The sequence below is a fragment of the Saccostrea echinata genome, unplaced genomic scaffold (assembly GCF_033153115.1).
Source record: "Saccostrea echinata isolate AGI-Se365-2 ecotype Australia unplaced genomic scaffold, CSIRO_AGI_Sech_v1 ptg000023l, whole genome shotgun sequence".
Taxonomy (NCBI): domain Eukaryota; kingdom Metazoa; phylum Mollusca; class Bivalvia; order Ostreida; family Ostreidae; genus Saccostrea; species Saccostrea echinata.
In genome coordinates, this window is record NW_026889772.1 from 10,762,471 (window position 1) to 10,906,649 (window position 144,179).

Consider the following 144,179-nt stretch of genomic DNA (forward strand, 5'->3'; position numbering starts at 1 on the left):
ATTGATGAGACGGCCTCTATTTATAGACTGGTCTGTTTTCCGTCGTTCTCGACGACGAAGAAAATTATGAACAGTTTTAACTGGGAAACTTGTCTTGAAGTGTTTGAGACAAAAATGCTTCAATGCTACTCTAGAAATCAAAGTAAATAACCTGTACACTTTATAGCTAGCGCAAAACAAGATACTAATACCCCCCCCCCACCCCCACCCGGACAAAACTCACGCGATGATGGTCTTACCATATACAAGTACATGTATTATAAATGAGCTTATACATCTTTATATACAGTTTTGAAATTGTAAGTTTTTCTTTTCAATCGATTTCAGGACCTTTCTCATAATTAAAATAACTTGCTTTTTTATGAAATGAAAACCAGGACAGATCATGATGTCTTCTTCATTTTGCCGATTCTTTACTTTACGGGTACTGACCTACACTCTTGTCACTGTATTAAAAGGAAACCCTTGTTCATAACAAAGCTTGAAATAATATGCTACTCGTTGACTTTTAAAGATTTTTTTTAAAAAACCTTACCTTGTAACGTACATTATTAATAAATGTAATGTTGAAAGAAAGGCTAGGTGGAAAACAGAATCAAGAAGGGATGTCCCATTTACTGGGTGGAGGGAGTTTGTTTATGATTAGACTAGTCCACTTATGGAATAAATAGTAAGAATTATCAGCAAATCCATTGCTTTAGTGTTGCCTGTCCATATACAATGTGTTCTCTTAAAAAAATGAGATAAAATTTACTGTTAATAAAAATCTGGAGCTTAAGAATCATGTTAAAGGAATAAACCTTATTTATTTCCATAGAAGTTATCACACCCATTCAATAGAACAACCCAAGAAAAAGGCGCGAAGATAATTTACATGTGACACTTGGCGCGAAATGATTGTGTCACCCCTTTCGTAGAAGGCAAATGGACTGATCCAGTAGTTTAGAAACGCAGAAAAAATGTTACACGGACATGTTCGTACAAAGAATCGCAAAGAATAAATATGTGCATGCAAAAAAATTGAAGGAATTAAACACATCATTATTTTGCATCAGTTATATGATTCTTTCTTCTGCAAACTGTATTTGTTTTAATGCAGGTAACAAATTCCGATGTAAATCAGCTCGCAGAAAATCTAGTTCATTAAGAATGATCACTTAGTTTCGGATCCCTGAAATATTAATCCTTATACTGCCTGACGCACGTGGCGTCAGGCAATAAATTCCACAAAATTGCAAACAAGATTTTATTTTTGCTAAGATTGAGTATTCTCTGAAAGTGTTTTCACGATTCTTTTGCAGGGAACTATCAATACGAAATACATTGTAAATTTTAATTAACTTACAGTAAGTTTCAAATTTATTTTTCAAAAAATTATGAGACTGTGCCCCCTTTTACAAAAAATCTTACGATTAATACAAAAATATTCCCATTCCTCAAGAGGTATCCAAGTTTTTGTAGGACACAAAAAATCTTATATATCTATTATATTTAATTACATTATAGAAAATATTCAAGAAAATATAAATATTTATTTATTACAGAAAAAATACAGAGTTGTCAATTTTTTATCTTAATCGTAAGATATTTTGTGAAAAGGGCCACTGATTTGAACTCCCAGAAAATTGCGAAAAATATTGAGAGCTATTTGTTTTGCTAAGATGGGGTTATTTCTGAAAATGAGTGTTTCGTATTTATTAGCAAATTTCAATAAGATTCATTTTGAAATTCATTAATTTATTTTCTTGTTGTTGAGCATAATTAGGCCAAAATGCTTTTTATTTTTCATACAAGCAGCATTAAATTTGTTCTACATGTATTAGCACAGATTTCATCTGCAATGAGCTCATAAAATGATTTATATCATTAGCAAGTTAATGTAACATAGTAACATGGTAATGTCTTGAGCACAAAACGTTCTCCAAAGAAAAAATCTAAGTGGCAAGCCAACAATGTATATATGCATACCCAGCATTACAATACATGCATACCAACCTTTAATTAGAGCAAAAATAACGGACACCAACACAGACTTTTTTATAGAGGACATTTTTTCTAGCAGGAAGTGGAAGAAAGGTGTGTGGATTTCCTTACCTGACAGAGATAAGTTTTTTCTTACCTGTACACATCCTGTGCAACCATAAAATGTTGAACAGCAACTTGGATGGAAAAAGCTATGAACATACATAGAGGCAACATTTCCAACTGATACACGTGTGTATGGTATCATACTTTAGAAAAATTATTTATATATTAACCAAAAAATATTCCAGTGTCTAATAAATATGTATACATGTGTATGTACTCATGTACTTGAATTTAAAAAAAAAAAAAAATTGACATAATATTTATTTCAAAATAGAAATGGATTGGCCAGCAGACAATAGCTACTTACCTGAGTCTTCTCGTGATTCAAAGTATAAAGTACAAAATGAATAACCAGCAATTAAACATTGTGACATGGCCCGGCCGTACAGTAACTGCGATACAGAACACTTTTAGTGGGTATGCAAATGAGCAGAAACTGTACTGTATCTGAAAAATATCAACAATACAGTACGGTTTATTCTTAGCGATGAAGGAAAACTGAATCCGTATCTTAAATGATATAGACATAAGAATCAATCAAGTCGCATGATATAGCGCTGTTAGTATTTATTCAAAATTTGAGATAAATTGAGAATAGAATTTTACAACGTAAAGTTACCAGTGGCGGATTCAAAAATTTTAGAAAGGAGGGAGTGGGGCAGTATACAAATGGTTTTCTTCGAAAAAAAAAAAATGTCCAAACTGGAAAATCGGGAGTTTCGTGGGGGTAGAGTCATAATTAGGCCTGACACTATATGTGCGTTATCGTTTCGTGTTGATAAATTAAAAGTATATACAAGTTTAGCAAACATAATTTACGAAAGCCAAAAAAGAAAAGAAAATCGAAAAGGGAGGGATACCGACGCGCGCGAGTGAGTGCTGGATCTGCCTGCCTTTGGTTCCTCTACATTTTATTTCAAACATGAAGGTAATATGCCCCCTTTCTTACATCTGTTTATTTCAAATTGGAGCAAAGAATTTTGTATACACATGTATGACGACCGGTCGATGACATTGTCGGACATTTCTCTCAAAATACGACCTCCCCGAAACATTTTTGCTTCAATTACATTCCCATATAGGATTCTTATGTATAAAAATGTTTTGCACTAAATTCGTAGCTTAGATTTTAAAAAAATTCAGCAAGAGCTAAATAGAAAGGAAAAAACCTAAGCAATCAAATATAGGTTAAATTTTGGGAAAACACATTATATAATACATCTCATAATTATAATTATTTAAATAGATAGATACCTGCACGTTCACCTCACTCGGCATTTCAGTTGCGATTGCTAAAACTGGGTACTAAATCAACTTTCTGCAAAATCATCTGATTGGTTGAGAGATATATACCCATATACACATGTAAATTAGCGAGGTCATAAGAAAGGTCATGTCACAAGTCATTTAGAATACTCGTTTCCTACTGTATCGGAGATACAGGGCGGGGCCTGTCTCGAGCTATCGCTCTCGCCTAAGCCCCGCCCTGTATCTCCGATACAGTAGGAAACTCGTACTCTAAATATAACGTACAACAGACAGGCCATAAATTTAGAATATACTTTTTATGTATGAATTAATTTCGTTTTGAATCATATGTTTTTCTAACAACATCAAAATAAATGCGTCTATCGGAAAAAGCACATTTATAGTATTTAACACCAGAAAATAGAGAAATTAACCAATAAAAAATTTGAAAATAAATTTAAACGACAGTACAAACGTCATGAAGGAGATATGCTAACATTTTTGAAGAAACAAAATCCAAAACAATTCTTTGAAATTTTCAAAACAAAAAAGACAAACCATGTTGGCTGTAATTTAACTTTAGATTTCTTTACCCATTTTAAAAATCTTGGTTCTAACACAGGCGATAGCCTGAGAAAAGAATGTTATTTGGATGCTGTGTACGATGAGTTAGATTCAGAGATCAGTTTCGAAGAAATATGTACAGCAATTAAAAAGTTAAAAACAAATAAAGGTTTTGGTGAAGATTGTATTGTTAACGAATTGTTCATGAAATACCGCGATGAATTGCTCCCACTCTTACATAAACTTTTTAACAATATTTTTAACTCGGCTTTTGCCCTGAATCATGGTCAAAATGTTTCATTACTCCATTGCCAAAAAGGGGGACAAATACGCCGTCAATAACTATCGTGGTATATCTTAGTTGTTTTGGTAAATTTGCTTAATAATTGGATATTAGAATGGGAACATTCCTATGATATATTGACTGATGCACAGTTCGGGTTTCGTAAGGGATTGTCAACTACTGATGCTATTTTTGTTCTGCAATCGCTTATAAATAAGTACCTTTCTGCTAAGAAAAGATTATATTGCTGTTTTGTAGACTTTCAAATAGCCTTTGATTCTATTGATAGAATAAAATTATGGCAGAAATTGTTTCATTTATGCATCCAGGTAAATTTTTAAAGATAATTTAATCTCTATACAATAGTGTTAAAAGTTGTGTTAAATACAACGGTTATCTCAGCGATTACTACCACAACGACATTGGTCTAATGCAAGGAGAAACATTATCACCAATATTATTTTCACTATACGTAAATGATTTCGAGGTTGGTTTTATATCAGATAACTGTCCCTATATTGATCTGCCGATGCTAAACTTATCCATACTCATGTATGCAGACGACATGGTTATTTTTGCTGAATCTTCAGAAGGAATACAAAAAATGTTAAACACACTATGCAGTAATACTGAAGAATGGAGTCTTTCTGTTAATGTAACAAATACTAAGGTTTTGTCTTTAGAATATTGGTAATCTAAGAGAGAAATTTTTGAAAAAGTATTATTATAACAAGCCTAGTGTCTTTAAATTAATTCAACTGTTAAGTTCTGATAATACTAAAGATCTCTTAAATTTGGGCAAATTTTTGAATGCTGCCACATTGTTAAGAAAAAATAATATCGATGTACATGTATAAGACTATTTTCATGTATGTATTTTTTACGTTCACTCTCTCTGTATGATTTTGTTTTCTTTTTCTTGATAGCTTGTATTATTATTCTGATGAGCCAGTTTGCTAAAGGAAATGAATAAACTTGAAACTTGAGTGCACAAAGTAAAGTTCTTTGATAACTAGTAGACTCATTGTTCTTTGATAACTAGTAGACTAATTGTTCTCGAACAATTAGAGGTCTTTCCACCTTCTTTAGATTTCAATTTTTTCTATATTTAAATCTTAACGATTAAATTCCATGAAAAAGAAACCAGAAAACGATTGAAAGATAAAAAAAATTAAAATTCATTAAAAAAAAAATGAAATGACCTTGAACAAATATTCAAGATTAAAAGGTCAAGGGTCACATTGCAATTGGTCCCATGTTTCTACGACTTTAATTTTAAAGTTATAGGGTTAACATTAAGCGCAGAGACGTAAAGGGGCAATCACTCATATAAGGGGTCATCAGATCCTTTCGCACTGATAGATTGAAATTTTGTCTAAAAACTCTGAAGACCTTAGTGAATGATTTGTATCTCTACAGTTTACGGTTTCGCCGGAGTAGCAATAACAAGGTATATAGAGAAAGGGGCAATAACTTTTAAAGGGGTCAATCTTAGGGGAAAACAATGAAATTTTTAAAATAGATTTAAAAGGATATATTAAAGATGCAAAGATATATTATATACATTGAAAGATAATTGAAAAGAGATTTTAAAAAAGAGCTAATTTTTTTTGATATTTTGAATAATCTTGGCCTTTGACCTTGACACATATTTCAAGGTCAGAGGTCAAAAAAATTAATGCAGTTGGTTTCATGTCTCTACGATTTGTGTTTTGAAAATTTTTCATTATTCGTAAACATCAAAAACTTTCAGGGGCAATAGCTCACTCGACGAATCCTTCCGCAATGAAGAATCTCCTTAATTAGTTGAAGACACTGGTGAAGGTTCCGTACCTCTACGGTTTATGGTACGGAGGAGTAGCGATAATAAAGTTTCTCGTGCAAGGGGCAAAAACGCTGAAAGGGGTCATAGTTCATAGTAAATGCGTCAAAACTCTTCATGATTTTTAATGACCTTTAGGACGAACAAAAAATCTTTTTGATAAACCTCAAAACAAATAATTCTCGGAAGAAAAATAATAAACAGAACAATAATACCAATAGAATAATAAACAGAACGATTTCAATAGGTCTTTCCATAGAAAGGTGGAAAGACCTAATTATTTATTGAAACATGAAGTATATGAAATTTCCACAATTTCTACATGATGGGCCGATTATATAAATCTGCTCTCAAATTGCATGCAGTATTTCTAAAGTGTTGGTTATTTTATTTTCCGTTTTTTTTCCATATTCACATATTTTTTAAACAACTTCTACTTAATTTTGCTTTGAAAGGTCCTTGAGATCGTCACATAAAGGATACTTGAGTCCTAGACTATATATAGTCTTGCTTTTTTCTGCACTTAAAAATTAAATATTAAAAAATGAATTGTTATCTGAACAACATTTATTCGCTTATTTTTTTTATTTGACAGTACAACCCATGCGATCTTTGAGAAGGGTCTTAAATCTGCTTCATCTGGAAAAAAAAATAGAAAAAGAAATTAGTTTATATACGCACTAAAAATACCTATTTATTATTTCATGCAGCAAATGTGGCAAAATGTATTTCATTGCTTTACCTTATTTTTTTAGGCCTAGCAGAAGGCACTGTGTTGAGAGCGTTTGAAGAGCTTGGGATAGCTGTCTGAAACTGCTATTGGAGGAACACGAGGAGGGTATGGACCTCAAGCAAGTCTGTCCCCTTTTAGTGATCCTGTCAATTATGGCAAATAAACAGAGCTATTTACTATGGACCTTGTCTTGAATCACGAAACTGCTCAAGTTTACTTACAATGAAAAAAAATGGTGGGTATGGACAATTCTTTCTAAGAAGAAGATAAGTACGCAGTTATATTGCACTGAGGGTCCAATATCTGAGAATAATTATGTACGATATCTGTCTTGTTATAAGTCCTGAGATGCTTTACATGGCATTTCTGTAGAATACAAATGTATACTTTACCCGCATATCTTGGGCATTACGGTAAAGTCGCCAGATGCGATTCGTGATTGAAATGGCTGAAGTTCCAATGCTATTAAAGCACAGGGATACAACTGTAGAGTGCAACCTACAATGAACAATTAAGCCTTGTAGCAACTGAAGCAGTAACAGCCATTTCTTTTAAACCGCGGTTTACATATACTCTAAAAACGTATATATATATATATATATATATATATATATATATATATATATATATATATATATATATATATATATATATATATATATATATATATATATTCTGTTTCTATACTTGAGAGAAAAACTGTGCGCAAGAACAGATGAATACTTATTGAATATCGTTAGACTGAGATGGATTTTCGGATTATTAACTCACAGATATACTGCTAAGATCTGTCTATGATCTGCTACTATCACCAACAAACCTGTACAAATGGAGTCTTATGGAAAACCTGAATTATAGGAGCTTTGTGCAAAAGATGGAACTTAGAGCACATTTTGTCATGCTGCAATATTGCTCTTACACAAGACAGGTACAGGTGAACACATGACCGAGCTAATATCGTAGAAAAGAAACAAATGAAGAAGAGGCCACAGAACAAAGAAATATGCTAAAGAAGGTGCAACATTATCAATCAATAAACCTTGAAATTTATCATAAACTCAGCAGGGAGATGCAGGTAGACCATGAGTTACAACTGGTATTGTTATACATTTTATTGTGGTCCTATAACAGCAGAAAGATCCGTCATAATTGTTTGAACTAACTGTATCCTGGGAAGAGAGGTGTAAGGAGGCCTACCAGAGAAGAAAACAAAAATACAAGGATCTGGAAGGTGAGGTGGAGCGCATGCCTTGGGGTTTTGTAGAAATTGAATATAGATGATTTCCAGCACAATCCATTTGGAGAGGCATATCAGTCCTGGAAATTCAGGGAAGAACAGAAGATCTGGAATACAAAAACTATCAAACACAGCAGAGAAGTAATCTTGCTGCTTGTGGAAAGGAGAAGAACTGGAAGCCATCTACAGTCAGGCGGTGATTTAGCCAATCACGACTGACTCCCCACCCGGGGGATGTTCCAGGTTAGGAGTCGAAACAACCGACGAAGGGTGGACCTGGCTAATGATGTCTGTAGATCCAATAGTTACAACATCCTGACTGTATTAAGTCTACAATTTTTAGAACAATTACCTAGTTCTGGAAATAAATTTTATTAAGTATTTAATTGAAAAGTTCGCCGATACCCGTTGGTTAATATCGCTAGTTATGACATATATATCATACACAATATTTCTTACCTCATAAAAACAAATTACATAAAAATCCTATTTTATATCAAAACATTCTCTGGTACTCTCTCAGAATTTTATTTCCAGGAGAGTTACAGTACAGTAATGCAACTAACCAAAGCACAAGGCATCAACTTAGAGGATAAATTTTATGATCAAGAAATACATGTATTTATCACTAACCCAAAAGAAAAAAAGGCAAATATGGATTTGTTTTATTTCTTGAATTCAACAGCTAATCCCCAAGTAAACGAAAATGTTTACTTTTGTCAAATGTTAAAAGATGTAGATATTTATCCTTTAGAGTTAGAAAATTGATAATCTTCATCTTATAAAACTATAGTTGAGAAACTTAAAATACAAACACAAGCTTGCTTCTTCAACAGCAATGGAAAGGCTTTTAACATCGGAGGGAAAATGCTACTCCCAGAAAGATGAAAAAATGAAAAAAAAACAACAACAAAAACTGCAGTTGTAATTGAGGACATTTCAAAGAAATCAAACAGATTTCTGATTTACATTGTATGTGATAGAGATTATTCGACATCTCAATCTACATGTATATATTGTATATAAACAACATGGACTTTTTGATCTATTTAGAAATATTTACAGACGTATGTTAAAGATAGTGCTACAGTCTGAACACGGAAAACTGTCCCTTTTGTTACCACCTGTTTTCTTCAAACATTGCCTCTTTACACTTACAATAGTTTAATTGCATAAAAAAATCAATTTCATCAACTCTGTAAACTTTTCACATTTTCGACTTCTTCCCAAGAACCACTGGGCCAATTTCAACCAAACTTGCCACAAAGATTCCTTGGGTCAAGGGAATTCACTGGGCCAAAAAAGTTTATACGTATGTGAAACCTTTATTGAAAGCGTAGATTCAATTTAAGTTTTAACAAATCATGACCCCCGGGGGTAGGGTGGGGTGATTTCTTTAAAAATCTTCTTCCCAAGAACAGCAAGCCATGATTAGTCACATGAATATGGAAGCATCCTCAGAATGTGTATATTTGTTCAAATCATGACACCTTCGGGTAAGTTCGGATTACAACAGGATTAAAGTTTTACACAACATATAATAGAAAAAAATTTGCTGATTTAAGTTACTTAATGAGTTAAAATCATGCGTTTCTTTTAAGATATTTGTATCATAAAGCGAAAGATTTATGAAAAATATGTTAGCGAAGTTTTGGCAAACACGACTGCACTATGATGCAAGAATAGACTGCATATTATAAGTGCCGCAAAAACATAGGTTGTACAGACAATAGTAACTTCAACTTTCCTGCGCATATATACAATAAGTAGGAAGATATGAAGCAAAATTTTCGTCTTGGGGCAGACAAAATTATTTTTTTTCTCCATAAAAGTAGATTTCTTTTTATCCCAAAACCTGTAATTTTCTGAAACCTTGTACTTTCAGGAATTGAAAGAAATTTGAAAGGTCGTTTCACAATTCTTTTTTTGTCGATGTTTCTGTTTTTGCTTGACGGTGTCGCTTTCAGAACAACAGTGTCATATTGAATCGGTGAGTGTTGTGGTCCATGGGTCTGTTTATTTTTTATTTATTTTTTTTATTGGTGAAGGGCGAGTTGGTCTATATCACATTTCATTTTCGTCACCAAAATTAGAAAAAAAATTGTCGAAGCTTTATTCTTTGTTACCGCGGAATATTGCATTTTTTTTGTCTGATATATTTTCTAATGGCGATAGTTAGCGGTATCAGATATTAAAGGCAGAAAACTTTAAAAAAAAAAAATAAAAATACAAACCATCTGGCGCCGACGTCACCTTCTCGCTTACAACAGCAATCAACAGACACACAAGAAGTCGTTTTGCGAACATTTTCAACACAGATTTTATGTTGCGAAATACTAGTCAACTAATGCTCTTCTAAAACGTTTTTATACTTTTATGGCTGGATTTGGAAATACTTGTGTAAATTGAGTTTGAAAATTATTGAAATTAAACCCAGAATAATCATTTCAAAAGGTCATGTAAATTGTGAATTATTTTTCCTCATTATAACCCCCGTTTAGAAATAATCACACTAAATTTCAAAGTGTTTAAATTAATGATCTAAATAAGCAGTGAGTACTGATGAATGTTCCGACATTTGACGATCTCAACATACATGTATACCTTGTTTATGTACATATGCCCTCAGTTTTGAAATCGGAGACGATCTCGAATGAATCAAATAACATTTGAAATATATTTACGACTACTGAATAATATTCTCCTTTATTTCTTATAAAAAGCACTGTCTTCATTTTCTTACTCCGGTAACGCTTCTAAAGTCTAAACTAACATTTTTTTTCGTTTAAAAAGTGGGCTATTTCATCAACGAAACATAGATGGTGTACAGATCAATAAAACAATATTTTACGAACTTATACCTACTTTGCACGGTAAATTATACCGACATAAATATATATGATAATTCTTTGTTTGTTGGTATACATTTATTGACTGTAGTCGAGGGCAATATGCATTTTGTTGGAACCAAGAACTAAACTGTTTGCCTGAGGCCGTGAGGCGAAGGCAAGCAGTTTGGTTCGAGGGGTCTAAACAAAGCATTTTGTTCTAGAAACAGTCAATGACCCCCTTTTTTAATACCTTTTACTTTTTTTTAAATATCTTGCGCTGACTTCCATGTTTGTGATGTAAATTTTGTTTACGCTCTGTGGATTTCACTCGGTCATTTCCGTAACTATCGAACACCAACGGAATAAGATATAGTTGATCCCGCCTAAATTGTGATGTAAAAACGTCATAGCAGTCCAATATCTCATCGACAGGTCCAATATCTCGCTCAGCTGTCCAAGATCGATTGGGAGGGGGAGGGGCTCAGTAAAACATTGGCACTTTTTAGCTCACCTGAGCCGAAGGCTCAAGTGAACTTTTCTTCCCTAGAACCACTGGACCGATTCAACCAAACTTGGCACAGTGTATCCTTGGGTAAAGGCAATTCAATGTTTAAATGGATGGCTACACCCTCTCCAGAGGGGAGATAATTAGGAAATAATGAAAATTGGGTGGAGTCATTCAAAAATCTTCTTCTCAAAAAACTACTGGGCCAGAAAAAAAGAAATATAAAAAATTAAAAATTATATGACAAATTATATGAAAGCTTCCAGATAGTGTAGATTCAAATTTGTTCAAATCATGAATCCCGGAGGTAAGGAGGGGCCACAATGGGGGATCAAAGTTTTACAAAGGAATGTATATGATTTTTTAAATATATTCTTCTCAAGAACGACCGTTCACGGTAGCTCAGTCGGTAGAGCGCTTGCTCCGTGATCGGGAGGTCGTGAGCTCGAATCTCGGCCGCGACTGACCTAAGTCGATAAAAAATGGGTAGCAACTGTTCCTTCGCCATATGCTTGGCACTTTGAAGTAAAAGTTGCGGGTCCTTCGGATGAGACCTTAAAAACCGAGGTCCCGTGTCACGGCAGGCGTTGGCACAATAAAGAACCCTCACTGCTCAATGGCCCTGAGTGCCGAGTAAAGGTCGAAATTTGAAGCCCTTCACCGATATATGGTGACGTCTCTATATGAGTGAAAAATTCTCGAATGGGGTGTAAAACAACATACAATCAAACAATCTTCTCAAGAACAGCAAACCCATGATGAGTCATATTGATATGGGAGCATTCTCAGGTGGTGTAGATTCAAATTGTTCAAATCATGACCCCCAGAGGTAGGATGAGGACAAAGTGGGGGTCAAAGTTTAATGCAGCAATGCCATGATTAGTCATATTGATAGGGAAGCATCTTAAGGTAGTGTAGATAGAAGTTTGTTCAAATCATGACCCCAGGGTAAGGATCAAAGAATTACATAGGGTAAAAAGAATACATAGGGTAAAAAAAAAAAATCTTCTTTCCAGGGACAGCAAAGGCATGATTAGTCATATTTATATGGAAGCATCTTCAGGTATAGTTTAGATTCAAATTTGTTCAAATCATGACCCCCTGGGGAAGGAAGGGGCCACAATGGGGGATCAAAGTTTTACATAGGAATATATTATAGTAAAAATCGTTAAAAATCTTTTCAAGAATAAAAAAGCCATGATTAGTCATATTGAAGCATCCTTAGGTAGTGTAGATTCAAGTTTGTTCAAGTCATGACCTCCGGGTTTAGGATGGGGCTACAATGGGCGTTCAAAGTTTTACTTAGGAATGAATATATATATATAGAGAGAGAGGGGGGGGGAATCTGCTGATGAAATGCTGATGAAAAACGGAAGGGCGAGTGTGACTCGGGTGAGCCCATGTACCTCTTGTTTTATATAGATTTATATAAAAAAAAAATTTTTAAACGTATAACAATGCAGAATTATCGCAGTTGCAACCATTTCAGGGAAGAATGACATTTTACAATGTATTTTTATGAATTTTTCTGCAATAATTGCAACCGTTAATTGAAACAAAGTATTGCATTGCGATTATCAATAAAAAGTGACATTGTTCGGTGTTATTAGGTGTTATAATATTAGGTGTTATTAGGTGTAATTTTTTCATGTATATATAATGACTGTTCAGTTTCCTAAGACCCCTCTGCATTTATTTTTGCAATAATAAAATGTGAGGAGGGTCCCGGAACCTTACTATCAAAATACTAATCTTCCTACAGTCAATAAAACAATGACTACATTGATAAAGTCAACGAGGAATTTCAGCGTCTTTTTAATTTCAAATTCAGAGTACTTGTATGTAGAATTAGAATGATTTTAACAAAGTGATTGTTAATGACCAATCAAGATAATTCCGTGTTCATTATTTATAGAAAAAGCAATTGAATAATGTTAAAAGGCTAGGTCTTTAATTTATCGTGAGGAATAATAGTTGTATAATTAGTGAAGAGATGTCTTACTTTATCAGTTATATACGATATATATAATATATTTGCTAAAACTCTTGAATAATCCATTCTGACAAATATCGAGGACTTTCCTTTCATATTAATTAAGCCCCTCAATCTATATTGTCCATTGTCTGTTACTTTACATGTATATATGTTATACCTTTATGCCCATTTTGACCCTGATTTGCTAATAATAAATCCTTTATCGTCTGGCTACTCCTCGACGGAAATCATAATTTAAAAAATGGTTTTATTTGCAATCAGCTTTCTGAACTTTGGACATTATTTTGCTTACATGGCCGTAGGAGCCGTCCCCCCCCCCCCCCCAATAATTTTGCCGATATATATAGAGTACTATAGAAAATATAGATACTATATATGCTTGTGTCCCCTCAATAAAAACGTCTGATGACCTTTTGACCTTTTTTTGCTTGTCAATGAATTTTTGGTTGTTGATAGTGCCCCCTCAGCTGAAAATGTATGGCTGTGCCCCCCCCCCCCCAACTGAAATTGCTTCCTACGGGCCTGGCTTATGCTTACAGTCTCAGGTGAATGTAATCATTTTCTCATTTTTGAAAAGTCACAGGTAATGTTATATTGGGAAAAAAACTGTATATGTTTATATCAGTGCACATGTTTGTCAAAATGTTCATCAATGACTGAGGCAAATCGTAATCCTGGACCGAATTATTTTGTCTATGCTCTACCTGTGAATCATAGGTCACGTGACAGGAAGAGAAATTGTTCAAAACAAGGAATAAGTCGCGATGGGGCGACTGGATAGTACTTTTGTTTTTATGCTGTCAGTATGTTCTATAGTTAATTGTTTTCAAAGAGATCGTAAGTATATATATATTGAATTTAAATACATAAAGATTCTTTTAAAATTATTGTTAGTCGATATGCTAATTACAGGTAAGTAGTTTCACCTGTGCAGGTTAGGTTTGAAAAATGGCGTCATAATTTGGGGGAAAAAAATCCGGAAATAAATTTTTTAAAATTCCATTTTACTTTATATTTTCTATAATTGTTTCTTAAATGTTTCTTTGATCATCGAAAATTACTGTAATTGGTTGAGATATAACCTGTACCTGGAAACCCATACGTTCAGAACATCAGGTCCGTGTTAGGAAAAAGGGGGGGGGGGTCCTACATGTGCATATTTTACTATTACAGCTCAAGCCGTGAGTTAAAAACTGACATCAATGAGATTTTACCTAATTTCAAATTAAATTCATGCATACATTTCAGTTTCTAATTAGTGTGCACATGTGCATCTGTTGAGTAGGCAAATTACATAAGGCACATTTTAGACAGGTCCAGTCCAAAGACTTTTTCTACCTATGTGGCTATTAATAGCTACGTAGGTATTTAAACCTACCCAAAGTAGCTATTTTTACCTACTTTATGCATTACTTGCATTTTGTGGCCAAACAGCCGAAAGGTGCAACATGGTGAGTACCAAATTTCTTGATACAGTCACACTGATGATGAATACAACAAAATTTTTTACCAAAAAATGATTAATTCATAAATTAACAATTTTGCATAGTAATCAATGCAAAATTGTTAATTTACGACATAATCATTTTTTGTCCAAAATTTTGTTGTATTCATCATCAGTGTGACTGTATCAAGAAATCTGATACTCACCATGTTGCGCCGTTCAGCCGTTTGGCAACAAAATGCAAGTAATGCAAAAAGTAGGTAAAAATAGCTACTTTGGGTAGGTTTAAATACCTACATAGCATAAATTGCTACGTAGGTAGAAATAGTCTTTGTACTGGACCTGTTAGATGCAGCTTTGACTTACTACATGTATATGAAATTCAGTACACAAATATGTAGCATTATAATTTACAATGTGCTAGTACTGTAATTTACTGCAATATATAAGAATTTTGCATGAAAGTACACCAATCTTATGATCATAATGATAATTCAAAGCTTTATACACACAAATGTAGTTGTAAAAAAATAATAATCCCGGTAACTGAGAAAATATTACAAGACATTCAGTGTAGTTCAAGAAGTTGTCCTTTTCTGAGTCATAACTGCATTTAAAAAGGCAACATTGAACAACTTTACTTACCACACTTGTTTTTGTAGCGACACCATACAGAGATTCTGACTGCCCCGAGGGCACCCCTGTAGGACTAGGTGTAAACAATGGTCGTAGAGTTCCAGACAGTGCCTTTACTGCCTCATCTTCTCATACTAACAGAGATCCAGCCAAGGGACGACTAGATGAACAAGCTGGTATGAATTATCTGATGAATTTGATATGAAAAACAGATTTTTAAAAAATAATAAAAGGAAAATTAATTATTAAATGTGTTGGGGGTTGAGGGCTGTTAAGTGTCCATTTCCAATTGTTCTTTGATTTACTGATATGAAATTTTTTAAAGTAGTTTTGGGCAGTTTTTGTACATGAACTTGTCAGATAACTTAAGTATTAAAACCATTATCAGGTGCTTGGACAGCAAAGGTGCAGGATGCCAGTCAGTGGCTTGCAGTGGATTTAGGACGTGAATATGTAATCACAAAACTTCAGACACAAGGTCGACAAGGGTCTGGGGAATATGTCAGTGAATATATGTTTGCTTTCTCCAATGACGCAATTACGTGGCGATATTATACCAATGAATTTGGAATTAGAGAGGTATGTATACTGTAGTATATTTAAAATTCATTTTTATTGAAATTTTAAAAATTTCTTGTAATATCTAAGGATTTAATTTAGGAAAATTGTCAAAAAGTTTGATATTGATTTGCTGTTTATTCAGATGTCAAAAAATGGAATGATTTTTCAAACAAGAACACAGGATCTTTTATAATATTTGAAGAAGGCATAGTAATAACTAATACATTTGATGTGAAAAATTTTTCTGTAGTCATGGCTGTTATATTTTTTTAATAATTCATATGTGCGTTTTTTTTTTCATAGATGTTTGTTGGAAATATTAATTCTCAAGACACGGTTACACGAGTTCTTAAATACCCTGTAATGGGTAGATATGTCAGATTCCATCCTCAGCGCTGGGTAGAAATTATTTCTCTTCGGCTCGAAATCTATGGCTGTCCGTACAGTAAGTCAATATGTCACAATTTTTTTTTCAAATTAACAAAGGTAAAATTCCCAAATCTTATACTTTAGGTAGTAAGACGAAAATTGGACTAAGTCTGTGGATATAGATGTATATTCATTTTTACATTATTTGTGAATATAGATTGAATCCTTTCTTGAGTTTGAAGAAAAATTATTTTTCACTTTCTAGCCCCGGAAGTGGCCCGGTTCAGTGGGGAGGGTTATATCCATTATGATCTGTCAACATTAAACCCCCCTCCCAGTACCACATCCGATCAGATAAAACTGCGCTTTAAAACCAGCAACCAAAATGGAGTCCTTCTGTATGCTGATGGTAACCAAGGAGATTTCATTGCTTTGCAGCTTCACAGAGGAAATTTGCTTTTCAGTATTGATCTAGGTATGTCAGCCATTTTCTCTGTCTGTAAGTAATGCTAATATACAATATTGTCCAAATCAATATATAATGTAATGTCAGATTGTTACTTGATTATAAATTCTGGAAAAATTGTCTTTAATTTATAATTCTTTGAATAATTTGCAGAGTTCTCTGTTGCACACTACTGTTTTAGCATTGATTGATTATTGTCATGTTACAAGGAAATCTGGATTGTATAGAATCTACATGTCTATTCTTAATTTAGGATCCACCCAACTGCAGCGTGGATTGACTCAGCAAACGGGGGGCAGTTTATTAGACGACAGTCAGTGGCATGACGTCATCATCAGACGTAATCACACGAAGATCACCTTAGTCGTAGATAGGCTGGAGACACATTTCGAGACCAATGGCCTCTTCTATAGACTTAACTTGGATAAAAAGGTCAGAGAGAGCTTTATATTTGAACAATGTCTGAACATGAAAATATTTAACATTGTATGAAGACCAGTAAGAGAAATATTTATTTTGTGATAGGTAATTTTGGTAAGATATTGGGCAAATGCATTTTTGTAAAATATCAAATGTGTAAAGTACATGTATATTTTATTAAAATGTTTAGTTTAATTTTTGCTTAGAAAATAAATTTTTATACTAGTACAATTATTCACCATTGAATATTGGCATCATTTAGCATTTTTGTCATACAAAATCCTGATAGTGCTGTGATGTAATATGTTTAATTTTATTTATCGCTCTCATTTATGATAAATATTAGATGTATAACTGAAAGATTTTTCTAAGCTCTGGCAAGTAATAAATGATAACATGCAGTTAAACATGTAAAATATGCAGTGACCTTTTAATGCAGGTTTTCAAGAACCAAATCAGTTGAACAGAGGCAGTTTCCCCTGGGAAATGTGGTCATTTCCCACCAAAATTGATTATATTTTGCCAATTATTTTAAGATTTCAATGTAAAATTCTTCCCAAAATTGATGAAAAATGGATGATTGTATAATATGGATGAAAAGCACTGTAATGTTTAATATCTTAAGTATATTTTAATTATTCTCTTGTAGATATATTTGGGAGGATTGCTGACTTTTAACATGAATGGTATTACTGTAAAATACAACTTTGATGGTTGTTTGGATAATGTTGTGTTTAATGGAATCCGTATGATCAGGGACACAAAGAATGGATTTCAGGGGTTCTCTATGGTTGGGGTGATGCCTGACCCCTGGAACTGCAAGGTAACTAGAATTCTACCTGAATCCAGGTACCAAGCAATAATTGATACAAATGTACATTTGTAATGAATAGGGAACCAAATATTTAGAGAGAGTTCACTTCTCCCCTGGAGAGAATTTGAAATTTGGGAGTTTTTACCCAGAAGTACAGATTTTGAAACCCATTTGTATTTTTTATGTCCCACCCTGAATTTGGCTGGAGCTTATAGTATTTGTCATGTCTTCCTTCTTTCCATCCTTCCGCTTGCCTGTCCTTCACACTATGTGTTAAGCTCAGTTTTAAAAAAAAACTGCTCAATATATCTTTATCAAACTTCATAAGTAGATACATATTAGTTAGAGCTATTCAACTGCATCCAAATATTTTTGACTTTGACCTTCCCTTTGACCTTGACATCACTTTTCTTAACTTTGCATTAAGCTCAGTTTCTAAGAAACTATCAAGATATTTTTGTCAAACTTGTATGCTGATACATTTTATTGAGTGCTATTCAACTCCATTAAAAAAATTTGACCTTTGCCTTCCCTTTGACCTTATAATTCAAAATATTGATATCGTAACACATACACTGACACATTTTGGTGAAAACTATTCAACTGTGTCCAAAGTTTTTACACATTATTTATTGTTTTGAAAAACTTAGTTTGAAAGAAACTACTGTGGAATCATCATTGTTCATGGGGGACCAATGTTCATGGATTTTGTGGTTTACCCTTACCCACAAAATTACATCCCCACAAACGTTAATTTTGTCAGCATATTAAGTCATTGAATCTACCGTTTAAATGAGTTACCCACAAAATCATGTCCCCACGAACAAGTACAATTTTGCTTGCCCACGAACATTGGCCACAACAAATTAAAATGATTCCACAGTATTCAAGATATTTTCATCAAACTTCATACACTTTACAATTTGGTGAGAGCTGTTCAACTGTGTCATAATTTTCTGACCTTTACGATAACAATATTTTGAATTATAAGGTCAAAGGGAAGGCACTGCACATCGGTCAGGTCTGACGGTCCGATGTCTTTAGCATAGACTGTGATACAAACCAAAAAATTGTTTGTAAATGATACAAATTCAAATTTCTAAAATATTAAGAAATTGTAAACTTTCTATTATTTTCAAAATTTTGTATTTCTGAAATCGCCCTAATAAATGATTAAATCTATACAACTTTTTATTACTTTAAAGGACATTATTGTGAAACTTTGAATGAAAAATTAAAATCAGTTTGGTTAATCTTCTTCATTTAACTTCTATAAATATGACTTTAATTGTTATTTTCATGATTTTTGACAAAAGTTTGTATCGTATGTCCTTAATGTATGTATTTGAATATTAAGAAATAATACTGGCATTGATGTAAATTTAATCAGCTATATGACCTTTCCTTGACTGTAATGACCTTTCCCGGACAGTAATGACCTTTCCCTGATTGTAATATGGACATATTGTTATTGCTCTCTATCAAAATTACTGCAATTGGTTGAATGACCACTTATTTTAAGTGTCTGAAATTGCATGAGAAAATAACTAACACCACAGTTACAACATTCCTGTATGCAGTTATAAAATAATATTGATGGTCATTTTTTGAACATGTTGCATTTATCATTTATGGTCCAAATATTTAGCTCTTCTGAACGAACAAAGAGCTAATGCTAGGCCTGGTGTATGGTGTTTGTAAACTTTTTGGAATGTGGTCCATATCTCAAGAACCCCTTGGCAATTTATTTCTATCAAATTTGCCATGGAGTATCGTCAAGCCAAGGGCTTTCAGATAATACTAATAATAGGGATATAATCCTTAAACAAGGGGAGATAATTTTAAAAAAAAGTAGTGGTTGCTAAAAAATCTTTTCTTGAACCACTGGGTGGATTATCACCACACGAGAGGATTTATCAAAAATTAAAAATTATTCAAGGCATCACTTTAGGGCAGATCTCTTAATATCTTTGTTACACAGATGTTTAGACTCATCTTTGTCAGTTGATGTCGTGTTTTAATTTGTGGCATTCAGATATGTTGACCTTGAAGTAGGTTAAAGTGACCTACTTTATTTTCTGAATCTTATGGCTTGACATTTTGAAATCTTTTTATGCACATGTATATATTTTGAACATACTGATGAGTACCAGTAGGCTCACAAATCTGTAAAGGTAGTGCACCTTGGAACACAGGGATGTGTCAATCCAAAAGTAGGTCACAGTTTTAAATTTTGAATTTTATCATTATTGACTTTTTTTTTGGCTTGGAGACTAAGATACTTAGAATCCTCAAAACCTGTCAGTTGATATACCTTTAAGCCCCAGGATAAGTTGACCCAAAAGTAGGTCAAAGTGATGATGGTGTACACTTTCTCTGAAGAGTGTGTTTAGGCCCTTGGACCTCTCGTAGGATATGGTTTTTTGTGGATTTCTGCTGAACTTTGAGAACTAAATATGTGAAAATGACTAAGTGAATGTAAATTTTGTAAATTGGGCAACTCAAATATAATAAGTTTAATACCTGTTGAGCATCTTTAACTGTTGCTCTATAATGTTCTTTACAAAGGGGAGAGTAACAGTATGTTTTTTCAAAGACTCTCAAAGCCTGTAAACTGACCAAGTTTTTAACATGAAAAGATTTAGAAGCTCATCATTCGTAAATTATAATAACTTTTGAAATAAAAACCTGATTCTTGTAGATGATAGCCCCAATGCCAGCAACTTTCTTTTCTCTGGATTCCTATATCCTTACCACAAGTGATGCAGGGGGCAATGCCTTCAGAGTCCGTTTTGACTTCCGAACCCATGATGAAGATGGAATTCTCTTGTATCACGAATTCCAAACAGGGGGCATTTTCAGGGTAAGAGGCTTGGGAAAAGTAATTTTTTACAAAAATATTTGGGTCATTTTGGATTTTGTCACAATTCAGGCACTGAACATTCTTAAAATATATTGTGGAGATTTTTTGATATATCAGTTATGTTTTCTGACTGTTGTTTTCATGTTGCATTACTATATAATTTAGAACATATTTATGTATTTGAAGGCTTCTTTGGATAAAGATGGATACGTAAACTATGAGCTTCAAGATGCAAATGGGCAAAAAATAGAGGACAAAGTTAGAAACAGTAAGTCTGAGTGGGAAAAATCAGATTTAGAGCTGATGACTTTAATTTCATTGTCAAGTGATGAAAGTTATACATGTACTTGCAAATTTTTATTTGTTACAGTAGTCTTATATAAATAGAATAAAATGTTTGGCCAGCCCCAGCTGGAGAAAAATGTCTTCTTTTTTTTTTTAGAAAAAATTAAATTGCAACTCTACATGTACATGTATGAATACCCAAAACTGCATATTTTTCTCACAATAAGGCATAAACTGTTTTCCTGAATACCTAAAAGTCTTTAGAAAAAAGATCATGTGAAATAGCCAATTTTTTCTTCGAAAAAAGTTAAAATATTGATATCAGGCTTGGATTGCTTAAAATTATTCCAAAATATGGTTCTCTATTGTAGTTTTTTTCTTGGCATTAAGTGTCAGATAACTTCATTTAATGTCATACTGCAGCACAGCAGTTCCAGGTACTGTGGTCATTTACTCTAAGTTGTGCATATACAAATAGGTCACAACTATAAAGGTCAGGTTGCTGGCTTGTACATTATACAGTTTTGGACTGGGGTTGAGGGCAACAATTGATTTATTAGACCGATGTGCAAACTGTTGAACAAGGCCGAAAACCAGGGGCAACAGTTTGCGTGCTCACCTGTCCAGCAGACTAACTGTTGCCCAGAACCTGTGTCAACAGCTGTTTTGTTATACCCATATAATTAAAACTTTAAATCAGCATTGTAATAAGTATTAAATCAGGAATTTTTTATTTGTACCACTGTAGTTCTTAAAGAAAATGTCATTTGCTGTCCTAAATGTGCACCATTTATTATGTAAACATATTTTTTGAATAATTTTGGTAATCCATATCATATCGAAACCATATATTGACTTTCTTTGTATAGAGTTAGATAGGTTATATACTAGGGATATAACAAACATAGATGTGAAATTCTTTTTCTAAAGAATTTACAAGTTTCAGCAGTGATAATGAATTTGGAATAATTAGTGGAAAGACTTTAAAGTAGATTTATTTTACTGACACTCATGCTTGCAGAACAGCAGCATAATTTTTAAACTGTAACCTGACATCATTGTTAATTTCCTTTAACAGCGGCCCTGGAGTACACCAGTAGTTTTTCAGATGGTTTATGGCATTCTTTCTCAGTGGTGGCTAACCAGGAAATGTTAAATGTCACTGTTGACCAGAACTCTAAGGTATCCAGTAGGAAACTGACTCTGGCGTCTGGTTCTGATTACTACATAGGTAAGTTATCTCAAGCCATACATATCATGCATTTAAATGAATTATGGTTCATTCCTTCATCCACTCTTATAAAATTTTGCTTAAACACTAATGATTTTTCAAAAGAAATATAATTCACAGTTAAATTTTACAATTTTATAAAGGAATAAAAGTCATCAATTCCAGTGAGAGTTGTCTCTCATCTCAGAGGGTTGATGAGCCTTAAATTGTTTTAAATGGTTTTGAGATTGACTGTGTTATAATTTAGAGCTCCTGCTCTGAGATTGACTGAGATATTATAACTGACTGAGAGACTGCTATTCTGAGATAGACTGAAGTTTTGTTTATAAATCATTGTAGGTGGCTATACTATTGGAATAAGCTTCCGTGGGTGCATAAGAAACATTGTCCGAGACTACAAACCCCTGGATTTAAAGGGAACTGACTTCACTAGTAAAGACATTCAAGTGGGAACATGCGGGTTAATTGACAGGTTTGTGAAAACATGGGAAATAATTTAATCCTACAGAAAGCACCACTGGTTTAGCACAACCTCTGTGGAAAAACAGAATTCTAGATAAAACTTATTTTTTTCCGATTCCCCTCAACGATTCTTAAAGATAATTTAACACTCTCCTGAAACAAATTTATTGTTTTCTATGGACAGAACAAACTTTATTTTTTGTTTTAATAAAGATTTCACTCTGTAAAATTTAATTACTTTAGTTGGCTTAATGATGATTTGTCCACTTTGAAATCCTTTTCATTGAATACATATGTTTTTTAAGGTGTACACCAAATCCATGTGAAAATGGGGGAGTGTGTGATCAGGATTGGAATACTTTTACCTGTGACTGTGGAACTTCTGGCTATGAGGGCGCAGTGTGTCATCGATGTAAGTCCACAGACAAATTAATTAAATTTGATAAATTCAGGAGAAAAAGGTGATTTAATTGTTATTTTTATCATTTTAACCATTACCCTTATTACATCTGTGATCAAAAAAATGAGAGGTAAAATTTATGACTTGAAGGGGAGTTTAATGCATGCAGTAAAACTCAGTGTTGGTTTGATCAAATTCTTTTTTATGACATTTTTCTCTTTTTTTGTAAAACTGTTTTGGTAAATGAATCGGTAGTGGTAAACAAATCACACTAATTTCACGATGTGAATTTAGAAAGTTTTCAGGTAAAAGACCCGAAAACAGTGTAAATGAGTACATGCATGCGTATGTTAATGTGTTAGAAGTTTAATATGACGTAATATCTATTTATAGCCTCTTACTATCTGTCCTGTGATATGCACAAAATGTATACATCTGACGAGAACGAGGAAAAAACCTACCTAGACCCAGATGGATCAGGGCCTTTGAAACCTTTTCAGGTGCTCTGTTCAGGAAAAGGTACCTTAAAAAAGTTTATACTTATCTCATCCTGTAATTGCAGTGTATCAGAAAAGTTTGTAGCACACTGAGTCAGTTTTAGACATCACAATAAAATTGCATTTATAATTATGCTATACAGATAATATATGCTAAGAATAGTACTTGACAAAAAAATCTTTCAATTTAGTTGAGCTTGGAAAAGAAGTGGTGACGAAAATTGGCCACAATAGTGAGGATCTAATCACAGTTAATGGTTACCAGGCACCAAACTTTTATGTTCGACAAATTGAGTATGACGCTGACCTTCCAGAATTAACGGCTTTGATTGAGCGAGCTGCCACATGTACTCAGGGTCTCTCCTACAAGTGTCGCAATTCTCGACTTCTCATAAGTCCAGGAAGTAAGTGGGCTGTGTTCATTTCTTATTATCTTTTCAGTAAATATGTAATATTTTGTAATAAGCATACTTTCACTTGATTCAGACATTGAACAATTAAATAAGTATCTTAATTCATGCGTATTTAATTAATTGTAAAAAGATCTGACCTATAACTCTATTTAGGAAATAAACACATAATAAAAAGGGTTTCACAATGCAAAGCAAAGAAAAAAAAAGCAACACTAATTTGAGAAAAACAGTGATATGGTTAGTTTGTAATACATGTATGTGTGATATGAGTATTTTATGCAATGAACACTTTTGTACAATGTGCTATGAACTCTTTAGGTGAAGCACCAGAGTATCCACACTGGGGTTGGTGGGTTGGCAGGACTTACCAACCCATGTACTACTGGGGAGGAGCAGCCCCAGGGTCAGGAAAATGTGAGTGTGGTCTGACAGAGGTTGGCTGTGCGGGAGGGCAGAAATTGTGTAACTGTGATTCACAACTCAATGAGACTGATGAAGGACAGATCCAACACAAGGACTACCTGCCGATTCTTGAGCTTCACTTTGGAGATACGGGAACAGCTGTGGATAATAAGATTGGATATCATAAAGTGGACAAATTGGAATGTCGAGGCGACAGTAAGTAACAGACAGTTAGAATGTCGAGGCGACAGTAAGTAACAGACAGTTAGAATGTCGAGGCGACAGTAAGTAACAGACAATTGGAATGTCGAGGCGACAGTAAGTATCAGACAGTTAGAATGTCGAGGCGACAGTAAGTAACAGAAAGTTAGAATGTCGAGGCGACAGTAAGTAACAGACAGAATGTCGAGGTGACAGTAAGTAACAGACAGTTAGAATGTCGAGGCGACAGTAAGTAACAGACAGTTAGAATCAGATAAACATCAGTTAACCCTTGCACCAAAGTTTTGGAACTACTACATCTCTTAAGAAAATATATGTACAGGTATCTGTGTTAAATTCAAAAAGTCAAAACCTATTGAAGCTGTTGAGCATTTGTCTAGTGAGTCCCTTAATCCCCCCCCCCCCCATTGTTGCATATATATATTTCTAAGGAATTTTATGCTTGTTTTGCTGATAAAACTTTAACTGTGTAATGAACTAAAATGAAAATGAATTAATGTAAATGGTTGCTTTTTTATAGACTTGCTGGACAATGTCATTACATTTAGAAAGGCCGATGCCTCTATACATCTGTCAACTTTTGAGGCTGAACCCTCTGGTGATATCTGGTTACAGTTTAAAACTACAGCTTTTGATGGAATAATGGTGCATCAGTCTGGAAAGCCAGATTTTATCAAAATAGCTATTGCAAGTGAGTATTTTGTTTTAGTTTGTATTAAGCATTAAATAATTGCAACGTTCCTTATGTCGATTGTCTATTGTCATCAGCGCTTCATTGTTTTTGTAAACTTTTTACATTTTTAAATTCTTCTTAGTATTTTTGGTGAGCATTTAGGCCCATGAGCCTCTGGTTCAATTTTCTTTTTTGGTGCAGCATAGATCTTAAGGCAATGAATTCCTACTGGTTTCTTTTTGCTTTGACAGTTATGCATCTTGATTTTTCCTGTTTAAATAGTGCTGAATGAATTCAGAGTACATGTTTTCATTAATGATCTTATTATTTTGTAACAATAAAAAAAAGAATAATCATGAATTTATTTCCTCTCAGATGGCAACACTATCCAGTTTAGCTACGATGTTGGAAATGGTGCCCAGGTCATTGAGTACCGATCCACAAATGCTCTAAATGATGACCAGTGGCACACAGTCCACGTAGAGAAGAACAGAAAGGAAGCTTGGCTGCGTGTGGATAACTTTCCAGCGCAGACATCACAGGAGGGAATAGGAGAGAAGACCAGGACTCTAGATCTAACTGGCTACCTCTTCATTGGTAAGTAGGCCTTACAGTTAAAATGAAGTTTATCTGTTTTCATTCTTTTTACTTGTGACTTTATAAGAGGTTCACCTGTTTTCATGAATAAATCATAATTTATTATCAGCTATATACAATGAGGTACATTGTACAGTGTATTTCAAAAGACTCATGTACAGTTTTCAATTTGAAAATTTTACTCATAAGCCACCTTCAGAAAAGTGTGATGTATTAGAAAGAATTTGGGAGTAGTAGTTTGATATTGGTACATAAGATTTTGCATTATCAGTTGTGACATTACAGCATGTTTTTTACTTTCCAGGTGCCAGTGTTGAGGACAGAAATGGTTATGTGGGGTGCATGAGGGGCCTGAGGATCAATGGTGTCCTCCAGGACCTGAGGGGACTTGTACATAGAGAGGAGGTCACCTATGGGGTGTCTGAGGGCTGTGTTGGAAAATGTGCCAACCAGATGTGCTTCAATGGGGGCACCTGCATTGAGGGCTACTCTGGATACACATGTGACTGTGCTTACACACCATTTAGAGGCTGGAACTGTGGTCGAGGTAAAGAAAACCCGGAAATTGAACTATTACTGTAAGATTTACTTTTAGGGGAATGTCTAGGGACCCGGGGATTTAGTTCCTCATGTTTACATAAGGAAGTTTTTAAGTATACATGTACATGCTCATGTGTATTAATTAGTGTACTTAAAAGAAGTATTCAAAGATACCTTCATTTAATGTTGATATCTGTAAATGTATACATTTTGTAATCAAACAATTCATACACTCTGATCTATTAAAAGACCATTTTACTTGTATGTACTGTAAATGTACTGTAAATTGCTTTTTGTTTACAAGAACTTGAGTGTAGATTACATATAATAACCAGCATTCGTAAAAATTTTGTCCCGCTTATAAAAACAAAGTACCTATCTCATGTAAATAAGGTTTTGCGAAAATTTGGTGACCTACAGTATGTTAAGAAATAAAAAAAACAAGGTAGAAAAATGACAATTCCCAGTGAACAGATTTCTTCATAGATGATCGATGAATAGATAAGAAATTATTAATAGTAAATATATGTAAGTAAAAAAATACTTTTTAAGTTTTTGTTTTATATGATGAATTTTACTGCCCACGAGCCATTGGGCATACAGCATTTATTTTGTTATAATCATAATTAAATTGTTTTTTATAGAGGTGGGTGTGAATTTGCTGAAGGAGTACATGATTCAGTATGAGTTTAGCAATCAGCAGGGTCTCTCTGCCACAGACTTCATGCATGTAAGAGTGGGATTCACCACTAAAAAGAAACAGGGTATCTTGCTGCAGCTTCAGGATGCCACAAATACAGAGTACATCTCCCTGGAGGTGAACAATGCTGGTACGTATAATAGATCGTACAGTTCAGTGACCAAGGGACACAAACTGGTGACTGGTCATATTCAAAAGTTAATATATGGTTTGGATTGATTCATTTTAGAATTTAATTTTTTATGCCAGTATTAAGATCTGAATTTTTTTTTCAAACTGAGTATAATTAATTTTCAAGGTGGTATAAAGTTTGCCCTGGATGTGGGATCAGAAAGATTTGAGGTGAATACCCCTAACCATGGTATCGACTACACCAATGGACAACAACACGAAGTCAGAATGTGGAGAACTGGCGAAAATGGAAATCTAGTCCACTTACAGGTAAGATTGTTTTAGCTAAATCTAGTCCACTTACAGGTAAGATTGCTTTAGCTAAATCTAGTCCACTTACAGGGAAGATTGCTTTAGCTAAATCTAGTCCACTTACAGGTAAGATTGTTTTAGCTAAATCTAGTCCACTTACAGGTAAGATTGCTTTAGCTAAATCTAGTCCACTTACAGGTAAGAGTGCTCTATTTAAATCTTTCAGGGCCTTAGTTTTATTATGCCCTGCCATGAATATGGCCGGGGCATATAGTGTTTGTCATGTCCGTCTTCCGTCCTTCTGTCCCTCAGTCCTTCTGTCTGTCCTTCCGTCACACTTTGCGTTTAGCTCTGTTCAAAGCTCAGTTTCAAAGAAACTATCCAAGATATTTTTATCAAACTTCATATGCTGATAGATATTGATGAGGGCTATGCAACTGCATCAACATTTTTTGACCTTGTCCTTTCCTTTGACCTTGACCTCACTTTTCTTAAATTAGTGTTTAGCTCTGTTTAAAAGATACCATGCAAGATAGTGTAATTAAACTTCACATGTTGCATACTGATGTAAGCTATTCAACTTAAATTTAAATTTAATTTATTTAAATTTGCAATTTGCTTAATTTTAAAGAAACCATTTAAGATATATTTTTGTAAGCTTATGCACTAATACATAATTTGGTAAAAATTTAGCATCGATATGCAACTTTTTAGATTTCAATTTTAAAGAAACTATTCAAGATATTCTCATCAAATTTCATACACTGATACAAATTTTCATTTTGCATTACTAATATACCCTCGGCGGGGCATTCATGTCCTATGGACATATTTCTAGTTTTTTTTTTTTGTTTCTTTTTAGTAGGGTTATATACTAAGTCACTTTTTAAGTCGGTTTCCAGAGCATTTGATTTTCATTGGGATATTCCACACTAAATTAGCACATAATAATTGCATGTCTGTTTGGTCTAATGTATTGCTACTAGACACTTCATTGTTTTTAAAACACAATACATGCATGTACACATGTAATTTTTATCAGAATCCCAGGCATATCTAGGTGCTTGTAAAATGACTAGTTTTGATTTTTCACTATGAAGTATTATCAAAGAAGAAGCAAGAGCAATCATTTTTAAGGCGGATTCCACCTGGAATATGGATGGAATCTGGCGGGAATTAGCAAATTCTGGGTGTACTTGAGTCTTGGGGCAGAGACAGAATTTTGAAAAGTTACTTGCAAGTAGAAGAGATGTCTTCCAGGCATCATTTCTACCTTCCGAGCATTGATTGGCAGGTTCAATTTTTTCTGGTGTTACATGCCAGGAAAGTTGAACAAAACTTGTGTGCATGGCTAATTTGTATTTTTGCCTCAAATTCCTGGTCATTTCCTCTTGATTTTTGCTCAGAACCTTCATATCACATACATGTATGTGGTACTTATGCTTGGAATCCTTCTTCAAAAATGCCTTTTTTCCCCCTTATTCCAGGCAGAACATTTTGCACAGGAAAGGTCAGGCAGTGTAGTTTTATTCTGGGGAGAGGGGAGGTGGGGCCTGCTGTTTTGAATTGCCCATTTTTGTCAAACTGTAGCACAGACTTCAAATTTGCTGATGATCATGGAGTTTGGTCTGTCTAAAAAAGTCAGATATGGTTTGCCATGGGCCATTTTACAATTTACAAGACCTTATATTTATCACATAATAAACATAAAGTAAGTCTCTAGGTCACACAAAAAGTTTATCAATGAACAATATACAGTACACTTGGGGTTGATGAATACAGTAAGACTCGTTTAGTACGAACACCGATATTGCGAATTCACGGATATAGCGAAGTTTTCTTGGATCCCCAGCTATATAAATTTAACGAATTCCTTATAAGGATATTATAACGAATTATGGATATGGCGAAGTAATTTCACAGGTCCCAGTGACTTCGTTATAACCGAGTTTTACTGTATCATCTTGAGTATGGAGTTTGAGCATCTTTGTTTAGTAATTATCTGTTGATTATTATTGTAGGTTGACAACTATCCTGAGGAAGCACTATCTTATGGCACCAAATTTAGTGACAATATCCTAGATGACCCCAAGTACCTGTATGTTGGGAACAACAGTAAGTTTTTTTTGTTTTTTTTTTTTTACAATTTTCATCTACTGTAGATTCCTAATTTTATGTGAGCACTTAAATCTCAAAATGACTCATTGTCAAATTGTGAGGATTCATAAGTGGACTGATAATCAAGAGTCAGTAATAAACATGTAAAAGATAATTAAAAGCGAATAATTTTATTTTGCAAGTGGTGCTTCTAGCAAAATTATGTGATAATAAATTCCTTGTGTATAATTAGGAATCTACAGTTCATCTTAAATTGTTTTGCTTATATTAAGTACATGTACATTCTGACACACTATATCATAATTTGTTACAGTTTGTAAACCTTTATCAGCAACATAGTATATACATTACCTGTCTGTGAATTTGATTTCAGGTACAGAGTCAACCACCCGTGGGTTTGAAGGCTGTATATTTAGAATGGAAATTGACAATGTCTACCCACTCAAAAGAGCATTCCAGGACCCTAAGCCTGACTTTGTTAGACTTTATCCTGAAGGTAAAAGATGGTCTTCTTGTCAAGTATCTTCAATCTAATATGCATAAATATACACATACATTGCACATGTATTTAACAATATATTTACTATTTTGAACACATAACGTTATAGTAATGTAATGAAATTTTCCCAAGAGTGTAACAAGTAGTACTATTAAATTGGTAGGTAAGCTTCGTGAGGATATGTGTGGTTATGAGGAGACTACAGTACTTCCTGACCCAATTGAGTCCCGTCCAATAAACCAGGGGGATCTAGTGGACATCACCTACCCCACTCCTCCTGACCCTGTGATAGAAAAGAAAATCATTGGAGGTAAGAATTCTTCTGAGGCTAAAAATGAATATGACAAGATAACTCAATCAAAATGATTCAGTGCAACATGTGTTCTATTCTTGTTTATTTATCAATCGCCCACAATTTTTTTTCATAATTTTCAGGTGTGGTTGGAGCTATTTGCTTCATTATTTTAATAGTCATTGTTGGATTGTTATTCTATTGCCGAGACAAGGGTGATTACGAGACCAAAGAGGCAAAGGGAGCAGATATTGCGGAGAATGCTGATGTTGCCGTAGTGTTTAATCAAACTGGAGTACCAGACATTACCAAACGCCAAGAATTTTTCATGTGATGTTCGTATATCCAAATAATGGCAAAATACAGCCTGTTTTAAGTGTTAGTAATCTCTGCTGAAAATCTCTACAACTTTCCCCTAGATTTATTCTTGGTGAAAAAGAAAAGTATGGATGGGGAAAAATACTGTTGTAAAGGAAGAATTTAAAAAAAAATGTGTTTGCTTTCCAAGATAATGTTTCCCCCATACGCAGAAGAGTTTAGATGAAGTTTCTATAAAATGTGATATTATACAGTTTAATGTAAATATATATTAGATGTATATTTTGTAAGTTAGGCTATTTAACTTGAACAATTTGCATACATTCCATGTATATTTAAACCAATTTTTCATGTATATATGTGTTTGAGAATTGTATGAATTCCTTGATTGAAGAAGAGAATGAGACTGTGTGAATGGGATCCATGATTTTATACTCAAAGAGCTTTGAGGACATATTTTTGTGGTTGTGCATCATAATCTGCAAAATACATCTACCAAGTACATGTATATCAGGTCTCTCCATATAATAAACATATCTATTTCATGAAATCATTATATACTGAAACCTAATTATCAATATGGTTGTGATTTGAATACATATCAATGAAGATAACATCTTCTAGTCTATATTGAGGATTTTTAGGTTTTAATACATTTTTATGATCCTTTTGTAAATTTTACATTGATTTACAGGTATCATATGTATATACAAGTGCCATTATTCCATTATTTCTATCATACCATAACATTCCTCATTTTATACATGACTTTTTACAGCAATAAACATGATTTAATAAGTCTTTTTACTATGAATTCTCTTTAACTCACCTAAATGAAGTTAAGATGAGCTTATGCTTGTATCCTTGACATGGCTTCAGAGCCCCAGATTTAGATCACTTTTTGGGGCAGGTCCATTCCTAAGTAACTGCAAACCTACTTGAATCATACTTGCACAGATGATGCGTCTAGGGATGCACAAGACCAGATTTGGTTTTGGGGCTGCATCTGACCTACTAGGATTGTTGGTTAATGATCAGGTTAGTTTTTGGAGCAGGTCATTATTTCCCATCTTAACCAACTTGCATGGATTGCAGCTAGAAACTAACTGCCATGCAAGATGCTGAAAGTGACACATTCTTAGCTCTTCTGAGCTATGGCCATTAGATTGGTGTGCCTCAATTTTTTGGAATATGGGCCATATCTCAAAACCTCCTTGGCAAATTTTTGTCAAATTTGTCACAGAGTATTCTTGGCCAAGGGTTCTCATTTATACTAAAATTAAGGATTTCTTAATTAGCTTTAAATAATGTTATTTAAGTTTAATGACAAAGTGAAATATTGTTATAACTAATAAAATATCACATTTCTTATGTACACTTAGCTTCTTCAAAAGTATGGGTGAAAAGGGGAATAACTCTAGGATCCTTTTTCAGTATAGCAAAAAATGAACACTCAATACATTAATACAACCTATGTTGAATATTGCAAGTAAATATAAAATCAAATTTATAAAATTTACTGCATGTACAAGTATCATTTACCAATACCAAGAATAAAGTGTCTTCAAACAAAGAAAACGAGAGGTACTGTGAGCACTGAGCTCACAAAACGATACCCCACTTCCCCCATGCGAGTATAATGACCAAGTCCATGTTTTGCCACAGGAAACCCCAAATATCTGTCCGATCAAAACGTAAAATAGGAGGTCCACAATGGCACTATGTTATAAAGATTCTGAGAAAGTCTCCTTGATTCAGTGGTATAGGAGGGTACCTCCAATATTATAGAAAGAATGGCAATATCCATGTTTTGCTATTGGAAACCCCAAATATCTGATTGAAATGTAAAATAGGTGTGCAAAGGCATTATGTAATAAATATTCTGTGAAAGTTCCATTAAATTTATTCAAAGGTATAGATACATGCATGCTCACCATGATGAAATAAATAATTCAAACTTTGTCGCAACAAAAATAGTTGCAAGTAAGAGATTGGTACCCCCCAAGTGTTAGGGATGTACAGAAGTACACCCCCATATACACCCTGCATTTTTTAGGCAGGGGTATAATAAGCACCACCTTCAAAATATCCTAGTCTGTGCATTTGATAATTTATTTTTCTATGCTATAAACATTTGTCAACAGTTGTTTCAGTAAACACATAATGGATTCTTACAAAATTTTAGCATCAAATGTCATTGAAGTAATGGATTCCCTGAATGTAGATTATTTTTTACATTGAATTAAATCATGTTTAACCATTTGACCCATACATGTATATAATATATTTGATAAAGTAAACAAAAAGTTTCGAAAGGGTGTACTCAGTTTTTAGAACTTTTGTCCAATCCTCTTTACATTTTATATACAAAACGAACCATATGACAAATGTAATGATTAAATTAAGAATAACTAAGACTAAAATGTTCTTTATTTCTAGTAACTCACAGTATTTATCAATGAACAACATTTGGAAAGAGCAGTCTTCCCTATAAAATTGTACACATATCAACAAAAGGAATGAAAAAAGATAAAGGATTTTGATTAATTAACATTATAGATAGTAAATCTTCCTTGTAGGTTGAGATATATAGATATAAAACAATATAATTACATATTTACAAATTATCTGGATTTCAATTGTATATAAGGGAATTACTTACAGCACTTGTTCCTGTAAAAATTTGTTACCCTCATGGCATAATTACATGTACTATACTACTGTAGGAGTAATCTTTTATTACAGAAACTAGTGCCTATGGAATTACTATGATGAGTAAGACAGCACTACAAATACTACTATTTCGATCCTGAATGTAAAAAAAAAAACTCCAGTAAACTTTATCTCTGACAGTGTCAAAACAGATAACAGTAAATAAATCCTCCTTGTACAGGTAGACGGAATGATCAAATAAAATTTCGTACATTATCATCACTTAAACTTTATGCATTTTATAAATCAATTACAACTATGGAATGTTTAATTATATTCTATAAATAAATTACATAAGTTTGTGACTCTTAAATGGCAATGAATAATAAACAAAAACTCTGTAAGAAAGCCTTGACATGTACGGATCACATGTACTAGGTGTGAACAGGGGGAGGAGTAGAAATCAGATCCAAACAGTAGAAATCACACTACAATAATTCTACATGAACAAAAAACATGGCTGCCAAACTTGGTCCAATTGCACTAATATTACCAAAAATAATGCAATGTAGCAACATAGTAAAAAATATCATGTGCATGGAATGGGGCTCTTAAATACTTTCAAAACATGATTAGAATGATAAAAAGAAAAATATATATACAGTGTATATATGTCTTAATAAACCAGTGAAAACTTCTATTAAGGATATGGAAATTTGAAGGTTTTGAAAATACATGTTGTTGATTTTTGCTGTAAATACATGCGTTATGTCAGGATCTTGACAGAAACATGTACACTGAATTTCATGGCATGAAAGGTGAAGTAATTTTAATTTATAAATAAGAAAAAGTTAGTACCTAGATAATTCCCATCCGTTGAAAAGTTTTGAATGCTGCAAATGCTAGTTTTGAGCTTAAAGGATTTTCAAAAGGAAATTTGATGCACATGTAAATGATTTTCATTTAAACTTTTCATTTAATCAAAATTTCCATTTTTGAAAGAAAATTTAAAGGTATTCAAATACCTTGAAAGCATGTCAGAGCATGTGGAAATGAAATGTTATGAATATTAAAGAAATACAGTCTTTTGAAATAATTAGGATTTCATGACATCTGGAGTCGTATAGAAATTTGATTCCTAAAAAATTCAGATGACTTACATAGACAACTTTTTGTAGTACAAACAGCAAAAAAATCCTACTTGTAACAAGTTAGAAAGAACACAAAAAATTATAAGTAAACTCTCTCTGTCCAATGATATACTATGTTAATAAAACAATTTGATTGAAAAATTATCACAATGGCATAAAAACAAAACGGAATGTTTCTTTTTTTTTAAGATTGTATATATGGTAACAAAAATAATGTTGCACAACCTAGAGGCTATTTCAAGCTGTTTAAAATATACACGTATTTGTACATATTGGGAGATTTTCTAATATCTGGGACAAATAAACTATGGAAAACTTAAAATGTAAAACATATTCTTGTAATATTGTAACACATAATAAAATATACATTTATTAACATTTCTAACAACTAAAACTGAGTATACAGTAAATTATATGCTCCTGGGTGACACAGGTATAAATCAAAAATAAGTATCAGCATTCAACAGCTTGTAGCAAATACTATAATTCAAATATATTACAACACACATGGAAATATCATTGACAATATGAGGTAATAATGCATAATCCTGACACAAAAAAAATTACATGAACATATCACCTAACAATTAGGAGCAAGAAAACTTAACGTGGATTTCGAAATGTAAAATCAGGACAAAGTGTCTCACTCATGCACTAACAAAAACATCTATATAACAGCTCTTTCTTGTGAATAAATGTTAAAATTCTCTCCCTTCTAATTTGCAGTATTATACATGTATTTTGTCCAATCCAATTCAGGAAGTTAAAAACATTTAAGAAGAAAAAAAAGACAATCATCAAATACATCAATAAACTTTATATCAATGAATTATCTACCCTGAAACTTATATGATCAGAAGAGGTATTCCCCCTTTTCCTGTTGAACTTTTACGATACAGTTCCCATCCAGATGTTTCTCCAAGTTCTTGGCTGTTACAAAACCCTCCCCACAATAAGTGCACTCATTTCTGGACTTCAGCATGTGGATCTGGGATTTCATGTGGCGGTTCAAGTCTGACTGTGTCACACCTTTGTAGTTGCACACTTTGCAGCAAAACTCTCGGATACCTACAAGAATTAACATTGGGATATTTATACTGATACATGAAAAACTGTATCCAATATCTCTTTCTGTTTTTAAAGAGTTCAAACTGAAAAACAGAAGAAATTGCCAGGATAGTATATAAATATGGAACCTGTTTTCCAATTCACTAAAAATCTAAATTTCTCTATACTTCAATGAACTGTAAATATATCATATTTGGCTGTGTATTCTATTATTAAAGCACCTTTGGTCAAAAGCAGCTTCTACTTAATCAAGCACATTCCTGGATGTCTTTTATATATATACATTTATACATGTATCTAGCACAATCAGAAATGTACTAAATCAAATCTAAAGCTATCTTGTTGAGAAATCAATTTCCACAAAATATTGTACAAACATAATAAATTACAATTACAGTACATGTATTGCATGGTGTCAAACCTTGATGTCTCATCATATGAACTTTTAACTGGCTGTTTGTCCTGGCATAATATTCACAATATTTGCACTTGTAGGGGCGTATATCTGTAAACAAAAATTAGACATCTTCAAAGTAATCTTTCACCTTTTATATCATATTGTGCTTAATCCTTTCATTTTAGCTTAGTATCCAGATTTCAATGAATTGGATCTTGAGTATGCATCAGTTTCTTTTCCCCAATTTGGTTTAACTCTAGAACTGATAAAAATTAATATTTAAATAAATGCATTTAGACTTTGTCCATAAAAAACATAACAGAAATCCAAGGAAATTGCACATGGCTTGACAAGTAAGGTTAATTAAATCTTGATCATAACAAAATTTTCTTTGATATTTCAGTTAACAATAATTTATGTTTCATGTAAAATCTTTCTATTATCTCAAAAGTACTTTTATTGAAACTACTCATCTGAAAAGCATTAAACACGGGAGGTCAACATGGCAAAAATGATAATTTCTTCATACAAAAAACAATATCTATATATGAATAGATCTTTGGTAATTTTTTTTCTTAAAAGTTAACCTTTAAAATGTGTGTAAAAATATAGAATTTTTGGTAGACAAAACCATGGAGCCAGAACCCACTTTAACTTAAAAATACAATTTTATGTCATAACATTAATTTCTCTCCAAGAAATTGTTGAAATCCAGTTATTCAAGGGTCCTACCACAAACAAGGTTTAGATGTCTTTATCTATTAAGGGTTGTATAGTTAATGTGTCTTCGGAAAAAAAAAAATCACTTTACTTCAATCCCCCAAGAAACTGCAATTTTTAAAACTAAAGAATAATTTTTGTTGAAAGACTTTTCCAAAGGAAAGTTTTGTTTTTCATACTTACATACTTCACAAATTGAATTTGTATTTTAAATACATGAAGTTAAAGATATCTCCAATGCCTTATCATCCTATGTTCTCTCTGTTTACAGGTTATACATTATACTAAAACCATCTTTTCTGTATTTTTAAAATACCTTCATGAAAATCCATGTGCCTGTTGATATCCGAGTATGATGAGAAGTTCTTACTACAGAACGGACAACTAAACACCTGTCTACCATCATCCAGCGTTGTTGGTTTACATATCTGGTCTCGGTTAACAGGAGAATTCACAATAGGAAGTCTATATTAAATCCAAAATTTAAGCATACATTATTTTAGTGACATCAATATTAAGGTGATCATTTAATAAAGTAATCAGGGACTTTTTGACTGTGAATAGTAAAGTTTAAAAATAATGATTGTAGTCAAATGCTAAGAAGCATTAACTGACACATATATTACATGCCTTTTAATATGAGGAAGGTTTCCCCCATCCCTTTTATTCAATGTTTTATGCAAAGGAATAAAAAAATACCTTGAGTGAGTTCTGGAGAGGGAGGTAACTTTCCTGCCATCAGTGGTCATGTGGTGCCAGCTGAATGGTGAGTTGGGGTCACCAGGAGACCACTGGACCTTTGGCATCCCCACCAGACCATCCCTATAATCCTCTGCTGGCTCCCCCTGGGTAGACGTGTTAGGGGACATGTCATCAGGAAGTCGTATGGAACCATCACTCATATTTCCCGCAGAAGAAGTAGAGGGACTGTTGCTATTTTTAGCATCAAGGGAGGAAGTGGTTGCCAGGTCAAGAGGAGCACCTGGAGATGAGCAGTTGGCATCAGCTGGATCAGAAGATTCCAGTTTCAGGTTATCGATCATTTCTGTTTTGATACCTGCTTTATTGACATTGTTGTTCAATTTTGATTGTTGAAGAGCAGCGGCAGCAGCAGCTTGAAATGCATAAATTTGGGAAAATGGAAATGATGGATGCATGAATGCAGCAGTGGATGCCAAGCCTGGAGGCATGAACTGGGAGGATGCTGAGGTCATGGTTTTAGCAAGAGTGGCTGGAATGTGGCTACTACTGGCCAGAGCTTGAGCTATGGTGGGCATCTGTCCTGATGCTAACATTGCTTGAGCAGCGGGATTAGTCAAAGCCTGTGCTAGTGACGTAGGGCTAGTTATGTGACCTGTTGCAGCAATAGCCTGGAGCATCTGTCCTGTTGCCAGCAATGAATGTGGAAATTGAGCATTTGGCATCAAGTGAGGAGGCCAAAAACCAGATGCAGGAAGAGCAGTTGGCAGCTTATAATCAACATCGGATGATGTGGGTGACTTTGCTGGGGAGGATGATCTAGAAATGGAACTGGGTGAAGAGTAATTTATTTTGTCTATAGATTCTTTGTCCTCCTCAACTTTAATGTTAGCTACAGGTTCTAATTCTTCTGGACCTTTTTGTATTTCCTCTTCCTGGTCAGCATCAGATTCTAACTTTGCTCCATTTAACTGATTTAGTCGGACTGGTTGTGATGCCTTTCTCTTTGATTTACCAGGCACCTTAGCTAACAGTGACATTTTAGGGGCTGTTTGTATTTCAGAACTGCTTACAAAATCAGATTTTTCCTCTTCTTCCTCTTGCCAATCTTTCAAATCAGATTTCTTTTCTTTGACCTTTCCCTCATCCTCTGGATCACATGGTAAAACCACTGTTACTTCATCTCCAATTCCTGCCCTCTCCAACATTTCTTTTGCTTTCCTTTCTTCCACATCTTGACTCTCTATATCAATGACTACTTCAGTCTGACTTTCACCTTTTCCACATCCAGATGTCTTTTTTAGTAGATGAGATAGCAGTGTATTACAAGACTCCTCTGTTTTAACATGATGATGACTCTCATCTCTTCCCTTGTGCTCCCGTTCAAAGTGTTCCTTTAGAAACTCGTAATCAGAAAACCCATGTCCACAGTCTCGGCAGTAACAAAAATCATGGTTGCTGTGCATCTTGATATGTTTCAGTAGTGACGATTCCTTGCAAAAAGACTTCTTGCAGATCATGCAAGCATATGATTCGTTATCGTTTCTTTTGAATCTCAACACACTAAAATGTTCTGCTAATGAAGTTGCTGAAGTTAAATCAGTGCTGTTTGTACAAGTGGAGGAAGGATCAGTAGCTGAGGTAGATAAATCTTTACTGATTACTCTGGAATGGCATTTACGTAGATGTCTGTGCATCTGGAACTGGAATGGAAATGAGGCAGAACAATGTTTACAATGATATGTTTTAATTTCCCTCTCAAAATGAAAAGAGAGATGGAACTGTACTTTGCTGAGGTAATTGAACAGTTTTCCACAGAGATGACATTTATAGGCGCACACCTTCTGACCAGAAGTGGATAGAGTTCCATCCAGTCGTGTCACTAGGACAGTCTCACTGTCCACCTTGATATCACAGGATCCTGAGCTGAATATTTGATGGATTTCTTTTCCTACTGGATTTCCACCTGGTTTTACTAATTTAGGAACATTCAGTGATAGTCTGGGAGCAAATATTTTGGGATTGACAGATTCAAATTCCATATCCTTCTGCTTGAAATGTCCTGATGATTCATCAGGCTGGTCTTTGAAAGAGTTACTGCTACAATTGTAGAAAGTCTGAGTCTCTCCATTTCCATGCATTTGTAGAGGTTTGAAAAGTGGCATATATGCCACTGGGTGATTTGTAGAAGCTGTAGGGAACACAGCTTGGTCTGGGTTTCCTTCTGGGGACAGATTTGGTGAGACTGTTGTCTGATTATTTTGGTAGGGACCAGCATTATTAGATCTTCCTTTGTCTGTTGGTACCTTTGACTGCTTTTTCAATTTTAGATAGCGCTCTTCAAGTCCAGGACTTAACTCAACCATATAGCCATGAGCTGATTTTAGGTGATACATCATGCTGTTCTTAGCTCTAAATGGTTTACCACACACCTATAAATAAAATCAAGTGCATGATATATATAACGATGTATTGGGGGAAATAAATATATCTTGATTCTGTTCATTCTTTGTCTAAAACAGTTATTTACTTGAAATCATGATTCTTAATATCAGAATTACAGATAACAAATCATTTGCCAATATGCTTGTGATGGCAGAATTTTTTGTTTTGGGTTTTACTTTTTGCATTTATACAAATTCACTAACCTCACATTTAAATGGTCTTTCACCTGTATGCGACATCATGTGTCTCTTTAAATCACTGGGTTTCATGCACACTTTTTTGCAAATTTCACAGACCCGCTTTTTACTGTTCTCTACCACTACACCATTCACAAGGAATGGCAGGCTGTTATCGAGGGGATCAGTCACAAGATCAACACCATGCTCATTCTCAAACTTCCTTCGTTTCTTGTCCACCTCCTGAATGACAGACTCATCCACTAGTTCTCCAGCTTCAAACTTTCTCTTGCGTATGTCAGGGTATCTGGCAGCAACACTTTTATGTTCTATTCCATGCACTGAAAACTGGTGATAAAGCAGTGTCCTTTTAGCATTGAAAGCTCTGTTGCACACCTGAAAGAATATGGTTTGTGTAAGAGTTATCTCCCTTTACGGAATGTCTGTATTGTCATTACAATCATTAAATTGCAGGCTGGATTCTACAGTATTCTTTATAGCAGTGGAAGAGAAGGGAGAGTGGATTAAGATTCACTTATTTTAAACTGAGGAATATTCTCATATTTTAGGAATGAAACATGGATTACCCAAGATAATGATCAAAATATGTATGAAAACTTTAAGCTTTGGCTTCTTATTAAGAAGTTTAATTTGCTGCATTTTTTTTCCCAGAATATCATGATCATTCTACTTTAAATAACTGAATGTATTAACATAACACTTTTTACCATACCAAACATAGAAAAGGGCGTTCCCCAGTGTGTCCCCTTAAATGTGTCTTTAATTCGGTTACATCTGTCTTCAATACACCACAAAATTCACATTTAAACATGCCATTTTCCACCTCAAAGTGAGATCCCTCTCGGAAAGGGTCTTCATTTACATCACTGTCTTCAATCCTTAATGTTGTGCTGGTATTTGAAGACTCATTAAGGATGTCTTCCATCTCAGTATTGCTATCCTCCTCCTCACTACCAGGATCATAGCTAGCTCCATCCGAGATATCCCCCTCTGCTACTTCCTCTTTAGCAGCATTCCCATTTGGTATATGAGAATTTTCAGACTTCATTTTTATTGCAATTTCCACTTCATTGTCCATTGCTGCAGTATGATTTCTGGATTTCTTGTGCTTTTTATTTTCCTCTTCTTTGCTCACATGTCTGTCATCAAGATCATTCAGTGAAGCATTCCCATTGGTCTGTCCATTTTCGCCATTTCCCAAGCCCTCCACCATGTTTCCATTTTCTCTGGAGTCTGTTTTCTTTGAGGGAGCCTTACTCTTGGATGTTGAAGTTTCTGGTTTTTTTAGGACTTGCCTTCTTCTTGTGCCCTTTTCAATGAAGTTCCCATTGTCATCTGCTACAGCTGTTTTGGATAGTTTTCTTCCTCTTGTGTTGTTAGGTAGAGGACTCTCACCATTGTCTACAACCATAGGAAAAAAAAATCATTTAATTATACCATCACATCTAGAACAACACTTTAGATGGAAAATTTGTTGTATTACAAAGCATACTGCTAACCCTTAACATAGTGATAAACATCTTAGCAAGAAAATTGCTCTTCAATAAATACCTTCATGCATGCATAGTTTAAAAGCTCGCGTGCAAAGGCTTAACCAGCATGTTACAGTATAAACATTTCTAGTATTTAAACTGTAGCTGTTAAGGCCTGATTTGGAAACTTCAGTGTCTCCCTGATATCTATTATATCATAAACCTTTGATAAAATGACATAACATATTAATCCCCAGAAGCTTACATAATCTTGCCTACATTTGCGCTAGGCTCCACAGTCACACCTAAAAACAATGGTTTCAACTTACTAACAATTGAAATTTAAGGTGTCACCTTATTATATCACAATGTCCACACAAAACTGCTTATACCCACACTGGCTACCTATTAATCTCACTGAATATTGCTTGTAAGAAAATGGAAATAGATCAATGCATTTAGGTAAAGTATTGGCCATTCTCAGGTAGATGTATATATATTTTTTAGCTGTAGGTTACAGTTCTATAGATGCTCATATTGGGGGGAATTAATTGGGTCCAGTCATGCATGTCTCAAGAGCAGCCATGTAGAACACCTGTAGGGTCTATCCAGCATGCATAAACACATTGACTGAATATACATACACGGGTCTATTGACAGGTATGAAAACATGTGATTTAGCTAGGCATTTCAACAAATACCTGTAATTATACAGCATTCATGCTCTGAGTGAACAAAGGGGTGACTAATTAAGACATTCTTTTCCTTTAACCCCTACAACTGTCAATGAAATTCAAATGAGTATTTCAGGATCCAAATTAATTTAATGAAATCAACAAAAGAAAAAAAAAGAGGAAACAATTAAAACTTTAAATCTTACAATTTTTGGTGGAGGTGGGGTGGGGATGGGGGATACTGTTACTTTACATTTTAATCACTTTTATTTATTATCATTCTTTTTGACCAAATATGCTGTTTCAATAACATAAAATTTTACTTTTTAAATATGTTCTCCACTGACGAAAAATCTTGTACTCACGTTCTTCCCTTCTCTCTCTTGTGGTCTTTCATAATAAACAATTGCAATTTCTGAAATACCCTCTGCAGAACCTCAATGTGTGACCTACCCAAAGGATTATGCTCTTTCCCTTTAACTGAGAATTACATAACTGTCCACTTCAATTTCTACACAATAGAGATTATACAATGTCCACTGAAGTGTCCAGCAGGTATGTGTTGACACAGGTAACCATACCTGTGTAATCTGAGAAACACCCTACATAACCTCCAGGTGATAACAAAGAGATGATATAGTAACTAGTATTTCAACACAATTGTACTCTATATTTTAATTTTCAGAGGTCATTAAATATACCATTAGAGATGTTAACCATATATATTTTTTTTTTCCAAAGGCACTTTCAGGTTTCTTATATCAATTTTTTGGTGAATGGGTTGAACTCATCAAAATTGAAAAAAATAGAGCATCTCATTGTCTATATACAGTGAAAAAATGAAGACAAAGTATGAATGTTATAACAGGAAAATGCTGTCTTAATTACCCCCCCCCCAAAAAAAAAGGGGGGAGGGTTCAAAGAATTGTCTAAATAATGCTTTTCATCCATTCATTTGTTAATCAGATATTTTTCCTGGAGGAGGAAAACTAAATCACTTAAAAATCTCTTTAAGGTATGATACATCTGTTAAATATCAAAAAACTTATGATAAAAAGTTAGAAGAAAGAGAAGTGAAAAATACAGACATTAAGTGGGGTCTGCAATGAAAATGCATTTGCCAGATTGTAAAACATATTGATCGAAACAGAAATGAAACAGGTACAAAATACTGTAATATTAGTTTTGTAGTGTTTCAAATGAATGTTAATGTAAAGTATAAGACCCCCTCCCTCTCACCTCTATAGATGGAAAAAAGTAATAATAATCATTATGATAATTGCAATCAAAACAAAAGTGTTTGGAAATGTTTTAGTCTAAGCAGACATTTTCATGACCACCAAGATGGAAAACCTAAATGCCTTTTTTACATTAATCAATTTTCAACGAAATAATAATTTCTGTTTTCATTTTACACTATTTCACAAATAACCAAAAAGAAATTAATATTTCATGACATTATCATCTATCAGATGTCAGCACTGCATAAAGATCTGTGTCAACATTATCAATATTTTTGTAAATATCTTTGCAAAATGTTTGTAATTCAATACTGGTAAAACTCTATGTACACCAAATTACACATGTATATGCATGGTAAATGAATCTGAAGCAATTGATGCATATGACTAGGTATCAAGTTATACTGCTAGCTGAGCTGAATGTATGTACATAATATATGGTTTTAAAATGTGCATTGATTTTGACCTGTCATGCATGGTGAAACTTAGTTGTGGGCATTCCTGCATGCAAAACAAACAGGATAATGAATCGCTGTAAAAACCTCCTAGTTCGGCGTACCCGAAGGTCACCACCCAGTAATGCATTTTTGGCAAAGTATTTATTCTTAATCATGCATGACCTGCCATTGAAATTAGCTTGCTCTAGGGTATGTGCATGCTAGGATGTGACTATACATGAGGCGTTAGTCTGACAAAGATGTGTTTCTACACTGTATTCTGTCAAGACTGGGCAAGTCTGAATGTATAAAAGCTAGAGAAAAAAAAAAGATTTTTAGATCCAAATATTTTGTTAAAAAAAGTTAGTAATTGTTAACATGGTTAAATCATGTGAATTTCTATTTTACTGTACACTTCGTATACCACAAATAATAAATAAATGTACTTTTATTTCATCACATTGTGACAGTTCTACAATCCTCTTTCAATTTAACAAAATGGATAGAACTATGTCTAAGACCATTATTTCCACCCGTTTACAAATCATGCATAATAATTACAATTTTACAAACAGTGATTCACATCCAAAATTTAAGGAAAAAGCAAGTTTGCATATTAAACAATTAAGTTGCTTAAAGTTTCTTTGGCTCTCTGATAAGTGATAACTCTGTCAGGGCTGCCCCTAAGACCTGGGGGCTGGTGAATTTCCCCACCTACAATGATATAATCCCCCAAATACTCTGGTATTCCCCTTCAACCTCCTGTTAAGGGAGGAACCCCAACCCCCTTCTACTTTTTCAATGTCCCCTTGCTATTTAAATTCTTAGGGACAACCCTGAACTGTTATGAATGATTATTATTCCTTTATAAAATAGTCTACCATTTCTATCAAATTTAGCCCTGCATGGTATACTAAAATTGTGTGCATTTTAATTATTAATTAGATTTCTTTTGGATAATCATAAGCATTAAGGACAGATTTTAAATGAGTGAGCACCTTAATTCAATTTCATGTGACAAATTTGTTCTCAGATCTTGTTTGTTGATTGAAAGCTGAGTTTCCTATCTAAATATTTAGTTAACTGACCACTCAAATTGTACTTGAAAAGTTCAGTCTTACAAAGTTTGAAGTAAAATGTTTTACCTTTATGATGACTGAATTCTCAATTGAAATCAGAAAACCAATGGTATGTATATACAGAATGAAATAACTTTCTATTCAAAAGTATTTTTACCACATCGATACTACAGCTTTACTACAATCATGCCTACATTTTGGACAACTCAGGATGTATAATATTCCTACATACATGCTAACACAAAGACATAAAAACAGTTACAGAGTTCTTACTAACAGCCTCACTACAGAGAGAGGGCTGACTTAGCATGAGCTCCCTATACCTTGACATCCGATCAATCACACACTGTATGATCATTATATAAACCAGCCTATTACTGTTAACTGTCTCGAAACCCCCGGCATCACTTATAAGAAACAAATTTGTAAACCACTCAGGTACATGTATCCATTCAATATTTCCATTTTAGGGAGGACTAGCTGTCTTAGTTTTCACTATCAAACCTCTTCCCCAGCAATGATGAATTAAAAACTATAGTGAACTTTATATTTGTACTAAGGATTAACCTTTAAATAAATTTTAATGACTACATTCTTATTTATTTCAATCTACGATAACATCATACACAAAATTATCTTTCAATTAATAGTCAATATTTGGACAATAAAGGAGGAAAGTTATCTGGATCTGAGACATATTGTCATTTATTTGTACTTTAATTGTGAGAACACATGAATTCTTATTTTCATTATAATTTATACATAGCTGTGTTCAAGCTGTAAAGCCTAAGATCACTGTAAAAAATTACAGGAAAAAATATAGTCTTTCAGTAGGAAAAAGTTAAACAAATAGAGTTAACTAAATGGTACCCCTCGGGCTACATTAGCAGAATAAAGTGAAAGTACACTATTAATCCCATTGTATAGCTACAGAATCTATAGGGTTCATGTTATCAATTTAGACAATCAAATGCACGTCCATTGAAGGAACGTGACTGTCTCTATCGCAGACTCTACACAGGTAAATATGACCTGACCCAGTTTGGTTGTCAACATGTGATCATATGTAATAGAATTAAGAAATTTTCATGCACGAGATCTGTTTACAAAATGAGAAAATTCGTCTGCTAAAGTATTCACTATACAGAAATATATACAAACATATTTATAACAAACAAGAAAGCGAAGTGTCAAGCAATTCTGATAGGTAATGTAGACAATTTCTGCTTTTACTATATCGAAATTCCTGCAACAATCCAAGTAAATTGAAAAATCGACTGCACAAAAAATCGATTCACTGGCATACGCGCACGCGTAAAGTAAATATGAATTGTACAATTTAAATTCACTTTCTTACCACTCAGATGGCTTGGTTTTTGCTGTTTCCTTTTCGAAATCTTCGGCATTTTCTTGACTTCATTGGAAAGTGGGTCCGTGGCCTGTCGAAATCAAAAGTTTACGCACGAACGGCTCTTCCACCTTTACGTCTCGCTTCAGTCTTCTAATCTAATGCATGCTGGGACTGACCTCTGGCACGTGTATGAAACCGGAACTTGCACGACCGTCAGTGTACGTTACGCGTTTTTGACAGGTAGACCATTTTCGGATTCACACACGTGGATCTGGCACAAGACAAAAGGCAGGGCCAGGGGTGTCTGATGAATAGAAAATATACAAATGGATAAAGAGAAAACAGATACGGTTTTAGGGCATGTATTTTATTGTACTCTAAATAATTTCAAACAAAAACATCCTGTATGTTGCATCAACGAATATTCGAATTTCCTCGACTACATACATTTATGTAAATTCTATTTAAGCTGGCTCCGTAAGCCAGTTGTATAATAAATTGAATAAACAATTCTCTCTTACAGTCCAGATGGACAGCCTATGTCAAAGAAGGCACTGAAAAAACTTCAGAAAGATGCAGAAAAGGCAGCCAAAAAAGCTGAATATAAGGCTGCCAATAAGTCTGTACAGCAGGTAAAGCGGGTTTATAATCAGTTATTAGCACCCAGACATATGGTAAGATAGTGAGAGAAGGTACTTTATAATAAGACGAAAAAAAAAAAAGAATTTAAATGGGGACAAGAATTTCCATGCTGACTAAGATACATGTGTTTATCTTGGTTGTGAATTTTACCCCCTCCCCCTTTTTCTCCCAAACGCAGCACACAGAACTGTTATAGAATAAAATCCTAGACATCAATTGTTTTGTTACTGATAGTTTATGAAATGTTAACAAATAATAAGAAAGGTAAAAGCTTTCATTTTATGTGCTTTGCAAGTCATATTCAATAAATGGTGGCTGGGGAGCAGAAGGTGGATAAGGGATAGAAGTGTTGGATGAAATAAATACAGTATTGGTTTAGCTTTCTTAAATTCTATTGAATTTTCCATATCATATTTTATATCAGGGTTAATATAAAGAGGTTAAAGGTGCTAACATTGTTAGGAAAGTTTCAACAAAATATTGCACAAATGTTTCATCATCCATAGAAATTTCATATATGTATAAGACATACTTTCTGTATCTCCACATATCTTATCCATTGACCATAGTAAAATGGTTGGTTGTTTTTCGAAACTCAATCAATAAGCGTATTTCTAAATTAATTGAAACTTTTGGACTATATAAAATTTTCTGTATGTTTTGCCAGGATGCTGTAGAAACAGAGGATGTGTCCAAGGGATTGTATGGAAACTTGCCTATGATAAGGTCAGCAAAGAAGCTGGACTCTGGTACAGAGTATCTGGATGTGAAGGATTTAACCCCAGCTCAGGCTGATAAGAAAGTGTGGGTTAGGGCTCGTCTACAGACCAGCAGAGCTAAAGGTTTGCTTATGAGTATTAAATTCATCATTGAATGTTTATCAAAGAGATAACGGTCATGATGTAATGATTCATTAACTTATTGGTAAAGGCCATTTTTCAAACTACTTTTCTGTTTGAACTGTGTAGAATATGAGTGCCAAAAATCAGTGACAGGGAGACAAGGGCAGTAACTGCAGCTATGGAAATTGCATGAAAAAAAAAACATAATCAGTATATTTGATGGTGCATGCACCATTGTTTTATTGGATTCCATAGAAACCGTAACATTATAACTTACTTTTAATATTTCATTAGATCTGCCTCCATACCACAAAGGTCAATGTTAGATGCTCTAAGTCAGTCAGTCAGTCTAGACTTCCGGTGTCTAAAAAGTGCAAGTTTTCAATGAAAGGCCTTGATATATTTTCTGTTTTATGCAATTCTGTTTTATTTGAGCTCTCTGTAAAAGCTAAATCTTGGTCATTTACATGTTTTGTCTGCTGTTCTTGATGTTCACAATGAATTGTGGTAACCAGGAACGTATGGGAACTTGCATACCAAAATTTGCTTGATAAATGTGCAGACCAGCAAAAAATTCTTTTGTTCTTATATGTAATTCCATTGAGCTTGTTGCACTCAATACGATTCAAATATTTAGGAAGAATTAGATTTTCCTCCAAAGACTTGACTTTTGCTTTCAATCCATCTATTAAATCTTCAGTGGTTATGTTCTTGAGTTATTCATTGTAATTCACCTTGTCAAGTACAAAACAGATGATTGTTAAAGTATTCCTCTCTGTTATTTTCCTTAAGTTGCCTCACTTGGATTATCTTTCTTGGTTTTTTTTTTAGCTCATCTGAAGCACCACACCCTCTTTCTAGGGGAGATAATTAAGAATTGATGAAAATTTAGTGACATCTTCCAAAAATCTTCTTTTTCAAGAACCACTGAGCCAGAAAAGTTGAAACATATGTGAAAGCTTCATTACATAATGTAGATTCAAATTTGTTCAAATCAGGTATGGTGGGGCTGAAAAAGATGATCATGATGAAACATTTGTGCAATATTTTGTTGAAAGTTTTACGTATAGGAATATGTAGGGAAAATTGTTCAAAATCTTCCTCTTAAGAAACACTGGACCAGAAGAGTTGAAACTTATAAAAGTTTGTTTTTTAATAATATTTTCTCAATAAATAGCATAAAATTATGTCACAAATTCATATTTTAATCACATAATACATGTTAAGCTTCATTTTGATAAATTTCGGTTGGTAGGGATATCGCTAGAACTTGTTCAAGTGCAAGGGTGTCCAGTGCATGGTGAACTCACCCTAAAGCAACAAATAACAGACGTTTGTCTTATACAAAAAGAAAAATAATATCTGGGTTAGTCTTTTTTCCTGTAATCTACCTAATAATGCCCCTCTCCCCCTCTTTTCAACAGATTTCAACAGATTTGCTATTTTGACTCAAATTTATTCATCAATGTCTATTCATCCATGTCAGTGCCAAAACTTTATTCTGTCATATAACCTAGGCTAATGACATTTGACCTGTGAATATATCATCATAGACGATTTTTCAATTACCATTGTCACCCATGTGTGACTTTGAGATTTTGATGTAAGGAGTCAGTTTACTGGTTTTTAGCTCACCTGGGTGGATGCTAAATTAACAAAAATATTTAATGCTTTATTGCTATTATGGCTGATAGGTGTATATTGTGCTCTTGCACTACTTTTAACATAGGCTTGTGATATTCAGCATATGAATGTCACAAAATTACGGGTTTTGTAGTGTTTCACACCATCTGGACTATAGCTATTTTATACATTGATTTATATGGAGAAACTTTTATGTCATTACAGGGAAACAGTGTTTTATTGTGTTACGACAACAGAAATGGACAGTGCAGGCTTTAGCTGCAGTAGGAGACAAAGTCAGCAAACAAATGATAAAATTCATTGCAAGGTATTCATTTCTATTACAGTATACAGTCAAACCTCTTTATCTCGAACTCGATGGAACCAAGAAAAAACCTCAAGGTATCCGAGGGTTCGAGATATCAGGGGTAAAATACTGAAATAAGAAGTGGTTGGGACTTCCAAATCACTTTGGCATAGCCATAGTATTTGAGATATCAGTGTTTGAGATATCAAAGTTCAACTGTACTTTAAAACACATGGCAGCTAGGCACTTTGTGCATATCTAGTCATTAATAAAACTCTCTATACAGAATAAGTTTACCATTGTCTAATGTTATCTTTTAAAAGAGTCATTAGCCAAAATGATGAATATACAGTGTATTTTCAGTATACACAAGGAGTCTATTGTGGATGTTGAGGGTTTTGTAAGAAAAGTGGAGCAGGGAGTGGAGTCCTGTACTCAGCAAGATGTGGAATTACACTGCCTTCAGGTGAGATGTGGAATTATACTGCCTTCAGGTGAGATGTGGAATAATACTGCCTTCAGGTGAGATGTGAAATTACACTGCCTTCAGGTAAGATGCGGAATTACACTGCCTTCAGGTGAGATGTGGAATAACACTGCCTTCAGGTGAGATGCGGAATTACACTGCCTTCAGGTGAGATGTGGAATTACACTGCCTTCAGGTGAGATGTGGAATTACACTGCCTTCAGGTGAGATGTGGAATAACACTGCCTTCAGGTGAGATGTGGAATTACACTGCCCTCAGGTGAGATGTGGAATTACACTGCTTTCAGGTGAGATGTGGAATTACACTGCCTTCAGGTGAGATGTGGAATAACACTGCCTTCAGGTAAGATGTGGAATTACACTGCTTTCAGGTGAGATGTGGAATTACACTGCTTTCAGGTGAGATGTGGAATAAAACTGCCTTCAGGTGAGATGTGGAATTACACTGCCTTCAGGTGGGTGAAACATGGTCATCATGGTCTGCTGAGAACTTAATAAAATCAGAAATTACAGTTGAACCTCGTTATCTCAAGCTCCATGGGACCGAGGAAAAAAACTTCAGGATATCCGAGGATATCAAGGGTAAAATACTTAAGGAATGTGTGGATGGGACTTCCAAATCACTTCGACATATCCATGGTATTCAAGATATCGATGTTCAAGATACCGAAGTTCAACTGTACCTTGTTACCAAGTGAGTTACGTGTACACATGGTACACTGAACATAAAGGGATCTCTGGAGTTGATGTGATTTAATTCCCCACATACACAGAAAGAGGTCGAGTTGAATACTCCAGTATCTCTGAAGTTTTTTGGGGGGGGGCCTTATTGGTTGGGTACATACATTTGGCTTATTGTTTGTAGGTGTGGGTGATCAGTTCAGCAGAACCACAGCTACCTTTACTGATAGAGGATGCTTCTCGTGCTGAAACTGATGAAACAGTAAGTATGAAATAAATATAGTCAAACCTGTATTATGTGACCTGTCAAGGGAAATCCTAAAATGGTCACATATGACAGGTCGTCTCTTTATTCAGGGAATCATATTCCCTAAGACAGGTTTGACTGTAACTGTAATTCTTATGTACATTATCAATATTTTTATAGCATACAGAAAGATAATTTCTGTGGTTCAAGCAAACTTGCTGAAAATATCCCAAAATACTTGACTTCCCCCATATTTTTGTGATTAATTCAAATAAATTGAAAATTCATACTCATTCTTTGAATGATCAAGGCACAAAATTTTGAGCATGAAAAAATTATACAGCATATAAGGCAGAATGATCTGGTGTTTTAAGATGAACTTTTGTTTCTGTTTTACCATTGGGAGAGTTTTTACAATACCTGTTGTGTTAGTATGACAATGAATTTGTCAATGTGCTTCACATTTGTATTTGAGTCTTAACCAGTAAACTACCAGTAATACCAGTAATTTAATCAAAGACTTGATATTTTATTCAATCCTTAAATATTAATATTGTTAATTTATATTTCACATTATTGTGATGGAGATCTTGATATTGATAATGCTATGGAGTATGCCACTGGCACTTCAATATACATGTAAAAAGCAGCTGCAAACACATGTTACTGTAACAGTAAAAAACGAGATTCGTACTCAAGTTTCCTGGGTTATGCATGAAGGATGTATGTTGCAAGATTTATTTCAAGCTGCATCTAAGAATTCATCCCATTCACTTTGTTGGATGTATCTTTAAGCATATCAGTGTTAAAATTAGTTCTAATTCATATTATTGATTGTTCATTTTAAAACTTGCAAAAAAAGTTTCTGAAATCCTTGGACTTCAATTTTTTTGTCTAAAAAAAAAGTAAAGGTAAAAGGTGGAGGTGGGGTTGGGATTGTCTTTAAAAATAAAAGAAAGCATTTTTGTATGCTTACAATGAAAAATAAAATTAGATTTCATGGATGAGAGATCGTCCTGTTTTCAGTTAAAATATTTACATTTTAGAGTTTAGCAAAGGTAAATCAGGACACGAGACTTGACAACAGAATTCTGGATCTGCGTACCACAACCAATCATGCTATATTTAGAATCACAGCAGGTGTATGCCGATTCTTCCGAGAACACCTGGATAGTCAAGGATTTATAGAAATTCACTCTCCAAAGATCATCTCAGGTAAACTCAAATAATTACCTGTATATTTTGATACATTATTTCCTCTGTCTTTATGCACTGTCTTTATGTGCAAATACATGATACTGAATGTATTAATCCAATCTTTGTCTGCATCTGATTTGTTTATGTTTATCTACAGTTTTTAGATGAGTGGTGTAGCAGTGGTTACAAAAAAAAAAAAAAATTGTGGAATTCTTTCAAAACTTTACTTTTACAGTTTCTGGTATGATTTCATCAATTAAAACTTGGCAGAAGAAAAAAAAGTATCACAATACTTTTTATAGGTGTTATCATAGCTACAAAGTTTGAAGTCCAGGTGCTCTTTTTCTCTTCCTTTATTATAATTACAAACCAAAAGAATTCTAGTCCTGTCAGAGACTTCTGGTTGATTTTTAAGCTGTAGTAAATATGGAGGAGATTTTTCAGTACTGCCATAGGATTTGACCTAAGCCTTACAAGTGGCCTTGAAAGTAGTAAATGATTTACTTATCAGAATTGTTATCTTAAAATTTCATTAATTTAAATTGGGCTGTAATATTTTGAATAAAGTTGTATGTAAACATAAGCCTTAATTTATGAACTTGTGCAGTATATCATTTGTGGCTTCTATCTGTGACAATGCTGTATTGAATGAGCAGGTATTTTTGACTGATAACAACTCATGATTTCAGTTGATAGAAATGTGAATACATGTATTATCTGGCTATTTCATCTGTTTTATGTACATATTTATAATCTTTGAAATCAGAATTTATGTGAGATAAAAAGTAAGAGATTTTAATGTGGTATTTATTTTGAACAAACAGCTGCTTCAGAGGGTGGAGCCAATGTGTTCACTGTGTCCTATTTTAAGTCCAAGGCCTTTCTAGCTCAGTCTCCACAGCTCTACAAGCAGATGTGTATATGCTCGGACTTCGATAAAGTCTACACCGTAGGAGCAGGTCAGTGTACCTAGGCATTTGTCATCAGATACATACAGGCATAACTAAGGCAATGAGGTTTTTCAGTCTCTGTATTTCAGAATGTTATACCAGCACCATTGTAGAAATACAGGAAATGAAATTTATTTATAAATAGAGAAAAGGAATTTACCCATTTCCAGTGTGAATTCTTTTATTTTCTGATTTACTTTGAGAATGGTTGTTGTTTGGTTGGAATTTTAAGACATGCCTTTTGATATTTTCTGATATGTACATGTAATTGTATTCTTATAGTGTTCAGAGCTGAAGACTCTAATACCCATCGACATTTGACAGAGTTTGTGGGACTGGATCTGGAGATGTCATTCAAATTTCACTACCATGAAGTCTTGAAGGTCATAGGAGACATGTTCATCAACATTTTCAAAGGTCTCAGAGACAAGTAGGTCTATACATGCTTTCTCAGATCTCTTTTCTGAAGTTCTAATTCATTGAACTTCCATTAATGTACCGGTATATTATTATTTGTAAAGCAATTTGAACAGTATTGATTTAAAAATTTTAAAGATCTATGTGGCATATCTGAGTTTAAAAAATAATAATACGAGATTGAGTGTAGATATACAAGATATATTCTATTTACATTCAAACTAAAACTTTCACTGATTTTGAACTTGAATAACCTCATGTTTCTGTAGTTAAATTGACTTTAAATTTGTCTGCTATTTAAATGTGGAGTTGGTAAATAAATTGGTTACTGTTTTAAATTTTTGATATCTTTGAAACGCGATTGATTTAAAACGTGTAATTTACAGGAAAGTCCTGTCTTTTTATAAAGTAATAAATCAAATAGAAAGATTTTTTTAGTTTGGTTATCTGAACTTATAAAAAATATGCCATATATGGCTTTAAGTGCAAATGCATACAATACCTGCATAAGTATCGTTATGAATAAAGTTACATTTATTAATTTATGTTTAATTATATACTTCGAAATTAAGTATATATAATGATGCACAATTTTGCATTGATAGAATTTAATGCAGTAAAGTAATCTATTAGATACATGTATATGCATTAATATTATGTCATGATACTTCAATACTTTGAAGTTCAAGAGCAGTAGTCACCAACTTGATGAGACTTTTTCATATTTTATTTAAGTTTTATCCTTGCTTTATGTTCTTTTCAGTTTTAAAGAGGAAATAGAAACTGTCAATAAGCAGTATCCGGCTGAATCTTTTAAATTTTTAGAACCAAGGTGAGTTTTATTAGGTGGTCTTTGAGCCAAATAAAATTTGAATTGTAGATGACACTTAATTAACCAACATTTTATGCAATATTTATGCCCCCCTTCGAAGAAGGGAGGACATATTGCTTTGCTGCTGTCTGTCGGTTGGTCAGTCGGTCTGTCTGTCGGTCCACCAACAGTTTCTGTTCATTTTCTTTGCAGAGGTTGCACATACTGAAATACTTCAAACTTTTCTTGAAATTTGGTATACAGATTTATCATAAGAATATCTAAGTCAAGTTCTGTTTTGGGTATGATCAAGCAATTTTTGACAGAGTTATGCCCCTTGGACTTGGAAAAATTCCAATTATTTGCAGTTTCTGTTCATTTTCTTCACAGAGGTTGCACATACTGAAATGAAATTTGGTAAACAGATTTATCATTAGAATATCTAGGTCAGATTCTGTTTGGGTACAATTGAGCAATTTTTGACAGAGTTATGCCCCTTGGACTTAGAAAAATTCCAATTATTTGCAGTTTCCGTTCATTTGCTTTGCAGAGGTTGCACATACTGAAATTTAACATAAGAATATCTAGGTTAAGTTCTGTTTTGGCTATGATCGAGCAATTTTCGACAGCGTTTTGCCCCTTGGAAAACTACTCAAGCTTTTCTTGATTTATAAACCAAAGAGATTTTTTCTTGGGTTGTCAATGAGTACAGGTCGAAAAGGTCCGGGTATGGAATACTAAAATAAAATAAGTACTCAAGGATTTTAAAAAAATATAAAACTGTGCAATATTTATTCATTGTTATCATTATATGTCTAAAAATATTTCAAATAAACAGGCAATTCCAAATCTATAAAATATCAACCCTGAGTAGCTGAATTTACTTTCACGAGAGAGACAATCTATTAAATTATTTACTTGTCAACCCTAGTGACATCAAGTTAACATCAGAGAAACGAGTTTTAAACTTTTTAAATTTCCTTTGGAACAAATATTTGTCGGACAATCTGATGATATATATGACATGATGAAATTGAATTTACATGTACATGCCTATGTTCAAATTTTCGTGAATGTATTTACATTTGACTTGTCATTGATAATCATTAAATAAGAATTGAATGTTTATTATAATCATTTGTATTATATTTTATTAAAAATGTTTCAATTTTTCTTCTTCTTTTCACTCATGACTTACTTAACATCAGTATTTAGAATCTGAACTTGCTTAAAACCATAAAGAACATCATTTATTCATGAAGATCTGAAGATGAGTTTAAATTTTGAATTTTTTCTTAAATAATGAATGAATAAGTACTTAATGGGGAGGGCAGGCAAATAACTGGTTACTAAAATTTGACTGATTTGAGAACCCTAATTTTTTCAAATAAAAATAAAAATTTCTTTTAAACACATCTGTATGTATAATACGTGACATTTTAGTCTGGTGCTGGAGTACCCTGAGGCTGTGAAGATGCTGAGAGAAAATGGAGTGGAAATGGGAGATGAAGATGATCTCAGTACACCCGCCGAGAAACTCCTGGGGCGACTTGTTAAAGCCAAGGTATAATTCAGGTTCTTAGCTCACCTGAGCTTTTCTGATCACATTTTGTCCAGCGTTCATCTGTCTATCTGTAAACTTTTCACATTTTTGACTTCTTCTCAAGAACCACTGGGCCAATTTCAACCAAACTTTCCAGAAAGTATCCTTGGGTAGGAGGGATTAAAGTTTGTTCAAAAGAAGGGACACGCCTTCTTCCAAGGGGAGATAATTATGAATTAGTGAAAAATTAATGGCATCTTTTGAAAATCTTCTCAAGAACCACTGTGTTAGAAAATATGAAACATACATGGAATTATCCTTAGGTAGTTGTAGATTCAAGTTTGTTCAAATCATGACTCCCGGGGGTAGGGTGGGTCCACAATGGGTGATCAAAGTTTTACATAGGAATACATAGAAAATAATCTTTAAAAATTTTCTTCTCATGAACAGCAAAGCAATGATTGGTCATATTTATATGGTAGCATCCTCAGGTAGTGTAGAATCAAATTTGTTCAAATCATGACCCCCGGGAGGTAGGGTGGGGCCATAATGGACAATCAAAATTTTACTTAGGAAAAAATTGCAAATAACCACTCACCCACTCACAAATGCGAGTAATTTTGCCTGTGAGGATGTTATCGCCCACATGGTGAGTAAGAATTTTATCAGACCTTTTCCAGAACCATATTGTGGTTTGGTTCTACTATTAAATGCACTTTTGTTTTCACTGTTTTCTTCCTTTAGAACATTTTCAAGACCCAGAATCGTGTCGATGATACGCTTCCCTAAATATATGAAAATTCCTTATATGTATCAACAATAGTGGGTTTTTGTCCATATCCTATTAAGATGCATTCTGTGTATTACTCACAATTAGCAGCTTTATATTCATTAATTTTCCTCCTGAAATAAGAATGATGAAGATGTTTTCTGATCTTTTGAAAGTCGGTAAAGTACGCTTGTAATTTTACGAGAGAAACATATATTAATTTAAAATACATGCCTCAAAGTGAATGAAAGTGGAATTTCATACAAGTGGTGTTGAAATCTGCAGGAAAAATTGAAAAGAAATACTGTGGACAATAAAGTATTTTTATCTGAGATTATGATAAGAAAAGATTTTTTTTACTAAGTGAACAGAAAATTGTGGGCCCCAAAATATCAATATGGGCTAGTAAAACTTGTGAAGTTGGGGGGGGGGGGGGGGCACATGGCCCCTAAGGTTTAAAATGTTATTTGCAACCCTGTCCCTGGGGGTAGGGTGGGGTCACAATGGGCAATCCAAGTTTACATAGGAATATACAGGAAAAAATCTTTAGAAATCTTCTCAAAAACAGCAAGCCATGATTAGTCATATTAATAAAGAAGCATCCGCATGTATTGTAGATTCAAATTTAATCAAATCATGACCCCACAGGAGTAAAGAGGGGCCATAACAGGGTATCAAAGTTATACAAAGGAATATAAAGGATATTTCAATAAAAAATTTCTTCTCAATAACAGGAAGGCCATAATTGGTCATATTAATTCAGAGTAATTCTTAGAATTAGAATTCTAAGAATTAATTCTTCAAGTAGTGTAGATTCAAGTGCGTTCATATTATACCCTCCTCCCCCCCCTTCCCAACCACTTTTATGTTTAAACTTTTCAATAACGATATCTGCTTTCGACTAGCCAAAGTGCTCAGGTAAGTGATGTGGCCCATGGGCCTCTTGTTAGAAAGTGTACATGCATTGGAGTGTTTCCACAATGGCATTAAAAAAGAAAGTATAGGTCAAATGAATGAAAAAAATACTGTACACTTTGCTATAGTAAAGTTGTGAATACTGGTTAAAACAATGAAATGCAAGATCTGTGATCACATATTGTGATGTTATATGCTCCATATATGTTCAGCAATTAGTGACCCGTTTATACTGGTTTTGCATTTGCCATGTGTTATATGAATATTTATGAAAGAGGAATGCTAGATATACTGAAAAATCTGACATTGAGAATACTTGTCTTTTATGGAAATGTTGTAGAGATGTGATATGTGATAGTTGTAATACATGTACGTGTACTAAATGTGTCTTCTAAAAGATCCTGATGTATGACAATATCTCTTTCTGAGTAAAGCCAAAGTCATTCTAGTGACAAGTTCTATTTTGTAGTATGATACAGACTTCTACATTCTGGACAAGTTCCCATTGGCTGTTCGACCATTCTACACCATGCCTGACCCCAATAACCCAGTATGTTTAAATATATTACAGATAATAAAGAAAGTGTATAGAGGCTTTAAAATACATTGAAATCATTTCTGTGAATTCTGCAAATGTTTGTCATAGATTCAATTTTCAAGAAAATTTATTGTGTATTTTAGAAATATTCAAATTCATATGACATGTTCATGAGAGGAGAGGAAATTTTATCTGGTGCACAGCGAATTCACGACCCAGCTTTCTTGACAGAGCGGGCATCTGAACATGGTGTCAGTGAGTATATATACACGATACATATACTTGCCCTACAATCTTGTATACTGATAGATAAACACACTTACAATCATCAAATTTTTAAAGTGTATACTTATTTGGAGTTTCTAGTAATATCAGAGCATGCTGGTGCCCATTTGTCAAGAGTTTTGTTTATGTCACATATCAATCACAAACAATTTCATTATCTAGGTCTGGAGAGTATTAAGGCATACATTGACTCATTTAAATATGGAGCACCTCCCCATGCCGGTGGGGGTATAGGCAAGTATTTTTGTGTTTGACAACTTTGATTTAGAATTTGTACATGTATTTGAGAATTGCTTGACATATTAATAAATAATGTTATCCTTGCATATTGAATTATTTCCATACTTTAATGCAAATGTTTCATGAATATTTATTTACAGGTTTGGAAAGAGTCACCATGTTATATCTGGGACTTGACAATATCAGGAAAACATCCCTCTTCCCACGAGACCCCAAACGCTTGACTCCATAAAGACACAATAGATTTATAATTAATTCTTTTTTTGGCAATACTGCAATATAGGCTCTGGTTCTGTTTGAATACTGAAATCTGTGGTTAGGATAGTGGCATATTTGCTGGTACAGTTATAAAAAAAAAAATGTTACGACGGTCACAGTGATATGGTCCTTTTATGAATGTCAAGAAATGTGTATGTCATTCTATGTACATGTGCATGTTAACATATTAAATTAAGGATGAAACATTTTATATACATTTACTTACATGTATATTAATAATGTTAAGAATTTTATGTATTATTATAATCAAGTTCTTTCAAAGGATTTGGGAAATAAAATAGGAATTTTAGTTGTTGCTATTTTTCTCTTGACAATGGTTTAACAAGAGGCCCATGGGCCACAGCGCTCACCTGAGTAACTTTGGCCTTGCTGTTTTTCACCTGATTCCTCCCCCACTGTAGTTCTTATTGTGGCCCAGCCCTACCCCTAGGGGTCATGATTTGAACAATTAGAATCTACACTACCCCAAGATGCTTCCACATAAGTTTCAGCTTTTCTAGCCCAGTGGTTCTTGAGAAGAAGATTTTAAAAGATTTTTCTTATATATTTCAATGTAAAACTTGGATTCCCTATTGTGGCCCCGCCCTACCCCCAGGGTCATGATTTGAACAATTTAGAATCTACACTACCCCAGGATGCTTCCACATGTTTCAGCTTCTCTGGCCCAGTGGTTCTTGAGAAGAAGATTTTTAAAGATTTTTCCTATATATTTCAATGTAAAACTTGGATTCCCTATTGTGGCCCCGCCCTACCCCCAGGGGTCATGATTTGAACAATTTAGAATCTACATTACCCCAGGATGCTTCCATATAAGTTTCAGCTTTTCTGGCCCAGTGGTTCTTGAGAAGAAGATTTTTAAAGATTTTTCCTATATATTTCAATGTAAAACTTGGATTCCCTATTGTGGCCCCGCCCTATCCCCGGGGGTCATGATTTGAACAATTTAGAATCTACACCACCCCAGGATGCTTCCACATGTTTCAGCTTCTCTGGCCCAGTGGTTCTTGAGAAGAAGATTTTTAAAGATTTTTCCTATATATTTCAATGTAAAACTTGGATTCCCTATTGTGGCCCCGCCCTACCCCCAGGGGTCATGATTTGAACAATTTAGAATCTACATTACCCCAGGATGCTTCCATATAAGTTTCAGCTTTTCTGGCCCAGTGGTTCTTGAGAAGATTTTTAAAGATTTTTCCTATATATTTCAATGTAAAACTTGGATTCCCTATTGTGGCCCCGCCCTATCCCCGGGGGTCATGATTTGAACAATTTAGAATCTACACTACCCCAGGATGCTTCCACATAAGTTTCAGCTTTTCTGGCCCAGTGGTTCTTGAGAAGAAGATTTTTAAAGATTTTTCTTATATATTTCAATGTAAAACTTGGATTCCCTATTGTGGCCCCGCCCTACCCCCGGGGGTCATGACTTGAACAATTTAGAATCTACACTACCCCAGGATGCTTCCACATAAGTTTCAGCTTTTCTGGCCCAGTGGTTCTTGAGAAGAAGATTTTTTAATGAGCCCACCCAATTTTTGTATTTTCTTGATTATCTCCCCTTTGAAGGGGACTTGGCCCTTCATTTTAACAAATTACACTCCCCTTCACCCAAGGATGCTTTGTATCAAGTTTGGTTAAAATTGGCCCAGTGGTTCTTGAGAAGAAGTCGAAAATGTGAAAAGTTTACAGACGGACGGACGGACGACGGACAATGGGTGATCAGAAAAGCTCACTTGAGCTTTCAGCTCAGGTGAGCTAAAAAGGGTTTGGAAGGTATGAGATCACTTTCTTTATTTGCTTGAAAGGTAAGCAACAAGCATCTTAATACAAACGAAACAGCTATACATGTATCTCTACTTTTACAAGACTAGTCATAGTTCTAATTTCACAGCACTTCCTATAGAATGTCAAGGTAATTGTATCAGATGTCAGAATTCTTATTAGTCACATATTACACTTTGCAGGAACAGACTGAGGTAGATATCTTGCATGGTAATCTTCTTTGAGTTACTAGATGTTTTATGGAGAATGGAACTTGGAACATTGTCTTGAAGCTTGGTATTAATGATTATTTATCCCCAGTTTTGCAGAGGGACACACCAGACCTCATTTTTTGCCTGTCTGTCACATAAGTTCATTTTGGTTATAACTTCTGAATGAGAAAGTACAGGGCTTTCATGTTCCACATGTACATTACCTGTGAAAGACCTTTCCAAATGTACTATGATTTCTGACCCAGTGACCTTGAAGTTTGACCTACTTTTTAAAAATTTTAACATCAATAGTGACAACTTTTGAATGAATAGATAGCCTAAGGGCATTCATACTTGGCTTGTGCATTAGCAGCATAACCTGCGAGAACTTTCCAGATATGTATGATTTTTGACCCTATGACCTTGACCTGGAAGTTTGACCTCCTTTTACAATTTGACATAATGCATATTACATAGGAAATTTTTTTTGAGAAATCTTCTCATGAAAAGCAAGGCCATGTTGGTCACATTGATATTGAAGGATCAGTACGTTGTTTGGATTCAAGTTTGGTCAGAACCTCTTTGGTTGAGCTACAATATGAATATAGGGTCCAATTTTTCATGAGTATATGGAATGGGAAAAAATCTTTAAAAACATTCTTCTGCAGAACAGCATGACCAAGTTGACTCAGGCCAGTGTTGTGGCTTACGATTATTGTCTGGCTGCACATTTGCACAGGTGGTAAACAACACTAAGAGTGGTATTTCATGCATAAGCAGCACTTGAATGTAGGTAAGTTATTCCAAGTAGGTTAACACTGCCTAAACATTCTGATAGGCACTTGCCCCCCCCCCCCCCCCCAAAAAAAAAAGAAAATTAATGGATTTAGAAAGACACAATGGAGACTGAGAATTTAACATCAATTTTATATCAAATGAGGTGTTAAATTTTAATGACATACATTTAAGGCACTACATTTCCAAGTCCATTTGGATTTAACATTAAGAAAACAAAAATGAAAATAGTTCATTTCACAGATGTTTATATTGATTCTAAGCTTGTCAAAGGCTGACTGGATTTTTTCATTAATTGGTTCCAAGCTTATTAATAGCAGACTCAATAGATTTTTTCAGGAAAGATGTATGGAACTGTAGTATCTGTTGAACAGTTGTTACATGTTCTCTCTCCATCAGTTTTCCATACACATTGAGGGTGGCAAGGACGAGCTTTCCAAATTTCAAGTTCTTAGGAAAGGCTGGTGCAGATTTTCGCAAAATTTCTAGTATAAGTGATATGTCTTTTTTTCCCAAGGGAATCTTAAGATCAAAAAGCATTTGGTAAACTGGAAATTGAGCCTCTGTTATGTCTTCTAATGTTGAGTTAAGTTTCTTGATAAAGTGAACAAGAACTGGAACTGGCATGGAATCTTTCATTATCTTGCACATGACATCATAATGTGAGGAACTTGATTTCTCTGACAGAACAAGGTGCATAAATATTCCATCAACAAGGGAATTTGGAAGTTTTTCTCCAATAGCTTTCAAAAGACCTAGTATAGGTCTGGAGGCACCAGCAGAAAGTTTGGGCAGTAGAGCTGACTGAAGAAACTGTACACTGTTGTCATGACTAATGCTTTCACTAACTATCAGTAGATTCTGACAAGCACTTGCCACAGAATTTTCTGATAAACTATCAAGGTCCATAAATCTGCAGTACTCGCCCACCTGGTTTGGAGTTGAAGTGTAAAATAACTTAAATTCTTCTGGAAAATCTTTGTATTCATTTTGCCAGTGTTCTCTCAGCTTCATCAAATCAGCCTGTGTTGCTGCATCTAGGGATTCTAAAATTTTGTTTGGTTCTAGTGCCTCCTCTTTGGATACTTTGGCTTTCTTTACAGTTGGTTCTTCAGTGTCATTATCTTCTATTAAATCAGTCAATTCTACTGACTTGGTGGTACTTTTATTTTTACAGTCATCTGAAGGAGAGGCATATACATCATGCAATGTAGGATCTAAATGTATGCTGCTCTCCTCCTTTCCTTGTTGGGATAACTGTGATGAATGAGCCACATGACCCCGACCTGATGTTAGCTGCTGTAATACCGAGTTTGCCATCTTCTCATTGTCTGAGGTGAAAACATATCCTTTGACTTGCTTACAGTCGTCTGATATGTCCGTATTAAACAACTGACAATGAGCTACAAGCATTCGTATGTATGCATCAACCCAAGTTTCACCATGGACATAACTAGCAATGACTTTGGTAAAGTTGACCAATTCTGATGTAGGTATTTTGTGTCTGAAGTGAAGCAAAAGCTGAAGGAAGACTGATTGTAAACCATAGGAAAGGTGATGGAAAACAGGGTACCATTTAAGCTCTCTATCTTGAATGATAGGCTCCTCCTGCTGCAGGCACATGAGGAATTCTGACCATTGTGGTTGACAACCATATTTAGACATTGTTTCATTTTCATACCACTGAACTGCGGTGTTTAAGCAGGATGCATCCTGATCATTCTGATTGCATGAAATCTCTCTGACTAGATTTTTCCAAAGTCCCCAATCATAAGCCAACAAATCCATGACTTAAACATCTGCAAGAAACAAAAGCATTCTTTATCCTCCAAACTTAGCTGGTTTTCATTTACGGTTTTGTTTTGTTGTTTACACCGGATGAGACAGAATATTTATATGATTTTCGAACCCGATATTTTAAAATATTTGGATTGTGCTCCCGAGTCTCGATAATTCACCTATTTTCTGTAATCAGTTGGAACATAGAATTAACCTTGTAGGTCATTTAAAAAAAAATATTAATTTGTTATTTTAACATTTGCCACGAAGTATAAAAAAAACTTTTTAAAAGCTAAATACATGTATGTTAATCAGTGATCTCCAGAATTCTTGAAAAAAGGGGAGGGACAACAGGTTTTTTAAAGGGTCCAAGAAATATATATATTAAATGCGATGTCTAACAACATATGGATACGTCATACGAATAAGCAGCAAACTACCAATAGTCCTCTGCGTCTCCGCACACAGAGATTTGGTAATGGATTCGGTTTGGTACAAAGGAACTCTGGCGGAAGTTTGGAATATGCATGCAGGTCAAGTTCGAATTTGGTCATGGTCCGATGATTTTTGTCAGAGTTATCCCTCTTGAACTTAGAAAAAATAAGAATTTTTCAGTGTCCGCTCTCTAACTTTTGTAAAGATGTATGTATAAGGAAGAAATTGCATATGCAGCCAGGTATTTTACCAGAAAATACAGGTCAAGTTTGAATTTGGTCGTGGTTCGATGATTTTTGTCAGAGGTATCCCTCTTTTGCAATTTCTATTTATTATCTTAGTTATAAATGCATATTTTGTGCATAACTGCGAGTTCAGATCAACTTGCATTTTGCCCCAGATATTTGGAAGAAAACTTCCTGAATGGAGGTTCAAATTTCAATGCAAACAACTTTAAAACTAAATATGGCATTTGAAATTTTGGCTGTCTGCGGGGGCATTTGTGGCATTACGACACATCTTGTTACACTGTAATTCTTAATATGTATTTTTTGGTCACAAAAGAAGGGGGGGGGCAGGAAAATTCGCCAGTGTCAGTTATATTGAGTTGTGTCAATTTTCAATATATATCTTAATTCATCCTGACTTTTTTGGACAATGTTACAATCGGGCACACGTTTATCAGTCTGTACATCAAAGTTTAATGAATCTTTTTAATATTAAGAATACTTGAACTTATTCTCTCTTAAAAAAAAAATAATAAACCTTTCTCCAATGAAACTTTTCTTGCTCAAAATTATCTAGAACTTACTAGCAAATAATTTATTTCTAATTAAATACTCTTTTAGGATGTCCATTCCTAAATCATTACAGAAAAGGAATAAATAAGGAAGGGTGACAAAATTCCCTGATACTATCCACATGCAGCCAAATGCCTGACGAAAATTCGAAGCGGCAAAAATTGCATCTTTTCCGGTGAGAGACTGATGCAGGGCCCGATAAGTTCTTTCTTTACAGATTGCATGACCAATTTTCAGCTGCCGATTACATTTGAAATGACCAGTTTTCAACTGATTACATTGAAAAATACTTATTCGACGGAAATGAGTAATTTTATTTTATTTTTTTTTTTTTGCAAGATGGCAGAATTTTTTCTTACTAACAAACAACAAACTACATGACAATCAAAGGACCGACTTAATTCAGCTTTTCTATCATCGGCTTCCCCTTTTAACTCCACACACAGGCACTTGTTCTGTATAAAGTTTTACCCAGAAGTAAATTATCATTGTATAGGGTAAAATTTTATTACAGAAACACGTGTCTGTGACTCCACTATATATATCACCTGCATAAATTATCGCGCTTAATTATGTCTTCCAACTGATTCGGTACGCAAGAACATGTTCCGAGTATAATCATTTTCAAAGCCAAGACAGACCACTGACAAATAAGTTGATGTTACTGGCCTTTACACACTCTCGTTTAAAATCAACATTTAGCAATTCTATGTTATTATGCTAGTAATGACCTTGTTTGCAAAATTTAAAACATGCACAACCTATCGTTGGTTGTAGTTTTAAATGACTCGTTTCATAGCTAGTTGTTTAGCCATTGCTTGGGATGGCTGTGGACTACTCGTTACTGCTCTATTAGTCTATACAGAAGGCTCGTGGCGAGTTCGATCGGTCGATACGGGGTACTTACTCCCTTCAGACTAGGGATGTCAATTTTGTCAATGATTCATATTCGAATATTCAATGAAAGTATTCGAATATATTCGAATATTCGATAAAATAAATGAAATCTGGTTTATTTTAAATATGCATGATCCTACTCTCATGAAAGGTTTAGCGTAGGTATTCTAATATTGGAGTAAAACTGTGTGAAGGCTTTTGTAGATGTACAATAAGAAATTCCATTTGATATTTGTCAATCTGTGAAATAAATAATTGATTTAAATGTAGAAAAATATGATTTTAACAAATTTAATGAATTAAAAGTAGCTCCAACTGAGGAACCAATCGTCTTACCAAAGGCAGGATAGTCGTATACTGTTTAGATTTCAATACATGTAATTAATTACAGTTATCAGTCTAATAAGAGATATGATTAAATATTGGATAAAATATTTTTAAAATATAAACAAATATTTCCATAGACAATTTTCCTAGGTAATTAATTAATTTACCGATAATGAATATAAAATTCAGGATTATGTACAACCCGAGATAATCAAGTATTTTACACATTTATTCAGAAATCGAGCCCTTTACAATATCACTTACAGACTAATTCTATCAGACACTCATTCAATGATCAATTAAATTTATTTTGATCAGTATACTCTTCACGTCTTTTAGACATTCTAAGAAGGTTTTCATTTAATCAAAATTTACTAAACACTATTTCTTTTTACGAAATCTGTAAAACACCGAATATTCGAATCTTAAATTTATATTCGAATATCAACTCATCGAATGAATATTCGTTGACATCCCTACTTCAGACCAAACCTCTGGTATTTGCAGAGGTCTGTGTTTTTGCCCTGTTTACTTTCAGGTATCTGATCAAACCTCTGGTATTTGCAGAGGTCTGTGTTTTTGCCTTGTTTACTTTCAGGTATATGATCAAACATCTAGTATTTGCAGAGGTCTGTGTTTTTGCCCTGTTTACTTTCAGGTATATGATCAAACCTCTGGTATTTCCAGAGGTCTGGTTTTTTGCCCCGTTTACTTTCAGGTATCTAATCAAACATCTGGTATTTCCATAGGTCTGGGGTTTTTTTGCCCCGTTTACTTTCAGGTATCTGATCAAACCTCTGGTATTTCCTGAGGTGTGTTTTTGTCCAAGCCATCGATAAACCTCCAGCGGAAAGTGGAACAATATTATGTAGAAAAAGGGAAAAATGTTCCTAAACTGCAAATCAACGCCTGTGCTCGGTACAATTTTCTTACACTTTTAATCTTTGACTCTAAGGAGAGACCTTTATAAAATAATTTTTTAGTAGATTTTAAAATATCCAAAATTGTAAAATTCCGAGATTGTGAAGACGTTCAGAGAAAATGATAGAAAGATGAGGGGATCCCAGCGCAAAAGCTGCATTCAAAAACTTATAGGTTGTCTGAACAAAACCAAGAAATGATATCAAATTGTTACATAGTAGTTTTGCTGGGTAGATATAATATGAAAATCAAGATAAAGTAAGCTCATCTGCTTCACATAATTTTTATTTGATATAAGTTCCAAGTTATCTCTGTCATCGCATGCATATTATTCTTATCTCAGTTTTATATCAAAACCAACTTCACATTTCAAATTAATGCAAACTTTGTTCTTTTATCATGTATAAGCATACATTACACAATTAATGTAAATTAGTTATGCAGTGACCAGGCTTCGGGGCCACCAAATTATAAAAATCTCATGCTTTCTGTGTTTACACGTTTTACTTTGTGTATTCATGGATTAAAGTGTGCACTGTCATAACATTTACGACCATTTTACTTAAAAATAACTCTCTGAGATTTTTTCTCAGCTGAGTCGGAAAAAACGTTGGTGGCACGCACGTTTCAGAGAAATCTCAGATTTGAGAAAAAAAAAAAAACAAACTCAAAAGACAAGTCTGAGTTTGAGAAAATATTTATTTGGTGGCACAGTTCGGTGAGAAAAACTCAAATTTTCTGAGAAATCTTAGATTTGAGAAAATCTCAGCATTGGTGGCCCGGAAGCCAGGTTATTCATAGGTTTTGCATTTGCCTTCTACAACAACCATGTACATATAAAATTGGAAATGCTGAAATAAGCAAGGCCATGTTACTAATTACACTTCTTTAGACTAATGTTGTCATAAGAATGGAATAACAATGCAGAAAGGGGATGATCAATCTTCAATACATTTTCATGTTTACTAATTGATTTTCATTTGTTTGCACTTTTGACAAAAATATTGAGATGGTCACCATCTAAAGTGCCCCAATATTGAATGAAAAGGAATGCAAAAGGACTTGTAAAAGAGTTTGAAATTTGCCAAACAGGCCAAAGAGTAGAAAATTTATACTCCAAACAAAGAATTTTCAATAAGATCTGATTTAACCTTACCTTGCATCAAAGCCACTTAAGGGAAGTATTTAAATGTTTTAAGGAGATAGAACCAAGGAGTAAAGTGTTTACACAGAGTCTGTTTTGACCTTGCCTAAGACCTAGAAACTTGTTTCAAAGTCATGTATGAGCCAAAATAATTCAGCTGCAGAAAATAAATACCACAGATGAGGATTTTACACAAAGATCTACTTTGACTCTGACCTTTGACCTAAAATTTGGTAGAAGATTATCATCCCTTTTACCCAAGGGCATTCTTTAGGAAAAGTACGTGACAAATTGGAGCAAAGGGAAAAATGCTTGGGATGAGGGTTTTGAGCTTTTACCTTTGACCTGGAAACTTGAATCAAGGTCAATATACAACCTTTACTTATAGGCACTCTGATGCTGAAGTATGAACCAGGCTGAGCTGAGCGGACAGAAAACAAATAGGCAGAAAGACAAACTGACCAATAAGGGCAGCTGCAGAGCAGGACTCTAAATCTACATGATCAAGCATGTTGTAATATGGTTTAGGACACCATTTCTCTGAAATTTGTAAGATAGGGCTCAGATTAAATTAATTAATGGCATGTGACCATGGATTCAGGACAGTATACCCTTTTTAATGCACACTGTGGAAACAGATCATCTAAGAATTCTCCAAGAAGAACACTTTTTTGTGGCTTTCTTTGAATTCCCTGATGTCTTATTGAGATGTGGAACGTTGTCCTGTAGGTTAGTGATAATCTCTAGGTATTGCTTCTCCTTTATATCAGCATTTGTCTCTTTCACCCAGGACACAGTGATGGCATTGAAGTGCCACTTCTGGAGATATAAACCCACTTCTTGGTAATCATTGTTACTCAGGTGTGCCTGTTCAAATAGAAAATCCTTAAAGCATGTAAAGTGACTGATTGCTAAAATCCTGATCATTACTGTAAAATAAGAAAGTTCTGATAGTTTAAATTTGATAATACCATGAATACTGTAAACGTTTATTGCAGTATCAAAAGACTTGCAACAACCTGAAAAAAATCCACACCAGGAAAAATATATCTTTCAATATTTTAGCAAATGTTGATTAAAACTTTATAGCGAGCGCAGCGAGCAGCGCGAAGCGCTGCTCGCGAAGCGAGCTCAATAGACTAACGTGTAAGAACAGAGGAAATTCGGAATGAAATCTGTACATACGTCAGGCAAATTTTCTGGTGCAACATTCCCAGAATTCCTTCGCTACCAGGGTTCCATGCGAAATTCTTACAAAACATACAAAAGACCAAGGATAATTATTCATTACAGAGAGATACGTTTACTTTTCTTTCTTTGCAGAGAGCTTAAAAGAAACAAAAAATAATTACATCTACTCTACAGGGTATTTCATTTATTATTGCACAAGATCTTTAGTCTCGTTCAACCAGACGCTCGGCTGTCTCCGTAAATTCCGACGTCATGTGACGTCACAGTCTAGCCTGTGTCTTGTGCGGTTTGACGTTTGAAGAGGCGGATCAATGTTACAAGTGTAAGCTGCTATAGCTTTTTGATGGTATAACTGCGCTCGCCCCAACGGTCACACCGTAAAACATATTATAGATTTATTAAATATGTAGAATTTCTTGATGTGAAATAAAATTTCATTAATGGTTCAGAGACTCCTTTTAATGACACCAATGATTGACCAATGATTCATTATACATTATACCTGAAGTCGGGTTCGGATATCCTTTGATGACATGCCTAGGTAAATCACTTTTCTTTTCTGTTTAAACGTATAAATACCCGGTGTTTTGAAAGGAACTCCTCCATCCTTCGGTTTTGATAAAGCTGTATCAATTGGAACGTTCTTTCTCAGCAGTTTTTTGCATTTTGCATAAATTTTCAGGTACTTGTACGACTCCTTCAAATTAGTTAAAACGGGTTATTGGTGAGTCAAACTTTCTTTAAAAAAAAAAAGAAAAACGATACACAAATTTCATTGAATAAAATCTTTAAAAACTTAACATACAAACCTTGATAACATCGTATATGTTCCAAGTCCATTTCAACATCTAACGTGTTTAACACTATAGTTATAGTAACAAAGATATCCTGATATGTATAGAAACTCGACAGACAACATTCGTCAGTCAAACCGAAAGGAGGTTTAATAATTATGATAAGTTCGAACCCGATGTATTTATGGGCCAAGTGATTTTGCGTGATAACTATGTTAACCTTTTTGTATATATAGTGATCGCGTAAAAAACAAAAACAAACATAGAATGTTACCGCCCCTGTGTAGGTAACGACGTAATGACTTTGAGGAAAACACCATGTGCTTTTCCTATATTCATTAGCGAAAGCAAACGTGAACAACAAAACACTTTTTCTCCTAGGACGTTTATTTTGAAATCCCGAAGTACAGGACATTTGCACATTTTCATCTTCATGATCACTCAGTTCGGGTTCATTGTGAGGATAATGTGCCTGATCTTCTTCTTTTCCTTCGGCTTGTCTTTTTGTTTCTGTGATGATTTGTCTTTTCAGTGGACACAATGTATGATCTTCGATCAATCTATTCTTGAATTATGATACAGAGCAATCCCCCAAGGTAGTTTATCATTATAGATACATGTATATAAGCAAGATTGATGCACAACATCAATTCGGTCGCAAACAAAAGTAAGCATTTAACAGTCATTCTACGATAAATGGACCAATTCAGGGTCAGTATAAAACACGAAAAAAATAATTGATTCAAATAGCAAAATGAACATCATAATTCTCTAAAGGACATCTCAGTGAACTTAAAAAAAAAGAATTGTCCACAAATCTGGTATCGTTAACTTTTTAAAACAATTTCAATATACCATTGATTTTAAGGTAATGTTACGGAAGTTAATGCTTGACCATCATGTCTTATTATTTTTTGAATAAAGCTAAATTTGACCAATTTGTCGTTTCTGATGTTCAGTATGATTCGTGAAGTCTTGCATGAATCGTAATTAATTTAAAATTTCGGGAAAAATATCGTTTCGGAAGTTAATCGTTACTGAAGTTAATTCCTAGCAATAAAAGTTAAATTTCTCGGCAATAGTTAAAATCAAAGTTTGTTTTAGGATATTAAACAAAAGTATGACGCATTTTGCTCCCAAAGTAATATATATATATATATATATATATATATATATATATATATATATATATATATATATATATATATATATATATATATATATATATATAATTATCTTTTTATACCTTTAATGCAAGCACTTTCCTGAATTACCGTTACGGAAGTTAAATTTTTAAGAGAAACAACTGTTTTTTGTCTAATTCATTTTGTTATATCGAAAATGTAATCGTCTAAAATAGCTGACTCGCAACTAGAATCGATGATATAAGGTACCTTGGTCACTTTCAGATAAATTGAACAGTTCTTTTTGAAATCTGTATTCTGTGCGTGAAATTTAAACAAAATCGTTACGGAAATTAATCGATTTTTAGCGACATGCTATGATTTTGCATGAAAGAAGATCCATGTATTTCTTTGCGAAAAGTGGTTTCATTTCTTTTTATACAGGATAAAAAAACTTTTTGCAACATTCATAGCAATCTATTCGGAACGCTTTTACGGCTGAAAATTTCATCTTGAAATTTGTAAATAAATGAAGCGACATTAAGATTTGCAGTGGACTACGTTTTTCAACATTACATGTTCATATCAAAACCTCAGTTGCATATATATCGGTAAATATTTGCAAAACCATGTGTGTATGTGAAGTCTTAGAGTTGAAATCGATCTTTAAATTTATAGTTAAGATATAACAACTGTAAATTTGCAAGCGACATAAAAATTCTTAATTGGACATGTTTTTGTAGAATGACTGATAAACGTGTCTGAGGAAAGCTCAAGTTTTTCAAACCTGAAAGAATGATCATTTCTAACTCAGACTGTTTAAAAAAAATTCGAAGAAAACAAGCATTCTGAGAGTATTGCATTAGCAATACTAGTCCCGTACCGGCAAGTGTAATCTGGCTCCCGTTAAAAATTGAAAATGCCATAATTCCGTCAAAAATCATTGAAGCGGAACGAAATGCAAACTTGATCTATAACTCATCAAGGTAAAGTCACATATCAAAAATCAGCTCAATATCTACAAGCGTTTAGAAAAAAATTGCGGAAAACCCTGAAAATTGAAAAGGTCGTAATTCCGTCAAAAATCATTGAAGTGGAACGAAATGCAAACTTGAGCTGTAACTCATTAAGATACACTCACATACCAAAAATCAGCTCAATATCTGCAAGCTTTTAGAAAAAAAAATTGCGGAAAACCAAGTGGGGCAGACTGACAGACAGAAGGACAGACAGACGGAAGGACAGACTAGGAGGAAACCTATAGTCCCCTTCGGTTTCACCGGTAGGGGACTAAAAAGATATGGCGCCTACTTTCTAAATTTGGATCAGTACATTCCACTTCATGGTGTGAGTCGAATTTCTCCCGTCGAGGAGCAGAGTTTTGACGCTGTTTGCTAATTATGCAAAATTATCACACAAGCCAGTTGCTTGATCACATCATAAAAAAAAACAAGATGTGTTTGTGTAACACTGATGCCCCCGTATTACATCTTAATGCAAAAGTGAAAGTTTTTCAAATGCAAGTCAAACTCCAAGATCAAGGTCCAGATAAAAAATGTACCTATAGAATACCTATAGAAAGGCCTTGCTCAAGGAATATACCTATGAAATATGAAAGCCCTAACTGTTCAAAAGCAGTAAAAACACTAACTGTTCAAAAGTTATAGACAAGGTTAAAGTTTTTCAAAAGTAGGTCAAACTTCAAGGTCAAGGTCATAGGGTCAAATTATTGGTACCCAAGGGAAGGTCTTGTCACAAGAAGTACACATGTGAAATATGAAAACCCTAGCACTGACTGATCAAAAGTTCTGGCCAAGGTTATAGTTTTCTCCAGAAGTGGGTTCAAACCCCAAAGTCGAGGTCAAAGGATCGAAATAATTGGTATCCAAGGGAATGTTTTGTCACAGGAATACTCATGTTAAATATGTATGCCCTAATACTAACTGTTCAAAAGTTATGGTCAAGGTTAAATTAAGTTTTTCAAAAGTAGGTCAAACTCCAAGGTCAAGATTAAAATGTCAAAATTGTTGGTACCGAAAGAAAGGTCTTGTCACAGGAAATACACTTGTGAAATTTGAAAGCTCTAGTACTAATTGTTTAAAAGTTATGGGCAAGGTTTAAGTAAGTGGGTCAAACTCTAAGGTCAAGGTCAAAAGGTAAAAAATATTTACACCCATGGAAATGACTTATCACGATGAATAGACATGTGAAATATGAAAGCCCCAGCACCAACTGTTCAAAATTATGGCCTAGGTGAAGGTTTGTTAAATTTTTGCAAAAGTGGGTCAAACTCCAAGGTCAAGAGGTCAATTATGTTGGTACCCAAAGGAAATCTTGGCACACGGTATACACATGTGAAATATGAAAGCCATAGCTCAAATTAATCAAAAGTTATGGGCAATGTTAAAGTTTTTGTGCACAAAAAGCTAAACAGACAGACAGACAGACAGACGGACGGACAGGGCAAAAACTTTATACCCCGAATCTTCGATTATGGAGGCAAAAATACGTGACAGCTATTCTTTATAATAAAGACAAACATGCCATGTATGGTTGTGTAGATAAGTTATCGCAGAAGACAATAAATAGTTTTAACAGGTTATATTTTGTAAAAATATTTTCAAAGAAGTTGAACATATGTGTTACTCTGATTCACATATCAGTTGAGAAATAGATATTTTAAAATGAAAACCATACATTTAAGAAAAAAATAGAAATTAGATACATGGCAGTTAAAACTCCATTTTCATAAAAAAGAGAATATTTTAGAATATAAAGCTTAAAAATTAATAATTTTCTTCACTTCAGATCGTGTTAAGATAAGCAACAATTCCAGTTATGACAAAGATGACACTCAGCCTGCTCTGTACAACTATAACCACATTATTTTACGCCCTCTGTGGATTACATAGTCTCAGCTTTGTTGTGATACTTTGGTGGTGGAGGCATGCATTTGTTCTTATATATACATAATACTTAACTGATTAAAAATTTGAGGAAAACATACGGTGAGTGTTTGGTAATTTTTTCTTAATATAACCTGTAAGAACAATTTGAAGATATGATATATATATATATATATATATATATATATATATATATATATATATATATATATATATATATATATATATATATATTGCAATGAATTTGATAGTGATCGAGATATTTACCTCAGAATTAAGCCCATCACGAAATTGCGACCAGAATAATCAAGCATAAAGTTTTAAAAATAAATAAATAAATACATGATTTTTTTAAGGTGCTCCAAAAAATTTTCAAACATCTCCCAAGATGCCAAATAGCGGGAGACCAACCCTTCAACAGAAGCACATACCTTATTTGAAGGCCGAAGAAGAGAAAGAAACATTTCTGGGGGCATATCCAACCAACCACTAAACCAGTTCAAGAGAAGTTTTTTATTCAAGAGGCAGAATATGTGTAATGCTAAACAGGGTTTGAACGAATCCAACATATCTGAATGCTCTGTTGAAATCCAGGAAGCCTTAAGTTCTGGTATTAGCGACATCAATCAACCCAGCCAAGACCAAGACCACACAATTTAGTTAATCGTAACAGGAACAAAACAGTTCCAATAAATTAGGCTGAATAGAATGTACAGAATCATCATCAGAAAAAATGTAGAGTAAAAGGGAATTTTTTCGACACCTTTACGTGATGCGGATGTATCTTTACTTTATTTAAGCATTTTTTGTTTTATTTTACATATTCTTATTGTTATGAAGATCTGTTTACAACTCAGAAATGTAGACAAGTTAAATTAAAGATTGGAGAGATTCAGGGACTCGGAGACAGGAGGAGTTTGGAAAAGATATGGACAAGCGAAAGGTAGAAGGGAGGCAAAATCAGGATATAGTTAAGAGATAAGAAAGGGTGGAAGCACAGAAAAAGGAAAAAATGTACCTTCCCCACCCAACTACAGAAGTGTGACAGGTGTAGTATAATGTTTGTTGAACATGGCAGATATTTAATCGAGCAAAAAAAAAAAACAAAATTTTTCAGAAGTTGTTAAAAATCTCTATACTCCCAAAGGAAAAAAAATATGATTTTCATAAACAGCAGTATAGAAAAGTTTGCACTTTTATGTTGACACTAGAAATAGTTTAGAGCTTCATTGAGGCATTGCTAGTATAAAAGAAGTTTATGATGGAGGTGGTTTGATTTGAATTGTATGCTTTTTTTCCTTAGAAAATGTAAAAGTGAATGTGAACACTTTGAGAGAGATACATGCTGCTGATTTATTATGTTCAACGTATGCTGAATTTTTTTTTCTGTGTACAAATTTTAAAACAGAGGAATCATAACATTAAAATACTCTGCTATTATTTGAGTTCATTAGAGAAAGGATATAACGATCACTTAGGACTAGAAACCCAAAGCTTATTCACTATCGCCGTACGTTTGTTTTTAATGATTATTTCATGTTTATTTTATTGTATCCTATATCAATCATAATCAATGCATTACGAAAACTTTTATGTGAAATACATTATTCGATATCATATATGCATTACAGAAACCATTATTTGTTTTTTTTTTATATCAATCTTAAAATGTGCATTGCACAAACTATAAATGATAACAATAGTCGATATTAATCATGAGCTACACATTACACAAAACAATACAATAATCGATATTAATCACGATATATGCATTACACAAACTATTACTGAAAATAATAATTTATCAATCATGATCCACACATTACAAAAATTAAAAATATAATACAGTATTCACCATCAATCAGGATGGATGTATGTATATGCAGTACACAAATTACTTAACACAAATAATAATAAAATACAATATTCTATTATCAATTACATGCATTATATATATATATATATATATATATATATATATATATATATATATATATATATATATATATATATATATATATATATATATATATATTTTCAAACAATTCGAAGACATACCAAATCATATTAATGTTAAGCAAAACTAGTTACCTAGAAAACTATTTGAAAGCGATATACTGCATCAATTCATCCAGATAAATTTTTTGCAGCATTTTTGAAAAGATGCTGAAATCTCATGATAAATTGATGCTTACGCTTTCTCTTCTAAGAACAATAAAACTGTCTATGGGACCTGCATGTGCTCCCTGTAAGTCGACTGAAAATGCGTGGCATATTCAGCTGTAATGACAATAAATACATCTCGTATGTCCATGTTTGTTTGAACAATAACAGAGTCATCTTTTGTATTCATATTTCTCACAATATCTGCATAACCAACTTGAGATCCAATGAACACTGTATAACTATAGTCTATCCTGGAGTCTAATTGGAACACTCCATTCCACGTAACATTCAACTTTCCCTTGCCCATCGAAATTTTGCATCTCTTTCCTTCAATATTAGTAATATAGATAAAAAGGGGTAATGTATAATTATCTGTTTTTTTTATTAAGATGAATTCTTTCAATTTTTGCATTTCTAACAATGACAGTGATCTTACCTGTTTGGATTGGAGCAATATCAAGTACTTTTATACTTCCATTTATTGAGTCACTCATTTTCCCACCAGAATTGACTGCGTACACGTTAGCTGTATAGGTACCGTTATACTGAAGATCAAGATCATCAATTGAAACATAATTATGCTTTCCAATATTTGTAGAATTTAACACTATATTTTCATCAGATTTTATGCAAAAGTTATAATTAATGAACCCTGTAATATCCTGAAAGCTCAACCAGTTAAAATGAAGTGAACTAGTGGAATGTTGGATATGTTCCAGTGTCTTCATCTTAAAGCTGTTAACAGCAAAATTCACTTCCGACTGAGTGGTGATTGGCGCTTCGTATGCCACAATAGTGACATTTTTATTATTGACCTCAGAAATTAATCCAATCGTATTGACGCATTTCACGGAAGCGAACACTTTTGTGCCATGTCTAAGTCTCTTGCTTGTTGTGCATTCTGTTGTATTTTCTGATTTGAACCATGATAAAATTGTGTCTGAACCCATAATGTTGCCTGGAAACAAAATATTTCAACTAGCTGAGTTAAAAACATTTTTATTAGAACTTGAAAAAGTGATAGTCAAGAAATCTCTAACTTTTAAAGATAAAGTTTGATTGTAAAAAAGAAAGAGAAACTTACCCAAAGCACAAGAGCATTCCCGTATGTCACTTTGTTCCTCCTCTACATTCCATCGTATTGTAAAAATGGATTTTACTTCAGTATCATCTGTTTCATATGAAACAAAAACGTCTGTAATAACTATCATGGGTGCTGTGTGATCTAATGCAATGGGTAAAGCATAAAAGTTTTCTAGCAAACCAGCACCATTTTTGGCGTAAACGGAAACAATTATTGGTGTTGTTTGTTGTTGTAAAATGTGGATTGTCCTGACAAATGTTCCAGTATTCATGGAAAAGTGTGCTATCTGCTGGGCATTTTTAATGGTTCCAACTAACACATCCACAGATGTTATATCACTTTCTTCGTCCACAATAAAAGCAGAAATTAACACGTGATTTGGGGAAATTTGGCGAAAGGAAATGACTTTGTCATTTGCTTCTTCAAGTCTCAAACATTTCTGTCCAGTCACACGAATCGTAAAATTATCGTTCATCATTCTTAGTGTTGTGATATCTACATATACATTGACGGTTTTTTCAGTTGAAGACAGATAATGGAATCCATTTTCTAAATCATCCGTTGGAATTTCATGGCTAGTGTCTTCAATAAAAATGTGTATTGAATCATGACGAAATTTGTGAAGCGTATGTACCTGAACGTTAAATCTGTAGTGGCCCTTTGTGACATTAAGTTGTCCTGATACAAAGTTTTCTTTGGCAATCGACGAAACTGTTGAATTGTATATAATTTGACTGTAGTGTTGGCATTTCATTCCTTTTGGCTTTGACCCATCGAATGATATGTGTTGAGATCGAGCTGCGTTGCTTCTAAGACCAACAGAATTTTGTGCTTTCACAAGAAAGGTGTATTGTTTATGCATATTTAGAGTGAGATTTGAAAAGGTGTGTTTATTCCGGATTCCTACATTCTCGAAGTTTTTGATAATATTACCATCAGAATCTACCAAAGCCACAAAGTAGCTACTTATGAAGGACTCGTGATCTGTAAAACCTTCCCAAGATGCTGTTAATGAAGTCAAAACTGTTTGCCAAGGACTATTTTGGAAGAAAGCCGTATTATACACAATACCGACTGATGGAGAAGTATCATCAATAAGAATGCCGGAAGAGAATAATGTTGTTTGAAGACCAACATTGTTAACTGCTTGAACAGTCGAAAAATACTTGACTCCGGGGTGCAAGTTGGAAAAGTGCCAAGTGAAATTCAATTTTAAGCCAACATTGAGTATGCCCGAAACATCATGCCCTATAGAATAATAAATGTAAATATTTAATTCCGAGAACATAAATTAAAATTACGAAATTAACAATAATGAAAACAGTGACACATGAACATTACTGCTGAATAACAAGAAGCGTATGCTAGGGTTAAAGATATAGGGATAGATTATCAATAATATAGAATAAGTCTAAATTTTGACAATTAAAGACGTATCTAATTACCTCCCGGCACTGTTCCTACAAATATTTTGTAGTTCTTTATTCCACTCTGCCGATCTGAAAACACTCCGTCCCAGCAAGTCGTTAAATCTTTGAATGATTTCCCCGAATGGGAATGTGTGGCACAGTTATCAAGCGAGTCTTTCAAGGCTTTACCCCTATTTATCTGTGGGGGAGAAGTATCGATGGTAACAGGTTCTGATTCAGATATTACATAGTCAGTGCCCGTCATCCATGACCTCAAAAATATAACATATGAATGCATATGTTTAAACTGCTTTCCAGGAGGCAAACAATAGACAAACTGAGTATCGAGGCCAATGTTTTTCCAAGGATATTCTTTGTGAAGATCAAATACATCATATCCGATTGAAATTCCTTCTAAGCCTACACTCCATTCATACCTTAGAATCGTATTGCTTGTTGAGTCCCAGTAGGCAGATAGGCAACGTGTTGACGGACTATATGTATGGTGTAACAATAAGCCGTCTGAAATAATGTGGGGAAAAGGTTTCGTAGTAGAATTGAATTCTTTGCATTGCATTCCTACAATATTGTTTGAGCATTTTTTGTCAATAGCTGAACATGTACAGTCATTTGTACAAGTCAGTAAATCACATGAATGTTTTTCGAGCAGCAGTCTACCGTGAGACATATTATTGTTTGTAGGAAGAACTAAAAACGTTACATGTCTTGCTGTGCTGTTGAGACCAACATTGTTCTGGGCAGACAGACTTAGCAAAATTTTCTCATTTTGCACTAATTTTCGAGTAATATTTAAGGTTACTTTTTGTGCTTCATAGACATCACCATAATGAGGCACTTTGATTGTCTGCCCACTGATTTCACGTCCATAGAGAGTTTCGCTTAGATGCATATAATATGCCACCACCTGTGTTTCTGGATCTACGAAATCTTTCCAGTTAAGTATTAAACTTAAATCATCATTGGACCATACAGCATTATCTAAAATATGTCCAACGAATGGTGGTGTAGAATCAATGATTATCTCATCACTCTCACTCGAAGTACATAGCCTCGCTGCATTGCATGACGTCACAACTATTTTATATTTGTCTCCAGAGCTTAACCATTTTGAAGTATCTAGGGAGATTGTCTTCGTTTCATCACCGTAAAAAACAATGTCATCAAGATATGTGTTACTGTTATGGATTGTTTGAAGGGAAATTAAGCCTTTAGATAAAGGACTCTCATTATCTTTGAATTTCCACTGGATTCTTAATAAAGATGAATCATACAGTTCAACAAGAGAGTTTGATTTTATGACGTTCGGTGAAAATACAACAATAGGTGGTGTTACATCAACAAAGAATTCACCAGAAGATGCAGCTGACGTTAATCCGGCTTTATTTTCTGCCTTTACTATTGCATATAGGCGCTGATTTTGTGGCATGTTTAAATCAAAGAGTAAAACTGAAGTTTCATTTCTGCATTTTTTCCAAGCTTTCACATCACAGAGAAACTTTTTTGAGCCTAAACACACAAAGTATTGTAAAATTCCTGATTCTGCATCTATAAAATCTACCCATGACACTCGTAAATTTTTGCTGAAAAATTAGAGAAAATCAGTATTAAAATCTTTTCCTAATTGATTACTTTTCCTCCTATAGTTTCAAGCAGAGTAGCATTTGTTTTAGTAGTAAACATGATTATTATATCTGTGTGATAAACATAAAGCACATACCTGTCAGGTACATATCTTTCGTTGTTTTCCCCTATTAAAACCCTTCCAGGTATCGGAGGTGAATCATCAAGTATTATTCCATTAGAAGATGCAACACTGCAGAGACCAGCTTTATTACATGATTCAACAGTTACAAAATATTTCACGCCTTTTCTGAAATCTTTATACCAGGTCCATTCTAGATCAAAAAGGAAAAATAATACAAATAGCTTGTTTAAAAACATAAAACATCATTAATGAAAAAAAACCAGTTACAGATGATTTAAGCTAACCCTTTCGTAAACCAACATCAGTCATTCGTATTACGTCAGTTTTCCTCTTAAGGTCAGTTCCAAGGCCAACACGGTAGTTTGAAATCATGGAGTGAGGGTCATGAAAATTTGTCCAATGAAAAGATAGGCTGGAGGCATTATTACTGAACATCAAATCGACCTGAAGGAAATAATATGCAAATCAATTGGCAAAAATGAGAAGCTAATTACATCCACTCACCTCGTAAACGACAGTCAACTCACAACGATACATTGGGATAACTTTAACAGACATGGAGAGCAACGTAAAAAAGAGTAAAAATAACCGACAAAAAATTATTATTTTAAAATGTCAGTTGGATCATTGACGTAGAAAGATGAAAAGATATTTTTTTTTTACTTTTAAAACTTTTAAGAAATATATAATTCTAATAAGGAAAATAATTTAAATATACTAGGATTATCAATTACCCCAGTTTCTAACGGACCATCAGGAACTACACCAACCAAAGGTGGTGAGGTATCAACAATAAATGGAGCTGATGACACAGTGGAGTACAATCCAGCATAATTCCATGCCTAAATGAACACACAATCAGTATCTCGATAACAGTCTACAGAAAAATAGGCTTTACTGATGTAAAAAAAATTGAGTGAGGGAAAAAAACCCACATCAAAATATTAACATTTAAATTCAATGCTTGTCAGTGCTGAATTTCACGGCACAAACATTTTAATAATGTTATAATATGCTAAGTACCTTTAGATCTAAACGATATTGATGACCATCAACAAATGAAAAATAGTCTTCGAGGTCAGCAAATGTGTTTTTGTTCACGGAAAAGTATGATGACACCTGTTCGTTAAAAGACCGAATTCCAATCTCATATTTGTCGATTCCACTTTCCCTATCTTCAATACCTGTCCAATGAGCAATCAGATTACCAGGAATGACCATTGTTAAGCTTTTGATGTAACTCCCCACGGTTATCATTCCTGTCGTTGGAGGGGTAGAATCAAAGATATATGGATCGGACGATGATGTTACGTTGTTTCCAGCATGATCAAAAGCTGCAATATCACAAGAAACAAATCTGCTAGTTTATTTAAAAGCATACGCATGTAACAAAATAAAGTTACTGAGTAAATTTATGATATTTACTGCATTCAAAGACACTTCTTCATACCTCTGATGAAAAAATAATAGGTCAATCCGTTTGTAAAGGACACATTTCTTAGAACTGAGGATTCCGATAAACCACAATGCGCAAAGGACATAATATCTTGACTGTCAAGATGAGTGCCTCAAATAATAAAGAGAAAGAGATATATTGTATTTTTTACAGAAGAAAAAAAGGCTTTGTAAGATTTATATTATCTAACGAGAAAATATCATACCAGCTCAATTGTTTCTAGACAAACCGATAAGCTTTACCTATTGCTATATCGTATCTATCAATAGCAGATGGATAAAGAAACTTTTGAAAATGTGATCCATCTGCAAAGCCATGCCATAGTACAGTGATTGTAGAATTCGAATGAATGTAACCATTGTGATGATTGTAGACCTTTACATTTCCCGATGATGGTGGAACATTATCTATCACAAATCCGTCGCTACAACCATCAGTAACATTCACACACAAGTAATAAATTTTCCCCGTTCGTAGACCTAAGTATGTGGGAAACCGCACGAATCCCCCTAAGGTGGTTTCATGATAAATACAAGAAACATCTGTCAGACAATCAGTAGGAAACCTTTTTCCCGTCATTACAGTCCATTGTACATGATTTTGTCCCGTCCCGATGGTAAATCCTCCAAGTTGTAACCTTCTTTTGTTTGTAAAGTCCATTTCATTTTCATGAAGTGATTTTATCATATCCGATCCCAAAGTAGAAGTAAATCTATAATCATCTAAGTTTTCTATTGGTAAAGATTCCAAATTTAAATCGTAAACAACAGATTTGGGGAACTCGTTCGGGTGCTGTTTTATCCATACTCGTGAACATTGCAGAGACGAAAATCCAGAATCACAAAATCCTTTTACACAGAGGTAAAGATTTCCGTGGGGATAAACCGGTAAATTTACACAAGTCGATACCTTAGGAGGAAAAGAAAATTTATACTAGCTAACCTTAATTGGAAAACCCTACTCAATTAGAATATCAATTTTGTAAAACAATACTTACGAATATGGTATCATTAGGTGCGGATTTTACAGAATTATATGTGGTAAGTTGTTTTTCTCCTTTGTTGTCCCCAAAGAAAGCCCATTTATAAAAAATTGCATGTTTCTTTAATTTTGCACTGCAAATGAACTTCTGAAAGGTGATGTTTACTACATAACATTTATTATCCGATAAGTCGAATGCTGCAGACAGGTGTCCCATATTTATGCCAAGCTTTTCTAGATGAAATCCATTGGACATCCATGATTTGGAACAGATATGTCCAAAACATGGTTTTATCGATACTCTATAAAGGCCATCTCTCAAAGGGCCAGTAAGTATTGAAGAAGAAAATGTTTTTTCAATGTCTTTACTTAGTAAAATTGTTTCATTGCAGGCTTGCTGTACCGAACAAGAGTTATGATGAACAGCCATTCTATAACTTGTGATAAAACTAGAACTTGGTCCATGCACTTCCCAATTAGCTGATATCTTATCCATGCTTTGTAGGAATTGGAGATCTTTCATACATTTATGGAGTATAAGCTCTGGCAGCTTAACATTTTCTGAGAGTCCTTCGATGACGAAAGAAGGATGCTCCTCTATTGGAATAAACGATATAAAATCACTGAATGACGTATCGGGAGACATTATTACACCCTTGCTTGACATGCTAATATTGAAGCCTTCGGTAATAATGAATATTGTATAATGTTGTCCAATTACTAATGTGGGATGAATATAAACTGTGCTGTTTTTAAATCTCCTACTTGAGATCCGTGTTATGACGGTTGTTTCATCACAGCCTTTTCCATCCTGAACTTTCAGGTTTAATGAGGAATCATTTTGGTCAATGGTAATAAATCCATTAGATTTTGTCTCAAAAATTCCATATGAAGAGGTCATTTTCATCGTAATAGTATATTGTGTAAAAAAGTCTAGCTTTTTATGAAAATTACAATAAGTGAAAAGAGAACTTTCTATTACAGTAATATTTCCTTTTTCATACACCTTTTGAGATGTATTTGAAATGACTGCAAATTCGTAAACTGCATCAGATGTTGGAAAAGTGCCATGATATCCTACACAGAAAGAATTGTTTGAAAATGTAAAATTGATGTCTTGCATATTTCCAAGCGTTAAATTGCTTGCCAATAAAGGGTTTAAATCATACAGTTTTCCGTAAAATGTTCGAGATTTAAATGGAACATTGAAATACATAGACTCTATCTCACAAAACAATCCTACAGCACTGTAGACGTGGAATTCAAAATGAAAATCTTCATGGGTGTCTGAATACTGTGTTTGTATGTCCTCTACCTTTAAACTTACACATTCATAATTCTTTGGACATGAAATCGAAAGTTGTTCTTCCCATTTTGAAAATGTCGAATCCATTTGACTCTTTGTACCTAGAATAAAATCGAACAATATATTATTTTTCAACTTTTTAAAATTAAATACTAGAACATGTACATGTAAACTTCAAAGGACTGTAAATTACCTATTCTGTAGAAGATTTTCTGGATTTTTTCTGTTTGGTCTACATCATAGAAAAAGCTTGAATTCCAGTACACTGTTACCAGTGCATCAGACATGAAAATTTCTGGTTTCCTAAAGCAGGTAGGTGGAGTTTCATCAATTAAAATAGGTCCAATATGCACAAGAGTCTGCATCAGAGCATTATTTTCAGCTTTTATAAATATATAAAAGTAACTGTTTATGTGAAGACCTAGATTTCTTTTGTGATAAAAAGTTTTATGGGTAGATTTCGTGTATCCTATTAGATCTGGTGTTTCACTATTTAATAAGGACGACCCGAACCCAATATAAACTTCATGTACAAAACTTTCAGGATCAAGAATGCTCCAATTTATATTAATGCGGTCATTATTAACATAAAAATATAAAGTTTTATTTGTTGTGATATTTTCAGAACAGTCGATAGCAAAATTTGCTTTTTTATCTATTGGAATGATGTCCAAAATGCTGTTTGCAAACTTTGAACAAGTGCAATTGGTTTTGATCTTCTTGACTGATTCTGTTATTAGCCATACATTATTATCTTTGTCACATGCATATTTTGGGTACATAGAAAGATTTTCTACAGTTATTGCTCTGACTGTTGGTGGTGTTTCATCGAGAACTATGCCATCACTGCATACAACTTCAGATGATTCCAATGCATTATTAAATGCAACAATAGATGCAAAATATTTTCCAACATTCGGCAATGTAACTCGAAGAGAAGTCTCAGATGTTTCAAAGAAAGGTATTTGTAGGTTTTTTTGAAGCATGACCGATTTAGGAACGCATGAATTAGAAACTGCTATTCTGTAGAATCTTATTCCACTTTCATGATCAATGAACCCTTTCCAACTGATTGTGATATTTTCTGTTGCTGTGAAATCCAATTCAGGTTGATCAAATCCACCTTCTTGAATAACTCCAACTTCAGGTGCAGATTCATCAATCAAAATGATAACTGATCTTTTTGATTGCAGTTTTGCCTTATTTGTTACCCTGATTTCAAAGGTGTAATTTCGATGATGCTGTCCTACGTGTGTATAATTGGTAATAAGAGAGTTCAAATCCAAAGTAAAATTGTATTCGGCACAATATCCTAACGGTGTGCAGTAACAATGTAATCCGGTTTCACATACCTGAAGTAAACATGTTAAGGACAAATTTATTTCAATATTTTCTAAAATTTATTTTTAAGCAAACCATAAGGTTAAATAATATTATGATTTTGTAAAGAAATAAAATGCAAAAACGCAAAGTATTTTACCGACAGAACAAAATACAAAAACAATATACCTTATAGCGGGTTTCTTTAACGGTTGTAAAATTTGCCGTTTTGCTTGCTCGAAGGTATGCCAATAATTTTGGCGGAACTTTTTTCGCGGATAAAGAGTTTCTTGATATTGCAAAAGAGAGGAAATTCAGTTTTTAGACAAATTTCAGTATGTTTAATATACGTTTGAATAACGATTTAGGCAAATATTTGAGTAAATAAAACACCAGATGAAAGTTATATTGCTTATACAATAGACTAATCAAAGCTATTTAAGTGATTTTTCTTGTATTCAGTGGTGATAAAGAAGAGTTTAACTCTGGGATTTAATATTTATCGGCTTCCTACAAAACCGTTGAAATAAGCCAAAGTTAGCACCCCGCTAAAAATACCTGCTATACGGTATATACATTTTTAAGAAAGTGGAGATGCTGCTTATCATTAAATTACAAAAGTTGAATTTTATTATACGGGGTATGTGGGGTGGGGTCGTGTGTCAGAAAAATTACGTTTCTTTCTCTGTTTCAAAAGGTTAAGAATTTAAAACCTCTTAACTAACTTTCATTGGGCTGTACATTTCAATATTCCTTTTCACCTTTCATTACTCTAGAAAACTCTATTCTTTATGTCTTTTACCTGAATTGTTTTCACCCCAACAATTTCGTGTACAAAATGTTCTTGATTATCTGTCCACCCAGCTGTCCAAGAAATATGATCCAGTCCGCTATGGATGTCAAAAGCTTGAAAGGTTAAGTTCATTTTTGATATATCTGTCTGATTATGAACATAAAGCATTTCCTCTTCATCTCGAATGAGCCACACATTTCTTATCACAGGCGGAGATTCGTCAATGAAGACTGTGACATTATCCAAGAATTCATTTCGTACAACATCTCTCATTGAAAGTTCAAAATATACTTCATCTCCATCTTCCAAATTAGAAATATTCACACAGACACCTTCGTTTAAAATATTTGTAATTATTTTGTCAGTTGCTAGGACTGAGAAATGACCACCAGATCTTTTCGCTACATTGTACCTAAAATGAGTTATCCCTCTTATGTTTGGAGTTCCGGTAGGATGAAAGTGCCCTGACGTTTGCTCATAAATGCCTGTAAAGGTGTTGTGTACACCCGGATCAATTGGACTCATTGGATTGTAATGAACATACTTATCATTATAGTACTTTGCAGTCCAATCGTAACAAAGCGTTCGATGATTTGTTTGCCAGGCATATCCTGTATCGATCGATGCTGAAGATACACGCAAAGCTTTGTTTGTATGAGATAATATTTTTGATGAATTATCAAGCAAAACAAAACATCTTGCTTGACGAGAATTGAGAGCAATATCAACAACTTCCAAGACCACAGAATATAACATTGGGTTGGAAGTTGCTGGTATGTGGATAAAGAAGGAAGTACAATTAGAGCATTGTGTTTTGTCTAAAATAGATGAATGTTTTGCTTTCAACTTTAATCCATCGTATTCCATTTCGTGTAAATATATTTCAAAATGTTGTATTCCTGATGCATAGATTGTTTCGGCTCCTGCAGAATCATAATCTTTCCACCCCAAGAATGTAACAGAAAGTTCTTGGGAATTTGTTAATTCCTTTGAAATATTCAGGGGTGTACTATTGCATGTCATGAGATCCGAACAATGCTTTGGGGCGACGTCATCAAAGAAATAGCAAATCATTTTATCAGCTTCAGTTTTACCATAAATGTATGTATGTGATCTGATCACTACATATCCTCCCGCGTAAGCTCTATAACTTAAACAAAATCTGAAAGAAACATAGAGACTAAAGTATTTTCAAATAGTAAATCACATAAGAAATATAACACTACAACGAGGTTTGAAATTTAAGCAAAATTACAATGCCTCAGTATCAATCAGTTGTGTTTTGCTCCTTGTGATCTCAGAAGGTCATATCATGGTAAATAACACTTTATATAAAACTTGAATCATGACGTTTTACCGTAAATATTCTCACTATTATCTTCAAACAAAATAAACAAAACAGTTCTCGCTGTGGTTCCTTGCGGAAACTTACTGCAGCTAATTGAAGTATTTTATTGTTACTGATAAATTATTTGTTCCACCTATTCAATTCAATGCTTTCCGATGATAACATTAATTGAATTAAAATCCACTTGTAAGATACAAGAAAATGTCATTAATAGATACTTGATGCGATACAATTGTTACCTGTTTCCGTTGATGAGTAGTTCATTGTTTGTTTCATTTACATCATTGGAGAACAAAGGAGTAGTGTTGTTTACAGAAAAACTTTGCAAGGTAGTAGATTTTAGAATTTGTTTAATTCCTATAAAACAAACAAAAACAAGCAATTTTTTTGTCTTTAATATTAGACTGAAACCGTTAAATTTTCAATTGATTACATAAAGATGAAAGCTGTACCTGTTGATGTCTGCTTAATGAAGTCTATGTATACTTCAACAATGCCGAATCCAAAATCATCAACGGTAACGTTATGTTTGTATTGACTGTGTTTGGCGTCTATCATTAGATGACCAATCACACTATCAGCTTGATGTTTTCCGTAGAAGTCTTGCTGATTGGAACAAGTGGAAGAACCTTTCGATGGGGATTGACTCATTTGTCCAAATTTGTCTGATATTCTTAATTCGCATGTCAGGATATCTGGATGTACTTCCCCTAAAGAAAATCACTCAGTTTCTGAACTCTTAATATTTTGAAAAAGCTAATTGTCATAAGATATTTCTTCTGAAATAAAAAAAACTCACCTATGCATAACCTATTTGTAAATTCCGATAGTTTTCTGTGTAAATCAAGAAAACCATTGGCGACAAATTCTGAGTTTGGATTGCTCGCAAGAGTTTCCAGGATTGGTTGAAGTTGTGAAGAGGCACCACCAATTCCAAGTGCAAATACATACGTTCCAGAATTGTGAAGATTTTGTACATTGGTCAAAAAATTATCCGTTGTTCTTCCATCCGTCATAGCTACAACTATATTCATTGCATGATGCCTTTTGTTTGAGTTAGAGGTCATAAATGTTCTAACTTGATCTAGAGTGTAGCCATAATCAGTATTTGTATAACCTCTATATGATGTTCGCAAAACTGCATCTTTGATATCTGTTTTCGCTAAATACGAGTTGAAATCAAAAACAATTCTGGTGGACGAACTATGAGTCATAAGCGCTACTTGTACATCGTTTTTTCCAATGTTGAAGCAATCTATGAGTTTTATTGTAACGTTTTGAGCGTATTGAAAACCCTCTAAGTACATACTTTCCGAATCGTCAATCAGAAACAAGATGTCAATAAGAGGGCACACTGGAAATGGAAAGCAGCCTTTAGAAGTCTGATATAATAAGTTTGTATTCTAAAGTTTACAAAAAACAAATATATTGAAAAGACTTTCCATTTGTTTCTTTTTAATTGATAAAAATGAAAATGATTATATTGTCAACCTCCAGTAAGTTACGAAGAAAATCTTTTCAAACACTGTAATTAGATAACACTACAGGAATAATTTTATTTTTCAGTAAATTTTCGAAGAACATTCTTTAGTAAACTAGTAGATAGAACTAACTCACTGCTTTGTCCAGTTATGGATCCAACTTTACAGTTCTCACAATTACAGTCAAAAGAGGGCAAGGGTGGGTTCACTTAAGCAGAAACAAAATGTATAATTATTGATATTTATTTGTACAAAAAGCTTCAGAAAACTTTAAATTTTTCAATAAGCTTTCTACTGTATTTGTTGCTTTAGGTTATTGAATCTTTCCCCGTTTTAATGATCCTACATATAGATGTGATTATCCAGATGTAATTTATGTTCCGAAAATTTCGATATCACATTTATATAATCAACACATTGAATATATTTATTACATTTTCAATAGTCAAATACTGTGATTTATTTATTGAATAACAGTGATATTCTTTTACAGTGTGAAAGGATACCAAAATGATATTCTGTTACCGTCAACTTTTTAAAAAAAAAAACCCAGACATTCCTATAAATTGAATTTACTTACTACATTCACACAACGTTCCATAGTAATTTGGCGGACACGTGCATTGGAAGAAATTCAGCATGTTGTGACAGGTTCCTAAATTTTGGCATGGATTGCTGGCACATTCATCGATATCTGAGGAATGAAATATTCTACATGAAAATTTGTAACATGTATGTTGCTGTTATGTAGATTTATACATCGTTACTACTTGTAACTTCAACTTATCAGTCAATATCCTGCCTCGGTTTTAAAAAGGGATCGTACTCAGAGCATGTTCTTGAGTATCAATTAAGATGAGAGCAAGAAACACCAAACTGCTGTTGATAGCGGAATATCACTACACAAATATGGAAAGATGAAGATGTAAAAACTGGAGTCATCTTGTTTGTCATTCAATTTAATTATTAGTTGACCCTTATCGTCTGTAGCAGTAGAACATCATCGAAAAATGAAACAGATGTGGCAGATTTTGTGGTTTCTTTTATTTCGAGTTCACTGGATCGATAGATCAAGTCGACATCTGAATGGAAGTAAATACTGTTAATTGATAAATGGTCGTTGATATATCTAAATGTAGATTTGAAGGCCAAAGCAAGTGTCAAGTGTTTTCTTCATCTTATATAGAAGTTTTTAAATAAATTCTGCTTCATAGAAATAAAACAAGTCGGTTAATAAAGGAGTTCAATAAGGGCCCAGCTGTATTCGAACATTAGGTTGGAAGACCTGGCCCCAGGATCATGAAACAGACTTAAACTTAAGTCAAATTTTCAAGCCCCTGTAAAATTTTTATTAATTATTGAATTAATCTCAAAATTTGCAAATAACAACACTTTTGTGAATCAATATTGAAAGATATTTTAATTTTGGTCTGCTTGACTTCTACAACATCAAAGTATGATATAAAGATTTTGACTTAAGCTTAAGATGCTTCATGATCCCGGGGCCTGGCCTCAAAACCATAAACTGAAAACAGACTTAAGACAAAATTTTTATTTTAAATATCTTGAGTTCTAATTAACTTACGTGCATGAAACTTTGCAGGTGTGTTTATATTACTAAAATCCATACACATGGAGAAAAAATTGTTTCATTATCTAAATTATTTTAAAAATTAAATTGATTTGAAATTTTGACTTAAGTCTGTTCTCAGTTTATGGTCCCAGAGCCTGATCTCCAAAAACTCCATAAATGTTGTCAACGAGGAACAAAGATCATCTTCAGAGTACTTATGTGTAGAATCAGAGTGATTTTTAACAAAGTAATTTTGCTGATGACCAATCACAAGATATGAAAATTTCCGAGTTCCTTTTTGTTGAAAAAGTAATTGTCTATGATATAAAAATCTAAGTTTTTAATTCAACATGAGGATGTTTAAAGTGTACACAAGTCATGCGTTTTCGTGTTACTGACTTTTGAAAAAATTGGAGATTAAAATTTTCAAAAAATTATTTGGCGTTTTGAGAATCCACATCTAATGTACTCCACTTATAGAATATGCTATAGCAGAGTACATCTGAAAGTTTTTCTTTACATCAGTTAATATTTTTGTGAGGAATAAAGATAAGGACTTGGTACAGCACCCTATTTTAGTCTTGTAAAAGATATACTTCAAGAATATAATCGCTCTTCAATTCTTGGTTCTTTTAAAATCGTTATTTATTATGACTTATTTGAATATCTATGACTGCAATCATAATGAATCATCATTTCTCTATCTACATGTCAAAGCAAATTTTGAATTAATTTACCATCTTCAATCAGAATGGAAGGCTAATAGGCATTATTTGTCTTTTTACAATGAATTTTTTGAAGGTATACTTGTCTGTAATGTTGTTGAGCATGTCCGAAATTTTCTTTTATTTTACCGTACAGAGTTATAGTGTGTGTGATAAATGTAAAATTAAAAATCTTCTAATATGAAAAGTGAAAAAGTAAATTCAATTGAAAATTGTAATATCTAGCTCTGTATAAAAAAACTAAACATATTGGACAACGCCAAGAGAAGTAAATTTAAAATTCAATGGAATTTAAAACTGGATTAAACTTAAGGAATATGAAGTATTTTAAAGAAAAATTGTAGGTCAGAAACAGAAGAAATACCTTTGCATTCTACAATAACATTGTCGGAATGTGAACAATACCCTTTATTTTTCCGCTCACATATGGTTCCTGCCGGACAAGCCCTTCTGCCACACTTGAAATTCTCCATGTAAGCACACTACAGAAATAGTAACAAAACTTATAATTCATATTTTATTTAATTTTTTTACACTTCATTTTGGTATGACGAATGCATTCAGAACCTTATTTGATAAGTATAGTACAATATGAACAATTTTCAACATGGACGAAGGTCATTCAAAATACGTAAATACGTAGATAATGTAGTCGTACTATTTTTACGAAATTCAATACCAACACATTATCATAACATTTATTTTGTTGATTGTGCAATTTGATTCTATCTGATACTTCATTCAATTTAAAATCAGCATGCTTTGTCTCCATGGAGCACACTTGACAACACTGTAAAGTAAAAAAAAATATTCCTAAAAAATACTCCCCATGGGGTCGAGTACTTTCAAAAGTAATCGATTAAATTACAATTACTTTGGATTTTAAAAGTAATTGATTACAAGCTGATTACATCCATGTTTTAAAGTAATCAGTTACATCTGAGGGCGTTGTGTTGTTGTCCCATCAGAGAAATCATGATAAAATTATATATTTTTTTCAAAACAACTAATTATAAGTGTAGATTGAACAGCAGTAAAAATTTTAAATATTACCACAGCTAGGATAAGGAGAAACTTAGAAAATACCCTATTAAAGGCAAAAAAAAAAAAAAAAAATGCATGCAACATGAAAATTTTCAACATATATGGACGAAGGTCATTCAAAATACGTAAATAAGTAGGTAATGTAGTCATACTATTTTTACGAAATTCAAAACATAATCATAACATTTATTTTGTTGATGTATTTTTATCATTTTTCTAAATTTCGACGTGCTCCTTCACATCATTTTTGCAGTTTTTATTATTTTTAAAAAAAATAATTCTGATATTCACCAGGATACATTTTATTTCTTAATTTAGCTAATTGTAAAATATATATCTACTAAATTTGTAGATATAACCTCAAGTATAAAAAAAATGACAAAGTTCTATTATATATGCTTTTTTATCATTGAGATCCCCCTCCCCTGCATTTTGCATAACAGTTCACGTACTTACAACGTATGAGCTGGATAATTTTTCATTAACCTCATGAAAAGTACATCCTTCTCGACATTCTTCATAAAGGCCTCTCTTATGTCGTTCATGTCGATAAATAGAATTAAAGAATGTCATTGCTGACGAAGACTCCAGTTCATATTTTTGAATAGCAGGAGTATCTACATTAAAAAAAACACATTGATGCAATTAAAACACTTTGGATTATCGACAAAAAATAAAATATCAGATACAACGATGTAAAATTTTAAATTATCTAGAATGTTAACTATACGATCATAGGAGAAAACGATCATAGGCATTTACGCCTGCTGTTCAATCCATTTCTTTGATTTGAATAAAATGTATTTTAAATCAATTTAACTATAAAACGTGTTCCAAAGTCCTTCAACGATTAAGAAAAAAAGATATAACTTTGAATCGAATTGAAATTTCTTGATATGCTTTTGGAGATAATTAGGATCAATTTTTTTGTTGCAGTCAGGTTTGTAACACGACACATGTATAAATGATGCATGAAACTATTGCCGCATCTAATTTAAAGCAATATGAGCTGCAAATTTGATGTCGGAAATTTTTGTTGCAAAATTGTAATTAACTATTGCAATGATAGAAAAGAAGAACGTTTATAAAGTTCTCTTGTACAAAGAGGGTGTTGCAAAAACTCGCGATTATTCCCTAAATCGAGAATGACATTTAAATACCCACAACGCATGAAGAGTTATCTCTAAATATAGATAATGCTACGTAGATGACTTTATTTTTACGACGGGTATGTCCAGCTTGTTATAACAAAACATTTTACATTTTACGTTTATTTCATGCATAGTTTTTTTCCTAAAATAGACTGGCGACCTGTAGGTAAACTTATTTTCACATCTATGGTCACTATCGCCATATTGCACGAGATAAGTTAGAGACGATAAAAAGCACAATTAATGGCAAGTGCACCTCAAACAAAATTTTAAAAGATGTACTGTAGACAGCGTGCATTAATATTTTTCAATATATAGAAATGTGTCCAATAATCACGCTGTTAATGCAATATCCAAGAAATTCCATTGAGTCATTTCAATTTAGTTGTTTCAAGTTAAATCTGAGCCACTTATTAACAGAACAATAATGCAACGAAATGCGAATGAAAAAATTAAATTATTTAAAATAAAAATATTTTATTTTTTAAGACATCGCCACTAAATAATAACATTAAATATAATTATGTCTTATTAGTTTTAGATCACAATATCAAGGAAAACAATTCAATTCTGCATGTATTTAAAATATAAACCATTAACTTTCTGACATTATCTCCCTCTCTCTTTCTCCCTCAAGAGAAATGTTCCATTGTACTTCCATTATATAAGAAAAAATTGTATATATATACACCTGCCATTCAAGGATTCGAACCCATTCTCTGGTAAAAGAATCTATGTATAGAGTCCACACGCCTTACCACTAGACCAACTCTGACAGTGAAGTACTGTGTGCTATTTTATGTGCACATTTTGCATTTCGGATGGATAATAATTTTTATTCGATTTTTGTGATTTTTAAGAAAACATGCCTCTTTGAAACAAAAATCGGAGATGGCAGTTTTGAAGAAAAATCCTGTCTCTTTATGCAAATATCAAATTCATTCTGTTTCATGGAGGCAATTTTTCAGAACAATGGGGATTTCCTATTTGAAAAACAGAAAAAAATTGACTTATTTTGCTATGTGACTAATTTACACTTCATTTAATGGCAAATTGGAAGTCGTTATGCATTTTCTAAATATTGTTTTACATTGTGCTGTATATACCGTTGTATCTGAAAAAAATTAAGACCGTTTTCTGTTACTTAAATTTTTCTTATAAACTGCTACAACTTTAGGGAAAATAACAAAAGAACTGCATTACCCTCTTTACGATGGGAAAATTATTTATAAGCTTTGATTGAAGCAAAATTATATTTTTGTCGTCCTGTACAATTTTGATTTCTTATGAAATATATGGAGATAACGATGAGTATTCAAGATCAAAAGTCCATTAAACAATACAAAATAGGAGCAGAGCAAACACGGACCTCTAAACATCAGAGGTGGGATCAGGTGCCATGGAGGAGTGAGCATCCCCTGCCAACCGGTCACACCCGCCGTGTGCTCCTTGTCATGAGAAATACCGGAAAATCCGTCGACAATTCAGTGTGTAAATAATGGCCTAACAATTAGTATGAAAAACGTCAGTCAGCATTTGACTCCATGATAAATTGTATTTGCTGACAAGGTCATTGTATCGACCATAGAACTTACGAAATGATGACTTTAAACGAGACAGCTGATATTCTTGTTTCATCAACTTGTTTGTCAATAATTTACCTCGTTTTAGAAATTGTACATACGTAGAGCATGCTCTTGCGTATCGAATCAACTGAGAGATATATACCCCGTATGCAGGTGAAGAAGGTATATTGCTGCATAAGTAAGGGAAGTAGACGATTGAAAAGTTAAAGTCATCACGTTTATCATAAAGCTTGGTTGTTAGATTACCATGAACGTCTTTTTCAAGTAAAATATCCAAATATGAATCAGATGTGTCACACTCTGTGGTATCTTTTATCTCAAGCTCACCAGGATATATCGTATCGACATAAGAATGGAAATAGCCATTGTTAATTGACAATTCATCATCGATATATCTAATTGTCGAGTTGAAGGCCACAGCAAGTGTTTTCTTCTTTTCACGTAGAAGATTTTGGACAAATTCTGCTTCATATGAATACAAAAAAAGGTCTACTAATAACGGGGCGCAATTGGTACCCATGGGAATTCCAATAGAATGTTGGTAGACCTGGTCTCCAAAAACCACATAGATATTGTCAATCAGAAACTCAAGAATCTTTTTAATGTCAATTTCAGAGTACTTGTGTGTACAATCAGAATGTTTTTTAACAAAATAATTTTGCAAATGACCAATGACAAAGTAAGTATATTTACGAGTTCCATTTTTATTGAAAAGGAAGCTGTCAATTATATCAAAAAGCCTGGACTAATTTATCGTGGGGAATGGTTGTGTATAAAGTAGAAAAGTCGTAAGTTTTTAAGCTGTTGATTTTGGTAAAATCTTGTGATTTCAAATTTTCCAAAAGTTCCTTGGAATTTTTAAGTATCTACATCTGATTTACACCACTTCTCGAATATATTGTTGCACAGTACTCTTGAAGTTTCTCCTTCACCACTGTTAATATCTTAGTGAGGAGTAAAGAAAGAGGCTTGGTTGAACATTTACTGGAACCCGCTATGTATCTTTGTTTGTAAGGATTTTTATGAAGTTTCGGAATCCAATATAAATATGGTAATCAAATTCATTTTGATTGTTTGGAATATGAAAAATATTCAAAACTGACATATGATTTTGAAGAATTTCTTCCTTAGATAGGGACCGTTCACGGTAGCTCAGTCGGTAGAGCGCTCGCTCCGTGATCGGGAGGTCGTGAGTTCGAATCTCGGCCGCGACAGACCTAAGTCGATAAAAAATAGGTAGCAACTGTTCCTTCGCCATGCGCTCGGCACTTTGGAGTGAAAGTTGCGGGTCTTTCGGATGAGACCTTAAAAACCGAGGCCCCGTGTCACGGCAGGCGTTGGCACGATAAAGATCCCTCACTGCTCAATGGCCCTGAGTGCCGAGTAAAGGTCAAAATTTGAAGCCCTTCACCGGTATATGGTGACGTCTCTATATGAGTGAAAAATTCTCGAATGGGACGTAAAACAATATACAATCAATCAATCAATCCTTAGATAGGGAACTACGAGTATAAGTTGGATTACCACTTGTAGAATTAAATTCAAGTTCCTCTAAAATACATTTAATATAATGAGCCTTTTAAACAAAGACAATGTTGTTACCAGCTTTGTCAGTAGGGACCAGTGCTTACTGATCATGTAATCTATCTAATTCTTTTTTCACTTCTGGGTTATTGAATACAGAAGAAGAGATGGTTCTCATATTGCCCCTCAATCTATTAATGCGTGATTTTAACATACATCTATATATATACATATATAATACTATATACATTCCATTGTACTGAAATCTTTCTTCTGAAACACACAAATAATATATTTTCATATAATTGATCATAAGGGTTTAAGTTACACATAGATTTATCATAAAAGCAAAATTAACTGAAAAATAAAATTTTCAAAAAATGCAGCTCATATTGCTTTAAAGACTTGGCGAGAAAGTTATGAGCTTAATCCGTTGAAAAAAATAAGTTTGTATTGCACTCTATATTTACTAGGTAGCTAGGAAATATTGTATTGCCGTTTGCAAAGTGGCAATGGAGGTTTGGAAAATTTTGTGCGTTAAAGAAAAGAAAATTATGGTGGCATATTTCTGCCCCCTACATGCAAGATAAAATATGTCAACATGCAAGAAAAGTATGTCAACAATCAAGATAATTATGTCTACATACAAAATAATTATATTGACATGCAAGTTACAAATCTTTTAATTAAGAAAATTTGATTTTAACAACTTATTTATGATAATTTAGTAGAAAATGGAAAAACACATATAAAGAATAAAACCGTGTGCATTATTGACGATTAAAATCTTTAAAGTAGATTTGATTCAGGAAACATTTGCTGTGGTTTTATTTAAGCTGATCATGAATGACGTTTGAGAATAAAATAACAAATATACCGGTATAATTTTGACTGAAGGCTATCTTCATTAAAGATATTTTTTTTGCTAAAAGAATATCTAAATTAGCAAACTATAAAAACAATTTTATTTTTTATATAAAATATTATCGTTATAACTTTCCACTATCCAATTCTATGTATACTAATTTAAGATCCTTACTTAGATCACATTGAACATATCGAAAAGAATCTTTTACATCCCTCCTGCAAGCTTCAAAGCAGTTATTCTCGTCCTTCGATGGACAGCATAACGCCCTCTCCTGCAACATTCTCTTGTTTTCACAAGCCCCTTGCTGAGTCCAAGAACTCCATTCACAGAAAGTATCACAGCATTTAACTTTCCCCCTTGAAAATTTTAAAATGAAGAGAAGAACAAAATTTATATTCATTTTGATAAAGTTCGAAAATAATAAAGAGGCAATTAGTTTCCGTAAAGACTTATAAAGAAAATGTAAAGTCGAATATAGATATTTAAATCTTTGAATGATAAAAATCATGTTTATTATGTGTATTGAGATGGGATAAATAAAAGAAGTTAGCGATATTTATTACGCTACTGTTATTCAATACCTTCCATTTAATTCTGGAGTTCTTATATTGAAACAACTCTGGGTGTACTATTTGTATATATGCCTATTCATTACGTACACATTTAAAAAAAAAAAAAAACCTCTCATATTCCATTCTTTCTCACTGTTGGTTTAATGGCGATATTTTTGTAAATATTTTGGGTAATCATAATTACAATTCTCTTTTTCGAGCAATGTCAATGAAGATTAAACCAAATTTCCTCATACCTGTTGTGCTCTCACATACATGTAACGGATTTTCTTTTTTAAACTTAAATGAAATTTTCAAGCATTTCTAAGAATTTTTCATGCAATATAGACCTGATTTTAGATATAGATTGTATATTCTTTCTGTTTTGATGTCAGTTTTAAATCTAGCACACATGTACACATTGAAATCTACGAAATCTATTGAAGAACTCCTGAGACTAGCTTTTTTTGAGAGAGAAATAAGGGGGGGGGGGCTTGCTCGTTCTAGATTCAACTCGCCCTACGAGGGTGAAAATGTACAGTGTGTTACTTGATAAGATACGTTTAGAAACTACTATTTTTACTATATTTCTAAAATGTCAATCATTGAATGGTATGTCCCTAATTTAATATCAAAGGTGAACCTTGACCAAAGGATACTCGGTTTAAATTGAAAACGGGTTCTAAAAATATTTTCACTTTCGATAAAATAGGAATAACTGTTTTAACGAGCGTTTAAGAAGAGCTTAAAATACACTATCATATAGCATGACTTCTTTAGACCAACGATGCTTAATGGTTGTAGGTTTTGCCACTGGTTGGCGTTGGATGAACAACGTTGGGTCGCCCTTTGGTCAATTTATCATGTCAATTTTATAGCTAGCACTTTGTATCCAAGCAAGCTTTTCTAACGTTGGCCCAACTTCAAAAATCTCACTAAATCAAACCGTTATATACTATACTTTCAAAGAATGTTGCGAGTTTTCATGACGTTTATATCGATACCTTAACGACAATGTGTATTTAAGCTGGTTACAATCGATTGAGTGATTGATGAAATAATTGTATGTTATTTTACGTCCCGTTCAGGAATTTTTCATTCATATAGAGACGTTACCATATACCAGTGAAGGGCTTCAAATTTTGACCTTTACTCGGCACTCAGGGCCATTGAGCAGTGAGGGTTCTTTATCGTGCCAACGCCTACCGTGAAACGGGGCCTCGGTTTTTAATGTCTCATCCGAAGGACTCGCAACTTTCACTTCAGAACTTGGCTAAGGAACAGTTGCTACCTATTTTTTTATCGACTTAGGTCAGTCGCGGCCGTGATTCGAACACACGAGCTTCCGATCACAGAGCGAAAGCTGTACCGACTGAACTACCGTGACGGTAGGTTACAGTCGATGTCCTAACTGTAGCTCAATGTTAGCATGAGTGTTTTATCTTTAAGTTCTTAACAGTCAAGTTCCTCGGTTCTGTGTAAGGCACTCATGCACTTGATAAAAAAATTGACATTATACTACGACGAAGTAAAATGTGTAAGTCGGTGAAATTTCAAATAACCCATAAAGCATAGTGTTCGAGGTAAATCTCTCTCTGAACGTTTTTAGCCTCACATAATTTATTCAAAATAAGATGAATAAAATAAATATTTTGAAAAATCATTATTGATTTTTGGTTTATGTCAACGAGATTAAATAAACGTTCGTTGTTCTCACTGACGTATCCGTATCGAGGTACGGGAGGCATCTCGATCCCGATGTCTAAACCATTTGGTAAAATTTTCATTTTTTTTTGCTTGGTTTAAAGCAAACCATTTCATTGAAAAATGGGAAGTAGGATTTCTTGTAATTAAAATATACCAAATTTATATACACACTAACACATATCATGATCATTTAATGGAAAAATGAAAAGCTATATATATCGGAATTTATAAACAAGTCTTAACTCAATTGCTTATTCTACATCTCTCTCTCTCTCTCTCTACCCCCCCCCACTGCCAATTTTAAAAAAAATATTTAATTTTGTTTGGCTTGTCATTCAGTTGCCAGCTTTTTCAAGAAAAAAAAAAAAATTAAAGACTGTCTGTGATTATCTTCGAAATACATCTACATAATCTGTTCTTTAAGGTCATAAAAGTAAATAATCTGACTCGACAAAATTACCCCCTTCAAAATCAAATGACCATCCCTTTATTATTAATTGATAGTAAAGAGAGTACAGATTTATCGATGTTTCATTATTTTCTGTCGTGGAGTACTGTATATCATATTAAAATTCACGGACATTTCCACATTAAAAAAAATAAAACACAGATCTGTACCACCTGTAGGTAGGAACACGCCTCACAAAAATATATTAGATACATACAACCATAAAATCAGGCTTGTGCTTACAAATATTAGAAGACAGAATGATGTGCGAGTGTTAAAGGGTGTGTGTGTCATACCTAGTAGTGCCTTCAGCATGAACATGTTCGAAGAAAAAAAAAGGGGGGGGGGGTACTGCCTTCAAAATGAACATGTTCGAAGAAAAAACTGGGGGGGTCGATGGCTGTTGGAAATGGTTTTTCAGATACATACACTGTATCTGAAGGGAAACAGAGTTTCCTATTCTTTTGTTATACTATGTATTTCATTGTTTTTTTTTCTTTTTAAAATAATGATAATATATTAATAATAACGATAATAAAACTAAACGATGCATTTTTTATTTTATTCAAAAAATAAAATTTTCTGGTACTTTATCAACTTTAACCTATTTTAATTCAAATTATCGTGAGTATAAGGAAAAAGGGGAGGCAGAACACGAATTCTTCCTATCAAATTTGTTCCATTTGCATCATTGATGAAATAGTTTTAATTTAGAAAAGATCACATTGAAAAGGAAATATATCAGAGTAAAGGAAAATTTATCTTGTCGTCATGATGTTGTAGACTAATTTCTTAATAAAACTTGATATTTTTAAAGAATTCTGTTTGGAAAATGGTCTGAAATTAAAAAAATTAACTGATTTATAATAGGGAAATATTAAGACATATTTCTTCTATATCTTCATCAGATTTGGGGAATGGGCCGATTTTGTTTCATATGTAACGTACCCTCTATTTTGCGACAGGAAAATATTTCTCTCCTCATATGAACTTGGATAAACTTCGCCAATCTTCACAAAAGAGCAACTTTCTCAAATTCTTCAGAAAAAACTTCTCTATTTTGTCGTCGACGATAAATAAAATTAAAGAATGTCATTGCCGATGAGGATTCCAGTTCATATTTTTCAATCGCAGGAGTACCTACATTGAAAAATGTATTCAAATGAAAACAATATATGTATACAAAAGATTATCGGAAGAATTATATGTAACTTTTAAATATATATGTATATATATATATATATATATATATATATATATATATATAGATTGTAAACCCTACAAGAAGGTTACAAAAGGCCTCAATCTTCAAACTTCCGTGTCGCCCGCAGTGGTTAGAGCGTCTGCTCTAGAGTCGCGAAGTAAGGAGTTGATCCTTACGTCGCGGGTTCGAATCCAACTGTGGGACGTGGAGACCGGTCCTTCGGATGAGACCGTGTAAACCGAGGTCCCGTGTCGCAGTAGGTGCTGGCACGAAAAAGATCCCTCACTGCTCAATGGCCGTAAGTGCCGAGTATAGGACAACATTTGCAGCTCTCCACCGGCAAGTGGTGGCGTCTCCATATGAGTGAAAAATTCTCGAGGGGGACGTTAAACAACATACAATCAATCAATCAATCAATCAAACTTTCGTAATCTTACAAATCCAATGAAATCTACTGAATAGTTTTGGATCCCGGTGTTGGACATTTAGCCGATTCACAGGACGTTTTAGCGGGAAAAACTAAAAGTTTAAGCTAAAAATTTGTGGACATTTTAGCGGTAGATACCTGTACATAGAACATTTTTCAGCGGAATTAAAAGGTATGTGGACATTTTGCGGCAGAGTTAAGTAAACATAGATTTATATTTTTCCATTAGCCAGATCAAGTGTTTTGCTCCCTGCTCATAGACGAGGAGGTGGAAGAAGGATTTTAGTTCATGATTCATGTTTTGTTATGCATAAAAAACGTTCTGGGAAAAAAATATCAGTTCGAATACAAGCTTCGCAGTTTTTTCACAAAACATCTCTGGGATTATGTATTCCATCAATTCTTTATTGAAACCCGTCACAAATGATATTTTCCCCTTAATTACAAGTGATATTACCTGTAAAAATTGGTTAGTTTTATTCAGATGAATTTGTTTTACCATTATCATTAAAATTCAGTTAAATTTGGGAGGTTAGTAATTTATTGGTAAATGTTTCTCTTGTTTGTTAATTTACATTAATTGTTTAAAGTCATATATGGCGTATTTTTTTTATAAGTTCAGACTAACCAAAATCAAAAAGATCCTTCTATTTGTTTTATTACTTTATATAGAGATAGGACTTTTCTGTAAATTACACAATTTATATCAATCACGTTTCAAAGATAATAAAATTTAAAACAATAACCAATTTATTTACCGACTCCGCATTTAAATAACAGATACAGTTTTAATTTGAACGGAAATAACATTTATCATGTTTATCTACACTCAATCTCGTATTTTTATTTTTTAGCCCAGATACGCCATATATAGCTTTAAAAGGAGTAAAAATCACAATCCGCCAATATTTCCGTTGAATTTTTAAATAAATAAACTTATTTTCATATTTCTTCCGCTAAAACGTACTTAAAATTTCCGCTTTAGCAATTCCGCTAAAACGCCCTTCTTTTGACCTTGAATCCCAATTAAAAGAAAAAGCCTGGTACACCCAGATACATATGACAGATACTCTAGCTATGGAGTGCAAGCTCAGACATGTCAAGGCGACTGGCTTCCCCACTTAATTCGATGACAGGTTTTCCACCACTTTCGTTTTCAAGAAATAAGTCGTGGAATTACAGGGGTATTGCATTTTAAATGGTATCCCAAAAAGTTCTGCCAAATACTCGTATTTTATTTTTTTACTTTTTGAGGTATTACACATCAACAAAGACAATAATGATGTTTTAACTGTCAAGAAAATGGGAAAAGCGCGAAAAAAGCATGGAAATAACAATGAAGTTCTCCAATATAACCTTGATTCAGAAAATATTTTTTGTATTGTTTCATTTCAAGGTACAAAGCTGCATTTAAAATAAAAATAAGAGAATTGTACTGTTTTTCGACTAAAGTTTATTTTAATTTAAGGTTATTGTTATTTTTAAAGCTACTTTCATTTTCATAATTAATATCTTTAATCTTCTTCCTTGTAAAGTATTTTTTCCTTACTTAAGCCACATTGAACATATCGAAGCGAATCTTTGACATTCCTCCGGCAAGCTTCGTGGCAGTTTTTCTGTTCTTTTGATGGACAACACAATGTCCTCTCCTGCAAAATTCTCTTGTTTTCGCAAGCCCCTCGCTGAGTCCAAGCACTCCATTCACATAGAATATCGCAACATCCAACAATTTTAAACTGTAAAATTAACAGAAGGGAAAGAAAATTAAGCTTCATTTTTACCAACAGCAAAAAGTAATGAAATGCAAGAGGAAAGTAGTACGTATTTATATTTGTGATTTAAAATCCGCCTGTAAAGTAAAAAAAAAAGTATTTAAATCGCTGGACGAGAATTCACGTAATTGCATGTTGAGATGGGTCTAATTAGAAAAAGCTAGTGGTGTGAAGAAAGGGCGACTTCCCTTTAAATTCGCGATGCCTGTATTAAAACATTTATTTAATCAACTATATATATATATAGTTTGTCGACACAATGGACCTCATGTACAAATCTCAGAAGTAAATATATCCAAAGGAACCACTGTTTTTATCGTATTTTGAAAAATATCCATCTCCAAGCTTTATGGGCTGGAACCTTTCTTTTCATTTAAATGAAAACACTTTTACAAATTTGAAGAAACATTTGAACAATATGCCATAAAGATGTGTTCCATAGTTGTCAGATCTGTACGTACGAAGAAATAAAAAATGTACACAAATACGTTTATCCAATCACCTTTAGTATCCATGCCATTTTGTCATTATATTGTTTCTCATAAAACTGACATAAGCAAAAATGGTCTGCATACAACATTGCTTGAAAGAATATAGTGTAAAAGAGAGAGAGAGAAAACTATATTGTTTTATTACACCAAGCATATGTTCCCAAAAAAATATTTTTTTCTTTTGAAACCTGGGATGTTATGACTGTGTTGATAAGGAAGACACACACCCACACCCACACACCAACATAAAGAGAGAGAGAGAGAGAGAGAGAGAGAGAGAGAGAGAGAGAGAGAGAGAGAGAGAGAGAGAGAGAGTAATTCTATCTATTTGATTCAATTGTTGTTAAGAGAAATGGAATATATATGCTTCATGCTTTGATTAAATTGATAGGTATTTCCTCCCTTCAAGACCATTGTAAGCAGGTTATCAAATTATTGTTGGTATTTGTGTTTATACCTGTTTGAATAAATTTTATAATTTGATGAATTTAGCTTGAAATAGGTTACATATTTCTTTAAAAGGAAGTAAATATATATATAATTAGTCGGAAACAAATAGTTGGCAGGGTTCCAAATATTTAGATTAGTATTTTGAAATCTGTAATTTATTTGAGTGCACGTTGTAGTTGCAAATTTAAATTACTGAATTCAAACTTCGACGTTCTTTTCATTATAAAAGGACGTTTCAATGTAATGTTTTAATGGTATACTTGATCGTAAGCCCTCCAGATCTTATCGCTAGGGATTATGATTACTCTGCTTACGGTCGGGTTGTAATGGATCAATGAGGAGGGTCCTAACTCCTGCATCTGGTACCGTATCCCCCAACCCTGTATTAGCTCAGTATTAATGATTATTTATCTCCTCTTTCGCGAAAGCAGGGGGACACGAGATTTTATTTATTGTCTGTCAGTCACAAAAAACCAAAAAAATTTTGGTCATAACTTTTGAATTAGAAAGTATAAGGCTTTCATATTTCGCATGTACATTACCTGTGACAAGGCCTTTCCAAATTTACTATGATTTTTGACCCAGTGACCTTGAAGTTTACCTACTTTTCAAAAATTTAAACATTAATAGTGAAAACTTTTGAATGATTCATACTTGGCATCTGCATCACCAGCACTACCTGTGAGAACTTTCATACTAAGTACAATTTTTTACCCTATGACCTTGATCTGGAAGTTTGACCTCCTTTTACATAATCAGGGACCAAATTTGACAGATTGCATATGCATTGGAAAAAAATCGTTTGAGAAATCTCCAGAACGGCAAGGCCATGTTGGTCACATTAATATTGAAGGATCAGTATGTTGTTTGGATTCAAGTTTGGTTTAATTGAGAACCCCTTTGGTTGGGCCAAAATATGAATATAGGGTACAATTTTCATGGGAATATAGAATGGGAAAAAATCTTTTAAGATATTCTTCTGCAGAACAGCATGACCAAGTTGTGGCTCATAGGCCTCTTATGGTTATTGCCTGGCTGCACATTTGCACAGGTGGTAAACAACACTGGAGTGGTATTTTATGCATAAGCAGCTTTGCCACTTAAATGTAGGTAAATCATCAGGTCTCTAAGTTGGTTAACACTGCCTTAAACTTTGGTGAAGTTTGCCAATATGTAAGTACATTGTGTTTGAAGTGTAGCAAAAACCGGAGAAAGACTTATTGTAACCCATAGGATAGGTGTTGGGAAACAGGAAACCATTTTAGTTCTGCATTTTGAATGATAGGCTCCTCCTGCTGCAGAAACATCAGGAATTTTGACCATTGTGGCTGACAACTTTGTTTTGTGTTGTTCTTTCTTTCTATCTTTCTTTTTTGGTTATTTATTACTATGATTTCGGACATTGTGCAACTTTAAGCTCCACGGTGGTGTGCATCTTTATGCTCCACGGTGGACCCAAATTGGATGAATAAATATTCTATTTTAAGTGGTTTAATTCGATCGGTATGCAAAAACCACAAGATCCGAAAACGATCAATTTTTCAGCACGACATGGTACTATGAATTAAGTTGATTTTACAGTGTTTACGCAATATCGTTAAAAGTCAGCATTTAGCCATTCTGTTGTAGTTATTATACTAGTAATAATCTTTGTTTGCAATACGTGTAAATCATCGTAGGTTATAAAATGACACGTGCCATAGCCAGTTTTTAGGCTATTGATTTTTATACTTATTTTGATTACGGATTACTTCCTGTAACTGCTCTATACAGATGGCTCACGGCAGGTTTCGAAGACGGAGTACTTATTCCTAATAGGTACCTGATCAAACAGAGGTATGTGTTTTGCCTGTTTACGTTTCGTATTGTTGACAGAATTTATTCTAAAGCTCATACATGAGAAAAAGAAATCTTTTGCTGTGGCCTTCAACTCGACATTTAGATATATCGACGACGTATTATCAATTGACAATAGTTATTTCCATTCATATGTCAACATGATATATCCCAGTGAGCTTGAAATAAAAGATACCACAGAGTCTGACACTTGTTTCGTTTTTAAATATTTTACTAGAAAAAGACGTTAATAGTAATCTAACATAAAGTTTTAGGATAAACATGATGACTTTAACTTTTTAATCGTTAACTTTCCTTAATTATGCAGCAATATACCTTCATCACCTGCATACGGGGTGTATATCTCTCAGTTGATTCGATACGCAAGAGCATGTTCTACGTATGAACAATTTCTAAAACGAGATAAGTTATTGACAAACAAATTTAAAGTAGTAAGTTCTATGGTCGATACAATGACCTTGTCAGCAAATATAATTTATCATTAAGTCAAATGCTGACTGACGTTTTTCATACTAATTATTAGGCCATTATTTACACACTGAATTGTCGACGGATTTTTTACATTATTTCCCGATCAAGACAAGGAGCACACGACGGGTGTAACCGGTCAGTAGGGGATACTCACTCCTCTATGGCACCTGATCCCACCTCTGATGTTTTAGAGGCCTGTGTTTGCTCTGCTCCATAATTTGTAATGTTTAATGGACTTTTGAGCTTGAATACTGTTCGTTATCTCCATATATTTCATTTGGAATGGTAAATGGGTTGTGCCTGATGAGAAAAAAAGTAATGACTTCTATTTATTTGGGGGATTTGTACAAAACAGAATGTAAGGCTATAACATGTATTAATTGAATTATGCTAGGAAAGTTTTAAAAAGTGTTTACGTTTATTGATAATGTATTAGTTAAGTATAGGTCAAATCAAGTTGAACGTTCAATAGGAAGTGGGAGAGTAAAACTACTCAACTGCGGCCTTACGGATTCCTCAGCGATTCTTCAGCTGACCTAGTTCAGTCGCGACTTGATTTCGAACCCACGACCTTCCTACCACGGATCTAAAGATTTTTGAAATCGATCATTGATCGTTATCTTCACTTTTTCATTTTTCTTTTTAACGTCCCTTTGAGAATTTTTCACTCTTTTTTCACTCACATTAAAATGTGACCACTTGTCAGCGGAGAGCTGCAAATTTAGACCTGTACTAGGCACTTATGACCTTTGAGCAGTGAGGGATCCTTTTTGTGGCAGCACTTATTACGACAAGGTTAATGTACGGACCGGCTTCACCTCCCCGGAGTGGGATTTGAACCTGCACAATAAAACTGTCTAAAGGACCTGCGGGCGTTATCTATAAGTCGACTGAAAACGCACATTTAGCGGTAATGACAATAAACACAATCTGTATGTCCATGCCTCTTATTTTTATATTTATCAAAATATCTTCAAAACTGACTATTGACCGGAAGAACACTTATGAGTATAATCTATCCTGGAGTCCAATTGGAAGTCTAAGTTCCACGTAATATTCATCTTTCCCTTGTCTATAGAAATTTTAGATATATGTCTTTCCTTCAATATCAGTTTTACAAAAAAGGATAATGTACAATCATTTTTAAAAATAATTTTCGTTTAAACTTTTGTATTTATAACAGTACAAGGATACATTTTGAAACAACCAATATCATCATGAATTATATTACAAATAATTCATGCTTCAATATTATTTCATATTGCTACAATTCATACATATGAATTTCTTTTTTGAAAACTGTGACAATAAATTATGAATTGATGTGCTTGTCCTTTCTCTTCTTAAATGAAACAAAACGCTACAGGACCTGCTTGTGCTCTCTGTAAGTCGACTGAAAACGCGTGGCATACTCAGCTGTAATGACAATAAATACATCTCGTATGTCCATGTCTGTATGAACGATTACCGAGTCATCTTTTGTTTTCATATTCCTCACAATATCTGCATAACCAACTTTAGACCCAATAAACACTGTATAAGTAAAGTCTATCCTGGGGTCCAATTGGAATACTCCGTTCCACGTGACATTCAGCTTTCCGTCATCCATGGAAATATTGCATGTATTTCCTTTAATTCAAGTGGAGAAAATGGTTAAATAAAAATTCCGTTTTTTGTTAAAAAGTGGACTTCTCTATATATATTCTTTTATAACAACGACAATGATCTTACCCGTTTGGATTGGAGCAATATAAAGTACTTTGTACTTCCATTTATTGAGTCACTCTTTTCTCCATCAGAATTGACTGCGTAAACGTCAGCTATATAGGTACTGTTATACTGAAGATCAAGATCATCCATTGAAACATAATTATGCTTTCCAATATTAGCAGAGTTCAACACTATATTTTCATCAGATTTTATGCAGAAGTTATAATTAATCAACCCTGTAATATCATGAAAGCTCAACCAATTAAATTGAAGTGAACTGGTGGAATGTTGGACATGCTCCTGTGACTTCATCCTAAAGCTGTTAACAGCAAAATTCACCTCTGACTGAGTAGCGATTGGTGCTTTGTTTGCCACAATAGTAAAATTTTTATTGTTGACCTCGGAAATTAGTCCAATCGTATTCTCGCATTTTACGGAAGCAAATACTTTTGTGCCATGTGGAAGTCTCATACTAGGTGATCTGCATTCTGTTCTATTTTCTGATTTGAACCATGATATAATTGTGTCTGAACCCATAATGTTACCTGGAAACAAAATATTTTAACTAGCTGAGATAAGGACATTTTCATTAGAATTTAAAATAGAGACACCCAAACAATTCCCAACTTTTAAAGATTAAGTTTAGTCGTAGAAAAAAGAAAGATAACTTACCCAAAGCGCAAGAGCATTCCCGTATGTCACTTTCCTCCTCTTCAACATTCCATCTGATTGTAAAAATGGCTTTTACTTTAGTATTCTCTGTTTCATATGAAACAAAAACGTCTTTAACAACTAACATGGGTGCCGTATGATCTAATGCAATAGGCAATGCATGAAAGTTTTCTTGTAAACCAGCACCATTTTTGGCGTAAACGGAAACAATTATTGGTGTCGCTTGTTGTTGCAAGATGTGGATTGCTCGCACAAATATTCCAGTATTCATGGAAAAGCGTGCTATCTGCTGGGCATTTCTAATGGTTCCAACTAATACATCCACAGATGTTATATCACTTTCTTCGTCCACAATAAAGACAGATATTAACACGTGACTTGGAGATATTTGGCGAACAGCAATAGCATTGTCATTTGCTTCTTCTAGTCTCAAACATTTTTGCCCAGTTAGACGAATCTTAAAATCATCGTTCAACATTTTTAGTGTTGTGATATCTACAAATACATTGACTGTTTTTTGAGTTGAAGATAGATAATGGAATTCATTTTCTAAACCATCCGTTGGAATTTCATGGTTAGTGTCTTCAATAAAACGTGTATTGAGTCATGCCGAAATTTGTGATGCGCATGTATATGAACCTTAAATCTGTATTGGCCCTTTGTTACATTAAGTTTTCCTGATAGTAAGTTTTCTTTGGTAAAAGAGGAAATTGTTGAATTGTATATTATTTGACTGTAAAGTTGGCATTTCATTCCTTTTGGTTTTGATACGTCGAATGATATTTGATGAGATCGAGCTGCATTACTCTTTAGACCAACAGAATTTTGTGCTTTTACAAGAAAGATGTATAGTTTCTTGAAATTTAAAGTGAGGTTTGAAAAGGTGTGTTTATTCCGGATTCCAACATTCTCAAAATGTTTAATAATATTACCATCAGAATCTACCAAAGCAACAAGATAGCTACTTATGAAAGACTCGTGATCTGCAAAGCCTTGCCAAGATGCTGTTAATGAAGTCAAAACCGTTTGCCGAGGAATATTTTGGAAGAAAGCCGTATTATACACAATACCGACCGATGGAGAAGTATCATCAATAAGAATGCCAGACGAGAACAATGTTGTTTGAAGACCAACATTGTTAACTGCTTGAACGGTCGAAAAATACTTGACTCCTGGGTGCAAGTTTGAAAAATGCCAAGTGAAATTCAATTTTAATCCAATATTGAGTATGCCCGAAACATCATGCCCTATAAAATAATAAGGTAAATATTTAATCCCGAGAATTTAAAAATTACAAAGATTACAATGATGAAAACAGTAACACTTGCGTCTGCTATGTTTAATGAAATATGAATAGATTATCAATTTAAAAAAAAAAACAAACTAAATTTCACAATTAAAGATGTATTTAATTACCTCCTGGCACTGTTCCTACAAATACATTATAGTTCTTTATTCCACTCTGTTGATCAGAAAACACTCCGTCCCAGCAAGTCGTTAAATTATGAAATGTTTTCCCCGAATGAGAATGTGTGGCGCAGTTATCAAGCGAGTCCAATACAGCTTTACCCCGATTTATCTTTGGGGGAGAGGTATCGATGGTAACAGGTTTTGATTCAGACATAACATAGTCAGTGTCCGTAATCCATGACCTCAAAAATATAACATATGAATGCATATGCTTAAACTGCTTTCCAGGAGGCAAACAATAGACAAACTGAGTTTCGAGGCCAATGTCTTTCCAGGGATTTTCCTTGTGAAGATTAAAGACTCCATATCCGATTGGGAACCCTTTTACGCCAACACTCCATTCGTACCTTACAATCATGTCGTTTGTTGAGTTCCAGTGGGCAGAAAGGCAACGCGTTGATAGAGTGTATGCATGTTGTAACTGTAAACCATCTGAAATAACGTTGGGAAAAGGTTTCATGGTAAAATTCAATTCTTTGCATTGCATTCCTGCAATATTGTTTGAGCATTTTTTGCCAATAGCTGAACATGTACAATCATTTGTACAAGACAGTGAATCACAGGAATGTTTTTCGAGCAGCAGTCTACCGTGAGACATATTATTGTTTGTAGGAAGAACTAAAAACGTTACATGTCTTGCTGTGCTGTTGAGACCAACATTGTTCTGGGCAGACAGACTTAGCATAATTTTCTCGTTTTGCACCAATTTTCGAGAGATATTTAAGGTAACTTTTTGTTCTTCATGGACATCACCATCATGAGCTACTTTAATGGTGTGTCCACTGATTTCACGTCCATAGAGTGTTTCGCTAAGATGTAAATAATATGCCACAACCTGCGTCTCTGGATCCACGAAATCTTTCCACTTAAGCATTACATTTAAATCATTATTGGACCATACAGCATTATCTAAAATATGACCAACGAATGGTGGTGTGGAATCAATGATGATCTCATCGCTCTCACTCGAAGTACATAGCCTTGCTGCATTGCATGACGTCACAACTATTTTATATTTGTCTCCCGAGCTTAACCATTTTGAAGTATCTAGGGGAATTGTCCTCGTTTCATCTCCGTAAAAAACAATGTCATCAAGATATGTCTTACTGTTGTGATTTGTTTGAAGGGAAATTAAGCCTTTAGATAAAGGACTCTCATTATCTTTGAATTTCCACTGGATTCTTAATAAAGATGAATCATACAGTTCAACAAGAGAATTTGATTTTATGACGTTCGGTGGAAATAAAACAATAGGTGGTGTTACATCAACAAAGAATTCATCAGAAGATGCAGATGACGCCAACCCGGCTTTATTCTCTGCTTTTACTACCGCATATATGCTCTGATTTAGTGGCATGTTTAAATTGAAGAGTAAAATTGAAGTTTCATTCCTACAATTTTTCCAAGGTTTCACATCACAGAGAAACTTTTTTGAACCTAAACACACAAAGTATTGTAAAATTCCTGATTCTGCGTCGATAAAATCTACCAATGACACGCGTAATGTTTTGCTGAAAATAAAAAAAAAATAATAACACTTTTAAGAAATCAGTCCTTTTTTCATCGTTTAAAGCAGATTAGAAATCGGTTTAGTAATTAACACCACTTTTTTAATCAATGGAAATCTCTATGTTAAACATATAGCACCATACTTGTCAGGTACATATCTATCGTTGTTTCCCCCTATTAAAACCCTTCCAGGTATCGGAGGTGAATCATCAAGGATAATGCCATTAGAAGATGCAACACTGCAGAGACCAGCTTTATTACATGATTCAACGGTTGCAAAATATTTCACGCCTCTTCTAAAACTTTTAAACCAGGTCCATTCTAGATCGAAAGGGAAAAATATTACAACCAGTTTGTCTCAAAAATAAAAAATCATTATTGAAAGATATTCTACGGATGATTTTAGCTTACCTTTTCGTAAACCAACGTCAGTCACTGGTAGTATGTTAGTCTTCTTAGGGGCAGTCCCTAGGCCAACACGGTAGTTTGAAATCATGGAGTGGGGGTCATGAAAATTTGTCCAATGAAAGGGTAGGCTTGAGACATTATTACTGAACATCAAATCAACCTGAAGATATATAAATATTCAAATTAATTGACAAACATGATGAAATTATTGCATCTTCTCTGCTTGTTGTAATGAATAGTCCTCTCACAAATCTAACGATATATTGTGATAACTGAAACTGAAATGTTCAGTAACGTACATGTAATTGGGTAAAATAGAGACATTTTTTTTTAATTTTACAAATCCCAGATGGATTATTACCTCAAAAAGGTACATTTTGTAATGTAGAAGAATTGTCTTTCTTTAATAAGGAAACTATTTTATATATATATGGATCATACAATTACCCCATTTTCTAAAGGACCATCACGAACTACGCCAACCAAAGGCGGCGAGGCATCAAAAATAAACGGAGCTGATGACATTGTAGAGTACAATCCAGCATTGTTCCATGCCTAAATAAACATCACAAGTAATATCTCCTTTAAATTCAAGGAAAAATAAGATCTACTGATGTTATAAATATTGAGCGAGAAAAAAAAACCCAATACAAAAATAAACGCTTAAATTTATTGATTGTCAGTACGGAATTTCAAAGTTAAGAAAAGATTTTAAGAATGTTTTTAGTCTTAAGTACCTTTAGATTTACACGATATTGATGACCATCAATGAATGAAAAATAGTCCCTAAGGTCAGGAAATGTGTTTTTGTTCACGGAAAAATATGCTGAAACCTGCTCGTTAAAAGTCCTTATTCCAATCTCATATTTGTCGATTCCACTTTCCCTATCTTCAATACCTGACCAATGAACAATCAGACTACCGGGATTGACCATCGTTAAGCTTTTGATGTAACTCCCCACGGTTATCATTCCTGTCGTTGGAGGGGTAGAATCAAAGATATATCGATCGGACGATGATGTTATGTTGTTTCCAGCATGATCAAAGGCTGTAGTATCATAAGAATAAAAATTTGCTAGTTTATTTGAACGCATATATGCATTTTTAAAAAATATAGCTGCTGAATAAATTTACAAATTTAATGTAATCAAAGACGCATCTTCATACCTCTGATAAAAAAATAATAGGTCATTCCATTTGTAAGGGAGACGTTTGTTAGAACCGATGATTCCGATAAACCACAATGCGTAAAGGACAAAATATCTTGACTGTCAAGATGGGTACCTCAAAAGAAAACAGAAATATGTTGAACTTCATTAAGGCCTTACTATATGCAAGATTTATATTATCTAACGGAAAAATATCATACCAGCTTTATTGTGTCTAGTAATGAACATATAAGCTTTACCTATTGCTATATCGTATCTATCAATAGTAGATGGATAAAGAAATTCTTTAAAATGTGATCCATCAGCAAAATCATGCCATAGTACAGTGATAGTAGAATTCGAGTTAATGTAACCATTATAATGATTGTGGACTTTTACATTTCCCGATGATGGTGGAACATTATCTATCACAAATCCGTCGCTACAATCTTTGGTTACATTCACGCACAAGTAATAAATTTCCCCCGTTCGTAGACCTAAGTATGTGGGAAACTGCATGAATCCCCCTAAGGTGGTTTCATGATAAATACAAGAAACATCTGTCAGACAATCAGTAGGAACCTTTTTTTCGATCATTACAGTCCATTGTACATAATTTTGTCCAGTCCCGATAGTAAATCCTCCTAACTGTACCCGCCTTTTGTTTGTAAAGTCCATTTCATGTACATGAAGTGTTTTTATCATATTCGATCCAATGGTAGAAGTGTATTTATAATCATGAAGATTTTCTATTGGTAAAGTTTCCAAATTTAGATCGTAAACAACAGATTTGGGAAACTCGTTTGGGTGCTGATTTATCCATACTCGTGAACATTGCAGAGACGAAAGTCCAGATTCACAAAATCCTTTAACAGAGGTAAAGATTTCCATGGGGGGTAAACTGGCAAATGGACACAGGTTGATATCTTAGATGGAAAATAAACATGACATGTATTAATATAAATCGAAAACCCCCACTCAATTATAATAGCAACTTGAAAAACGATACTTACAGATATGGTATCATTAGCATCGGCTTTCACCGAATTATATGTGGAAAGTTGTTTTTCTCCTTCGTTGTCCCCAAAGAAAGCCCATTTCTAAAACATTCATACCTCTTTAATTTTTCGCTGCAAATGAACTTTTGAAAGGTTATATTTACTAGAGGACATTTATTATCCAGTAAGTCAAATGTTGCAGACAGACGTCCCATGTTCATGTCAAAATTTTCTAGATAAAATCCATTGGACATCCATGATTCGGTACAGATATGTCCAAAACATGGTTTTATCGATACTCGATAAAAGCCATCCCCCAAAGGACCAGTAAGTATTGATGACGAAAATGTTTTTTCAATGTTTCTACCAAATAAAATTGTTTCATTGCAGACTTCCTGTAACGAACAAAAGTAGTGAACAGCCATTCTATAACTCGTGAATTTAGAGCTTGGCCCATGCACCTCCCAATTAGCTGATATCATATCCATGTTTTGTAGGAGTTCAAGATCTTTCATACATTTATGGAGTATAAGCGCCGACAGATTCACTTTTTCCGAGAGTCCTTCGATGACGAAAAAAGGATGCTCCTCAATTGGAATAAACGATAAAAAATCATTGAATGCCGCATTGGGAGACATTATTACATCCTTACTTGACATGCTAAATTTGAAGTCTTCGGAAATAATGAATATTGTATAATGTTGTCCAATTACTAATGTGGGATGAATGTAAACTGTGTTATTTTTAAATTCGGAACTTGAGATCCGTGTTATAACCGTTGTCTCGTCACAGCCCTTTCCATCGAACTTTAACATTTAATGAGGGAACACTCTGGTCAATATTAATAAATCCATTAGTTTTGGTCTCAAGGATTCCATACAAAGAGGTAATTTTCATCGCGATAGTATATAGTTTAAAAAAGTCTAGCTGTATATTAAAATTACAATACGTGAAAAGAGAGCTTTCTATTACAATAATATTTCCTTTTTCGTAGACCTGATGAGATGTATTTGAATAAACTGCAAATTCATAAACTGCATCAGATGTTGGAAAAGTGCCATGGTATCCTACACAGAAAGAACTATTTGAAAATGTAAAATTGCTGTCATGCATATTTTCAAGCGTTAAATTGCTTGCAAACGAAGGATTTAAATCGTACAGTTTTCCGTAAAATGTTCGAGATGTAAATGGAACATTGAAATTCATAGACTGTATCTCACAAAACAATCCCGCAGCACTGTAGATGTGGAATTCAAAATGAAAATTTTCATGGGTATCTGAATACTGTGTCTGTATGTCCTCAAGATTTAAACTAACACATTCGTAATTATTTGGACATGAAATTGAAAGATGTTCTTCCCATTTTGAAAATGTCGAAACCATTTGACTTTTTGTACCTGGAATATAATTGAACATATTTGATTTTGCCACCTTTTTATTAAATCGGTTTCAAAAGACTATGAAAAATTACCTATTCTGTAGAAGAGTTTCTTGATTTTTTCTGTCTGGTCTATATCATAGAAAAAGCTGGAATTCCAGTACACTGTTACCGATGTATCAGATATGACGACTTCTGGCTTTCTAAAGCATATGGGTGGTGTTTCATCAATTAAAATGGGTCCTATATGCACAATTGTTTTCATCAGGGCATTATTTTCAGCTTTTATAAATGCATAAAAGTAACTGTCGATATCAAGACCTAGATGTCGTTTGTGATAAAAAGATTTATGGGAAGATTTTATATATCCTATTAGGTCTGATGTTTCACTGTTTAATAAAGACGACCCGAATCCGATATAAATTTCATTTAAAGAAGTTTCAGAATCAAGAATACTCCAAGTTATATTAATATGATCATTACTGAGATAAAAAAAATAAAGTTTCGTTTTTTATACTATTTTCAGAACAGCCGATAGTAAAATTAGCATTTTCATCTATTGGTATGATGTCCAAAATGCTGCTTGCAAAATTTTTACATGTACAATTGGTTTTAATCTTCCTGACTGATTCTGTTATTAGCCATACATTATCATCTTTGTCACATGCATATTTGGGGTTCATAGAAAGATTTTCTACAATTACAGCTCTGATTGTTGGTGGTGTTCTATCGAGAACTATACCATCACTGCATACAACTTCAGATGATTCCAATGCATTATTAAATGCAACAATAGATGCAAAATATTTTCCAATATTTGGCAATGTAGCTCGAAGAGAAGTCTTCGATGTTTCAAAGAAAGGAATCTGTAGGTATTTTTGTAGCCTGGCCGATTTTGGAATGCATGAATTCGAAACTGTTATTCTGTAGAATCGTATGCCACTTTCATAATCAATGAATCCTTTCCAACTGATTGTGATATTTTCTGTTGCTGGGAAATCCATATCAGGTTTATCAGATTCACCTTCTTGAATTACTCCGACTTCAGGTGCAGATTCATCAATTAAAATGACTACTGACCTTTCTGATTGTGGATTCGCCTTATTTGTTACCACGATTTCGAAAGTATAATTGCGATGATGCTGTCCTATATGTGTATTATTTGTAATAAGAGAGTTCAAATCCAACGTAAAATTGTAGTTGGTACAATATCCTAACGGTGTACAGTAACAATGTAATCCGGTATGACATGCCTGAATAAAAATTGTTAAGAACTACGTTATTTTTAATATTTTCTAGATTTCATTTTCTAACACCCCAGAAAGGCAAATAATATTAGGATTTTCTATGGAAATTAAGTGTAAACGCAAAGTTTACTACCAACAGTTCGAAAATTCAAAAAAAAAAAAAAAAAAAAAAAAAACCCTGCCAAATCTATGTTTTTTTTTTATAAAGTGGAGATTGCTGCTTATCATAGAATTCAATTTAAGCATTGGGGTGAATAACGTTTATTTTTTCTTCCAAAAGTGAAAATTTTTATATATTCTAAATAGCTTTCATTGGGCTGTACATTTCAATATTCTCTTTTCACCTTTCATTACCCTAGAAAACTCTTTTCTTTGCGTCTTTTTACCTGAATTATTTTCACCCCAACAATCTTGTGTGCAAAATGTTCTTGATTATCCGTCCACCCAGCAGTCCAAGAAACATGATCCAATCCGCTCTGGATGTCAGAAGCTTGAAAGCTTAAGTTCATTTTTGATAAATCTGTCTGGTTATGAACATAAAGCATATCCTCTTCATCTCGAATGAGGCCGAGATTCTTATCACAGGCGGAGATTTGTCAATGAATACTGTGACATTATCGAAAAATTCATTTCTTACGACATCGCTCATTGAAAGTTCAAAATATACCTCATCCCCATCCTCCAAATTAGAAATATTCACTCAGACACCTTCGTTTAAAATATTTGTTATCATTTCGTCAGTAGCTAGGGCTGAGAAATGACCACCAGAGGTTTTCGCTAAATTGTACTTAAAATGGGTTATCCCTCTTATGTTTGGAGTTCCGGTAGGATGAAAGTGGCCTGACGTTTGCTCATAAATGCCTGAAAAGGTGTTATGTACACCTGGATCAATTGGACTCATTGGATTGTAATGAACATACTTATCATTATAGTACTTTGCAGTCCAATCGTAGCAGAGTGTTCGATGATTTGTTTGCCAAACATATCCTGTCTCGACCGATGCTGAAGATACACGCAAAGCTTTGTTTGTGTGAGATAATATTTTTGATGAATTATCAAACAAAACAAAACGTCTTGCTTGACGAGAATTAAGAGCAATATCATCAACTTCCAAGACCACAGAATATAGCATTGGGTTGGACGTTGCTGGTATGTTGATGATGAAGGAAGTACAGTTAGAGCATTGTATTTTGCCTAAAATAGATGAATGCTTTGCTTTCAACTTCAATCCATCGTATTCCATTTCGTGCAAGAATAATTCAAAATGTTGTATTCCTGATGCACAGATTGTTTCGGCTCCTGCAAAATCATAATCTTTCCATCCAAGGAATGTAACAGAGAGTTCTGGGGAATTCGTTACTTCTTTTGAAATGTTAAGCGGTGTACTATTGCATGATATGAGATCCAAAGAATGTTTTGGAGACAAGTTATCAAAGAAATAGCAAAGTATTCTATCAGCTTCCGTTTTACCATATATGTACGTATGTGATCTGAACACTACATATCCTCCCGCATAAGCTCTATATTTTAAACAGAATCTGAAAGAAACATATTAAAGAGAGTATAAAAAAATAAATCACATAACAAAAATTACACCTCACAGCGGATAAATTTAGTTTGAAATTTTATGGCATTTGGAATTTTAATATTGAACACCAAATTACATTGCCTCAGTATCAAATCATAATTTGTACTCATAATTTGAGAAAATAATGATATGGTTAGTTTTATTGAAACACTTTTTTCTCAAATCATGATATTTTATCCTAAATATTCTCACTCTCAACTACAAAGTGAACGCAAAAACGCTTATTGTGGTTTTTTTTTTAAAAATACTTACTCAAGGCATGTTAACTTGTTTCTGACAGATTATTTGTTCCATCTATTTTACTTAATTAGACATAAGAAAAGTTCAGTAATAGACACTTCATACGATACAATTGTTACCTGTTCCCGTTGAAAAGTGCTTCACTGTTTGTTTCATTTACATCAATGGAAAAGAAAGGGGTAGCGTTATTTACAGTAAAACTTCATAAGGAAGAAGATTTTACAATTTGTTTAGTTCCTATAAAACAAAACAAAAAAAAAAAAAAAAAAAAAAAAAAGAAAAAAAAAAAGAAAAGAAAATTGATTGTTTTTAAAATAAACCTAAAACCGATATTCTCAATTAATCAAATAAAGGTCAAATATGTATCTGATGTTGTCTGTATAATGATGTCTAAGTACACTTCAACAATTCCGAATCCAAAATCATCAACAGTAACGTTATGTTTGTATTGACTATGTTTGGCATCGATCATTAGATGACCACTCACGCTATTAGCTTGATGTTTTCCGTAGAAGTCTTGCTGGTTTGAACAAGTAGAAGGACCTGTCGATGGGGATTGGCTCATTTGTCCAAATTTGTCTGATATTCTTAATTCGCATGTCAGAATATCTGGATGTACTTCCCCTAAATAGAAAAAAAAAATTTGATTTCAATATTTAGAAAAAGCTAATTGTCATGAGATATTTCTTCTGAAATTAAAATACGCACCTATGCACAACTTATTAGTAAATTCCGATAGTTTTCTGTGTAAATCAAGGAAACCACTGGCGATAAATTCGGAGTTTGGATTGCTAGCAAGGGTTTCCAGGATTGGTTGAAGTTGTGACGAATCACCACCAATTCTGAATGCAAATACATACGTTCCAGAATTGTGAAGATTTTGTGCATTGGTCAAAAAGTTATTTGTTGTTTTTCCATCCGTCATAGCAACTACTATATTCATTGCATGATGCCTTTTGTTCGAGTTAGAAGTCATAAATGTTCCGACTTGATCTAGAGTGTAGCCATAATCAGTGTTTGTATAACCTCTATATGATGTTCGCAAAACTGCATCTTTGATATCTGTTTTAGTCAAATACGAGTTGAACTCAAAAACAATTCTGGTGGACGAACTATATGAGTCATAAGCGCTACTTTTATATCGTTTTTTCCAATGTTGAAGCAATCTATGAGTTTTATGATAACGTTTTGAGCATATTGAAAACCCTCTAAGTACATGCTTTCCGAATCGTCAATCAGAAACAAGATGTCGATATGAGGGCACACTGAAATTGGAAAGCAGCTTTTAGAAGTCTGATATAATAAGCTTATCTTTATCTTTATAAAGTATATATAATCGCAATATTTAGATAAGACTTTCCATTTGCTTTTTGAAATTGATAAAGAAAATAGTTGCATTATTAACCTCATAACTACAAGGAACATCTTTTCAAATACTGTAATTAGATAACACTCTAGAAATGATTATCTTTCTGATGAAGAAATAACTCACTGCTTTGTCCATCTATGGATCCAAGTTTACAGTTCTCACAATTGCAGTCAAAAGAGGGCAACGGTGGGTTCACTTAAAGCAGAAAAACATATGTATTATTAAGTATTAATGTTTACTTTTAAAAGAAACTTCAAGACACTTAATTTCCATTACTAGTAACTTATCTACTGTATTTGGTTGCTCTAGTTTATTCAACCTTTCCCCAGTCTTAATGAATCTATATATAGATGTGTGGTAATAACTCATTTTTTAAATTACGATTATGTTCCAAAAATTCCGATATTACTTAAATATAGTCCATTTAAATTCAAGATATATATTACATTATTTGCAGGCAATAAATGAAACAAGCATATTCGCAAGGATAACCGATATGTAATACGTTTCAGATTATACATTAGGAATACTTTGAATTAATGACTATTTAATTAGAACCTTTTACTATCAACGCCAGAGAATTCATATAAAATGTCCCTATAAATATGTTTTCTTGGAATATAAAGATCATATATACCTTCCTTTTTTGAATAAAAATATAATCATTATTTGATTTTGATTTATATTTACAGGCAACATTTTTTTTAAATCCAGACATTGTTATGAAATGAATTCACTGACTACATTCACACAACGTTCCATAGTAATTTGGTTGAAACGTGCATTGGAAGAAATTCCGCATGTTGTAACAGATTCCTAAATTTTGGCATGGATTGCTGGCACACTCATCAATATCTGAGGAATGAAATATTCTACATGAAAATTTATAACATGTATGTAGCTGTTATGTAGATTTATACATCGTTACTACTTGTAACTTCAACTTATCAGTCAGTATCCTGCCTCGGTTTAAAAAAAAGATCGCACTCAGAGCATGCTCTTGAGTATCAATTCTACATTAAATATGTCATGTTCCTGTTATGTAGATGTATAAATAGTTACTGCACATTTAGCTTAGAACAATCGTTCAAGTATTTGAATGTAGGAAAGCCATAATTCTGAGGTTTGAAAAAAAAATCTTCAAGAATTTATTTATTATTTAATCCATAATTATGGCTGTTTCTTAGACGATATCCCATTCTAGTCTTGTAATAGTTAAACCTAAAGAACTGAATCGTTCTTCAATCCTTGGTTCGTTTAAAAAGCGTTGTTTAATATGACTTATTTAAATATGTTTTGCTGCAAGCATAATAATTCATCATTTATCCATCTACGCGACAAAACATAGAATAAAATTTACCAATTCCAATCAGAATTTATGACTTATAGTCATGCATTGTCTTTTTTAAAATGAAATTTTTTAATGTAACCTATAAACATAAATTGTCCGTAACGTTATTTAATCTACTAATCTTCTTATACAGTTATGACGGTGCATGATTAATGTAAAATTAAAGAAAAACTTCTAATATGAAAAGGGAAATAAGTAAATTCAGAGGAAAATAGCGATATATAAGAAACTAAACCAGTGGACAACGTCAAGTGAAAAAATCAGGATCAGTGAAATTAAATTAAAAACAGATTCCATGCGATCAGTGTGGTCGTTAAGCAAGTATCACATATGCTTCCGACAAGATGCGGGTCAAATGTGAACATTTGATGCCTCTTGATGATAAATTTAATTCAAATCTGTATTTAGATCCATTTTTCGTAAAGCATGATATTTAAATATACTTGTCGATATTATTGAATATTTTCCCAAAAAAGTCATATTATGACTTTTGTTTACTTTAATTTCACCTTCAAATGTCAGAAATATACAAGATTAAGGACATTTTAATTTGAGTTATTTCAAAGAAAATTGAATATACAGATAAAGAAAAAAGAGAGAAGAAAATACCTCTGCATTCTACTATAACATTGTTTAGATGTCCACAATGTCCATAATTCGTAGGCTTGCATAGGTTCCTGCAGGGCAATGCATTTTGCTGCACTTATAATTTTCCTTGTACGTACACTAAAGAAAAGAGTAACCAACGTCTGATAATTCATAAAATGATATTGTTAAAAACTTTTTTTTCAATAAACTGTGGTATAACGAATGCGTTCAGAACTTGTTTCATTAGTATTCTGTAAATAGATTTAGTTCATAAAGGACGATGTGTCGTTTTCCCCTCAGACTCGAAATTAACATCATGAAATAAAATATGTTAATAAACTATATGTTAATTGTATAGTGTTCAAAATTGTGTATTTTTGTTGCACCTAAGATAAGGATGTAAATCATATACGGTACCAATTTTGATGCAGCAGATGCGCATTTTGACAAATTATGTCTCTTCAGTGATGCTCAAGCCGAAACGTTGGAAATCCAAAATATTTAAATAAAAAAGACTTGGATGTCCATAGAAATACCCATTAAAGGCTACAAAAAATTTGTGCAATATCAACAGTTTAAACGTAATTATATGAATTTTGGGACATGACGTAGATAAAAATAAACTAAATAGTACATACTGGGAGCAAATCAAACACAGACCCCAAGAAAATAAGAGATTAGATAAGATGGCATGGCAGAATAAGTATCCCCTTTCGACTGAACCTACCTGTTGATACACTGATGACATAAAGACTATAGACTATTGATTGATCGTTTGTTAGTTTTACGTTCTATCCAGAATTTTTCACTCATATAGATACATCACCATATACCCGACAAGGGCTTCAAATTTAGACCTATATTCGGCCCTCAGGGCCATTGAACAGTGAGGTTTCTTTATCGTACCAATGTCTGCCATGACACGGGACCTTGGTTTTTAAGGTCTTGTCTGAAATAACCGTGACTTTTATCTCTAGTGCACCGGTCGCTTGGCGAAGGAACAATCACCATCCACCATTTACGTAGGTTTGACGTGGCGAACGAGAATCGAAGCGTGGCCTCCTGATCGCGAAGCAAACTCTGTACCACTAGGCTACCGTGACCAGTTAAGGCCACAGACTAAAGAAAAGTCTAACAAACTATATTAAAAAAATTTCATAGTGACATTTGGTATATATACAACGACGCTATACATTAAGCTTCATCAGGTTTGAAATACGAAGATAACGATCAGCAGTTTGCGATAGTAAGGACTTGACGTGCAGCTGTTAGTGATAGTAAGGACTTGACGTGCAGCTGTTAATCTCAAATACCGCAGGATTCTAAAAGGCAGGTCCAAATCAAATTTCACAGAGTTAACTTCAGGTTATGCTAATGAAAACTTCAGTGGATTAAAATATATGTATTACAAATATGGCATAGAAATATGTAGCAATTTTAATGACAAATATTGCAACCACAAGGGTGTAAGGAGTTTTGAATATGCAGGATATCCATAATCTTAGTAAACATGATGTGAATCCCAAAGGGAAAACCCCAACAAAGTAGGTGATTCAGTACATAAATCAACATTAGATATTTTAACTCAAGTAAACATAGATTTTTGAGAACTCAAATGAACCCATTGTAAATTATTTATTGAATGGTTTAAGATATGATGTTGATACTAGATTTTAAACATTATCCATGGAATCATGTGAAAGCAAAAATGTTTTCGTCATCTTGAAAACTACCAGTATTAAATATTATTTCACAATTATTCATAGCAGATTTAAAGAAGGGATTCAATTTTGGCCATGCACATAGAGTAAAACATAGGGCGGGATTGCAATAATACTCGAGAAAGAAAGCCTTTATAGTCTTCTTATCAGCTTCTCAAAATTGAGAACTCCATGCTTCAAATTCTGGGCATACATCAAGTTGTGCTTAATATTGTGAGCCCCACCCTGTTCTTAGAATATTAAGTACCTGTGTTAGACTGTGTGAATCTTCCACAAAAGAATTGCAGAGAATACTCCGAACAGTTCGTTCGTTCTTATATAAAAAGACATGTATCATACGACAGTTAAGAAGTGTACATCTACTAAATCACCTACAGGGTCAATTCAGGATAACAAAAAAATGACCTATAGGAGAGAACATCTTTTCTTTCAAATATGTAACATTGCAGAAAGACAAATTATCAAATACCTTGTGTCTGAGATCTTCCAAACTGACCCTTTAATATAGGTGTATAAATACATGTATTTAGTAATGGATATACGAAGCCATTAGACGATACATTTCTATGAGTAACGGCAATTAGGAATATTACATGGAGCTCAAATGAAGTCATCTTTGTTTCTTAATGACACTTAAAGACTATCTTTATTATAATGTTATATAAATATTATAGCGAGCGCAGCGAGTGGCGCGAAGCGCCGCTCGTCACTGTCAGCTCTAACGACAAAGCCTGTGTGAAGAGAAAATTGGGACTACTGCACATTCATTCAATAGAATTTTTTGACGCCAATCTCCGAGTGTTTTGACGCAGTAACACTGGACCCACAATTCAACGCTTATTGTACTCGATGCTAACTTCGTTGGTGCGGTAAGAACAACTAAAAATTCACAAAAAAATAAACTCAACTTAATTTAATGGATATTGCATACAGATTGTAGATTAAACGTTCTTTGTTAAAATTTTGTACTTTTCAAGCTTCGTTTACGGAAATGCAGCTAACATACGACGTCATGTGACGTCACAGTCTAGACGTTTCAAATGTCTCGTGCGGTTTGAAGAGGCGGATCTTAAAATTAAGTGAACAATGCGCTCGCCCTAACGGTCGCACCGTCAACATATTTATAAAAATGAAGCTTCAGCTGAAGTAGGTATGGAGGATCATCTATGGTGACAGATTACAGACTTTAAAGCATTTATGTTCTGTAGATAAGAGTGCCTCAGAAAGCACCCTATAATATGTTCTAAAACGAAATCTTAGGTATTCTAAGATATCATCCGAGGTTTCATTTCTGTATGAATATATTAAGTTTCCTTAGACATGGTACAAGTACATGTATGTTAATTTATTTTCCTTTAGGATTTTAACTAGTTTAACCTGAGTTAAAACTGATTCATTTCCATGATCTTACCAGGCTTATTTATGCTGCTAAAATTAAACTTTACATATCATTATTACCATTCTGCATGGTTCCACCTCCCAAGTACATGTAAATCTTATACGGTACCAATTTTGATGTACCAGATGCTCTTTTCGACAATTATATTTCTTCAGTGATGTTCATGCCGAAACGTTGGGAATCCGAAATATTCAAAAAAAAAAAAAAAAAAAAAAAAAAACCCTTTCAGAACTGAAAAAAGGTGTTTGTCAAAGATTAGAGCCAAATACGTCTCGAAGGATTAGAGCTATGCATGAGGGAGAGAATCCTTAATTTTGAAATAAACTTCTAAATTTTACCACAGCAATTAAATATATATCCGTATTTACAAGCTAGTACCGAAGTACTTAAAAAGTACATAAAAATTATCAATCTGCTGGGTTTCCCCAAGATTAAAATAGATAAATGTCATCATTTCTTTGATTAGATTTTATAATTGCCGTATACTGCCCAGCTGAGAACTTCCACAAAAATATCTATGCCATTAACTATAGTTAACTGTAGTAAATACTCTGATACTTTGATTCTCTATGAAACTTAATCTAGAACTTTTTTGGAAGATTTAGAGACTTAATATATCTTACATATCTTAAATTACATACTATAATGATGAATTCTTCTGAAATAATATGTTAATGTTCAATTAATTTCTCCTTTTAAAATAAGAAAATTGCTTGTAGGAATTTAAAAGAATAAAATATAACGATCTGAAACTCATAGTAAATATACTTTGATTCACTACAGTAAAAACTTTGATTTAGTATAGTAAAAACTTTGATTTAGTATAGTAAAAACTTTGATTTAGTATAGTAAAAACTTTGATTTCCTATCGTAAACTATAGTTAACTATAGTACTTTTTGGTAGGGGAGCACCAGAACTAAAAAACAATTATAATGTATCTTGAATCCACTAAAATTATCCAATGACACAAACATTAAAAATTGTCAAAAATATAATATGGAATTGTAGTAGGTAAGATAGAACTCACCACGTATTACCAATGGTAAACTTCGTCAACCTCTTCATAACTACATCCTTCTCAACACTCTTCGGAAACTCCTCTCTTTTGTCGTCGATGGTAAATAGAATGAAAGAATGCCATTGCCGATGAAGATTCCAATTCATACTTTTCAATTACAGGAGTTTCTACATAAGAAATGCATTCATATGAAATTTTCAAACATTATCTAGAGAATTACACGCCCAGGCAAAAAAGTATAACTTTTTAATACGTAGAATGTGAACAGAGTTCCAAAGGACTTTAACGAGAAAGAATCAATCTTTTATGGTCTTAAAAATCAAATCAATTCAATTGAATGAACAATATTTTTTAATTTGCTACTGAATTCTCCACTGAGGCTAAAATTTCTCGCGAATTCTGGATTGTAGCAAGGTATACATGATAAATACAACTGTGAGCTCAAAGCGCTATTCTTCAAAATACTAGTAGTAAGGACTGGTTTTCCATCAACTTTCGTTTTCGAAAAAAAAAAAAATTACAATTTAAATCGGGCTAAGAAAGTTGTCCCAAATCATTTAATAAAATTGTGCTCAAATTCGTGCATGTGTTTTAACTATCAAACTCAACCTAATGTATTGTTATCTATCTTTTAGTTGGTTGCATATATAGTTTTGGGTGTTTTGCACATTAACAATGGAGTTTAAGAATATGACGTATAAAGAAATGAAATTTCTCTAGTGTAGGAAAAAAAATTCTGTCATTAAATGTACACGCAAAAAAGGTATATAAATAAGAGATAGAACAGTATATTTGATTAAAGCGTTTCCATTTAAGATTATATTTGGCAGTTGTTTCTCATTTAAAGAATATCTGAATTCTCAAACTTTCAAAGAAGTCTCAATACATGTACATGTATTTAAAATATTTTTCAGCTTGTGATATTATTAACCCAAAATTTCATTTCCTTAACCTCTTCTATGTAAATAATATGATTCTTACTTAAGTCACATTGAACATATCGAAAAGAGTCTTTTACATCCCTCCTACAGGCTTCATGGCAGTTTTTCTGTTCTTTTGATGGGCAACATAACGTCCTCCTGCAACATTCTCTTGTTTTCACAAGGCCCGTGCTGAGTCCAAGAACTCCATTCACAGATATTATCGCAGCATCCAACTTTTTTCTTCGTAAATTGTAAAATGAATAGAAACAGAAAAATATTTATCTTCATTTTGCCGAAATTGAAGAAAATTAATGAATAGTCAAACGTTATTGCTGTTTTATAAACGACCTTTAAAGTAGAATAAATGCATTTAAATCACTGGACGGGAATATATAACGTGATAACGTGTGTATTGAGATGAAAGTTAGTGGTGCGGAAAAAGCGACTGTAATTCAATATTTCCATTTAGATTTGCGCTATTTGCAAGTTTTATTTGAACACATATCTATTCATTTTTACCATGGAAAGTTCTTTTATTCCATAAATTGTTTGTTACTTTTTAGTAATGGTATTTTTGTACGTATTTTTTTTTATAATTATAAAATCTTTCTCGAGTATTCTTATCATTTTTGTTGCTTTCGTAAAATAGAATTCAAGCGGTTTTCATACAAGCTTAATTATGCAAACAACTCTCTCAGGGGATGTAGAACTTCTCCTTAGTCGAAAATTATCTGAACATTATTATTAAATTTGCACAGTTGCACTGCGTTATTACAGGTATTCGTGCCCCTGCACAGAAAAATCGTTATTTTTTTGAAATGGGAAATATGAACGAAAAAGCCAAATAAGATATGAATGTCAGTAAACCTCTGTGAAATGCTTTGTACAAATATTCCTTGGACCAGCTTTTCTGGAGGAGTAAACTTTCTCATCCCAACTTGACAGCTCTTTGGACAAAACTTGACAGCTCTTTGGACAAATTCAGAGTAAATATTTCCAAAGGTTTTTACGTAAAATATGGAGTTAACAAACAGGATTCAAGCTCAAAGTCCATTTAGCCAACACAAATTGGGAGCAGAGCAAAAATGGACCCTAAAAAAGGAATCACTCCTTTTTATTTCAAAATATCTCTCTCTCTCCGGCGTTGATGAATTAGAACTTCTCTTCCTTTTATATAAATAAAAGCCGCTGTTACCAATTTGAGCAATACTGACCATCGAATTGTAAAGATATGCCCGATATATTCCAAAACATTTACGATTTGTTGTCTGAGATGGTTATCTGATCTAAAACTAGGGGAAAAATACACAAATGCTTTTCTCCAGTCAGTGACATCGTGTATCAGTGACATTTTGGCAGTGTATTGTTTCTCGTACAATTTACAAAATTTGTTTTCATTGGAAAAATTATTGTATTTCATTTCTTCATGCATATGTTTGTAGAAAAATTTGTTGGAAACATGGGAGATCAATTGTTGATAAGGAAGACACACATGGAGAGAGGGGGGGGGGGGATCGAGTGAGAGAGGATATCAGGACTAGGCAATTACAATTTGTAGGAATGGAGTAAATATGCTTCGTGGTTTAATTAAAAATTTCCATAGAAAACACTTCAGGAGGTAGTTTTTTTTCTAAGGACCATTATAAGCAGAATCAATAGATGTGTTTAGTAATGTGTTTCAATCTGTTTTAGTCCGTTTGTTAGCCTGAAATAGTTCATTACATTCTTTATAAGGAAGTAAATTATAATCATTCGGAAACGATTAGGTAAGCTTGCCCTAAATATTTAGATTAATCTTTTAAATCAGTAAGCGTACACGTGATATTTGCAAAAATAAAATCAAATCTAAGTCTGACATGTTATTTTCACTTTAAAAGACATTTGAAGATAATGAACAGTAATAAAGCTCAAAATCCAGTGGAACAATACAAACTGGAGTAGGGCCCGAACCTTTAAAAACATCTGAGGTAGGAACAGGTGCTATGGAGGAGTAAGCAACCCTTTTCGAACAGTCATCCCGTTGTGTGCTCCTTGTCAGGAATAGGAAAAAAAAGAAGAATCCATAGACATTAAGTGTGAAAATAATGGTCTAAAAATTGTGTGGAGAACATCAGTCAACATTCAACTTAACTATAGATTGTTTTGCTAAGATCATGTTATTGACATAGAATTTGGGAAATTTTGACGTTAAACGGGACTCTTAGCTTGATATCCTTGTATCAATAAATTCTTTGTCAAAAGCATGCTCTTGCTCTTGGGAGAAATAAACTCCATATGCAGGCAATAATATAATATTGCTACACATATAAGGGAAGTTGACTATAGAAAAGTTGAAGTCATCGCGTTTTTCATAAATCCGTGTTGTTAGGTTACCATTACCATCTTTTTTCTCGTAAAATATCCAAATATGAAAGAGATGTATCAGACTCTGTGGTATCTTATTTCGAGTTCAAAGTGATATATCAAATCAACGTAGGAATGAAAATGAATACTGTTCATTGATAAAAAGTCGTCGATATATCTAATTGTCAAATTGAAGGATACAGCAAGAGGCTTCTGCTTTTCATATAGAAGTTTTTGAATAAATTCTGCTTCATGTGAATACAAAATAGGTCTGCTAATAGCGGGGCGTAATTAGTACACATGGGAATTCTAACAGATTTTTGGAAGACGATCTCTAAAAACTACATAAATAATATCAACCAGAAACTCAAGAATTTTTTAATATCAACGTCGGAGTACTTGTGTGTACAATCACAATTAATGTTTTTTAACAAAATAATTTTGTAAATGACCAATAACATTGAAAGTAAATTTACGAGTTTTTTTGTTTAAAAAAGCTGTCCATAATGTAAAAAAAAGGCTGCACTATAATTTATCGAGGGGGATTGTTTAATAAAGTGTTGAAACCTTTCAATGAAATGTATGGAGATAACGAACAGTATTCAAGCTCAGAAGTCCATTAAACATTACATCATAGGTGCAGAGCAAACACGGACCTCCAAAACATCAGAGGTGGGATCAGGTGCCATGGAGGAATGAGCATCCGCTGCCGACCGGTCACACCTGCCGTGTGCTCTTTGTCATGATTGGAAAAATCCGTCGACAATTCAGTGTGTAAATAATGGCCTAACAATTAGTATGAAAAACGTAAGTCAGCATTTGACTCAATGATAAATTGTATTTGCTGACAAGGTCATTGTATCGACCATAGGACTTACGAAATGATGACTTTAAACGAGACAGCTGATATTCTTGTTTCATCAACTTGTTTGTCAATAATTTACCTCGTTTTAGAAATTGTACATACGTAGAGCATGCTCTTGCGTATCGAATCAACTGAGAGATGTAAACCCCGTATGCAGGTGATGAAGGTATATTACTGCATAAGTATGGGAAGTTGATGATTGAAAAGTTAAAGTCATCACGTTTATCATAAAGTTTGGTTGTTAGATTACCATTAACGTCTTTTGCAAGTAAAATATCCAAATATGAAACAGATGTGTCAGACTCTGTAGTATCTTTTATCTCAAGTTCACCGGGGTATATCGTATCGACATAAGAATGGAAATAACCACTGTTAATTGAAAATACGTCGTCGATATATCTAAATGTCGAGTTGAAGGCCACAACAAGTGTTTTCTTCTTATCACGTATAAGATTTTGGACAAATTCTGCTTCATATGAATACAAAAAAAGGTCTGCTAATAACGGGGCGCAAGTGGTACCCATGGGAATTCCAATAGATTGTTGGAAAACCTAGTCTCCAAAAAGCACATAGATATTGTCAATCAGAAACTCAAGCATCTTTTTAATGTCAACTTCAGAGTACTTGTGTGCACAATCAGAATGTTTTTTAACAAAATAATTTTGCAAATGACCAATGACAAGGTAAGTAAATTTACGAGTTACATTTTTATTGAAAAAACCAGCTGTCAATGATATCAAAAAGTCTGGATTTTAATTTATCGTGGGGAATGGTCGTGTATAGAGTTGAAAAGTCGTAAGTTTTTAAGCTGTTGATTTTGGTAAAATCTTGTGATTTCAAATCAATGTAACGTTTTCATCGTATGCTTCAATACAAATCCCAGATATCGATCTTAGTCAAAATATTACCAGGGATTCCTGTGATAATACCGTTTATATGATCAAAACAAAGGGCTGACAGTGGTTGTCAGCGCAGTCAATGAGGGGAATTCTTCCTCCTTTATCTAATACATTATCCCCTCTCCAGTGTACATGTTTTCAGGAGTCCTCTCCCGTGTACATGTTTTCAGAGTCCTCTCCCGTGTGCATGTTTTCAGGAGTCCTCTCCCGTGTACATGTTTTCAGGAGTCCTCTCCCGTGTACATGTTTTCAGGAGTCCTCTCCAGTGTACATGTTTTCTGGAGTCTGTATTAGCTCTGCTCTCACTTCTTAATTGCTTTACTTGAACATTGTTAGTTATTCTCAAAAGTTCATGACTATTTTGCAATTATAAAAAAAATTGAATGTTAACCATCGTATTTATAATACGAATTTGTCAGAATTCGAGATCTCTGCGGGGTGTGTAAATGAATGCTGCCTTGTTAGATGAGTATCTCCGGAAATTAAAAAAAATCTTTAACTCTAGATGATAACAATTAACATTTTCATTGTTATTTTGAACGATGAAGTATACCTGCAATAAAGATTATTCATGAACTTGATCCGGGGTGTTTTTGAAAGGGCAAACTCAATTCTGTACTTAACACGCTCCCTATTACGAAAATCGGACCATGATCGTTGTTGTAAGCTGGGATACAAAAAAGAAGTAACTGAATTGCAAGTTGTGCATGCAAAAAGAAAGTGGAAAAGAGGTGTCCCGACTAAGTCTCTAAGTAAAAGATTGAAGACTTTTACCTTGTCTTAGGGCTAAAACTCGTAGAAACTAAGAATAAATTAAATATATCTTTTTTTATTTTGCTATGTGACTTTTCTATGAGGCATAATCTGTAAAAATGGTCATGGCATCCCGGTGTGGTTCCCCGATAGCTGGCACTGGCGAATTCTTTCTCGGGATCCATAATTCTAAACATTATGTGCAATTAAAGCTGTTAAATAATGCTGGCAATTCCTCTTCCGAGACTGGTTATTTTACCGTTACTTTTGTCACTATGTCTCAAAGAAAAGTGAATGTTTTCATAATCATTAAATAAAGAAGTAAAATTAGATTTAATGATTCTTCCTTCGAGGGTCGCATAGCCGAGGATCGGCACTCTCTGTTTAAAGTAAAATCAAAGAATGTGCAAATCATGGCTCGACAATCTTCATGTTTAATTATCAATCATATAGAGAGATGAGAAAAAATTAAATCCAAATACGTAAGATTGTTTTTCATATCATTTATTAAATTATTTGTAAGATTGAGTTAATATATAAAGCATATATTTTATAAAGTTAAAAAATATAAAATAAATAAAATAAAATAAAATATAAATAAATAAAATAAAAGATGAGCACTGCTTCTTTATCATGTCTGCATATATCCGGTAGGCATCAAAAGACCGAACGTCCATTCGCTTGGTATACATGATGTATAACCTTTGCCATAACTTTTAAAAGTTGGTGCTAGGCCTTTTATATTTTGCATGTGTTTTTCTTATTACAAGGTTTTCCCACGCGTACCATTGATTTTGACCCTTTGACCTTGACCTTGAAGTTTGACCCACTTTTAGAAAACATTATTATTGATTATAACTTTTGAATGGTTGGTGCTTGGGCTCTCATATTTACCAGGTTTATTCATTGACACAAGTCCTTTCTTTGGGTAACAGCATTTTTTAATCTCTTTGGAGTTTGATTTGCATTTGAGAAACTTTAACCTTCGCCTTAAGCTGCCATACGGGGGCATCAGTGTTTCACAAACACATCTTGTTTTTCTTCGCAGACAAATGCCTGAACTATAATTCTAGAAGCAAATAACCTTAGATTTATTTTAATCTGTAATGGTGTATAGACCAGGCGACACTTGTTCCTTGGAACTCTCTAGCTGTTCAAGCTATGAACAAATTAAAAATCGCGTGAAAGAAATGATAAAAGACTTAGATCAAATGCATCGTCGGAAACTCACGTCCAATCTCGCATACGCTTATCAATAAGCGTATGCAAGATTGGCCGTGGCTTTCCGACAATGGATCAAATGACAAACTCTGGTGAAATCACCAAAAAACTTGTTAACAATATAGTGAATAAGTTAAAAGAACCTTACGTTCATGTAGCTAAACAATCTTTAGATGTAACTAAAGTAATAAAAAACTAATGCTAATTGTAACGAAAACCGTTCAGATGTTCCCAAATAATCCCCAGCTCCCTTATGGGCCCCATCCCTACAAGCTTCATTAAATTTAGCAATTCTTTTGCGTAATGAATGTACACTTTATTTTCAGAAGTATTTAATCGAAAACCAAAGTCATTTGAGAATTAGGCAATCAGAATTTGCCCATGTTTTCTAGATATTTCATGTCTTCCTCGTAAAGAAACTCACAATAAATACCTATATAAAACATCTCAAACATTTCCATTGAAATCTATGAGAGATACAGCCAAATAAATAATGGCCAATCAGAATCCAGCACATGTGCATGCATATTCTTGCATTCAATTTTGATTAGTTGTAAGCACAATGTGGGAACCCATTATATCTATTTATATTCTAAATTTCATCTTGTTTTATTGAAAACAGTGTAAAACATTGATAGTGATGAATAAAACATGTGATAAAAAGAATCTCCCATGATTTGTGGTTGGATATGATTTTTATCCCACTCGTTTTGTGTTTTTATCCCCTCGCCAAGGCCCGGGAATAAAAAAAAACACACAACTTGTTAGATAAAAATCATATCTATCACAAATCATGGGAGATCCTATATATATATATACATAAATATATATATATATATATATATATATATATATATATATATATATATATATATATATATATATATATATATATATATATATATATATATTAATCACATTTAGTCACTGAATAATTTTCTTCAAAATTAGAGTTACATAGTAGTCTTTTCAGGTTCTTTGGTTGACGTCTACTTGAGATAAATTGTACGTTTTCATAAATTGGCTTTGTTGTTTGGTCCTCTTTGAGAATGGTGTTCAGTTGGTTAACAATGGAGTTGATGTTCTGATTCTGAGGATTATGAGTATGTACAAAGGGAATAATATTCTCGTTATCCTCATCCTTTGGTTAAAAGTAATTCTGATCTTTCATGTTCCTTGGCTTTATGTATTCCATTGTCTGTAAGTTGGACTGGGTATTTCTGTTTTAAAAGATAGGTTTTAAGTTCACATAAACGAATGTCCCTTGTATCTTTTTCACTGACAATGGCGCATATACGTCTGGCGAGGTTATAAGGAATGGATGTTTTGGTATGATGTGGATGACAAGAACCAAAATGTAAGTATTGGTGTGTATCCGTCACTTTGTAATATATATCAGTAATGATCCTTTTGTCCTTTTTAATAACGAGAACATCTAGGAATGGTAATTGATTTTCACTGGTATCTATAGTAAATTTGATGTTGGCATTCAATTCATTTAATATTTCATCCCATAAAATAAAGCAGTCATCTAGGAATCTTTTCCATTTAGATTTAAGGCTGTTGGCTATATCTTCTCCCCATAAGGTTATGAGTTGTTGGTGTAGTTTGTATTCTAGGTAACCTAAGGTAAGTGTTGCGTATGTTGGTGCAACTTTTATTCCCATGGCAGTTGCTTTAGTTTGTAAAAAATGACTATTACCAAAGGCAAACGTATTACCGGTATTTTGAAGTACTAATTTCAATCCTTGAAGGACAAATTCCTGTGGGAAGCGATCATGAAGAAGGTAAGGGTATTTTTCTGTCCAGAATTCTTTCGCTTCTATTCCAAGTTCCGTTTGAATGTTAGTATACAAACTAACAACATCAAACGTAACTAATTTAGTATTATCCTTTACGATGTCTGGTAAATGATTCAGGAAGTCAAGATCATCTCTAATGAAACTTGGTACTTTTTCACAAAATGGCTTCAGCAATATATCTAATAAATGGCTCAGTCTTTGGGACCTCCAACAATAGGTCGAAAAGATAAATCCTGTGGATTAAGGCAGGTAATACATTCAGAATTCAGAGATTGTATTGCGTTCTTAATTTCCTTCGATTTATGAACTTTAGGTAAGCCATAAAATTGACTTTCTCGGGCTTCAAAATTTATAAGATAGTCTCTTTCCTTGGCTGTTAAGGCTTCAGAAAAAGGTCCATTGACGAGACTTTTTATCTTTGACATAGATTTCTTCTCGTGTGTTTTGTCAACCCTTTGGTAAAATTCGGTGTCTTGTAACATGGTTAGAATCTTATGTTCGTAAAAGTTTTTGTCCATGATGACAACTACCCCCCCCCCCCTTTGTCTGCCTCTTTAATCACAATACTTTTGTCATTGCATAAGTCTTTGAGGGCAATTTGTTCATTATTAGACAGATTTGATTTATTATTACGTATACAAGTATCTGGTAGATTAATGTTCTCTAGCGTATCACAGACTGCATCTAAAGTGCGATTTCTTCCTCGTTTTGGAATAAAACTTGAATTATTTCTCACGAGATCCTCTGGCTTTGTATGTTCACTTTGTTGATTAGATTCATCCTCGTCCTCATCCTCGTGGAAAAACTCCCTTAATCTGAGTCGTCTTGTATACGATTTAATATCTGTTTTTAGTTCCTGGTGGTTCCTTAGGTGTAGGTGTATACTTTAAACCTTTTAGAAAGTAATTTGATTTCAGAATCTGTAAGAGTCCTGGATGAAAGATTAAATACTTTAGGATCCGTTGATGTATTTGAGGAAGATGTATCCGTAACTAAATTATAGGAGTTGGTTTTTCCCATTGAACACGGGGTTTGTATCTTTCGCCTTGACTGGGTTTGCCTCCTCCTAAAAAATAGTTTCTTGCCCCCTTTCCAATATAAGTAGTGTGCTCATCCCTGTAGATATTTTGTTGTCTAAATCTCATATTGGGCTTTGTGCTGTTATCAACTGGTGGATTTTTTCGGCGAGTAGTATTGCGGGGATGGTTTGTTCGGTTACTTTGAGTCCTGTAACCGGCATTGAAGTTTGGAGTTTTCCGGTTGTTTCTCTCTTCGGTCCAGTTATTCCAGTTATTTGTTCGCGGATTCCCCCGTGTATTAGACACATTAGCTGCATGTGATGTTTTACGATAATGACTCCTACTTGGTCTGTATCCTTCTTCTTCATTCGATTGTGTATTATTTCTCACAGCAGATGCATAACTTAAATGGGAAGGTTGGATTTTCTTAGACTGAGTTTTTGGTGCTGGTTTTCTGCTAGGCTTCTTGGTTTTAACTACTTCTTTACCATATGTTCGTTCGTAATCTAGTAGCCAAGTCTCTGAATATCTCCATCTTTTGTACGATTTACCTTCCTCCTTTCGGCATTCTGACTTCCACATTTCTCGAAGTAAATCTAAAATAATCCCATTGGCATTGTTCTTAAGCGTTTGTTCCATTTCTAGATCTAATTCTATTACCTTCTTTTGATTGTTTTCCGCTCTCATACGAAGTAATGTTATTTCACCTGTTACCCGATTTTTAGCTACTTCAACTCGTACAGTACATTTGACTTCACAATTACGACGTCATATACTCCGCGTATCATTGTGTAATGTTACTCTGTAACTACTGTTATTTATTTTGTAAAGCTTCTGAAGATAGAATGAAAGGCCTAAAGCTTTACTGAGGTTTTTCGTGTTTTTCTTCTTTATGTTAAGTATATATATATATATATATATATATATATATATATATATATATATATATATATATATATATATATATATATATATATATATATATATATATGCACCGAAACCATTAAACCCAAAAATGGGGACCATGATTCTCTGAATTCGCTCACAAGTATAATTTGATATCATAGTTAATAAAAGTATAGTTTAGAAAAAGAGATTCGGAGATATTTATGGAGCCAATACTGACAATTGAATCGTGAAATTATCATACGTGAGGGACAGTAAATAGAACATAACAGGAAGGATGTCTATATATATATATAGCTGTTCACATTCAACATGGCGCTGATAAACTGAGCACTATGGTACTACAGTTCAGGTAGTAACCATATAGGTGCAACGTAAGAGGCTAAATGTAAGAAGTTAACTCAAAAATACTTAAATGAATTATGTGCCTAGCAATGTTTACATTTCTATCTGATACATCAATGTAATGTAAATAGTGTTACTAAATTTGAATATGGCGCCATTATTAGCAAATTACGTTGACTGCTCTGAGGGTATATGAACGTCATACCGCTAGCGTCATCACATTCAGTGTTAGTATGGCACCAGAAGAGGAAGGCTGAGCTTCAGAGAAGTTTGTATGTAAGTCGACACTCTCGCATATTAAGAGAACGTTGATCAAATATCCTTACTTTTGCGGGAAGAGTTCGACTTGTGTGTCTTTTAGTGTTTATAAATAAAAGAGCTGAGTAGCTGAGCATTCATTTATTGTGCTCTCATTTCATTACGCCTTGGAAGGTTTTACTCATCTGTTGCGTAACATTTTAATCAATAAAATTTTGTATATAGGTTTGTAGATCTTAATTCATATTTTTGATAGTGGTTTTATTAGTGATTTGTTAGTTAAGTAATTAAGGGTAATCATTTTTATTTCACACGAGAGGAAATCGTTTCGCCTTATTTGTATATTTTGCAGGCGATTATTTTAGTATATACGTTCGCCGTACTTGTATATTTTGGTGGGCGATACATTTTTTTTTAAGTATTATTTTGAGTCTAGATCTCAGTTTAGTAATTGAGGGATCCAGCATCAGAAGAGAACACTTTACATCAATAAGATCGAGTCTTTCTTGTCACATCTGTTGATCCATGTGCCGTGTGTTATAAACATGCCTACAGTACATTGAACTTCCGTTGCTCCTGAGCCGTCACGATAGCTCGGTCGGTAGAGCGCTCGCTCCGTGATCGGAAGGTCGTGGGTTCGAATCACGGCTGCAACTGACCTAAGTCGATAAAAATAAGTAGCAACTGTTCCTTCGCCAAGCGCTCGGCACTTTTAAGGAAAGTTGCGGGTCCTTCAGGTGAGACCTTAAAAACCCGTATCACGGCAGTTGTTGGCACGATAAAGAATGGCCCTGAGTGTCGAGTAAAGCCTTTCACAGGTATATGGTGACGTCTCTATGTGGGTGAAAAATTCTCGAACGGAACGGGATGTAAAACATAAAAACAATCAATCAATCTATTGCTCCTGAGTAATGATGTATTAGATAGTATGTAAATAACCATGTTAACATTTCCATGGTATCAACGTACTCTTTATATTAAGCATTGTCTATTCACGCATGAGTTCAGTCGTAATGCGTAAGCTATTAGTATTGTACGGTTACATAATTTAAAAACTATTTAAAATTTCCACTAATTTTTAAAAATTTCTCTAATATTTTTTAGTCTGTTAAAAAATGTCATTTCCAGTCCTTTGAGACGTATGACATTTTTTCTGCCATCGAATGTGTTGTGTCACATGATTAATCTAGATATTTCTATTCTGGTACACCACTTGAAAAATAACAATAACAAGGAAGGATATAAAAATTCTGGACTTTGTATATTGTTTTCTCGAAAACAGGAAATCTCGCATAGCAAAAAAAAGTAGTTTAAATGCGGAAGAAAGTATTACTTATTTGATATTTGCCGTATAATTGTAATAAGTTTCAAGCATCAGCATATGTTAATTATGAGTGATATATATATTATATCACTTATTTGGATATTAGTCTTCGAATTTGCAGATTTTGTACGTGGAGAGAATATTTGCCCAAGAGGAAAGTAAGTATATACTTTAATATAAACAAATCCCTTTGGATTTTTTTTCTAAATCAATTCTTCAAGTACATGTAAATGTGTCTCAATTTATTTTTAATTCAGCAAAACACAATGCTGCGCTGGTTATCGAGAGATCGGCGGTGTGTGTACAGGTAAGGGGGGGGGGGTTACTTTCTACTGATAAATAAAAGAAACTATAAATTAGTCAGTTATGTGATACCACTTAATATGGCTTATAACTAATAACTAACTAAGCACTTATCTGAGTGAACAAACCCTACTGTTTTTCTGAGAAAGATTTTCCCCTCTTTATTCGTAGAAAAAAACCCAATCTTTTGGCCCTTTGGCTAAAAAGAGTCATGACCAACCAAATAACAAATTGCACCACATACATATTGGGTACAGCCCACTAATTGTTTTCCCATAGGCGGCAATGTTAACGTTTCTTCACATAGCAATGTCCCTAATTTTCGTTCAGCATTGAGTGACCCCTCAAATCAAAGCACATCAAGTTGTCTTTCCTTGGTTAAAATCTCGAGGTGGCATGTCAGATTCGTTTTCCGGCAAAATGCGTCTGTCTGCGTTAACCTCTGAAAATGAAAGTGAAAGTAGGGGAATTCAAGACTTCTCACTGGTGTTATAATACATAAAATAATTCTGCTGATCTTCTTGATAAATTACATCTGCCAAGCTTTTTTGCAAGGGAACATACTCTTTATCAACAAGTATGAGGCTCAGTTTAATACATTATCACAGTTTTTTAAATTCAGGTCTGCAAATTAAGGAACTTGTAACTATTTCTGTACTACTTTCTTCTCCTACCGATTCTAAAAATAATTAGAGGTATGTACCCAATATGAAAAAGTATTTTCTGGATTTTACAACATTTTACATTAAACGTCATACTACAGTCTACGTAGTGACATTATGCCAAATTTCAGGAAAATTCAATCATTAATAAAGATTTTACAGCATACACAGTTGTATATGCAAAATCCTTTTAAAATGCTTCCATCTAGCCACAACTGCACCCAAATTTGAAGTCATCGGTTAGCCTATTAATGTACTTATATCATTTTTATTCTCTTTCAGAACTTTAAATACATCAAGCAAAATCATAATCAAGCACTCATATGGGTCCATTTCGCTTATTTCAAAATATTAATGCATTTTTGCACAAAATTTTATCATCCCTCACCCTTGAATTCATTGTTTCTCCATGACTGACAAAAAAAATTAAGTTTACAAATACCCCGAAAGTAGTAAAACTAGAAAGTACTCATTATTTCCTGTCCATTGATGTATCATTCAGGAAAATTGGTGTAGGAATAAAAAAGTTATAAGCCTTTACATTCTTGTATACATTCATCTGTTTCAAAGCAATTTTTACGTCAATGCAAGTTCACTCATCTATGACGTCATAATGACATCATAATAATGGATTGCTTATTACACATGTAGTGTTACTTTTCCCGTACTTTTAATTAAAGATGAAATTAGAACTAAAATATTCATTATAACTTTAAAATAATAAAAATACTTACATGAGCAGATCAAATAAATAGTCTACAGAAAATGTTTTGTTTCCATGGTAACCATTTTTTAATTTGTAGGAAAATGATTTGCTCATTCTGACTGACAAATATTAAAGAAATTTCAACTCTTATATTTTTTAATCTTAATATTTTATCATACACAACACTATGAATATAATTATTTTGAAATTCTTTTCAAAATATATTAGCTATAAAATAAAGCATACATGTACATACTAGTTTGATGGTCACTTTCATAGCTCAAATATTCATTTAAAATCTACATTTTCTAAGCTTTAATGACACCTCCCCCCCCCCCCCCCACACACACACACATACACACAAAGAAGCTTTAGAAAATTCAACTTACATATTAAAAGTACTGCGGCCATCATTTTACATGTGAAGACTCGAGATATGTTCAAATGAGTTTGTTTTTACTGACTGATAGTTTTAAACACCATCTGCATGAACCTCGAAGTTGTCCTGTATCACCATGAACCTAAAAAAAAAATCAATTTAAAAAATGGTACAATAATTTATCAGCACCTAAAGCATTCACAGACAGACAACAAACACACACAATCCTACCACATTACTTTTATGCCCATAATTTGATATCAATTGAAAATTATGAATTTGCACTGATTAGTCTCAGCATTGTTAAATTACATGTAAATTAATAATACAGGTAAAAAGCATGTTTACTGACAATAATTATACATTAGACAAATACATGTAATGCATTTAATAAAAAAAAAATGTATTGTGCATGTTCATGCACACACTGCTTTAAAACTTCTACACAACTGTAGCCTGACAGACTTCTTTGAAAGAATGCACATGTATGTCCTCGTTCATGTCATTCTATTTCATGAAAATAAATTTTTCATTTACAATTATTGTAATAAGGCATGGAAACCTTTTTTTTCTTTACATCTTTCATAAAATGACAAATGCATATCACCTACATACTGCAAGACTCTGCACTAGGTAGCACTAAGCAGTTTTGATAACTTACTTGCCACTCTACTTTCACTTTGACCTTGAACTTCACTGAATACTGATTCCGACCTCATTTGTGAATTTTTGTGTATTGAAAATAAACAATAGTGGTGGATGTACTTTTAAAATAATTGTTCCTTTTCTAAATATCTATTAATGGCTCTGAATTAATAAATTGTATAAAATCGATAGATTTAATTTACATGCTACATGTGTACACAATATGGGCGATATGTGCATAAGCTGTCTGTTCCGGGGGGGGGGGGGGGGGGGGAGGAAGTAACAAATCGATTTGTTTCAAAATATGTATAAACAAATTAAAATTTTCTTCTTTCATAAATTTAAACAATTGGAAATGATAGTAAACACCGAGTTCAAAACAAAGTAAAGATCTATGAGAATTTTCTCTTACCAATAGGCTCAACATATTGGGTACAGCCCACTAATTGTTTTCCCATAGGCGGCAATGTTAACGTTTCTTCACATAGCAATGTCCCTAATTTTCGTTCAGCATTGAGTGACCCCTCAAATCAAAGCACATCAAGTTGTCTTTCCTTGGTTAAAATCTCGAGGTGGCATGTCAGATTCGTTTTCCGGCAAAATGCGTCTGTCTGCGTTAACCTCTGAAAATGAAAGTGAAAGTAGGGGAATTCAAGACTTCTCACTGGTGTTATAATACATAAAATAATTCTGCTGATCTTCTTGATAAATTACATCTGCCAAGCTTTTTTGCAAGGGAACATACTCTTTATCAACAAGTATGAGGCTCAGTTTAATACATTATCACAGTTTTTTAAATTCAGGTCTGCAAATTAAGGAACTTGTAACTTTTTCTGCACTACTTTCTTCTCCTACCGATTCTAAAAAATAATTAGAGGTATGTACCCATATATATTAAGATACTTAAGCATAATCGATATGACTAACATGGCTTTGCTGTTCTGGAAAAGATTTTCCCCCGTATTTGTGAATTGTTTAGAATTTAAAAGAAAGAAATTTATTTAAAAATTCAAATGATAACTTTCACAAAATAGAAAAGAAAATTCAATTATTCTATTTTTGCTGCAGTATGTGTTGGTTTTTATGGGAAGAATTGTGCAGTTCCATGTCCAGATGACTATTTCGGTGAAAAGTGTGAGTTTCGTTGTAATTGTTCCCTGGGTGAAGGTTGCAACCCTTACGTAGGATGTCTCTCTGGTGAAACAGGTAGGGCGGACATATTATCAGAGATTTTAATGGCGGGAGTAAAATATGATTATTCTTCTTTGTTTTTTGGGTTTTTTTTTGTCATCAACAGTTTACAAGTAAAAAGACTTCAATATTTCTTTGATTGACCAGGCATATATATAATTAATCAACATGAATTTTCGTATAGATGGTAGGAAGCTCAAGAAAATATTTTTGAATTTCGTTTAAGTATTAACTCATCTAATAAAAATAAGAACTTGCCATTCTGTACATGTGTTATATGAAAAAAATGTCTTTGAAACACATGTGTAAATGAATCGTAAATAATTTTTGCGTTTTTAGACCGAGCAACTGGGGATAAGACAGAATCTCCTCAGAGTGTTCTCAGCTGTGTAACTCCAACAATTATCGTGTTTGTCCTTTGTGGTTCTAATTTATTCTTCCTTGCACTGTGTATTGCGATGATCTGCCATTGGAGGTTTGGTATTAATTGTATTAATGTAGAGTATC

At 33.6% G+C, this 144,179-nt stretch overlaps 9 protein-coding genes and 2 long non-coding RNA genes across 13 annotated transcripts in view; 3 read left to right on the forward strand and 8 right to left on the reverse strand.

Moving 5' to 3' along the window:
* The window catches only part of LOC133191556 (alpha-amylase-like), a 5,760-nt gene extending 3,710 nt beyond the window's left edge, over window positions 1-2,050 (reverse strand). Inside the window, exon 1 of the mRNA XM_061327304.1 lies at window positions 1,996-2,050. Coding sequence (XP_061183288.1) covers window positions 1,996-2,050 — 55 coding nt within the window. The remainder of the gene's footprint in view (window positions 1-1,995) is intronic.
* Window positions 2,051-6,554: 4,504 nt separating this feature from the next.
* Window positions 6,555-10,316, reverse strand: LOC133191459 (uncharacterized). The gene is made up of 4 exons (XR_009721693.1): window positions 10,210-10,316; window positions 7,131-7,236; window positions 6,748-6,881; window positions 6,555-6,644 (listed from the first exon to the last, which is right to left on the reverse strand). It is a non-coding gene; the product is annotated as an uncharacterized LOC133191459 (long non-coding RNA).
* A 3,706-nt stretch (window positions 10,317-14,022) lies between these two features.
* LOC133191187 (neurexin-4-like) lies at window positions 14,023-31,723 on the forward strand. Its single transcript, XM_061326913.1, has 24 exons — window positions 14,023-14,144; window positions 15,414-15,563; window positions 15,776-15,966; window positions 16,252-16,393; window positions 16,583-16,792; window positions 17,037-17,215; window positions 17,853-18,026; window positions 20,719-20,880; window positions 21,067-21,148; window positions 22,244-22,396; window positions 22,736-22,868; window positions 23,164-23,270; window positions 23,652-23,777; window positions 23,947-24,159; window positions 24,487-24,786; window positions 25,313-25,483; window positions 25,841-26,062; window positions 26,367-26,609; window positions 27,247-27,432; window positions 27,601-27,743; window positions 29,747-29,840; window positions 30,217-30,339; window positions 30,506-30,652; window positions 30,778-31,723. Exons 1-24 carry the CDS (start codon window positions 14,072-14,074, stop codon window positions 30,966-30,968), a joined length of 3,915 nt encoding a protein of 1,304 aa, XP_061182897.1. The 5' UTR covers window positions 14,023-14,071; the 3' UTR covers window positions 30,969-31,723.
* Window positions 31,724-33,364: 1,641 nt separating this feature from the next.
* LOC133191186 (ras-responsive element-binding protein 1-like) lies at window positions 33,365-46,657 on the reverse strand. Of its 2 annotated transcripts, none has more exons than XM_061326911.1 (7): window positions 46,542-46,657; window positions 40,994-41,682; window positions 40,288-40,656; window positions 37,640-40,071; window positions 37,257-37,405; window positions 36,245-36,328; window positions 33,365-35,823 (listed from the first exon to the last, which is right to left on the reverse strand). In XM_061326911.1, the coding sequence occupies exons 1-7, from the start codon at window positions 46,588-46,590 to the stop codon at window positions 35,609-35,611; spliced, it is 3,987 nt and encodes a 1,328-aa protein (XP_061182895.1). In that variant the 5' UTR covers window positions 46,591-46,657; the 3' UTR covers window positions 33,365-35,608. The 2 variants fall into 2 exon arrangements, with proteins under 2 accessions (XP_061182895.1, XP_061182896.1); XM_061326912.1 differs by lacking the exon at window positions 46,542-46,657 and adding an exon at window positions 41,833-42,094.
* LOC133191189 (aspartate--tRNA ligase, cytoplasmic-like) lies at window positions 46,536-59,597 on the forward strand. The gene is made up of 15 exons (XM_061326916.1): window positions 46,536-46,893; window positions 47,059-47,167; window positions 47,845-48,019; window positions 49,868-49,970; window positions 50,313-50,415; window positions 51,302-51,379; window positions 52,411-52,579; window positions 53,386-53,520; window positions 53,794-53,941; window positions 54,692-54,760; window positions 56,183-56,303; window positions 58,436-58,516; window positions 58,648-58,759; window positions 58,952-59,023; window positions 59,170-59,597. Exons 1-15 carry the CDS (start codon window positions 46,862-46,864, stop codon window positions 59,259-59,261), a joined length of 1,599 nt encoding a protein of 532 aa, XP_061182900.1. The 5' UTR covers window positions 46,536-46,861; the 3' UTR covers window positions 59,262-59,597.
* A 2,591-nt stretch (window positions 59,598-62,188) lies between these two features.
* Window positions 62,189-63,934, reverse strand: LOC133191460 (uncharacterized). Its single transcript, XM_061327212.1, has one exon. It carries the CDS (start codon window positions 63,862-63,864, stop codon window positions 62,368-62,370), a length of 1,497 nt encoding a protein of 498 aa, XP_061183196.1. The 5' UTR covers window positions 63,865-63,934; the 3' UTR covers window positions 62,189-62,367.
* A 3,568-nt stretch (window positions 63,935-67,502) lies between these two features.
* Window positions 67,503-70,482, reverse strand: LOC133191462 (uncharacterized). 2 transcript variants are annotated; one of them, XM_061327214.1, is made up of 3 exons: window positions 70,380-70,482; window positions 70,073-70,267; window positions 67,503-69,246 (listed from the first exon to the last, which is right to left on the reverse strand). In XM_061327214.1, exons 1-3 carry the CDS (start codon window positions 70,416-70,418, stop codon window positions 69,019-69,021), a joined length of 462 nt encoding a protein of 153 aa, XP_061183198.1. In that variant the 5' UTR covers window positions 70,419-70,482; the 3' UTR covers window positions 67,503-69,018. The 2 variants fall into 2 exon arrangements, with proteins under 2 accessions (XP_061183198.1, XP_061183199.1); XM_061327215.1 differs by having other exon boundaries at window positions 70,389-70,437.
* A 6,117-nt stretch (window positions 70,483-76,599) lies between these two features.
* LOC133191461 (uncharacterized) lies at window positions 76,600-78,843 on the reverse strand. Its single transcript, XM_061327213.1, has 3 exons — window positions 77,645-78,843; window positions 76,997-77,518; window positions 76,600-76,887 (listed from the first exon to the last, which is right to left on the reverse strand). The coding sequence occupies exons 1-3, from the start codon at window positions 78,504-78,506 to the stop codon at window positions 76,619-76,621; spliced, it is 1,653 nt and encodes a 550-aa protein (XP_061183197.1). The 5' UTR covers window positions 78,507-78,843; the 3' UTR covers window positions 76,600-76,618.
* A 30,235-nt stretch (window positions 78,844-109,078) lies between these two features.
* On the reverse strand, window positions 109,079-114,806 carry LOC133191190 (uncharacterized). The gene is made up of 9 exons (XM_061326917.1): window positions 114,491-114,806; window positions 114,250-114,366; window positions 113,820-114,130; window positions 113,530-113,637; window positions 113,086-113,242; window positions 112,818-112,995; window positions 111,112-112,676; window positions 109,696-110,942; window positions 109,079-109,568 (listed from the first exon to the last, which is right to left on the reverse strand). The coding sequence occupies exons 1-8, from the start codon at window positions 114,747-114,749 to the stop codon at window positions 110,245-110,247; spliced, it is 3,393 nt and encodes a 1,130-aa protein (XP_061182901.1). The 5' UTR covers window positions 114,750-114,806; the 3' UTR covers window positions 109,079-109,568; window positions 109,696-110,244.
* Window positions 114,807-139,850: 25,044 nt separating this feature from the next.
* LOC133191465 (uncharacterized) overlaps window positions 139,851-144,179 on the forward strand; it is a 6,599-nt gene continuing 2,270 nt past the window's right edge. The window contains exons 1-4 of the mRNA XM_061327216.1: window positions 139,851-139,944; window positions 140,044-140,093; window positions 143,550-143,687; window positions 144,012-144,147. Coding sequence (XP_061183200.1) covers window positions 139,853-139,944; window positions 140,044-140,093; window positions 143,550-143,687; window positions 144,012-144,147 — 416 coding nt within the window. The 5' untranslated portion in view covers window positions 139,851-139,852. The remainder of the gene's footprint in view (window positions 139,945-140,043; window positions 140,094-143,549; window positions 143,688-144,011; window positions 144,148-144,179) is intronic.
* On the reverse strand, window positions 140,342-143,262 carry LOC133191463 (uncharacterized). The gene is made up of 3 exons (XR_009721694.1): window positions 142,894-143,262; window positions 141,847-141,978; window positions 140,342-140,531 (listed from the first exon to the last, which is right to left on the reverse strand). It is a non-coding gene; the product is annotated as an uncharacterized LOC133191463 (long non-coding RNA).

Bases quoted from the DNA above. Each gene is read 5' to 3' on its own strand.
- LOC133191187 (XM_061326913.1), top strand. From the start codon at position 14,072: ATGGGGCGACTGGATAGTACTTTTGTTTTTATGCTGTCAGTATGTTCT. The intron at 23,271-23,651 runs GTAAGTCCACAG...ATCTATTTATAG, and splicing joins GGGCGCAGTGTGTCATCGAT to CCTCTTACTATCTGTCCTGT. The intron at 27,744-29,746 runs GTAAGATTGTTT...TTATTATTGTAG, and splicing joins GAAATCTAGTCCACTTACAG to GTTGACAACTATCCTGAGGA.
- LOC133191186 (XM_061326911.1), bottom strand. From the start codon at position 46,590: ATGCCGAAGATTTCGAAAAGGAAACAGCAAAAACCAAGCCATCTGAGT. The intron at 37,406-37,639 runs GTATTTTTTTAT...GATTTAATATAG, and splicing joins CTCTCCAGAACTCACTCAAG to ACTTCCTATTGTGAATTCTC. The intron at 35,824-36,244 runs GTTTGACACCAT...TAATTCTTGTAG, and splicing joins TCATATGATGAGACATCAAG to GTATCCGAGAGTTTTGCTGC.
- LOC133191189 (XM_061326916.1), top strand. From the start codon at position 46,862: ATGGATAAAGAGAAAACAGATACGGTTTTAGG. The intron at 58,760-58,951 runs GTGAGTATATAT...TTCATTATCTAG, and splicing joins GGCATCTGAACATGGTGTCA to GTCTGGAGAGTATTAAGGCA. The intron at 59,024-59,169 runs GCAAGTATTTTT...ATTTATTTACAG, and splicing joins CCATGCCGGTGGGGGTATAG to GTTTGGAAAGAGTCACCATG.
- LOC133191460 (XM_061327212.1), bottom strand. From the start codon at position 63,864: ATGGATTTGTTGGCTTATGATTGGGGACTTTGGAAAAATCTAGTCAGA.
- LOC133191462 (XM_061327214.1), bottom strand. From the start codon at position 70,418: ATGTTGAAATGGACTTGGAACATATACGATGTTATCAAG. The intron at 70,268-70,379 runs GTTTGTATGTTA...ACTAATTTGAAG, and splicing joins ACATATACGATGTTATCAAG to GAGTCGTACAAGTACCTGAA. The intron at 69,247-70,072 runs GTATAATGTATA...CTATTTGAACAG, and splicing joins ATATCCGAACCCGACTTCAG to GCACACCTGAGTAACAATGA.
- LOC133191461 (XM_061327213.1), bottom strand. From the start codon at position 78,506: ATGCATAAACAATACACCTTTCTTGTGAAAGCACAAAATTCTGTTGGT. The intron at 77,519-77,644 runs GTAAGTTTCTCT...TTTTGTTTCCAG, and splicing joins GGAATGCTCTTGTGCTTTGG to GCAACATTATGGGTTCAGAC. The intron at 76,888-76,996 runs GTAAGATCACTG...CTAATATTGAAG, and splicing joins TATTGCTCCAATCCAAACAG to GAAAGAGATGCAAAATTTCG.
- LOC133191190 (XM_061326917.1), bottom strand. From the start codon at position 114,749: ATGCAGTTTCCCACATACTTAGGTCTACGAACGGGGGAAATTTATTAC. The intron at 114,367-114,490 runs GTAAAGCTTATA...TTTTCTTTTGAG, and splicing joins TAGATACGATATAGCAATAG to GTACCCATCTTGACAGTCAA. The intron at 113,243-113,529 runs GTAATTGTATGA...ATATATCTTCAG, and splicing joins ATGGTCCTTTAGAAAATGGG to GTTGATTTGATGTTCAGTAA.